The 144,179-nt window shown below is 38.8% G+C and overlaps 2 protein-coding genes and 1 long non-coding RNA gene across 6 annotated transcripts; 2 read left to right on the forward strand and 1 right to left on the reverse strand.

The window, feature by feature from the left end:
• The first annotated feature begins 5,446 nt into the window (after positions 1-5,446).
• On the forward strand, positions 5,447-41,950 carry chd2 (chromodomain helicase DNA binding protein 2). 3 transcript variants are annotated; one of them, XM_047389732.1, is made up of 42 exons: positions 5,447-5,731; positions 7,104-7,163; positions 7,297-7,349; positions 11,633-11,689; positions 13,061-14,806; positions 18,671-18,905; positions 21,387-21,473; positions 21,645-21,706; positions 22,128-22,244; positions 23,426-23,602; positions 23,738-23,877; positions 23,961-24,186; positions 24,263-24,363; positions 25,851-25,892; positions 25,996-26,174; positions 26,258-26,382; positions 26,461-26,677; positions 26,749-26,838; positions 26,922-27,112; positions 27,197-27,385; positions 27,487-27,649; positions 28,381-28,533; positions 29,109-29,180; positions 29,856-30,005; positions 30,665-30,813; positions 30,902-30,998; positions 31,085-31,177; positions 31,258-31,431; positions 31,595-31,764; positions 31,849-31,890; positions 31,967-32,106; positions 32,506-32,644; positions 32,745-32,895; positions 36,505-36,627; positions 36,719-36,841; positions 37,239-37,379; positions 37,542-37,658; positions 37,744-37,922; positions 38,018-38,117; positions 38,197-38,383; positions 38,481-38,727; positions 40,266-41,950. In XM_047389732.1, exons 5-42 carry the CDS (start codon positions 14,745-14,747, stop codon positions 40,549-40,551), a joined length of 5,436 nt encoding a protein of 1,811 aa, XP_047245688.1. In that variant the 5' UTR covers positions 5,447-5,731; positions 7,104-7,163; positions 7,297-7,349; positions 11,633-11,689; positions 13,061-14,744; the 3' UTR covers positions 40,552-41,950. The 3 variants fall into 3 exon arrangements, with proteins under 3 accessions (XP_047245688.1, XP_047245680.1, XP_047245697.1); XM_047389724.1 differs by having other exon boundaries at positions 5,451-5,731; positions 11,630-11,689; XM_047389741.1 differs by lacking the exon at positions 22,128-22,244 and having other exon boundaries at positions 5,451-5,731; positions 11,630-11,689.
• Positions 41,951-43,439: 1,489 nt separating this feature from the next.
• rgma (repulsive guidance molecule BMP co-receptor a) lies at positions 43,440-61,484 on the reverse strand. Its single transcript, XM_047389752.1, has 4 exons — positions 59,563-61,484; positions 51,996-52,111; positions 49,854-50,377; positions 43,440-45,899 (listed from the first exon to the last, which is right to left on the reverse strand). Exons 1-4 carry the CDS (start codon positions 59,658-59,660, stop codon positions 45,204-45,206), a joined length of 1,434 nt encoding a protein of 477 aa, XP_047245708.1. The 5' UTR covers positions 59,661-61,484; the 3' UTR covers positions 43,440-45,203.
• Positions 61,485-91,593: 30,109 nt separating this feature from the next.
• LOC124880395 lies at positions 91,594-108,529 on the forward strand. 2 transcript variants are annotated; one of them, XR_007041324.1, is made up of 4 exons: positions 91,594-91,928; positions 105,125-105,210; positions 107,178-107,215; positions 108,451-108,529. It is a non-coding gene; the product is annotated as an uncharacterized LOC124880395 (long non-coding RNA). The 2 variants fall into 2 exon arrangements; XR_007041323.1 differs by lacking the exon at positions 91,594-91,928 and adding an exon at positions 93,165-93,539.
• The last annotated feature ends 35,650 nt before the right edge of the window (positions 108,530-144,179 follow it).

A 144,179-nucleotide genomic window follows, 5' to 3' on the forward strand; every position in this document is an offset into this window, starting at 1 on the left:
CCAGTTCATAACGGTGACAACCTTTTAATAAATAGATGACCTGAGTCCATTGTTTAAACAGTGTCCAAAATAAAATTTCTCTTTGCTTCTCTCACTTTTCAACAACATTTCTGTTAACTTTAACCTATAATGCATCTGCTTGCTGGATAAGATCTTTTGCTTTGAGGCAAATAACTATGTCATTTTCAGATTTATGTAATGTGCTTCAACGGATTACTTTTATGTACAGAAGCTCATCATTACTGAGTTTAAAAGTCAAAACATTTATGACATAAATAATTGTTTTCTAGCCAAAGCCACCAGATGGCAGTACAAAGATAATAAGCATTTTCCTGAGAATTCAGTATGTTGATGTTGACCTTCCAAATCTTTAATAATAAAATAAATAAATAACTAAAGTTGTAGTTTTCTGAAAAATTTAATATATTTTTTTTAGATTTTAGAACAACACCTCTACATGTGCACAAATCCATCCACAACAGACTCAATAAATATAAAGATTTTCAAACACATTCTTATCAATCAGCATTGCTTGGTTCATTGGTTGACTGTTGCAGTTTAACATTGCATCAAAAGGAAGTTGAAATTTTTTCTAGACCACAACCTTAAAACCAAATATGGTTGCCTTACATTTAAAACTTAGTTAAAGCCTCGGGAAAAAATATTTATTTCCAATTCAGAGGATTTAATCTCCTACAAACACACTATTTTACATGTGGCTACAATGTTTGCAAGTGACAAATGCAAAGATATACATTAATATTCACCTGTAATGCTAGAATTAGTTAGCCTGGTCACTAAGCATTTTAATTAGCAAAGCCCACTTCTTTTCAAATCTGGGATGCGAGAATGGATAGGCTTGTTTACAGATCCGAGTTCTGACTTCCGAGGTAAATAGAAGACTGTCTGCCAGCTCTTCTTCTGATTCACTGTCCTCTTTAATTCTGTGAGTTATCCAAGTTTCTATCACTGCACTTATGTTTGAGTGATTTCCATTTGAGTCAAAGTAAAGTATTAGCCAATGTTGCAGTTGAGGTAATAGTCAATACGTGTAGCATGGTTCGATTTTGTCCAAGAACGTTATGTACGCTGATTCGGCATAACATCATGACCACCTACATTTGAAGTAAATGATGATTATCTCTTCATCCCCCGACCTGTCAGTGGGTGGGTTATGTAAGGCAGCAAGTGAGAACTGTGCCCTCAAAGCTGCAATGACAGGCAAGTGTGGGGATTTGAGGGATTTGACTGAGCATTTCTAAAACTGCAGTGCTCCTTTCATTAGTGTGTGGCCTGGCCCCTTAAACCAAAAAATAGTTCAACAGTTGTTCAAGGGGCACAACCACAAATTTGAGTTGTTCACTGCACCTCCAAAGTTCCCAGATCACAATCTAATAGAGTCTGATCCATGTAGGCTCTACCTCACAGCTTACAGAACCTTATAGGGATCATCTGCATTGATCTTGGTGCCAGGACCCACAGCACAGATTCAGGGGTATAGAAAAGTCCAAACCTCAAAGTGTCAGGGCTGTTTTGGCAGGAAGAGGGGGACCAACACACTAATAGGCAGGTGGTCACAATGTTATGCCTGATCATAATTTGTAGCTGACGGTGTCTTGCCATGTTCAGATGAGTTGGCCTGAACTCGGGTTGTAACAGTATTGATCCTGTCGCATTGTTTTTATTTAGTCTTGTTAGAAAGCTTCAGTTAAACTTTACTCATTACATTAAACAACACAGAAGTTTTCATTTTGTTCATTTTGACACTTGATACTCTTGTTTTCAATCACACAGTTTTGATATATGATTTTAAAACTTGTTTTATCTGAAGATGTTTGTGATGCTTTATAGAAGACATTACACATGCAAGGTACGAGTCAGACACAGGTCACTTATTCTTTTGAAAGGGCAACAAATGTGCAGGGTAAGACAACCTAGCTAAAGGCCCAACAATGCAAACCTGCCTGTAGTCTTTAGTGTTTGCAGTAGGCAAGGCTCACCCTTTTACAGCACAGCTCAGAGCATCAGCTGAAATAAAATGGTTGCATTTCCATCATCCTTTTCAGGAAAAAAAAAATGGTTTCCTTGTAAGTGGTAGCATGTGCTGCTAAGTCATGTGAGTACTAAAGTTTTGACACTTTTGTGGAAAATATCAGTTTAAGTCTATACTTCTCTGAAAAACTACTCCTACATGACTATAAAAGCTGTATCATCTGCACCAGAGAAAAATGTGTTCATCCAGATACATCCAGCAACACAAAAATGCAACAAAATGCCCCACAGAACCCATAACAACCCTGGATTAAAATCAAAGATGTGTTCCTAAGAGGGAACATTGTTATGCTATTACCTATTTCAAGCTTAAATCTGTAAAATAATAATTTTAGATTTCAATGCTCTTGCAGACAAGTTGATGAGACCTAAAGTCACTTTACACATCCAGGCCCTCGGTTAATATGTACTGTGCTCATATTACTAGTGGTGTCAGGGTTTGGACTGGTTTTTACCAGGGCTCTGCTGTTGCTAGGCTTAGGATCTTTTTAAAGAAATCTTCCACCAAGAGGAGCATGCGCTCTGTTGCACGATGCTCTCATTGGCCAGCGATGGGGGAGGAGTACATTCCAGGGGCCTTCATAGACGGCTGAACAAAGGCTGCACTGACTGATCAGCCAAAGTTTGGCGTCATTCTTTTTCTTTTCCATAGGACTGCAGAGACTTTCTTGCTGAAGGCTAAGACTGATGAAGTCTGTCATGACACAAGACAGAGTTTATTTTAGGGGAGTTTTGTTTTTCCTTAAATGAACACAACTCTAATTCTACTTTCACAGATTATATACCTGCAAATATGAACCTAGCATTTGAGACAACAGCATTAAAAATTTCTCTACATAAAATGCTGATGCTGTATCCTCTTCCGCGTGATTGGCATCGACAAGCTTACGTCCACTCTGGTTACAGTGGTATTTCAAGATTATCCAGGTCATGTGTTGCACATGTAAACATCTCAGTCAGCTTCCAGGAAGTGATCCTTTGCTGGTACTACACTGGTTTCGAAGTCTGCATGGGGGCAAAACTATACAAATAGAGACTATAAAATGAGGCCAGGGAACACCTGATTCAGGCTTGTTAAAATTTCAGCTTGGACAGTTTATGCTGTCATGAGACTGAGCAATAAACTATAACCACAAACCGGAATAGTGGCATGGAAAATAATAATAAAATCCCAAAGCAAATGATGGCTAAGTGCCAAAGTAAATCAGGGTTGATGCCTGATTTCTTTTAAAGAAACGAGTAGAAAATACACTTCGTTTGCCATAAAAACAGTTGAATATGGTGCATATTACATGGGTTACATGAAGAGACAAATATCAATGTTAAGGTGGATATCTTCATTTGAAAAACTTCCTGGGGCACCTCATAGTAAAAGGTGTATTCTGAACACTGTTAACCGATGTCTGTGCTGCCACACATATGGAAAACATTATCCTGTAATAATTACTTAGAATTTGAATGAGTCACTGATCAGAAGCATAGATAAGTGAGAAACCTGGTGACAACAACTATTCTCCCTTTAACACCGATAACACCAAGGAGATGTTTATGGCCAAGAGAAAATGTAGGCACAGCAGCTTAACAACCAGAGAGCTGAAATAAGAAGGACCAACAGTTTTTAAAAGAGAGTAAGGAATATTGTTCTGAACATGCAACTTCTCAAACAACCCAAAACATTTCACTCCTGCATCATTTAGAGATTCCTGACTAAGTAAATCACTGTGTTGAACTGAAGCTCACTACCAAAGACAACAACCATCTGCATGGAGTAATCTGGACTGTCCAAATCCTGGACCTCAAAGGACAGTCATTGTATGGCTATTAAAGGACGGCCAGTCCAACACTTTTTTTTCTTTTATTTAGCCAAACAAATACATTGAAAATTTGTTGTTGTTTGCCCCTAGTTCAGCTCAAACAACAGGCTTGGTCAGCCCAGCTGATCAACCCCAACCAGCTTTCAACCAAATGTAGACATTTAGTATTCAAATTTATGTAGATGCCATCTCACCTTTCACTTTTAAACACAATTTCATGTTCAGGTGGAAGGGGGTGTCATCTTTTAATTTCTATTAAATTAAACTTTGCACATTGAGACTGTACAAAACCACATTCAGCAGGTGCAAATGGGCTCTGAGTTACCCCCTCCTTTCCCAATTCTTACTAAATTTCATATAAACCCATCACAATTTCATCTCTTCCTACTTCCATGTCATTCTTTTAAACGTAATTGGGTTTAAACGTAAACAGTGGGTTTGTGAGTTTTAATCTATTTTCATGAATTATGATGATGAAAGATAATAATTCAATTGGACATTATTATCTGAAAACCTGAATTAAATTCTTCTAACGTTTATTTTAGTTATTATCCCTTTTTGGGGCACTGACTTATATGAAACATGAGAGATTATTACCTGTAGGCAAATCAAAATAAGTAAGCAACCTTCTGTTGATACATATCATTGAAATGAGGAAAACCTTGAGTCTCAGTCCAGAAGAGTGAGAGTTGGCAATCTTGTGTAAATGCACTGAATATGATTGAGTTAATAGGTTTACTGAATACAGATTTTAATTAATTTGCCAAATTATTGCATTGGTCATGTTTTAAAAACACAATTAGTACAACATTTAGACTTATATTCTTTTGACAATATCAACACTCTAATAAAGCTATCCTTGTGGAAAAAAAATCACCTTTGCTCCTCTACCTGTTTTGAAGAGCTGACCATTAACTAGTAGTTTGTCATTTTTGTGTTATAAAATGGATGACTTGGAATTCAAATTTACATTGATTTTATTTTATTGTATAAAATAGTAAAAACAAATCACTGGCAAAGAGAAAGGAAAATTGCTCAAATATGTTGTCCCACATATTTTTTTGCCACCAAACAAATATGGATGAACAAGGACACATAAAACAAACTTAATCAAAAATTATAAGTATTGTCTTTTTCATGGCATGTGATCAGGATCCCTATAAACATACCCAGCCATATATGGGTGGTGATGTCACGGGGTGAAGTATTTACTTTGCTAGTAGGTGTCTGAAAATGGTCCAATTTTGCAGGTAATTTATTGTTTACAAAGCTACATTCGAAAAGAAAATCAAACCAAATTAAAATTTCTGGCTCTCAGTTTGTGACCAATAAATTTTAATGCAGTGTTTTTTATTCACTTGTTTTTAATTGTTTATTTTCTTTATTGGCTTTAATGAGAAAATCAAATTACTTAAAAGATAAACTAAGATAAATAAAGCCTAATTTCTGCGTACTGGGGCCTTGTGAAAAGATTATTTGACAAAAGAACACCATTTTGTCGTTATAGCTTCCTATTTTGTTTGGACTGGTGTTTTTTTTAAAAAGCTGAAACGTGTCTATGGTCTTTTAACAGTAGTTTTTTTGGTCTTTCTCTGGTTACTTGGGTTGCCCCAGCTAGCTGGATGAGGCTGTAGAGGAAGTGGAGTTTGGCTTACGTTGGAGGGAAAGTGGGCAGAGCCGTTGAAGGATATGATCGCAGGGAGAGGCGGAGAGGAGGGCAGACACAGCAGAGGAACGAGGCGCGAAGGATGGTCAAGATGAAGGCGACGGCGCGGCTAAAAGACCGACTAAAACGACACAAATTGTCCCTTAATGCGACAGTGATTACGGCAGACGACGGGGGGTAGCCACGGGCGATGAAATGGGTAAGAAAATGCCAGAAATCCTCCTTTTATTAGCCGAAAAATATGAATCAGGCGCGCATGGCAATATGGTGGAAAGAACGACAGTTAGGCGCAGTGTTGTAAAAATGGCCATGATGTGTTGTCTGCGAAGAATGGAGAAAACCCTTTACCTAGTATAAAAAGCTTACAATTATGTTTTAGTTTACACAATTTGCATGTTTGCTATCTGTGTTTTGAGCTAACTCGGTTCATGTGTGGACAAGTATATTTATTCTTGAAGTATTTGGAGTTATTTTAACCTACGCATTTAAAATTTGCTTTGTCCTTGAGAGGGCAAAATGCCCTTCTCTGGTTTTACTCGATAAAAAATGGCACAATTACCTTCATCTTTCGTTTTTTAACGTTGGATTGAGATCAGTTGACACCAACATATCAGCCTTAAGCACATTTTTGTTTATTTTCAGTTTATTCCGTTTTTGAGCTTTTTCATCGGGTTAAAAATGACCAAACAAATATAAATAAAGTCATTTTTCAGTGTAATCATTTTACAGAGGGTGCAGATACAGTTTGTAGCAGATTTTTTAATAAAAGGGTTTTTATAATATTTTGTCAGTTTTAGAAATAGTAACAGATTGTGAAAAGTTGTGAAAATGTTAAAAAATTACTTTTGACTATAATTCCTCAGTTTTGGACCCCACACATTACTGTATTTGACTTGATTGTCAAGTAAAGGTTCTTTATGTTATAAAAGCTCAGATATATGTCGAAATACAAAATAGGGTGTTGGCTTTTAACCCTTTGAGGTACTGAATATAGAAATAATATGTATATTTACATAAACTTTTCTCCTATAGGTACATTACTTTAATACCTGTATAGAAATGATTTCTAACTTCAAATTCTAACTAAACTTATGATAATTTGAAGAAAATCTAATTGATACATAAAAAATAAAGAAATACAGTTATCTTAATTTCTCTCTCATGTGGAGGGATGTTGAGACATTTGCTTTTAAAGACAAACACTGCAATAGATGATATCAAGTCTTAAATTAACTGTTTGAATCAGGCAATACTTTTAAATTTAAAGGATTAGTACCACCCGGCACATAGACAAAATGTCGACTGTAGGCTGTTCTGAAATGGATGACACGGTTTCAGAGAGATTTACTTGTATTTTGAACCACCAAGGCACTCAAAAATCAAACATTTTGATTGACTAAATATGCAAATACTGACTCACTATTTAATGAACCATTTCCCAGTTAAATTTTATTTTAGGTTGGCACTGTGAAAAACACCTCATTATTTACTGGTTTTATTGGAAACAGTAGTTAGGACTTTGCAAATTTGGATTGTAAGACTAATCGTAATTATGCTTTGTTTTTTTGCAGTGATTCCCTTTGATGTTTCGCAGAGGGCATCAAAAAAGATTGTTTCGAGGATTCAGAATGGTATGTTTTATTTTTAGTAGTTCAGTCTGTACTTTGTAGTCAGCGGTTTCTTTGTCTTTACTGCTATATATACGTGTAACCAATAGGGTGTGCTGTTGTCTCTTTTCTGAATCGTTATGTTTCTGTTTTAAAGGTTAGCCGCCATGAATTGAAAAACTTGAAGTATTCATTCTGCAATGGAAATCTGTAAGTATTATTTTTAACACAGATTGAAAAATGTCGTTAGACGATCAAATAAATGTTATTTGTGTTATATGTTAAATACCATCTCCTGACTTTACTTTGGTTCAGAACGAAATGTAAAATGTATTAAACGAGTACTTAAAAGTTATGTATGTAATGACAAAGTACCTAATGGTGATAGGCTCATGTACTGGCTAGCTCGACACTAGGTTTCCTTGAATACAACTATGTTATCACATTGGTATTTGTATTACAAATCATAAGTTTTGCCTGCTTTTGACAGAAAAAACTGCAACATCATATAAATAGTCCCATCATACAGTTCCACGATATAAAACACAATTCGCAAACTAGAACCAACATTTACAACTCTCTTGGTAACTCGTAGAACACCATGAGGCATGTCTTGTGACGATTTGCAACTAGCATACAGATCCAGCAAATGACAGAGGTACCCTTGATTATAATATAGCGATGCCCCCCACTTCACAACTACTGGCAAACACCGCTATTGCCAATTTTCCATTCACGGTTTCAACACCTCAAGGCTCAGCTCAACTTCGCTCAGTCTTGCTCTACTTCGCGCAAAAACTGTTGTGTTCAAATTGACTCAATGACGGCTGGAGTTATGTCTTGAAGCCCCACCTCCAGTCGTCAGCGTCGTGCGCTGTGCTGCTAATAACCCATACCGTTTTATGGTTCGGTGTGAGCCTTCCATACATGAGATAAGTTTCATAAGTACAAACATGCAAAGTAAAATAAACACTCACTGTGCCATACACTATATCCTTCAAAGGTAATTTCGAACCACCTAAACGGCTTTCGGTTTAACCCTCCTCGGGTATTGTGGTCCCGGATATTTTTGTAGTCGGGTTTTTCAAGCTTTTTCCGTCACTGCGGTGTGCTGTAAAAACCGTGCCTTGTCGTTCTCTCCATTACCTTGGTGAACACTTTCTCATGCCACTGACATACGACTGACCACGCTCATGGCCAATCAGTGAACAGCAGTCTGTTCACATCACATTTCAGCCTTGACCAGCCCCGATGGGACCTACTACTGAGTAGGTACCAAGAAAGCCTGTACCTGGTTGGAAAAGCCAGTAAAGGGAACAGGCTGAGTGGAGTGGAGCCTGACAAAGTAGAGCCCACGAAAAAGGGGCATATGTGACTACCTTCCTTGGCGGCTCCAAAGCATAACAATGGCGGGTCAACCCCAGTACCCGATTCCATATCAAATATTACATCTGATCTGATGGAACAACTTTCACATTTCAAATGGTCGATAATGTCTTCCAAATGGCTAGCTTGTTACATACCTATATTAATTATAATCAAGCTTAAATTTTTAACTCGTATTTTAGGTAACAAATAAACTAGTGTAACATTTATTTACATTTAACACAATTCCATTTCACAACACACTGAGAGGCTTTACTATACATGATACTTTTTATTTTTTACTAAGACTCTCACCTTAACATACATCAGCCGTTGTGTAGCATGAAATCCCTTTCCACACAATTTCACTCTATAATTGGACCCCCACTACGCTGCTGATGTTTACTTTGGCCTATCCATCTTTATCTAACAGTGTTGCTTTTACACCATGACATAATATGCATTCACTTAGCAAGTCCTCTTAGCTAAACCTTCTCAGTGACATTAGTACTCTTGTCAAACACATTTGCTCATTTCACTATTATTCAATAGTGGCTGCAAATACATGCCCCTTTTTAAGCTACCTGTAGTTGTTCATCACGATAATCATACTAATCAAACCAACCCCTCTTTTGACTACAAACAGTCATTGTGACTGAATCAACGCAGGTACTGTAGCTTCCTTGATTGGATCGGAGCACTATAACTCCCAACGCCCTGTTGCACCTACTCACCACCTCCGTTCTGTGGCTACCGCCTTTACGAACTCAAATGCATAGCAATGAGGGAATACCTACAATACCTAAATCTGTTTCGGTCATCTCACACATTACTCAGGGGTAGGAAGAGTGTGACCACCCCCTAGTGGTGACTTCAAAGTCCCAACAACTTGCGGTCGCCATTTTGTTCTTTGCATCAAAACACGGCCATATTTATCATGTAGCACAAACTGAGTTGAGGTTGACCATTTTCCAATCATACTTCCTGTTCTAAAATGAAACAAATGTCATTTCATACATGACAACACTTGTGTGTAGTGTTTTAGCAACCTGATAATAACACACTGATACTTGCCTCCGGGTATTGTTCTCTTCACTTCACCTGTTATGTACACAGTAATCATCATAGTACAAATGGTTTTGGAAAATACTCATATTTGTTAATTGCAATTTAGTAAACATTACGTTTTGGGCCTAAAACTAATATACCTTCCAAATATTATCTGTCATAATTGCATTCTGTGTTTATAAACAGATCGACCTGTGTTGTTGGAAAGTGAAGATATTAAACATGTCAAACCTGTGTTTCATCAAATGGCCATTGGGATATGAATACTAGGTTCCAAAGAAGTTGTTACCTATGTTTACAAAAGAGAAGTTTTCCTACTACTTATAGTTTGTAATCAATTCAATTAACAAATTACTACTACTTTTATTCCCTAGTGGAATATTGGTGAATTCAATTTGTCTTCAAGAGCAGTGGTTGTAATTTCCCAAAGAAAATGAGACCCTCCTTGTAAAAGCCCATGTGTGATTAACAATACCGCTTCATAAACATACTCAACGTTTTAGTTCTCAAGTTTCAGAGTGCTTTAATAACATTTACTAGCTTGCTCCAAGTATTTGCGTACAACGATATGTTGTTGTGCCCAGTAAACGGGCACAATGTCAAACATCAAAACAAGGTCTAACACAAAAAACCGATACTTTTCACTGCAGTGAAATTAGCCCAATCCTATCTTATGACAACATGCAATATGTGATCATGTGTGTCAATATCTCTATTGATGACTTGTTATAAATAAATAACTAGTTTTAATGTCTTTCTAATAGAAAACATTCATAGACACCTAGCAATGAGTTGTCTACCCAGCTAATGGGAAAAAAATATTTATATTCTCCCAAAACAAGGATCTATTGAAAAAGTTGCTTCTGGTTGACTTTTTGCAATTAAACAACTTGGTTGTAGTTTCTTTATGACTACCACCTTACCACTTCTATACGTTCTAAAACTATTACTGTCAGCAAATACATTAAATGATTAGAAAAGCTTTAGTCCATAGTACAGAAATATTTAGCTAACATTAACTTCTTGGAGCTCTTCACGATTTGCATAATACATACAATACTACTGAAATGATGATAAATTTGCAATATACAGTGTAGTGTAGCCCTACCTAGTCCATAGTTCACATATAAATTTTTTTTAATCCCTCTGCTCTGTTGAACATTTTCTTTTAATCCATGCTATTTTTAATAACTGTACAGTATTGTTTTCTTATGTTGTAAATTTACTGTACAGTCTGTTCTTTTTTTGTTTTAGTTTTGATTTATTTATTTTTTTTACTTTTGTGTATATCTGCTTGTTCCAATTGACTTTGACTTTGCTGCTGGTACACCTGAATTTTCCCACTGTGGGACAATAAAGGATGACAAAAACCTTTGGTGTGCCTTGGACTTTTGCTATAACGGCACAAAATAAAGGCTCTTGTAAAACATACTGGCTTCATCCACCATTTGGACACAAAAATGGCATAGTGATTATGCCTTGGAGTTATATCTGGAAAACTAGAGATTTACATAGAGTGAGAAACACAAAGCCATTTTGTGTTATTGAATCCTTTTTGCATTGATTGCTCAAAGCTTAAGGTAAAAACAACTTTAAGATTAAGCATTTCTTTTCTTCTTCTTTTTTTTTTTTTTTTTTGTAGTGTTAGCAGTAATTTAATCAGATGTAAAATGTTTATGCCTCTCGGCCCCAAAATGCAACAGTTACTTTTAATTGCTCACAAAACTTTTGTAGACCTTGCAATGCAGAGTATAAATAACGGATAGAACCAGTTGGCAACTAGTTGCATTTTCAAGTTAAACAATGGATCCAATGGATCTTCTACGTTCATGTATTACATGGCAGTCCAACAGCACACCTCACAGTTGTTTCTGCGTTAGCTTATTTCTAAAAACTGTTAGCTAAAGGCAGGTAAAGACTGTGGTTTAAAATAGGTTTGAAATAAATTCATTATCTGCATATTTACCACAGGCTTTGTCCTTTTTGTTGAGTTTTTATAATGTAAAGTTAAAACAAGAAATGTTGTAGACCTCATTAATTATTTTTCTGTTCTACAGCAGATACACAGGAGACTTGTGAAAAGATGTTCCTATTCTGAAGAGTAAGAAGACAACTCTGTAAGTTTCTGCCATTGAAATGTTAAGAAAATGTATTTACTTTTTTACAAGTAATGCGAAAAAAGGTTTAAATACTTTTTTATCCTGATAACGAGATTGAGGAAATCCCGCCCCATTATATAATATTTTTTTTGCTCACATTGAGTTTTAGTCCTAAAAGCTCGCCAAAGAAGTACCTACAGTATGAGCAGTTGTGCTTCATTAGTAGCACATGCTTAATGCAACTATTGTAACTGACTTAACTTTTGATGATAGTTAATGAATGCTTTTTTTTTTTATCTTGGGTGTTGATTGTGTTGCCTCCTGCTGGCACTTGTAAGGAAAACCTAAATTTTTCCACAAGGTGCCGTTATTATTTTGTTTTATTGTCCAGAAGTTATTTACCTCACGGACAAACCCTGAGTACACACATTTAAGTTTTTTAACATGTCTTTGCTTTAAAAGCAACATCATATTCTTCCTTATGTTGAAGCATACATACATTAGGTTACCACAGTCAGAATAAGAGCTTTATCAAGATGTGAGCATGCTAATCTGATGTTGGGTCGGAATTTGCGTCTTCGAAAGCTATCTATTAAAACAGTAGATTTTGTTTTGTTTATAATGTGCGTTGTTTGCTAATCTGCTGTTTTTTTTTTTTTTTTTTTATGTTTGGTCTAATTGTAGTCTGGTTACAACTGTTGTTCAACCAACTTTTTTTTTGCCAAATAAATTTTTCTTTTTCTTTTTTTGGACTTTACATATATGCCTTTGCCCCCCCCTGGTGGCCAGTTAAAAACGTTTTTGTTATTTTGCTTCTACCAAAGCTTGTTAAGTTTTAGGTCAAGCTTTTTTCTAATTACTTCAGAGGAAGTGCGCAGAACTTCTCATGGCCCACGCAATGTAGCAAAATTAACCGTGAGACACCATCTTGTTGCATTATTGTTTAAATTAATGCTAAGAAGCCCCAAGTGCAAGTCTTTCTTAACTATTTTGTTAGTTTTTACAACATTTTATATTATACTGGAAATTAAAACATCTGCTAACATTTATTCAAGAAGGAATCTGAATACGTTGAACTACAAACTCTACAAAACCAAATTTTGTTATTCAGCACATTGTCATACTGACTGTTAATTACAGTTTATGACATTAGATTTTCCAGATAAAATCTTACTTTATAGGTTTACATTTTATTGCAAAACACTTACATTTCAAATGACTTGTGCTTTCGTACAGTTCTTGCTAACTCGATCGAAAGCTAGCCAAGTGTGTAATCTGTTTTAGTGTAGTTTAATCATGCGTTTTCTCACTGCTAGTCAGTAAATCACATCTCATTTCCGGTACAATGTGGGCTTACAATTCTCCTTTTGTTTGTTTTATCCTATCAAGACCCCAATCAACTGGATATTGCTGCAGTGGAGACAGCGTTGTTTAACGCGAAGATGGCAAGTGATTTGGCAGTTAGCCAAATATTGACAAGATGAAACCCTATTTCTAACTGGACTTTGCCAATGGATTTTATTTTTTATATATTTCTTTTAATACCACAACATGAACATTGGATCGTCGATACTGGCTGAGAAAATCAGCCTTTGTACATTTAAATTTCAAATGTTGTTTTAAATAAAGTGTGTCCTTGTATGTACATACATCACTGGCCTTGTTTCATTAGCTGAACACCTGGAAAATGAGAAGTTTACACTCGGAAGCAGATTGAGGTGTTGTTTTAGTAAGGTGGCTTTAAGGTGGCTCGCTTTTCTTTTGTGTTTAATAATGGTGGGTTTATCGTCTGTCTTTCCAAAGCTATGGTGTTTAATGAATGAATAACTTTGAATGATGCAGTTTATTTTCAAAGGTTACCCATTAATTAAAAAACGGGTATAATCAATCAAAACGCTTTGTTCTGAACTCAAATGGTTTCCAAGGCACAGCCTGAAAGACATTATAAAAATGGCTACTACTTGTCCTTCTTCCTGCTTGAGCAGGAAGTGATGTAATTGCTGCAAAATATATCGTTTTTACAGTCTAACTATGATAACCGTTTGGTAATTGTGAAAAAATGTTTCATTTTTGGACTTGTTTAGTAGGGTATAAATGATATGCTAGTTTATATAAAGTAAAATTTAAACATTAAAAGGGGTGGGACTTGGACATCACCTGAGTGTGGGGTAAATGGAAATAACGTCAATCAAAGGCAAAGCTTTCAGAGCAGGGAAGGAGCTCTAGATGGCGGCTGAGCCTTGGGAAGGCTGCCCTAGGTTTTGTCGGACCGATTCTCTTGCTCGTCTTCGATCGATGCTGCTTTTTTCCGTGTAAAACTGTAGTCTATGTTCACGCGGTCGCTTTTTAGTGAGATTTTGTCCGTTTCGTGGCTTTTTTGTGCTGTTTTTTGAGAGCTGGAGAAGCCGTCTGTGTTGGCCGTGTGCTTGTCGTTGTTTTCCCATACTGGGCTCCGGCAGCCATGGCGCGCCTCCATTTTTAGTGTGCTGCTGCTCTTTGCCTCTGTCGCTCTGGCAGGCACTGCAGACTTTAAAGGCCTGAAAGCTTTTCGAAACAGACTCGTTTTTGTTATTTATAAAGTAATCATTTTTACCGTTTATTTTTTATCCAAGTCGGATAAATATTTAAACTGCGACAAGGCGAAAAAAAGAGAAACGAATTGATGTCTTGTTGGTTAGCACATTTCCTCACGTTGATTTGATTTGTTTACATTTTGAAAGAAATAATTTACCGATTTTCTCATCTGTAAATATTCTTTTTTTTATTGCTTCATGCGATGACGCAGTTAAAATTCACGGCATGCGGCTGGATCTGTGAACTATTTTGAAGGATATGCGCTTCAGATTTGACTTGTAACATCACCTACCATTATTGTTAGCTTTAACTGAAATTCGCAATGTAAGTTATAATTTTCAAATCCATCGATTTATTATTTTTCCCAATCGTGTCGCACCGTCTGGGTTTTATCAGCCACCTGAGAAAAGGACTTGAATGGTAGTTCATGCTTCCTTCAACTTTTTGACAGTAAATACCAGGACAAATCATCACCTCATCGAGCTTTCAGGACACTACCATGATGAAGAATAAAAATAAAAAACAAGAGGACGAAGGATCGACTCAGAGCAACGCTTCAAGGTATGATCCATTACACTTTGCTCTGTATTTTTCCCCCGAATGTGGTTTGTTTACCTTTTCAAGCATGGTTGATCACCTGTGTTGCATTTGCAATGTTGATTTTAAAGAAGTACCCCAGTGTCATGAATGACCTTGCTTTTGTTTAATAGCCACACCCTGATTTTCCTGCCATTTTTTACTCTCAGTACTAAGGTTTTTAGGCCTGTGATCAGACATCATTGCCCTTAAGATGTAGATGTTGGATTTGTCCTGTACCTTGTTGTAAATGAATTTATGTAATTTATGTGTAATATGACCTTGTCTTAAAAGTCGGCACTGCAATGCACCACTTTATAAATATTTAGATTACATTTATTTCACCAACCTTCCTTTTCTGTTTTGCATATAAACAGAGATTTATATCCAGTAGTTCGGATGCCAGTACTGGTTATTTATTTTTACAAGGCTCTACTTACGTTTGTATCAGTGTGCTTTCTTTTTAACTCTACATTTTTAACTAATTTAATAGCTTCAGAGGTTCAAGTTTGAATATGTACATTATTGTTGTACTGATAAGATGCTTTACTGAACAGTATTCATCTTCATTCTTGTGGATAAGAAAGTTGTACAACTTATTTCCTCTACTCTGTTTCTGTCAGTGTTGACAATATTTGACATTAAACCTCAGCCTTACATTTGTGTCCAGTCAGATGTGATTTTTACCCTCAGTATAAATTGAGTTTTTTTGTAATGCCATTTTTCCCTTTTATGCTGTGATCATTTACAGTTATTGTGCTTAGATGACGTGTCAAATATTCAACAAGGATTATATTTTAAAATAGAAATGCCTTTGCATACAAGATTGTCTGCAGCTTTTCCTGTGATATTCTGTATAATATATTTTGAGGTTAGTTTCAGTTTAAAGCATTTCTTCTGCAAATGTTTTGGAGCTCTGTAGCTACACAATGTTTTGTTTTCTAGTAAATTGTACCATCATATCAGCCTATAAACCTTGTATGGTGACATTGTTTCTTTTCTTTGCAAAAGTCTTTCTGTCTAGATTGTCACAAAGTCTTGAAAGAAGTAAAGACGTACTTGGATGAATAAAGCTCTTGTCATATATCGTTGCACTGTGTCAGGACAATGCAGTAATGTTGGTCAAACTTTATCATCCATTTAAGAGATATTTTTTTTTCCTTTTACACAGATGTTGTCTCCCAACTTACTATTTTTGTCATAAGGCTAACAGACCCTTTCTGAGATTAAACAACCCAGTTGGATTCAGTATACTTGGTTTTAGATGAAGACGCAACACATTTGTAATCCAAATGCAGCTAATTACTCTCAGCATTTCACTATACAGTGCAGCAAGTTACATCACCCCTGTAGTCTTATACGTGATCTTCAGGCAGCCATTTTAGTGTTTTTAAGATGAGAGTAAAATGGTGTCCTGTGATTACAGCTCAATATTTTTCCACATTTCTAGATCACCACAGTGAGCAGTCTGAGCAACTGAGGCAATACCAGAACATTTTATGAATTTGTGTAGTAAATATACAATATGACGAGCACAATTTACAAATACTCTTGAGTCACAAAATGGCCCTTGCTTTGTGTGGCTAGTTTGCTAGTCTGTATTAAAACTGAGGCTCAAAACTACACAGGAGGAACCGGAATTGCCCTGGCCTTAAAGGAGCCTGTGTGCAGCTCTCTTATTGGCTTGACGTCACCCCAGCAGCTCACTAGCCAATAGTAATTCAAGAAGAAGGACATGTCCCACCCTCTACAGATGGCTCTTAAAGGGGCAGTAGCAGCTCAGACGTTGTCTGAAGCATTTTGATCACTTTTTATAGCAGCACCATATTGTTGTAGTATTTTTGTATCGAATTATTTTCTAGGTTTTTTTTCTTATTGATCCCCTCTAGTAATTTTGTTTGATTAAAAAATGTTATGAACATGGATCGTATATAGAAAGCATGAATTCTTTCAAAATTGGGACTATATTTTAAATGATATTCAAAGTGAGCTTACACACACATTTTCACATTTATGTGGCAGAAGCTTGTTTTTTTTTTTTAATCTATCCTCACATTAATTCTGTTGAAGAATCAGATTTATTCACATTAAATGAAGCCAATAGCGACACCACGTGTACAAAAGAGGTACTGAAAGCAGGGAAAGGTGGCATACAAGGCCAAGCATTTTTCAGCATATCCCTTGCATAATTGCTAATTCACATTCAATTAATGATCATGCAACAACTACTACACCTTTTATTCTCTATAAGTCTTACTCCTGTGTTTACTGATTAGGGTTTTATGATTAAGGAGACCTGAAATACAGAAGCGGAATGATTGTTGCCATTTTCAAAAAGGTTTACAGTTTTCTTTTATTATCAAATACTGCATTAAAAGAGTTCTTGATCCACCTAAATGCCTAAATAAAAGCACTTTTAAGTGTTCCAAGGAGGAAGACATGCGGCAAATGTCGCCAGGGCTGGGACTCGAACCTGGGACAGCCGCGTCGAGGACTGAAGCATCTGTTTATGGGTTGTGTGCTTAACCCCCTACGACACCAGCGCCATGCCCCTCATCCATACATTTTCAATAGGATTAAAAGCAGAGCCATTTGAGAAGCTTAATGGTTTCCTTATCAATTCTAAAACTAGTTTTGAAGCGTGTTAGTGGTTATTGTCCTGCTAGAACTCAGGAAACATCCGATAGGGTATAAGTTTCAACAGTCTAGGGGTTTAGTTTAGGTGAAGTAAAATAATTTAGTAGTCCACCGGATTCATTGTTCAGTTCACTTTGTGCAATCCACCAGTAGTTCTGGCACTAAAACACCCCGCTGCATGATGCTGTCCCCACCATGGTTTTTGGTTGGTGTTGTTTCAAATGTGTTTGAAAGCCACGTTTTGATTCTTTACATTCTTATTGTAGCTCAATCTTTTCCATAAAACGTCTCAAGACAGCAGTTGGCTTGACCATGAGGGCACCTACGTGTTTCAGTCGACCTTGAAGTTGTCAGATTTAGAGCTGGGGTTTGTTTCTCGGTCAGCATTCTCTCAGTTCACAGAGATGTAAAGTGCTTCTCTGCAGGCGGACCGACTAGAGGTTCAGCAGTTTGCAGTTTTTGATAGGCTGGAGCCCTGGGTGTTTCTGAGTTGTTGGCGAACATCCTGACCTATTTCCTGTCATCTGAGGCAGACGGTTTGGGCCCAACATGACGGAAGATCCCAAACACAGATCGAAACTGGTTTTGGGTTAGATAAAAACCACATGGCACCTTTGGAGAAGCACTTTTCCGCACCCTGCTGGAATATATATGGTCTGTGCTTAAAACATGTCTGTGCCAGGATCTTTAAATAAACTCGTCTGTTTTTGATAAGATATATTGCTAAACATCCAGTCAGATAAAAAAAAAAAAAAATGTGCGCGGTTTCTCTGCACCTGCTGGTGGGCATTTATCCGTATAAGCACGGGTGTGTATATAATTGAGCCTGCATGCATAATTTTGACCTTGTGGGTATTGAAGAAAGTCAACAGTCAGTTCCAACCTTTCCATCCTAATCATGCTTTGTTGAAGTTTTTTGTATGATAATTTAACACTGAAACAAGAATGGTTCAAATACATAATTAGGGACTAAAATCTATGACATGCTTCCATGATTAATGTGTGTGATCTTTACACCGGCAGCGTAAGTTGGACAGGTGTTAGAAATCGTAAGAGGAGGCTTGATTAATTACCCAGTCTATTAGTTTGCAGAAGGTTTCTCTTTGAGGGAATGCATGTAAGTTAAGTTCACTCTGATCCAGCTTGTATGAAAAACATCCTAACATTTGCATTACACAATCAAAAGAATCGATGTATTTTATTTTTCTATAGCAATTCAGCTTCAGAGGAGTCCAACCGTTCTGCCTCAGAGTCGGGAAGTCAGTCAGAAAGCGAGCAAGGCAAAGTGAGGCGGAGATCGCACAACTCCGAGTCAAACAGCTCGTCTGAGTCGGAGAGTCGGTCCGAGTCCGAGAGTGAGTCTGCAGAGTCCAAATTGCTGCAAGCCACTTCAGAGACTAAAGACAAGCCAGTCAGGAAGAAGGAGCGCCTGGCTGATGTGAAGAAGGTAAAGGTCGCCAGATTATGACTCCTGGTGGCTGGTTTAGTGCTTCTGAACTACAGATAACAGATCCAGCTTTCAAGGAATGAAGCTTGACCTCACTTACAGGTCCTTCTCAAAATATTAGCATATTGTGATAAAGTTCATTATTTTCCATAATGTCATGATGAAAATTTAACATTCATATATTTTAGATTCATTGCACACTAACTGAAATATTTCAGGTCTTTTATTGTCTTAATATGGGTGATTTTGGCATACAGCTCATGAAAACCCAAAATTCCTATCTCACAAAATTAGCATATCATTAAAAGGGTCTCTAAACGAGCTATGAACCTAATCATCTGAATCAACGAGTTAACTCTAAACACCTGCAAAAGATTCCTGAGGCCTTTAAAACTCCCAGCCTGGTTCATCACTCAAAACCCCAATCATGGGTAAGACTGCCGACCTGACTGCTGTCCAGAAGGCCACTATTGACACCCTCAAGCAAGAGGGTAAGACACAGAAAGAAATTTCTGAATGAATAGGTTGTTCCCAGAGTGCTTTATCAAGGCACCTCAGTGGGAAGTCTGTGGGAAGGAAAAAGTGTGGCAGAAAACGTTTGAACCAGAAACAGTGGCAGAAGCGCCTGACCTGGGCTACAGAGAAGCAGCACTGGACTGTTGCTCAGTGGTCCAAAGTACTTTTTTCAGATGAAAGCAAATTCTGCATGTCATTCGGAAATCAAGGTGCCAGAGTCTGGAGGAAGACTGGGGAGAAGGAAATGCCAAAATGCCAGAAGTCCAGTGTCAAGTACCCAGAGTCAGTGATGGTCTGGGGTGCCGTGTCAGCTGCTGGTGTTGGTCCACTGTGTTTTATCAAGGGCAGGGTCAATGCAGCTAGCTATCAGGAGAGTTTGGAGCACTTCATGCTTCCATCTGCTGAAAAGCTTTATGGAGATGAAGATTTCATTTTTCAGCACGACCTGGCACCTGCTCACAGTGCCAAAACCACTGGTAAATGGTTTACTGACCATGGTATCACTGTGCTCAATTGGCCTGCCAACTCTCCTGACCTGAACCCCATAGAGAATCTGTGGGATATTGTGAAGAGAACGTTGAGAGACTCAAGACCCAACACTCTGGATGAGCTAAAGGCCGCTATCGAAGCATCCTGGGCCTCCATAAGACCTCAGCAGTGCCACAGGCTGATTGCCTCCATGCCACGCCGCATTGAAGCAGTCATTTCTGCAAAAGGATTCCCGACCAAGTATTGAGTGCATAACTGTACATGATTATTTGAAGGTTGATGTTTTTTGTATTAAAAACACTTTTCTTTTATTGGTCGGATGAAATATGCTAATTTTGTGAGATAGGAATTTTGGGTTTTCATGAGCTGTATGCCAAAATCATCCGTATTAAGACAATAAAAGACCTGAAATATTTCAGTTAGTGTGCAATGAATCTAAAATATATGAATGTTAAATTTTCATCATTACATTATGGAAAATAATGAACTTTATCACAATATGCTAATATTTTGAGAAGGACCTGTAGATTAGATAGTTGGGCTCTTAATACAATCAAGGTTTGACATGCAGGACTCTTTTGCTCCAACTGTTACACAGGAACAGTTGACTTTTAAGATGCTTTTGTGAGTTGCACTGGAAACATGTTTAGGTTGATTGAACAAGGTTGGTCTAAATATGTTGGAACATTTAATAGAGGAAAAAGGTAGGGAGTTTATCTCTTACAACAGGATGAGACATTAGCATCGCTCTTTTTAGGTTCTTATCCGAGTACAGATGAAATGATGCAGCTGTTATTGAGGCATGGAAATAGTTTTTTTTTTATGTTTATTGGCAAATATAATACTTTACACTAAAAGAGAAAAGCTTAATTTTTGCAAATGTTTTCAAGCCCAAAGTTAGAAAACACTTAAAAAGGTGCCTTTAAAATTAATAGTAAATTATAGTTGATCATACAGATAACCTTGGCAATAATAAGCTGCAAACAATATCAAAACTACAAATAATAGTAAACAACTTTTATATCTAAAAACCATCCAGATTTTAATTTTTGGTTTATCGGCAGAATCAGACGAACATCTTGGCCCCATCTTTTGTCTATAATTGGGTTATTTTTATATAACCTACTGCTAATTTTAATTAACTGATTCATTCAAAGACCAATTGAGATACAGTAGATTTGGACCAGTCTGGACTTTTTTAAAATGTTTCATTTGAATACATCCTTAGTAATGGAAACAAGAACATTATGGCATTTTCCTTTTATTTTTAAACATTGTTTTTGGTTGTAGAACTATTAAATAACGCATTAAGGTATGGCCGATCCTTGGGAAATGTCAGATTTGTTATTTCCTAAATTGTCATAAATTTTAAGGTCCTATAAGCCATCCATCAAATCTGCAGAAAATAAAAAGTGTAGAAAGGCATTTGATGTTCCATCGCATTGCTGCCTTCAAGCATCAGACTTGTGGTTACAGATGTGGGAAGAACACCCAGATGTGTACGGCGTCAGGAGGTCGAATCGCAGCAGACAGGAGCCGGCTCGTCTCAACATCGGAGCTGAGGTAAGCCGATGTGAAAGAGGCTGAGGACGGAACAATGGAATCTGAAAGGCGATACTTCTTTAGTCTACTCTTCAGCTCACAATCATCTGTCACTTGTGCCATCTAGTGGACATTTTGTACATTAATTCCTTTTAGATGCATCGTTTACTGACTTGTCTGCTCCTTTTACAGGGCAGCAGCGATTCTGAAAGCGAGAGCCCTAGAAGAAAATCTTCCAGAGCAAAGAAAAAGGAGTAAGTAGAAATGTCTGGAATATGTTTTGTGTTTCTTCGATATTCTGCCATAACCATATTATTTTAAAACATATTTTGCCAGTGAGATTTTTTAACATTTCATCCATATAGCATTCTTTTGCTTTCATGTCTGCGTCATTCCCTAGCCAATGTGAGTCCATATTGTGAATCTTGTGACGTAAATGCTTACTTTATATAAATGGGTATCTGTTTGTCTCAGAATGGGCTTGATTTGTGCCTATCAGCCAGGTTATGTTCTACATTTAGGACAAATTTGATTGGCCGAATCAGCGGCTCATCCCTGATTGAATTCGGTCACGCTGAGCACCTTGTGGCTGCCATTTAAATATAATTTGGACTGCGAGCATAAAAAGTTGTGACGGGCCTTGAGGGTGAACTTGTGGCGTTTCTTTGTTATAAGAAATATCTGGAAAGATGATGACTCAATTGATGAAGAGGAGGAGGAGGAGACATCCGACAGTTCAGACAGTGAGCAGGAAGAGAAAAAAGTTAGATCCAGACGACTTCCTGCTAGAAGGTAAGAGTATAACAAAGCCTGGCTATCAGACAGCTACCCAATGATTATCTCCATTCTTTGTTTTTTAAACATTTTTAATAATAATCAGACTGCCGCAGCCTGACGTATAGTGTGTTCTAAAATTGTTCACACCCCAACTACAAGCCACAATGTATTTTATTGAGATTTTAAATGAAATATCTACACTGTAATTGTGAAAGGCGATGGAAAATTCTGTTGCTACATTTTTTTAAAATAAATAAATTGCATAAAGGTGTGGCATGTATTGGGATTCAGCACCTTTTACTCAGATACCCCTAAATAAAACCCAGTGGAACCAGTTGTCTCCAACAGTCACCTAATTGAATACAGTCCATGTGTATATGTTAATCCCAGTATAAATCCAGCTGTTCTGTGAAGCCCCCAAGAGGTTTCTTGGAGAACCTTGATGAACAAACAGCATTGTGAAGACCAGGGAACCAGGGTTATAAAGCAGTATCCCAAGTTTTGGACATCTCACAGAGCATTAGTTGTTGCATCATATAAAAATGGAAACTCAAGGAAAAACTTCGTACTGTACCTATCAACTCATGCATCGATCCACAGCTCAGATGGGAGAATCTGTCGACCGGACCACTTTAAATCCTGTACTACAAAAGCAAGACTTAATGGAAGCCGATGTCGAAAGACGTAAGGTGTGCTACAAACACGTAGAGGACACAAAACATGTGGAAAGGATGTGTTCTTGTCACTTTGAGTTCGGAGCTGAGGTTTGCCTACCATCAGGGGAGTGGCTCTAAACACAACCAGAGCAACAGGTGTATGGTTTAGATCAAAGCTCATTGATTTGTCAGACGGCCCAGTCCGAGTTCAGACCCAAATCCATTTAAAGATGTGTTGCAAAACTTCAAAAGTTGTTAGTTACACAGTAGACACTCTTTAATCCAGGAAATGATTTTTTTTAAATTGTAAAAACGTTTCTCAACTATGGATCTTTACCTTGCCCATCACAAGTATTAGCTACTTTGTGTTGGTCTAACACATAAAACCCCAGTGAAATACATACGTTTGTGGCTTAACATAAAATAATTAGAAAGTTAAATGGGTGTGAATACTTTTGGGAGGCACTGTAACGGTGACATTGCCTTGCTGTGTGTTTCTTAAGGCTTCTGTTCCTCTGCTTATTTCTTTTTTTTCCACAGACCTCAGGCCAAATCATCAAAAAAGCAGCAGTCTGTAAAAGGACGGAAGTTGCGAAAACAGGAATCATCAGCTGAAGATGATGATGATGATGACGACGACGACGAAGATGACGACGACGATGATGAAGACACTCCAAAGAGACAGACTCGAAGAAGAGGGGCCACAAAAATTAAAAGGTGATTTTTTTATTTTTTTTTCTAAAGACAGGGTTAGATGCTTCATCACAGAAATAAGATCATCATATGATGAAAAAACTAGTTGAAGGACAGAAACAATCACACAACTGGTGTTCTCTTATTTTGTTGTTTTAGCTATAAAGAAGATCAACATGACTTTGAAACGGACTCAGATGACCTGATTGAAATGACTGGAGATGCTGGTGAGGAGCAGCAGGACGACGACAGCGAGACCATCGAAAAGGTTCTCGATTGCAGGACTGGCAGCAAAGGAGGTGATTCCCTTTTCCTTGTTTCACAAGCGAAGCAAAAAGAAGCCTGAGCTCAGTTTTCCAGCTCACTGTTTGGGCTCTTTCAGCCAACGGAGCTTCCACCACTGTGTACGCCATGGAGGAAAACGGGACCCCCTGTGAAGGCTTTGATCCTGAGAAGGATGAAGGAGAGACTCAGTATCTGATCAAGTGGAAGGGCTGGTCATACATCCACAACACATGGGAGAGCATCGACTCTCTAACGCAGCAGAAGGTCAAGGGGCTGAAGAAACTAGACAACTTTAAGAAGAAAAATGACGAGTTGAATGCTTGGTAAGGATGTTCGCCTTCATGTTACCGTGTTGTTCATCTCTCCAGACCGGTCGCTTAAATCTTGACTTGTTTTCAGGTTAAGCAAAGCGTCTCCTGAGGATGTGGAGTTTTATAACTGCCAGCAGGAGCTCACAGCTGACCTGACAAAGCAGTTTCAAATTGTAGAGCGAGTCATCGGTAAGAAGTCAGACGTAACTCCTAAGGATGGGTACTGTTTGGATTTTATTGATACCGGTACTCTGATCAGTACTAGGCTTTCCCACTTCCTACATAGTCTTGAAAAATATGGAATGTGATATAAGTTTTTCTCTTCCAGCTCCAAAAAAGTATGAGAGGAAAGTTCAGGGAAGGGTACCTTTCACATTTGAACCGATACGGTACCGATGTCCGGTACCTCGGAATCGTTATGTTTGTTATGTTGAGCAGTATGTTTATGTGGTAATAAATTTGTTTAATAATAAAATCTCAAAATGTTTCAATTCAACATATTTATTAGTCAATATATACATTTTAATGAATATACACTGCCTGGCCAAAAAAACAAAAAGTCGCCACCTGGATTTAACTAAAGAAATAAGTACGAGCCTCCCATTGGATAATTACTGCATGGGCGCTTATGTTTCAGCTGGCAACAAGTTATTTCACCCCAACTGGTGCAATAAGTTGCTTCTCATTTCTTAAACAACCATGTCGAAAGACACATCCTGTGGTCGTGGAAAAGATGTCCGTCTGTTTCAGAAGGATCAAATCATTAGCATGCATCAAGCAGAGAAAACATCTAAGTTGAGTGCAGAAACTACCGAAATTGGGTTAGGAACTGTCCAACGCATTATTAAAAACTGGAAGGATAGTGGGAACTCATCGTCTTCGAGGAAGAAATGTGGCCGGAAAAAAATCCTGAATGATCGTGATCAGCGATCACTTAAACGTTTGGTGAAATCAAATAGAAGAAAAACAACAGTAGAACTCCGGGCTCTGTTTGATAGTGAAAGTAAGAGCATTTCCACACCACAATGCGAAGGGCCGTAGATCTGAGGCTGCCAAACGTTGTGCACTCTTCAGCCTTGAGAAAAATCGTATGCTTTACCAGATGCTTCCTAGGATTAGAAGTATTCCATATATTATATATTCCAGTATTGCAGCAAGCGTAATCTGCATCGTATTTTGGAAAGTAGAGCCATACTTTTGAGCGCTTTCCATCAGCCATGCTGTGTTGACGGTACCAGCGGCTACTGATGTCATTACGCTCTTGTGAGTGCGATGCTGTGTTCATGTCTGACATGGAAAAATGGCCACTCTTCCACTCCCTCATTGTCACATAGATGCGTTTAGGTACCGAAACATGGTACGTTTAATTTTACATGAATCGGTACTCTGTAGTACCGATGGAATTCGGTCACACTGAATTCAGTCCCCATCCCTAGGAAAGTTAGAAGGAAACGTAACTAATCTGCCATACCCACAGTACCTCTGGTGTTGTTTACTTTTTATTGAATTATATTTGGTGTTTCTCTCAGTTTGCCTATGAAGAGGACAAAATCTTTTGATTCACAACAGTTTGTTCTGCAAAATGTGTTTTTCCTGCTGTTCCAAATATTTCTTGCTTTTGTTTAAATATATAAATACAATATCTATCAAAATGTTATTTTTTTCCTTACCAACAGCAACAAAATCAGGAAAGACACCGGGATCCTCTGATTTTCCCTGTAAGTACCTTCACTTATTTTGACTTTTACAAAATTAACTTAAGAAAGATGTGAGCGATGTGAGCGTACTCACTTTTGATTATTCCCCGGTCTTCTCACACAGCCCACAGTCATAAGACCCCATCCTCGAATGAACCAGAGTATCTATGCAAGTGGATGGGTCTGCCGTACTCTGAGTGTAGCTGGGAGGACGGTGCCTTGGTCAGGAAGAAGTTTCAGCACTGCATCGACGGCTTCATGAGCCGAAACTCCAGTAAAAGCATCCCCTCTAAGGACTGCAAGGTAGGAGTTCACCTATAACTAAGAAAACATGGGTTCCTCTTGGAGTTAAAATATTGAGTGTTTTTATTTTTTTATCACCCCAGGTATTAAAGCAAAGGCCAAGGTTCGTCGCCTTAAAGAAACAGCCTCCATATATCGGTGACGAGAACCTCCAGCTCAGAGATTACCAGCTGGATGGGTTGAACTGGCTCGCTCACTCCTGGTGCAGGTAATTTGCCAACTAATACAATGGTTTGTTTTAATAACGAGTTTTAATACTAGTAAAGAATGCACTTTCCTCTTGTAGGTGCAACAGTGTAATCCTGGCTGATGAGATGGGCCTGGGGAAGACCATCCAGACCATCTCCTTCCTTTCGTACTTGTTCCACCAGCATCAGCTCTATGGGCCCTTTTTAGTAGTGGTGCCTCTGTCCACGCTGACCTCTTGGCAGAGAGAGTTTGACACCTGGGCTCCGGACATGAACGTGGTCGTCTACTTGGGCGACGTCATGAGCAGGAAAACGGTACGTTGAATTTGGCTCCGACTGTGCTTATTCTTAAAGATCTTGTGGCTCACATGCTGATTTGTGTTTAGATCCGTGACTACGAGTGGGTGAACCATCAAACCAAAAGAATCCGTTTTAATGCTCTGTTAACCACTTACGAGATTCTGCTTAAAGACAAGGTTGGAACATTTGTTAGCAGGTTTCTGTTCTGGTTGTATAATGTTGAAAGAGATCCTTAAAACGTGACGATGTTTGACTCCAGGGCGTCCTCGGGAATATCAACTGGGCCTTTTTGGGCGTGGATGAAGCTCACAGGCTGAAAAACGATGACTCTCTCCTCTACAAATCTTTAATGGAGTTCAGATCTAACCACAGGCTCCTCATCACCGGCACTCCGCTGCAGAACTCCCTCAAAGAGCTCTGGTCTCTTCTCCACTTCCTCATGCCCGACAAGTATGTCCTGCTTCACACGTCTTTAAATAAACGGAGCCGAATCTGACAGGAGTGAGGTTTGTTTAATATATGTTATTACCTCAGGTTTGATTCCTGGGAGGATTTTGAGGATGAACACGGAAAAGGAAGGGACAATGGTTACCAGAGTCTTCACAAAGTCCTCGAGCCATTCCTGCTCCGAAGAGTCAAGAAAGATGTGGAGAAGTCTCTCCCTGCCAAGGTGGAGCAAATCCTTCGTGTTGACATGTCTGCACAGCAGAAACAGTTCTATAAGTATGATTTTTCCTTTTGTTTTATGGAAAAAAAAAATGCTTAATTGCATCAATAAATTATATAGATTGGCGCATTTCACAAAAGCTGAATTTGCTCTCCAGGTGGATTTTAACAAGAAATTACAAAGCCCTTTCCAAAGGCACCCGCGGCAGCTCCAGTGGCTTCCTAAACATCGTGATGGAGCTTAAAAAGTGCTGCAACCATAGTTTCCTTATCAAGCAGCCTGAGGAGGGAGAGGGTGAAACGCAGCTGGAAAGCCTGCAGGTTTGTCTCATCCTGAACTTTCTTCAGCTCCAAGCATCTCCCCAGGATCCCTCTGCAACAGACGCTAGGCGTTTTTTATTTATAGAAAGGGTGCCTCAGCTGTCAAAAAACGATAGAAAAGTCTGGAATTTTAAGTGTTTTCCAGGTTGAGATGAGTATTGAAAAATAAATGTACTTCCTTTTTTAATACCTGCCTCAACATCTAATTGTTAAATCCATTTTTCCTTCAGGCAGATCTTCCTTAATCAGATCTATACTTTCCTGAATGAATCAGTTCCTTTCTCCTGTCTCCCTTCACACGTTTTAATCCTTCCTTGTCACCTTCCTTCAGTCCTTCTTCGATCCTGTCTAGCTTCATTCTTTCTTTCCTTTAAGCCTTTGTATAGTCCTTCAATCCTTCCTCCATCCAATCTTTTAATTCTTGCTTTTTTCAATCATTTTATCCTTTAGCATTGTTTAACTTCCCTTCAGTTCTTTCTTCTTTTAAACTATTTTGCCTTCAGTCCTTTTTCTCCAAGCCTTCAGTCTGTTCTCCAGTCCTTCTTTCCTTCCTTCAGTCTCCTTGTCCCTGTTTTTATCCCGTTTTTTGGAGATCTGTCAGATTTAAAGTTCAACCTGTGTAGAAATATCACCAGATGATGAACTTTGGAATGGGAAAATGTAGACCTAGAAATTGTTTCTCTATAGAAGAATTATTCTTCTGGTGTTTTTTCCTCTTTTCTTTCTCCCAGGCTTTAGTGAGGGGCAGTGGGAAGCTGGTCCTCCTGGACAAGCTGCTGACCCGGCTCCGCGAAAGAGGCAACAGAGTCCTGATCTTCTCCCAGATGGTCAGGATGTTGGACATATTGGCCGAATATCTCACAAAGAAGCGGTACCCTTTTCAGGTGAGATTTGGACCACCCGTGGTTTCATCTACATTCTACTCATACCAGTATTGAAACAGTTTAGGAGGCTTTTTTCAAGTATTATGAGTGAAACTGTTGTCTGCAGCGTTGTAGTTTGTTGCATGTTTTGTACATCCGCTAACAGCATTCTTTGTCAAGGAAATTCAGCGGGATCTATAAACAGAATATAATGCATTTGAAATGTCTCTGTCACTGATCCTATCCTCTTCAAAGTAAACTTTATTTTAGTGTCTCTGATGAAAGGAAACCAGTTTCTTCCTAAACACTGATCTCAGTTTTTGACTCTTGGTTGTATTCATGTTTACAGTGAAGGGTCCTTTAGAGGTTGCACTCTGCAGATTAGCCTCAGATGAAGCTCGGATGTCAGTGTTGTTGGACACGGGCTCGGTTTATTTATATCGGCAAGTTATTTGCTGCTTGCAGACCGGCAGGAGTTCTGCAAGTCACACGACTTGGATTGTTTTCTCTGATTCGGTCTCCGCGTTACGCTGTTTCGGTCGGTCTGTGCATGGTTAACCAAGAAATATTTAATACGCGAACCTCACTGTTTGCAGCGCCTGGACGGTTCCATAAAGGGAGAAATCCGAAAGCAAGCACTCGACCACTTTAATGCAGAAGGCTCAGAGGTATGCATACTTTTAATTATATATTACTGACACTGATGAAAGTTGCAGTGTCTGCCTTATTATCTGGTCAAGATCTAGGCATTTTATTTGTCTTTGCATTCGCAGGTGGAAAATGCAGTGGCGGGAAAAGTGTTTGCCCCCTTCTTGATTTCTTATTTTTTTGCACGTTTGTCACACTTAGGTGTTTCAGATCATCAAACAAATGTAAATATTAGTCAAAGACAACACAAGTAAATGCAAAAGGCAGTTTTAAATGAAGGTTTTTATTATTAAGGGAGAAAAAAATCCACACCTACATGGCCCTGTGAGGGCCATTTTCTCTAGCCACACCTATTCTCAATCAAGAAATCACTTAAACAGGACCTGCCTGCAAAAGTGAAGTAGACTAAAAGATCCACAAAAGCTAGACATCGTGCCAAAAACCGTTTAAAAACACTATTTAAAAAATTGCGTTTTGCTGTATTTGACTAATATTTACATTTGTTTGATGACCTGAAACACTTCAGTGTGACCAACGTGCAAAAATAAAAGAAGGGGGGAGGGGGCAAACACTTTTTCACACCACTGTATATTTAATACAGAGGTTTAATGAGTCTAATAATACCTGGAGTAGAGTCTGATCCTGAATATTTGATCCCGCTGATGTGTCTGCGTTGTGCTGCCTTTGTTATGCAGGACTTCTGCTTCCTGTTATCCACCAGAGCTGGAGGTCTAGGTATTAATTTGGCCTCGGCAGACACTGTCGTCATATTCGACTCAGATTGGAACCCTCAGAACGACCTGCAGGCCCAGGCCAGAGCCCACAGGATCGGACAGAAGAAGCAGGTAATTTATGGCTTTATTACAGGGTATCCGGGAGATATTAAAGTCATAAATTCATCCAGACTTCCCATCATAGGTCTTAAATTGTATTATATTTTTGTACATGCATTGCTTTTTCTATTGACTATTTTTCGTCTTTTTTACTGTCTCCATTTAAATTTTTTCAAAACAATTTTCAACACATCTGACGTGCTGTAGTTTTGAATCCAGGGGAAAATAAAGAAATTACAAGATAATCCCCACATATGCGTTAAAGCACATTGCCCCTAACCTTTTACTTGATTTTTTTTATTTTTATTCCTAGTCTGTAAATGGTGAAAGTTCCTCATTTTTATGCATGTAATAAATAGAGGAATTTGACCTTCTAAATACAGGCAAATAAAGGCAATCATGGGAAAATCGTACATTTCTGATCTTTGGACAGTCTGTCTATGCATCTCTGGTTCTGCTGCAGGGCAGAAAACAGTCCTGTCAGGAGGAATGTATTGCCCAATAGTCAGACTTTCAAGTCAGATTTCAATAGTTAGCTAAAACCTGTGGTAGAAACCATCATGATGCTTCATGTAGAGGCGCCTGTTTAAAGTTAAGATAACTTGAATGCCAGAGCCTGTAAATGAAGTTTCTAAAGTTGCTTTATTATAACGTCTGCTGTTTCCTCACAGGTGAATATATATCGGCTCGTCACTAAAGGAACCGTGGAGGAGGACATCATCGAGAGGGCAAAGAAGAAGATGGTTTTGGACCATCTGGTCATCCAGAGAATGGACACCACAGGTCGAACGGTTCTGGACAACAACTCAGGAAATTCAAAGTGAGACTTTAAAAATGTCGTGCTTTCCGCTAATCGGCTCAGTTTAAAATTGTTTTATTGTAACATTTTCATCCTGGTTTTTTAACAGTTCGAACCCTTTCAATAAAGAAGAACTGACAGCTATTCTCAAATTTGGCGCTGAAGATCTATTCAAAGAGGCAGAGGGAGAGGAGTCCGAACCGCAGGTAGGACAATAAGTGGACACTATGAATTGCACTGGAATTTATTATAATGTTCTAGACTGTAAAACTGATTTTCTCCTTTTCTGCAGGAGATGGATATCGATGAGATCTTGAGGCTGGCAGAAACGAGAGAAACCGATCAAGGTTCCAGCGCTACAGATGAGCTTCTATCACAGTTTAAGGTGCCTACAGTGGCTGTTTTTTCTTTTTCCAGTTACACAAAGCAAACATGTGTTGCTTAAACTCAGTTCCTTCCTTTCAGGTCGCCAACTTCTCCAGCATGGAAGAGACCACTCAGGAGTTTGAGGAGAAGCCCATGCGGGAATGGGACGACATCATTCCTGAGGAGCAGCGGCGTAAAATTGAGGAGGAGGAAAAGCAGCGGGAGATGGAAGACATCTTCATGCTGCCCAGAAGCAGGAGCTCCAACAAGAGGGTATGATTATGGTGCAATCAATTCTTTTGATGGGGTCCTTTGTTCTTATGTTTTAACAAATCAGAACAATTATGCAAAATAACAAATATCTCCTGCAGCCATTGAGTTTGGATCTAAGACACTTGGACCCATAAAAGCGCTACTGGTTCTTTGTTTTTTTCAGGCTCAGGCCAATGACAGCGACAGCGATGTGGGCTCGAAGCTGAAGCAGCGTTCCTCTGGCTCAGACAGTGAGACAGACGATAGCGACGACGACAAGAAGCCAAAGAAAAGAGGCAGACCCCGAGCTCGCAAAAACAATGTGGAGGGTTTTACCGATGCAGAAATCCGCAGGTGAATTATATATCTGTGTCTTAAATGAGATTCAGATGCAGTTAACAGCTTGATAAAAAAATATGTTAATGGTCCTTTTGACAGGTTCATTAAGGCATACAAGAAGTTTGGATCCCCTCTGGAAAGGTACGTTTAATGAGACAAATCATTCAGCTTAATCTTAAGCAGCTTAAGGTCTGACGAACGTGCTTCCTGTGTCCAGGTTGGAAGCAATCGCCCGAGACTCGGAGCTGGTGGACAAATCCATCGCAGACCTGAAGAGGCTAGGCGAACTGATTCACTCCAGCTGTGTGACAGCGGTGCAGGAGCATGAGGAACAGCTCAAAGACAACCCCGTTGAAGGTTTGTAGATTGTTTTTTTTTTTTATATATATAAAACTTGACTTTAGGGGGGCACCGATCGGCCGGCCCAAGTTTTCTTAATTTTGGGAGATTGGGGATCGGCGAATTATTACATGTGAAACCGATCTTATCCACCAATGTTATCTACTTGTCTAACCCTTATGTGCAGGATTTATTTCTTTTTTAAATGTGAAAAATAAAAAGACTAAACGAACTGCAATGCTCTAAACTCTTAATTTATAATTTATATTTACGATCTCTACCATGCAGTCAAAACAAGTTTGTATTGTTTCACGAGTATTGTACAACCAGAAAACTGCAACCGATGCACCCTTAATTGATTTTCCTGTTTCTGTTTTCTGGCCAAAAGAAACTAAATTACATTTGTTTTTATTCTAGCCAAAGGTCCTGGGAAACGCAGAGGAATCAACATTAAGATTTCAGGAGTTCAGGTCAACGCCAAGTCAATCATCCAGCATGAGGAGGAGTTTGAGCCACTTCACAAAGCCGTCCCCTCCAACCCTGCCGAGAGGGACAAGTAAGAAACTGAAAATCTCAATATTTTCTGTCTCATTTGAGATGTTCAGAGGAGTTTATCTCTATTGCTCAGTTTAAAGTAAAACAGTCCCTTCCTTTAGGTTCAAGCTTACATGCAGGGTGAAAGTTGCACACTTTGATGTGGAGTGGGATCTGCAGGATGACACTCAGCTCCTACTTGGCATCTACGAGCATGGCTTTGGCAACTGGGATCAATTAAAAACAGATCCTGACCTCCAACTGGCTGAGAAGGTAAGTTTATTCACCTTCCACCGATATGAAGGTATAGCGTTTTATCCAAGGATAAATTAGCTTCTTAATATTTAAAAACTAATAGTGTTTTAAAGTCTGGATTTAATTGGATCATTTTCCTGGCTCCTAATACATGCAGTTTTACATTGATTTAGGCTGAATGGACTTGCCTTATCTTTGACTTGCCATTTCACATGTTGATTTTGAAAAGTCATTCATTATTATTATTATTAGGGCTGCAACTAAAGATTACTTTAATAATCAATTAACATGTCAATTATTTTTTTCAGTTGATCAATTAATAATTGGACAACAAAAGGTGCTTAATAGGAGATTTTTGACAGAATTTAAACCAGGTGAAGCGAAAGCTATGCAGATTTAGTTCTGGACAGAGCATATTTACAGACAAAGAAAGATTTTCATCTTAAATGTAAAATGTTTATATTTATTTGTACAACTTTGGTCTTATTACTGCTCTGAGTGGCATGTTTTAGAGTCTGTATACTCCAGTTAACGATTATTCAATTACTAAATTAGTTGACGATTAATCCGATTAATTGTTTCAGCCCTAATTAATATTTTGGGTTTTCACTTACTGACTGAACCCGGTGGTGGACACCGGCAGTAAGGGATGCTGTTAAGCTGAAGAAGGAGTCCTATCGGCTGTGGTTGGCTTGTGGGACTCCTGAGGCGGCTGACGGGTACCGTGAGGCCAAGCGTGCTGCGGCCCGGGCTGTGGCAGAGGCAAAAACTCGGGCCTGGGAAGAGTTCGGTGAGGCCATGGAGAAGGACTACCGGTTGGCCTCGAAGCGATTCTGGCAAACCGTCCGACGCCTCAGGAGGGGGAAGCAGTGCTCTGCCAACACTGTTTATAGTGGGGGCGGGAGACTGCTGACCTCGACTGAGGACATTATCGGGCGGTGGAAGGAGTACTTCGAGGATCTCCTCAATCCTGCCATCACGCATTCCGTGGTGGAAACAGAGGCTGGGGACTCGGGGTCGGACTCTTTCATCACCCAGGCTGAAGTCACCGAGGTGGTTAAAAAGCTCCGCGGTGGCAAGGCTTCGGGGGTGGATGAGATCCGCCCTGAGTACCTCAAGTCTCTGGATGTTGTAGGGCTGTCATGGTTGACACGCCTCTTCAACATTGCGTGGCGGTCGGGGGCAGTGCCTCTGGACTGGCAGACTGGGGTGGTGGTCCCCCTTTATAAGAAGGGGGACCGGAGGATGTGTTCCAACTACAGGGGGATCACACTCCTCAGCCTCCCTGGTAAGGCCTACGCCAGGGTATTGGAGAGGAGAGTCCGACCGATAGTCGAACCTCGGCTTCAGGAGGAACAGTGTGGTTTTCGTCCCAGCCGTGGAACACTGGACCAGCTCTATACCCTCTACAGGGTGCTCGAGGGTTCATGGGAGTTTGCCCAACCGGTTCACATGTGTTTTGTGGACCTGGAGAAGGCATTCGACTGTGTCCCTCGTGATGCCCTGTGGGGGGTGCTCCAGGAGTATGGAATCGGGGGCCCTTTATTAGGGGCCATCAGGTCCCTGTACGAGCGGAGCAGGAGTTTGGTCCGCATTGCCGGCACTAAGTCGGACCTGTTCCCAGTGCATGTTGGACTCCGGCAGGGCTGCCCTTTGTCGCCGGTCCTGTTCATAACTTTTATGGACAGGATTTCTAGACGCAGCCAAGGGCCGGAGGGGGTCTGGTTTGGGGACCAGTGGATTTCGTCTCTTCTTTTTGCGGATGACGTGGTCCTGCTGGCCCCCTCTAGCCAAGACCTACAGCATGCGCTGTGGCGGTTCGCAGCCGAGTGTGAAGCGGCTGGGATGAGGATCAGCTCCTCCAAGTCCGAGGCCATGGTACTCGACCGGAAAAGGGTGGCTTGTCCTCTTCAGGTTGGAGGGGAGTTCCTGCCTCAAGTGGAGGAGTTTAAGTATCTCGGGGTCTTGTTCACGAGTGAGGGAAGAATGGAGCGGGAGATCGACAGACGGATCGGTGCAGCTGCCACAGTAATGGGGGCGCTGTGCCGGTCCATTGTGGTGAAGAGAGAGCTGAGCCGAAAAGCAAAGCTCTCAATTTACTGGTCGGTCTACGTTCCTACCCTCACCTATGGCCATGAACTTTGGGTCATGACCGAAAGAACGAGATCACGGATACAAGCGGCTGAAATGAGCTTCCTCCGTAGGGTGGCCGGGCACTCCCTTAGAGATAGGGTGAGGAGCTCGGCCATCCGGGAGGGGCTCGGAGTAGAGCCGCTGCTCCTCCACATCGAGAGGAGCCAGTTGAGGTGGCTCGGGCATCTATACCGGATGCCTCCTGGACGCCTTCCTCGGGAGGTGTTCCAGGCACGTCCCACCGGGAGGAGGCCCAGGGGACGGCCCAGGACACGCTGGAGGGACTATGTCTCTCGGCTGGCCTGGGAACGCCTTGGGCTCCCCCTGGAGGAACTGGAGGAGGTGTCTGGAGAGAGGGACGTCTGGGCGTCTCTGCTGAGTCTGCTGCCCCCGCGACCCGGTCCTGGATAAGCGGAAGACGACGAACGAACGAACTTACTGACTGAATGCACTGTTACTCAAAAATAGAAAAGGGCCATTTTTACTACCTATTTGTTTCTTTAGACAACTTTAAATGAATTCTTGTTCTTAAACTGGGTCTATATGCCAAACAAAACTACTATTTTTTTTTTTTAACAAAATCTCCATTTGTTCTTTAATAAATAATTTCTTGTTGGACAAGTTGTAGATTCTAGAGAGTTGACCTTAGTTGGTCCAGATGCTTTAAAAGCAGTGGGCCAAACACCACACTCTGAAAATCGGCAGTTTTTCTTCATTATTTCTGGAACTCAACAGATAAAAAAGACTTGACTGCTTTTCAAGCTCACTGTAGGTTTAGTCGTGAAGTAAGTTAGTGCTTTGCACTGAAATGTCAAATGCATTGAAAAATCTAGATATTTGAAAAATGTTTTGGTAAAAATGAAGTTTCACGAAGCAAACAGAAGACTGTAAGAAAGCTTTTCAGATGTTTGGACCTAGGCATGGACCAACATGAGTCTCACCGCATCATAACTTTGAGTGAAAATACCAAAGTTTCATGGTACTAAATTATAACGATGTATATCACAATCTAAATGCTTTTATTTAAAACGGCAAAGCAACAATTATTCCTTCTTGGTTGAAATAATAGAACATTAATTCAGGGTGTTTGTGGGGTTGTAAATGTTAATAAATTAAATTAGCAAAAAGTAAGGCTATTAAAATGTAATAAACGTCATCTGACGAGGTATTCGTTTTTTTTAACAGCTACTTGACTCAGCTTTTATATTTGCGAGTAGGACCTGAGTGATGCCGTCAATCAGTGTAAAACTATTCGCGCCTCAGTCTATGCTTTAGCCATAGACTTTATTATGCTCTGACTGGATAGCTAAAACGTCACGGGGAAATATACGTTTTCGAACATCTGGTTAGATTATGCCTGCACTCCGCTGCTTAACAGAGCACGTAACCTCCTGCTGCAATTTAAAACTGTTACAGTATCAAATGAACCTTTTAGTCAACTCCTCTATTACAAATACTGGAAGAGGAGACGAACTGTACGATGCTTCTCCACAGATTCTTCCAGACGACCCAAACAAGAAGCCACAGGGCAAGCAGTTGCAGGCGAGAGCGGAGTATCTGCTCAAGCTGCTTAAAAAAGAGCAAGACAACGCATTTCTGTCTAAAACCGGAGATGAGGTATGCTGCTGTTCATCAGCTAGCAGTTTGTCCTGAATGTGATTTGCACTTGAATTTACAACACTTTGCTTTTCTGGTCTAATCTTCCAAGGTTAAAGTGAAGAAGAGGAAGCCCCGAGCGAAGAAGGAAACCAAGGTTCTCAAAGATGAACAGGGCAACGAGATCTCATCCCCCCGGCTGTCTGACAACCCATCAGAAGAAGGAGAGGTTAAGGTCAGTCGTAAAGTCAGGTCCTCAGAGTCTCCCTTAAGAGCAAATTTTAGTTTCCTTATGTTTAAATCCATTTTCTTTTGGGTTCAAATATGATCATTTCTTCACACTACATTTTTTTAGGATTTAACATGTTTTGTTACTGATTTTATTAAGTTATTGAATTATTTTGTTTCTTATTATGTATCCTGAATTTCAGTCATTTGTCTTTTATCTGTGCAATGACAATAAATCGTCGTTATATCCAAATTACTCAGTGATCATTGATATTCCTATAATGCATTTTACGCCTTTCTATCTGAATCGGCATAGAAAGGAGAACCATTCAGTATAATTTCTGCATAAACACCTTGGCCTTCCACTCATGGTTATCCTTGCTGCTTTGTTTGGTTTCGAGCAGGAAGAGGGAGCGGAGAAGTCACCTGTGAAGAAGAGACAAAAGAAAAAGGATAACAAGGAGAACAAAGAAAAACAGGGAACACCTAAAAAAGAGAAAGACGGAGACAAGGAGAAGAAGCCTGCCAAGCCCAGAAAGGACAAGGTATCTCAGAACTTTACCTGGAAAATGTAACACATTTCCATTAATATGGATTATTACTGCTTTGTACTTAAATGTACTTATGTAGATCATTTATTTCTTATTTATATTGATAAATAGCAGGTCAGGGTAATCCTCTGCTATCTTGTATTTTTTGTCCATCAGGCTAAAGGAGCCAAAGGAAAGAAGACTCAAGGTCCAGTTCACATCACAGCCGGTTCTGAGCCCGTTCCCATCGAAGGAAAGGAAGATGACGAGCTCGACCAGGAAACCTTCAGCATTGTGAGTAGAGCAACGATTCTCTGAGATGAACTTGTTTTTCTCCTATGCCACCATCTGAGCATTAATTAAAAATGTTCTTGTGCAGTGTAAGGAGCGCATGAGGCCGGTAAAAAAGGCCCTGAAGCAGCTGGACAAACCCGATGAAGGTCTGTCCGACCAGGAGCAGCTCCAGCATACACGCACATGCCTGCTGAAAATCGGAGACCGAATCACAGAGTGCCTTAAAGCATACAGCGACGGCGACCATGTTAAGATATGGCGCAGGTAAATAAAAAGGTTGACCATGTATATTGGTTAAATTAATCATCAGACTCTTCAGCTCAGCTCTTCCAATCATTCTCCTTAATTTTGTTTTTTAGGAATCTCTGGATTTTTGTGTCAAAGTTCACAGAGTTTAGTGCCAGGAAGCTCCACAAACTTTACAAAATGGCTCAGAAGAAACGATCGCATGATGAAGAGGTACGTTAGTTTGGAGTATATTGGAGTGAACATGAGCTGCCATGTGTTATCACCACTAAACACATTGTGACGTTTCCAGAAGGAGCACAAGAAGAAAGAGGACCCCTCAGGGAGGATAAAATCCTTCAGACCAGAACCTTCAGGTTCTAGTAGAGACTCCACAGGTGCTCCGTCCTCCAAACCTGCTCTCCCGAGTCAGTCAGGACCCCATGGACACCACAGGGAACCGTATAATGCTGCTAACAAACGACAGTTTAGCAACAGTGGTGCGTGTGGACTGGTAGCCTTAGTTTAAAGCTCAGACCAGGCTTTTTAAACTGTGAAACAACCAAAGTCATCACGGTTGAACTGTTTTTATCACAGATCGAGGAGACTGGCCGAGGGACCGCAAATATGGCTACCAAGGAAACAGCAGCCAGCCTTGGCAGGGAGACCGCCACCATCCCTACGACCCTCATCGCTATAAGGATCACTACGGAGATCGACGTCTGCACGGAGACACGTATCGAAGCTCAGGAAGTTACCGCAACAACACCTCTCCTCGGAAAAGGCCGTATGAGCAGTACGGCAATGACAGGGACCACAGAGGACATCGGCCCTATTATGACAGGTGAGATGAGACCTTTTGATCTCTGTTTTACTTCATGATCCTAATATGGAGGGAAAAATGTGACACCCGTCCAGGTTGGCATTTCATGAAGGGGCGGCATGAACACTTAACTTTTTCTTTTTTGTTTTTAAGCATCTGGATTTCCTTTTCTGCGCTAAACCTAGATCCTCTAAAGCATAAATTAAGAGTTATGAAACATATTTTCTTTTTGGGAAATTAAAAGCATTTTTTTGTTTGTTTGTTTTTTTCTTGGAAAGATTGACTCAAGCACGAAAACAACAATGTAGGCGCAGTTCACACCTGAACCGAAATATTTTATACTGATCAGATTTTCTTTAAACACTTTTTTGCTTTCTGAAATTCATAAGGTGTTACAATAACTAGATATATACGAAGAATCAGTGACTCATGCAGGGCATCATTTATTCGAGAACCACCTCTGCATCTATATGAGGGAAGGAGGGATAAGGAAATGTGAGATGTTTTACGACAGGTCGGGAAAAACTAATGGGAAGACATTTTACTGGTTTAAACAACACTAAGGATTATTTTTCATTAGATTCGAAAGATGTCAATATTTAGTATGGGGGGTGCATTATAAATGCTCTAGCTCATCAACATTCGTCAATATTTACAGTTTCAGCTTTATTTTGCTGTCTTACAGCTAGCGGTGCACTGATCGATCGGCCGATCATCCTCCCTAATTTTGAGTGATCGGCTGATACTTACATGTGAAACCGATCTTATTCACCGATCTCATCTAATTTCTGTTAGTTTTTAAAATCTGAAAAATGAAAGACTAAAGGAACTTCAATGCTCTAAGATTTTCATTTATATTTGAAAGCATCACCTCATGTGTATGACCTTATAACACCCGTCAGTTATAAAAAAAAAAAGAAATTCAAATCTGCATTTCAGGCTTTTTAAAGATCGATGATCGGCCAGAAAACAGCAATCAGTTCACCCCTACTTGCAACAAAAACAGGAAAATATGTGAATGAGAGCAACACTTTTGTCAAGAAGCCTCTGAAAAGTTGTCTCGATAGTTTCTTAAAACATTGTAGTAGCTGTGTAACATGCAAAAGTCATCACCTGGAGTTGGTGATGGCCCAGAAATCTGGAGATGACCATGATGATCCAAAAAATATAAAAAGATGATTGTGACACCTGTCACCAGACGTGGCTGTAATAACTGACCGGAGATCTGCAGAGAAAAGAGCAGTTTACTAAACAATTTAAAAGTTATACATGTCAGATGCTTTTAAATTAAAAGGAAAAAAATCCTAGCAGATATTGTAATAGTTATTAATTATTAATATTAACAGAAATAATGTCTTGATATATATCACTGAATGTAATGAATCTGGGTTGCACTTGTTGAATAGAAGTGTTGAAATAACTAACACTCAATGATATTCTAAATCTTTGATACGGACATTGAAAATAGCCCTATTCTACCATTCCTTGGCTATTTTTAAATTCAGCAATCATGTGATCCTTAACCATTTCAAACAGGATTCCTGAATAATCTCTTTCAGGCATCCAGACCCCAAACGAAGACGTCCTGACGAGTTCCATCCCAGCTACCACCAGGGAAGGGACGGCCCTTCTCAGGATTTCAGGAGGATGCCGGACCACAGACCACAAGGTCCGCCTGGGACGGAACATTACAACCGACCATTCCACCCTGACAAACCACCTCCACTGCTGGACCCCCGCTCCCCGCAGGCTCAGAAGTCTCCCCAGGACTCCCGCTCTCCGCTGGAGCGGCACATGGATCCCGGCGTCATGGCGGACCCAAACTGGAACAGCAGGAAAACATAAAGCCTGAGGACCTGTAAAGAACCTTTGTTCCAGGGTCGAAGCCACGTGCTGCTGCTGGTGGACATGTTCAAGGTCTCGGTTTATAAGCTGACTGTTAAAAAGGGAATCAACATGTACTGTCATTACCAGCGAACTTTCTCCCGGTGTCTGTGATTGTAAGATGGAAAGAAACAAACTAAACTGTTTGTCTTTATTTAAATGAACTGCCTCCTCAGTCGATCATGATGAGACTGAGGGAAATGACTATGGAAGCTTAGTCCCAGGGACTACTACAAGGAAAATGTGGATTCATGAACTAATGAATGATCTCAATCCTAAAAGTGCCTGAAAGTGTCGGCCATCCGAAGGGTAAACGTATGGGAATATTCCCAGAGCAACCATGGACACAACTCCCCCCCCTGTTTAGCTTTAAGTATTGCAAAAAGATGTAATCAGAAATTGAATGTGCTAATCATTTGCACCTTGGAAACATGTTGATCATGTAGCTGAAGAGAATCATGGAGTTTTCACCGTGCAGATGGAGAGGATTTCATCTGAGGTTGCTGGAAATTTGATCAAACAAGCCAGCGTCACTCGAGAACATTTGAAATGTTTTTTTTTTATAAATTTCACATTTCTCATGTGAACAATTATGTACTATTTCTGTAATTATGTATCTATTCAAGTCACTGCAACCCCTCTGCTCTGTTCACTTTAACTACTTTCCTCGCCAACATTGAAGCTATCAAAGCAGTATTTATTATGACTTTTTCAGAGGTTCTTAACACTATAAATCCAAACAATCCTTTATTACGCCTTGCAGTATTGTGATGGTTTAGAAATGGTACTTTGCTTCTTTACGTAATTGAAACAAGAAACCCTTTCTTTCCTTATCAGGCGTCATGTTTCTACTCTTAGATGGTTTTGCACTGCCATTGTCATGAAATTAGTTACTGCTCCTGTGCCAAATCTGCTTCCCTCCCACCTTTATTCTGGTCTCTTTAAGCTTCTTTAAGTCATATTTCTGTTTGTAGGATCAGGCTGCAGATTGGTTCATGAACAGTGAGGAAGAATATTGCTGCGCTTGGCTGAATTATAAATTGATTTAAAAACTCGAGATGGTATAACATATTCTGGTAATTCATGTAGATTTCCACTAGAACTGATGATTTTAGAGGGAACTTGTAGAAACCGTAATATAAAATGTTTTTCTTTTTTTGGGGGGGGGGGGCACTTACAGTCAACTTGTTACAGTGAACCGCCAGCTCTTGTTTCTCTTCTACTCCTAACAAACTACAGTTCCTGTATTATATGTTCTGTAAGAAAGTTTAAATAATTTATATTTGTGACAAAACCACTCATGAAAAATGTGTTGTACATATGTTCTGGCATATGTAATAAACTTTGTTACACAACAAAATGTCTCATTATATCCGACTTCCCTTGAATCAGATTGGGACAACGCGGCTTTGACGCTCAAAAGCACGTTTTACTGAATCATCTTCTTGTGTTCTGAGTTGTATAATTTTAAAGATGCTCTAAAAGATCAAAAGGTCAAAGTACATGTACTCTATTTTATTAAACTAGCATCCAGCTTCAGTGTTGATAACAACAGTACATTTTAATTCAGTTGTCTTGACTAAAATGGAATTTATGACAGGAAATGGCAACAAAACCGCTACTCCTATATTTACAGCCAGAGCAGTTAATTACCTTAAATCAGTTGGAACAGTGACAATCAAAGCAGAACAGGGAGGAAAAGAAAATCATAAAAATTACTGTAGCCAATTTTTCATTTTGAGAAGACTGGAGATTTGACAGAAGGTTGCTATAGTTAACAACCTGAATCCACAGAGTCAGAAACGGGTTTTCTTTGTAAAATAAACACAGTAATATCGTGCATCACTTAGTGTGTCAGTATTACCAGAGGGAAGCAATTGTAGATCAAGTTGTTGTCATTGATCTTCACAGTTTTCTTACCTTAAGTTATCATTAGCGTATAGCATGCTCCCAGAGGACTCATCTGTATGTTTTGTAGTTTTTCTAAGCAGTTTGAGTTTTGAACCTCCAGAGATACCCATTCAGAGGGACTGGCTAATTGTTTCGCCCTTTTGTTTGGAAACGATTATTGATCTCTGCTTCTTTGCATGTTCTCACTATCATGATTCAAACCAAACAGTTGAAACCTTTATGGAGATGTTTGCACCACCAGATGATTCGTTCACAGTGCATTTGATTGGTAGCGGCAGGCCGCTGCTTACCTGTGTAAAATATATGGAAGCAGTAGAGATGGACACTGATTTAGCATCTAATTCACGTAACGATCAGATTGTTTTAATGTGTTGAAGCATAAATCCTTAACATTAAATGATTTTTTTGACTTAATCTGTTTTTCTATTATGACTCAACCGATATAACGGCATAAAGGTTAATAGGTGAATAAAATTAAAAGTGCTTTAACAGTTTTTTTTTTTTGTTACTGAACTATTTTGGTTTCCTTCCCGAACTAGATTTTCTTTAGCTTTACTATTCCTATGCAATAATTAGGAGTACCATCCAGACTACATAGGATCCGTGTAAGTTACATGCATTCATGGATCAGAAAAAAACATTTTGCACTGTTTTCAGGTTAAAAAAAAGCTAAATCAATTTCCAACTTTTCCTAATACAGCAGTAATATGTGTTCTTGTTTAATCTATTTATCTCTGTAAGACTTAAAAAAATAAAATGTTATGCTGTAGTCATACATTTTACTAAAACATGAAAGTGGTAGGGATTAGGACATCCAGTATCCCCACATTCCACATCTTAACAGCAGGAGGCAGTCAAACACTGCAAATTATAAGCAAAATTTGATTTTCAAAAAATGCTTTCACCGCTTAAGCACTGAGAAAAAGGAAGGCAGCTCGTTGACAAGACGTTGTCTTTTATTCAATAAATAACTTACATTATCAACAGCTGGCATATGGGACCACATAAGATTTACATTAGAACACAGTTTGATCTTTCTGGCCTATCCTGGTCAGCTATTTTGTACAATTCATTTTAACCATCAGAATGAAAAGAAAAACAAACATAAAGTGCATCAAACTCAAACACACAAACGCCACAGAACATTTTCCTACATTCTCTTTTTCAGGAAGGTCAGCTGCGTTAAACATCTATGGTAAACAAGTCTGTTAACATGTGTACTGTCTTGAAGACTGTTCTGTGGCGTTCGTGTTGTTGAAATATAATTAATAAATCAATTTTTTCAAACAATAGGAGGCTCACATTCACCAAAAACATTTTGTACAAAGGGGTTCAATTCCAAAAAACACAACCGGTGATATACAGATCTAAACACAACAATGCACAAAACATATGTACAATTCTCACAGAATATAAGTCGAACCAGATACTGTAAAACACACAGTTACATCTACTAACACAAGATCTGACACCTCTACTTTTTTGTTGTTGGAGCGTATGTAGAACACATTCAGAACAGCAGTGAGAAAGGCCTGCCGCACACTTCAGCGTAAACGATAAACGACGAAGGTAGTAACGGCATGGAACAGATGCTGCAGCTGAAAGATGTCCTCCAGGGAGGAGCATGTATCAACATGAACGCACGAGAAAAAGCAACTGTATTTCTTCACTGTATGGCAAACACGAGTTATGTACAATGAAGGTTCTCCTAATGTAAAGAGTTTGAGGCTGAGCGCTGAGAATTACATTGTTAGGAGGCAAACGTTGGCACAGGAGAGCGTTCTTTGGCAACAACTTCAGCCACGAGATCACCTTTTTTTTTTCGTACAGACGTGCTTATTGTTCAGCCATTGTGACTCAGTCAGGCCTCGGTCTGTAATGCTTAACACCGATCAGAGGTGACGTCTTCTGAGCCGAACAGACACCATCTTCATCGTCGTTAAAACAAAGCTGTCACACTCCAATTGGTTGGTCGGCCTCCTCCAAAGCGCCAGTAAAGTTGGTTCTCTTTTGCTGAGTTTACGCGTCAGGCTTGAGAAACGAACAGTGTCAGCTGAAACAATAGCGGGAATGGTTGTGTGTCACTGACAAATGACGCATTTCTATTAATTCCCAGTGGAGATTTGCTCAATTCTTCACACACATTGTACTAATGCGCACGCACACACACAAAACCTAACAATATGACTCATTAATCTCCACTGCAGACAACTGGAGACGATGCTCTGACATCCTTTTGGCTGGGAGCTTCTTCCGAAAATCTCAGGCTTTTCCAAAGCTGGAAACTAATCAAACATGGAACTGCCTCTGGCCTTAGGTTAACAAAAGCCCCCTGTCAGGTCCCAATCCCCACCCACTCCAATCCCCTGCTCAGGCACATGAGCCATGGCTGGCCCTGGCACCAACGTGCGGATCAGACGAGGCAGGATCAGCAGAGCCCTCTTTCTGCAGAAGATCATCTTGGGGGTTTTTCATACTTTTTAATCCTAGGTGGACATCCTGAGCTCTGGGATCTCTTCAAAGAGTAAAAGCAGCTAAATGCATGTAATGACAGGCGGGTGAGTGAGTAGTGTGCGTCGTCTTGTCATCAGGCTGACGTCAGTACCACCAAAATGGGCTGCTGGAGAAGCTGATATACGACACAGCGATGGTTCTTCCACATTCACTGACAGACACGACATGAGGAGACCGTGCCAAACAAACTACAGAGGAGCTGTGCTCCACAGTAAGATGGCCAGGATGTTAAGGACTAAAACCAAAAGGACATTTTTGCCTCTCTGTGCAGCGCTGCTTAGAGCATCCTTTTCATAGATGTGATATCTGTTGCTGTTTGAGTGGAGCATTTTTACATCCTCAAAAGCATAGTACGCTGCCATGGTGAAATTAATGTCTCCAGAGGAGAGGAGGTCAAACACGCAAGACTGGAAGTACAGATCTTCCACTGGAAGCCGTTCTTTGCACTTGGCCTTTGCAGACTTGTAGGTGAAGCCGTGCGTCCCAGCGCCGCCCCTGGTCCTACTGGCACTCTGAGTCGCCTCCGCTGCGTGGGCTCTGAAGCTCCGAAAGTCAATGCGCTGGTTGGCGGGGCAACCGTGGAGACACAAATACAAGTCCTGTGTTTCGCCTTCCTCCACAGAGTTTACAACCTCCTCTGGCATGCGCACGGCAAAGGTCAGGTAGCGGCCGACCTGCCGGACTACGATGGTGGTTCCGATGTACTTGGCCTGGATCTCCACGTGCTGCCCGGGAACCTTCTCCACCACTCGCAGGGTGTTGGCCCCGTAGCGGTCGCCTCCGTTCTTGGAGCCATCGGCGAACGCAGCCGGCAGGTCGTCCGTCTCTGCGTGGTACATCTTCTGCTCCACGCATTCCTGGAAATTCCTGAAGATGATTGTCAGCTGCAAGACAGAAAAATACATTATTAATAAAAAACATATCCTCAGTTTAAACTTGGTGAAAATAACTATTTGCCTTTAGTGGAAGATTGCATAATCAATCATATGTGCCAATCAGTAAGTAACTGTAATAAAGGTATTATACATTGCAAAAGCATTTACACCCTTACATTTTTACATTACAATCTTAAAAGTTTTTATGTGACAGATCAACACAAAATAGTACGAACTTGTGGAAGGGCGTAGATACATGTTTTACATATAAATCTGAAAAGTGTGGCATGAATATATTCAGCCTCCCTGAGTCATACCTTGTAGACTCACCTTTTACTGCATTTACAAGTATTTTGGAATATGTCTCTACCAGCTTTGCTCTTAAAGAGACTGACATTTTGCAACTCGCTCAAGTTCTTTCATCAAGTTTTGACGAAGAACATACGTGAACATCAGTTTTCAAGCCTTGCTACAAATTCTCAGTCAGACTTATGTATGGCTATAAATAGGCCATGGATATGCATCAATATAAACCATTCGTTGTAGCAGTGACTCTATGTTTAGGATTTACGTTTTTCTGGAAGGTGAAACTCGGACTCAGTACAGAGTCCTGTGCAGCCTCTAAACGGTTTCTTTCCCAGGATTGCCCTGTTTTTAGTTTTAACCATCTTCCCATCAACTCTGACAACCTTCCCTTTCCCCACTGAAGAAATCCATTCCTGACCTGATGGTGCCACCCCTATGTTTCACGGTGTTAAAGGTACATTAGTGGTAGTGGTTTTCCGTCATGCATAGCATTTTGCATGTAGACCAAAAACAGGTTTTGGTCTCACCGGACAGAGCACTTTCTTTAAAATGTTTCCCGTTTCCTCTACATGGGACTTCTTATGACTTTCTGTCAATAATGGCTTTCTTCTTGCCACTCCTCCATCAAGGCCAGATCTGTGGAGTGCATGAATAATAATGGTCCTGTCTCAAACCTGAGCTTCAGATCACTGCAGTTCCTCCAAAGTAGCCCTTTGGCTTCTTCTCTGATTCATACTCTCCTGACCTGACCTGACCTATCCGTTTAGGTGGATGGCCAAGTCTTGGTAGATTTGCCATACCTTTTCATTTCCATATGATGGCCTGAACAGTGCTCCGTGAGCTATCCAAATCCAGCCTATCAGATTACAGGGGGCCGAATACAGATACATGCCTCAGACTTTTATCCGTAAAACATTTTAGACAGAATGTGTCATTTTCCTTCCACTTCACAGTTATGCACTACTTGTGCTGGTACATAAAGTACAACCCAACAAACACATTGAGGACTTTGGTTGTAATGTGACAACATGAAGAAAGGTTCAAGAGGGATTAATACTTTTGCAAGGCTGTTAAAAATCAGAATTTAAAAGTGGAAAGGTCTATACTTTTGTACTGAGGACAAGTTTGTGCTACATCTACCCCCTTCTACCCCATCGAAGTGTCACATTTCAGGGCTGGCTTGACATGGGGGGAGGCTAAAGTAAACGCCCTCCAAAAACACGAGTCCCTAGCCATGTAAAAATCAGGCCTCAGTTTGCAGACACAAAGACGATCTATTCATAGTGCTGAAAAACCTGCTGGTGAACCCCCAGAACTATGCTTCGGGGAGTGGCGTCAGGCCAGGACAAGACGATATACGCTGCAGCTAATTAACCGGGGCTGGTCAGAACTCTCCAGGCTCTATTTCATGGGACACCAATGGGCCATTGTCCGAGCAGTGGTATGAGGACAGCCAAATGCTCTGTTGTCTGTTTTTGACAGGGGGTCTACACAACACTCTATTAGCCTGACAATTAATGTGCTGCCCCCACCCTGCAGCCACCTTCCTACGGCTCATTTCTTAAACGCTTCACTGAAGCAATCAAAAGACATAAGCCTCTACCGCTGCGCCCTTTGGATGAAGGCAGTTTTATTTGCTGTATGGTGAACAGTGTTACTACCAACATGGCTCTCTGCTATTTAAAGCAGATCTTTCACCAGAAGGCTCTTGTTTGCACAGGTGGCACTTGCTTCTGCTTTGTTTCCCCTTTTATTCAGAATCGAGCTCTCTCAAGGAAAAGCTGTCTCATTTACTTCCAAAAATAGCGGCACAAAAATGTAATTCCCTTAAAAGCTAAATAAGCCACAAATACTTAATAAGTGTCATTAAGAACCCCTGATTACAGAAAATTACAGTTTCTACAAATGTGAGTCCTTTTATTCCTCCATCTAAGTCCTACAGTTTTGGGCCTCAATTACAATTGCTCCTGAGGCTGCCAAATCCAGGCCAACTCCATCCAAATTATCCACTGTACCTTTAAACAAACTAATAATCCTGTGTGTTCTGCAGATAAAGATTTGAGAAAAACCAAGTATGCAGACAGTAATGGATTCCACCCCGAGGAGCAGAAACATCAGGCTGAGGCAAAGTGGAAATAAATCCTCGTGTTAACCTCTGATGTTGCTATGCTGCAACATGTCGTTTAGGAGGCTTATCAAGATCTCTGCGATCGCAGACCAGGCTTGGACTTCGTGATCTGTTATTATGGAGCTAATTCCAAACACTAACCAGACGCCACAGTTTGACAGGAGAGAAGCTGCACTGCAGGCTCTCAGAGCCAGACCACATCAAAGAGGAGGCGCATGCAAAAATTAATACACCAACAGCTTCCTGTCATGGTCAAGAAAGGACCTTAGGTTTAGTTTGGTCTTTACAGATATGATTTAATTAAGTTATTGAGCTGTTCAATAATCGCTATATTGTTTTTTTATTAGCAGTATTTGGGTTTGTGGGGCTTTACCTGCAGTGAGCTGCAGACACAGCCATAAAATCTATGGCCAAAAAGGACTTCAATGGATTTCTACATACTTTTTAGCATCAATTTTATCCTTATCGCAATATACCATAAGATATTATGATAAACTTTAAGGTCCACATCACCCATCCCTATTCCAAGTTATATACTATTACATGTTTAAATCTCAAGATTTTCCCGCAGTGGGAAGAGTAGGCATTTTACAATCCAAGGGTTGTGGGTTCGATTCCAGCTTCCTCCTGTGAAAGGCACTTAACACCACAAACTACTGATGTGTGCATTGGTGTATGTAAATTCATTATCTGTACCTTCCATAAATCACTAAACAACACAAAGCTAAAGCTGGGTTCTTATTTGGCATCGTGATAAAGGGCTACTTCACAGTTTTTTTGGCATCTAGACTAACTTTGTTTAGCTCTTAGTTGAATCTACCATGGATTATCATGGGCTAAATTCTGAATATTTAAAAACAGCTTGCAATCTGTGATGATTTTTTTTTTTGGGAAAAAAAAGTAGTGATTTGTTGACATCTAAAAAAAAACCCAAGGCTGATTAAAGAACCTTGATCTGAGGGTTCTCACCCGGAGTTTTTTGATAATGGAATAAGTAATAAAGTCTGGAAACATTAGTCTTGAACTGTATTTTTTCAAGAGTTTAAAAATGGTTAAAATCAAATTCCCGACTTTTTCCAAAACCCTAAACCCAGTGAACACTTGTACAGAACATCAAACATTAACTGGCAAGAAATACACATCATATAATGTGTTTTAACCCCATACGAATTTCTTAATACAACTCAATACATTTTTAGAGCAGAAGAAGATAGATCCCATAAGAGAAAGACTGTAGGCTAAATGAAATTGTTAATATCAAATGTTAGAACATGACAATTCTGTCTGATTGACTCAGCAGTTTTCATGCAAAAACATGGAAGAAATTATGACAGCGTAATAATTATGTCAAAAAGTTGCAAAAATTGCATAATTAATCATCGACTATGACAAGAAATCTCCATAGAGTCCATTATGTAAACCTTTTTCTGCAGAGAAGTTAGTCAGCAGATGTATTAAATGTGTATCCATCCCAGTTTAAGTATGTGTTTGCTTACATCATTGTATAGGATGAACTGATCTATCCTCACCTTGCTTGTGGCAGTTGCCAAAGATCCTGGAAGCACAGGCAAGTTGGTCACCTGAACCGACAGGAATTTGTTATGGATGAGGGGCCAGGCTCCTTCCACCTTGCATGTCTGAAAGTCATCGCCAAAGGTCCTGAGGTGGGGGTCTCCGAAGAAGCCGCAGTGGGTGTAGTTAGGCTGTGCCGAGTTACGCGTGAGACTGCGCTCGTAGTGACAGACCTCAGGGCCGTCGGAGCGCTCTTGGCTGTCGGTCAGGACAGGGGGAGGCGGTGGAGGAGGTGGCGGGGTCCTGGGTCGCGGCTGGAACGTCGGCCCCACCTTGGAGCAGTTCTTTTGGTTCATTAGGTCCTCGATGCCATGCTGGACGGAGTGATAGGCCAGGTCGCCCCTGCAGCTCCGTGCCAGCCGGCCTACACAGCTTTTGTACGCCCGCAGAGCCGTGCAGTACTCCTCCTCCCCGAGTCCAGAGTTTGAGGTGACAGCCAGATATTCAGTGGTACACTTGATGACCTTGCACTGCAGGCTCACTGTCAAAGGGACAAAGGGAATCAGAAAGGTAAGTATGTTGTTAACACACACAAAGCTGTAAATAAAAGGTAACATAGTTTTTTTTCTAAAACTAATCAATAATTCCCAGACCCTTTCAGCAGTCAAGTGGCCTATACAGCTGAATGCTAAAAGTCAAAATTGACATTTCACACTATAGACCGTCTACCAAATGAAAAAACAGACCCAGGACTCCTTGTATACGACCATATAAGGCATGCAGTTAATTATAAAGGACTGAAGTTAAAACCCCTCTTTTGGTTCCAATCCAAAACTTATAATTCATCACTCCAGTCCTGCAGATTGTTGAACTGCTGAACTGTTCAAACATATCTCAGAACGCTTAATTTCGACACCATATTTAACAAGCATCACCTTGGGCCTTTATGCGTAAGGCTGTTTCACCAAATGTTACAAAGCAAAAGTCATAGCAACACTTTGAAGTCACAGTTTAAACATTTCTGTAAAAAGCTTTGCCACAGCTCCTCACTCCACTTACCAACCACCTGACGTACAAACAATCTTCACCTCAGCCACCTCATTATGAGTTTGCTGTTTAATGGTAAGTGATTTAGGAGGAAAGGTGATAATACTGAGAAATGTGTAAAGTAAACTGACCGAGTTGTTGCCACCAGAAGAGTTCAGTTTGGTTTATTCAGTTCAGTTCAACACAATTCATCAACTCTTTAATATTCAAACTTTATCAATCCTAAATTGAAGACAAAACAAAACATCTGGAAAATTAAGCATTATGCTCATGTTTTTTTTGTTTCCAATTTATCCAGACCTGGAAATTTATAGAAACAGATTCCGGACTGTATAGGAACCCTGTGGATTGGATCTTTTTTACCTGGATATAAACTAGACTTGTATGGCTGAAATGCTTGATTTTCCAGGATTTTTATTCCGTCTTCAATTTTCTATGGACAAACAACAAAACTTACAAATAATTCTTAAGCACCAACACTGCAATTCTTGGGAACTTTTACAAACAGAATAAAGGGACCAAAGATTACAAAGTGTGCTTTAAAGAATCTGCATTTGGTGTAGGATTGTCCATTCCTTATTAAGTCGAAGATATAGATTTGGAAATATCTGAAGTGAGCCCAGATAACAACAAAAGGATTGTGTTGTTTCATGACTCGTAGACCCTATAGTTAAGACCGAGGTTAACATTTAGTCATCAAATGTCCTGAATCCAATCCATAGACAATAACAGATCTGATAATTAAATCAGTAAAGTATATTAAACTCAGATTGGCAAAAACCATGTAATCCAAATACACTCACAAAAAGTACTGCATAATACTATGATCTCATCATGAAAATTAATAATAATGTTTATGTCCACATCTATGTATATATATATATATATATATATATATATATATATATATATATATATATATATGTGTGTATATATATATATATATATATATATATTTTTTTTTTTATAATTTTAAAATCAAACAGTGCGAGGATGGCTGTATTGAAAGAGAAGCGATAAAATAAGTGAACTTCTACATACATTTTCCAGTGTGACGTTATCTTATCTGTATGGGTGTAAATATGATTTAAAACTAACATCGTATTTCTTACCGGAGGGGAAAAGTGCGAAAAACACTGCGAGGACTCTGCACACGTCAAGCGCCGAGGGTCTCCCTCTTTCCCCCATAACCATCCATCCAGCTCGGGGTCGCGCTTCGCTCCTCTCCCTGGTCACATGGGATTAAACAGTGGAGAAAAGTTAGCGGTGGAGCTGCAGCGTTCCCAGTGAGCAGACAGTCCACAAAAAAGTTTGAATCCGGACGCCGTCCTCCTCTGATCCCTGCCTGGTAAATAGAAAAAAAAAAGAAGCTTTTGCAGGCTTTTTCTGTATCTGAGCTAACACACAGCAGCTCCCTCTGCCAACATGTAAGTGGTCCAGAAGTCTCTAAGCGCGGAGCTCCGCTCCTCCCAGAGAGCGGAGAAGGTACAGCCTCACTCCGCGGACAAGCAGGGACACTCAGCCAATCACGGCCGCCCCCTCGGCCCTTAACGCTCCTTCTGCATGAGGGTTTCATGTTACACCTCGATGTGCAAACTTATTCGACTTTTAACGACCCACAAAGCTGCAGCCCGCAAAGCCATATGCAAGACACCTTTGTTTTAATGCGAGAACCACAGAAACAACTTCAGTGTGAAAAACATGAATATCAATAGAAACAGAGGGACACCACTGCAGCATGCAGGAATTGACTACCATAAACACAAAAAATATGTATATCCTTTTTTGGTCACTTCACCCAAATCAGCTGTGCCAATGGTTCACTAACTGTTCCAATTCAGTAAATACCAGTTACCATCGTTATGACTTGTCACTAGAAAAAGTCAAGTTGTTTCAATAGTAACTAGTACAACAACTGGACTTTTTAATGCTCATTGTGATGTGTCATTAAAAACAACAAAAAAACAAACAGTTAAAAAGAATAAACAAAACTATATTCACTGTAACTGTATGATTGGTTGAAGGATACGGTTTGGTTATGTGTTACATTTGTACTCAGACGAAACTTTAAAATTGAAAAATTGACAGTGGTTCTAAGAAGTTGGAATTCCCGAATGGAAAGTCAGATGATATGGCTGCCTTTTTTTTATTTTTATAAAACTTAAGTAAAATAATAGTAACAATAATATATTTTAAAAGTTCAAATTTATGATTTAATGGAAATGACAAGTTTACTTTGTAATACAGCCAAGCATAATCTTTATTTGTTTGTGTTGTCAAAATGGCAAATAATAACCAATTATGATTGCTTTTAACCTCACCCAATTACCCCCCAGATTCTACCAAAGCTGTATTTTAGTGGTGGTGATGTTCTTAACCGGAAAAGGGGCCCCAAATCCCATTCTGCTCCAGGCCCTATATAACCTTTGGACAGCCCTGTTGATCAGCACATCAATTTGCAAATCCCACTGCATCTCAATTAAGGAACTAGAACACTAATAAGTTAGGTTTGATGTTACTAGTTTCAGCTTTAGAAGTAAATAAAACACAGTGTAAGCATTCCTCTGCACTTGTTTCTGGTTCACCGTCATCCGTTTCAGTTCCAACTGGGAGTTCTAAAAAACCAGTAAAGGAACCCCAAGTATCCTAAGTTTCAGAACCATGGGTCTATGCCAGTGGCTTTCAAAGTACCACCTCAGTAAAAACTGGGATTTTCAAGTACCATCATCCTGACTTGGATGTTTTGACCAGTTTGTTGTGGTTTATCATAAAAAGAAAAAAATCTTATCAACGGGCGCTGCTTGATTGGTTAAAGGAAATAATTTATGTACACATTACATTCTTACTCATAAGTTTAAACTTTAAAGTCAGAAAAATTAACAAATGGGTGCCTAGAAGTTGAAATTCCAAATTGGAATGTTTCTCTCCAGCCCTGACTTCTTCATTGTCGGAGCACAATTACCATCATATCGTATGTCACCATTATGACTCTCCTCCCATCCACCACATGCATATTAGCTTGAAGAGACTTTTTAGGACCAAACAACATGTAAGTGTGAGAAAACTAATGATGTACGGACTTGCAGATTTTAACTGACGGGAGAGATGGTGCCTTAAGAAGAACATTTTGACAACTACATTACTATTCAGCTTTCAAATTTTAATGGCACTATGCCACAGATACAGTTGCTCAATCTTTATTTGTATTTACAAGCCAAATCGAAATCTTTTTACCCCCAAAGACTCACTAAAAGTCCAGCGCTGTGGACCATCGATATTTCCACATAAAAACATCCATGAACATCTTCATATCCAAGTGTTTCACGCATTCTTCAATAAAGTCTGGGGACAAGATAAAACTAAACACTAACGAATACCACTGAACGTTTTTAGATCAATCTGCTGGTTGTATTAAAAATGTATCATATTGGTTGTGATGAATTCTGTTTCCCAGACCTGATTTTTACTGTAGTTTATCATCAAAGGTAACAAATATAAGATTTACTAGCTCTTGGGTAACATAGTATAATGCATTGCTCAAAAAAATTAAAGAAACACTTCTCAACTGGACAGATCTCAACTGGAAAAAAATGCTGTATATCCATACTGATATGGATTGGGTAATATGTTAGGAGCAAAAGGATGCCACATCATTTGATGAAAATAAAAGTTATCAACCCACAGAGGGTTTAATCTGAAGTTACTGAGAAATTTAAGCTGAAAAACCGATGCAGCAGGCTTGTCCAATTTGCTGAAATGTCATTGTAGCAGCTAAAAATGGTGCCCAGTAGTTTCTAGAGCCCTAACGGGCTCCTTTTGAGATGACGTAATGTATCCAGAGGTATCTCATCCCAGATACTAACCAGGCCATCACTGAGCTCCTGGACTGTCTGAGGTGCAAGCTGGTGGCATCGGATGGACCCAAACACGATCTCCCAGAGATGTTCTATTGGATTTAGGTCAGGGGAACATAGAGGGCAGTCAGTGATATCAATTCGTTCATCCTCCAGGAACTCCCTCTTATCACTCTTATCACATGAGGCCGGGCATTATCATTCACCAGGATGAACCCAGGACTAACTGCACCAGTGAAAGGTCTAACAATGGGTCTACGGATCCCAACACCTAATGGCAGTCAGGGTGCCATCATTTATTCTATACAGATCTGTGCATCCCTCCATGGATATGCCTCTCTAGACCAACACTGACCCACCAAACATGACCAAACTGATTATGCCGAAGAATGTTTCAGGAAGCATTATGTTCACCGCAGCTTCTCGGAACCCTTTCATGTCTGTCACATGAGCTCAGAGTGAACCTGCTCTCATCTGTGAAAAGAACAGGGCGCCAGTGTCGAATCTGCCAATTTCAGTGTTCTCTGGCAAATGCCAGTCAAGCTCCACGGTGCCGGCCAGTGAGCAGAGGGCCTACAAGAGGACGTCGGGCCCTCAGGTCACCCTCATGAAGTCTTTTTTAATGGTTGGGTCAGAGATATTCATGCCAGTGTCGAGATGGAGGCCACTTTGTAGGGCTCTGGCAGTGATCATTCTGTTCTTCCTTGCAAAAAGGAGCAGAAACCGGTCCTGCTGATAGGTTAAGGACCTCTGATGGCCCTGTGTGGCTCTCCTAGAGGAACTGACTGTCTCCTGGAATAAAGTTTCATAACAAAAATCTATTTTTTACTTTGTCATTCCTTCTTCTGTTGTATTAAAAACTACAACCTCTAACAAAGGAACCTGCAGCCATTTTAAAATATACTCCTTAAGTAGAACAACAAATCAGAATTGGCAGGTCAGACCTTAAAGAAAACGGGACATCTGCATCAGCCAGGAAAGCCTGATCGCTACATCTCAAACCTAGAGAATATAGGGTTAATACCTTTGGTAAATCAGCAACAAAAAGAGAATAACATTTTTCCGTCATCGCTTCTTTTTTTTTTTTACTTTTGATTTATGTGCACTTGTATGTTATGTTAACAAATTTGACTAACTTTCCTCAACTGACCAACATGACATACAGATTTTGCCCAACTCCACTCCTCTTAAAAGACATAACACGTCTTGATTAGTTTTCATTTTCACAAATGACTACATTAGTGCTGCCTTTCACTGCCATTTAAGCTGAAAACCCACCTGATGGATGACTGCATATACGCTCAGGTTGTGGCTGGCTATACAGTATTTTTCCACAGGAGTGGTAAACGTCTGTGTGGTTGCTGTCAACCTCTCCCAGGTGATGGATCTGTTCCCATACAATGAGGTCTAAACCTACACATGTTTTTCAACGGGGGTGGCCCTGTGCAGGGGCTTACATCCAACACTAATATGCCCAGCGTTCACATCTGAAATGAATGAGTGCAGCTGAAAGCTCTAAGCTGCCACTCGCTGAAAATCTTTTTGATAAATTGTGGAATATTTTTTGGGTTGTGGCAGAAAGGCTGCGGCTGCTGCTCAACTCAGGAGTTAAATTGTCTTTTAACACCCTGAAGGCTTTGATGTGAATATTTTTCTGATGTGTTACTGTTGAATACCGGCTGGAAAAGCACCAGAGAGGACCAAATGTGATCATGCGTGTTCTATCTTTTACTCCGTTGCTTGCACACAGATCACTGAGGCTCATAATTAGTTATTAAATGACAAAACTGTCACTAGATGATTACAATAAGGTACAAATGGATTCTAACTGGGGAGAAGATACAGAATTTAAAGCAAAATTTTTGTTCTATTTTGCCACCAGCATTCTTCAATGATATCAGTTGTTTAAACATTTCGGCTTCCAGTCTTTTAAGTGTCAATTTGTCTTCATAAATGGAGCATTTTGGGCGTTATTTGGTGTTAATCTACAGATGAATCACAGCTAAGCATGGGCTCTTTACCAGTATCAAAATATACCAAGATTTAAAAAAAGGTTCACTTTTAAAACCACTGATATTTTCCATTTCCTATATCTTTCCTATACCTTTAAATGAGATGCCAGAGAATGTGCTGGAATGACTAGTTTTTACCTGCTGTAGATGGAGCATAACGTAACAGTGGTGCCCCTATCCCACCCACTGCTGCACACTGCCCAACATCTGGATGAAAAAAGATACTTAAACACAGGCTTTAATTCTTACATTGGTGCTGCTCAAACTTTTAGTTACAGCGTTTACTTCATTTACAGTTTAAAACCATTACTTAAACTTCATCCATTTTATTCATACACCACACATTATCTCTTTCATATATAGCTGATTGAGAATGTCAAACCTTAATGTTTTTCCTCTCAGCTCCAGAATATGAGAACATGCTTGTTTCACTCCCCACTGCTTCAACTGTGCGTTTTAATAATTATTGCATGGATTACACATAAGGATATAAGGATATTTATTGTAACTTTTATGGAGTTAACTGTGAGCAGTTACTAAATGTTGCATGGATTACATGGAAAGATCTCACCTTATTTTGACAATGAGTATATCTGTTAAGCAAATAATCAGAGGAAATAGCCAGCTCTTGCTAAGTACATGCTGTTATTCTGTTGTTACACTGTTAATTGTGCAGATGTGTTGAAATCGCATTCGATTGTTCGAATACAGATTGCATGTTCATGTCTAAAGTTTAATGCCACCTAAAAGAGAAAAAATTGAAGTTGACAGATTTGTTAGGTACTTAAATGATTCATTTCAGTTAAAATATCCTAAAATAGGTTAGAATTTAAATAATTTAGTTGAGTATTTTAAAAATTTTGACATTTAAGTAATTTTGAGCTTAAATGTAAATAATTTCCTCTCAGAAATAATATCTACCCAAATAAAATGTATGCCAAATTGTTGCACCGATTGCCTACATTTTTGTAGTTTTCCCGGTATTTATCTAAATTATAAGCTAAGTCTAAGCTTCAAAATCCAAATAACAATTAAGAAAATGCTACAGATAGCATTACATAAACTGTAATAATAATAAAAATGTTATGTACTTAGCAGCTGTAATAATAGTTACTGCTTTTATTGTTTTGAATAGCAAATTAGTTCTTGTTGCACATTTTATTTAAAATATTTGAATCAATACTGTAATACAGTGAAACCATGGTATTTAACTTAGGGTTATCATACCTCTAAAATCTTATACCATGCCTAAGCAGACCTTTGCAATGATTTCCAGTAAGCACTTTTGAATAACACCAGTCCAAATTTATTTAAACACTTTCTGCTTCCAGCCTTTCAAGTCTCAGTTAATTGTCTTTGTAAACGGAGCATTTTATTGCGTGTTGTCAATCTAAAATGCACACCCGCAAAGGCAATTTTAAATGTCATGTAAGGATATTTTAGAGATCAATAAATCAATCATAGTGAAACTAAATCAATTTCCACAGTCCTAATTCCTGTCACCAGTCAGCTGAAGGTGAGGAACGCTTCACACCAGCTGCCTGCTCCTGTCAAGCTACATGTCACTTTAAGGAATGAAAATAGGTGACATACTAATTATCATAGTTTGATTTGTTGATTGGATTTTGTCAATATGGTTTTACACCGAAATGCATGACTGCATTTAGAAATTATGGCGCTCCCATGCAGTTATACATAAAGATGCACCAATCGTTAGGCCTGAGATCAGAATCGCCGAATTTTCCCTTGATTGGACTCTGGCAGAGAGGCAAGATTTTTTTTCTATTCATTACATGAATTAAACGTAAGAACTACAATAATTTCCAATCTTTGAACACATCATTAATGTACTTTGATGCTTCTTTAAATGAAAGGGATAAAGAGTATGAAAGACATGCTTTGATGCATAAAAGGAGATTATCTTGTACTTGTTTCACTTTCTGTTGAATTCCAAACTACCAGCTCTATCAATGAACCTGCAGAGTGTTTTAATCTCCCTCATTTGGGTGTTATAGTTCTTAGAATCAGAAAAAAACTAAACAAAAAGTCTGAAATTGGAGCTGGCAGGTCAGACCTTAAGTAAAACCAGTAATATCAGTATCAGCCAGGTAAAGCCTAAGGTGCAGCTCTCATTTTAAATGTGGGGTAAAAATATAACATTTCCATAAATCTGTTGGTTTCATGCATCGTGTTAGGTAATGAATCTGTAAAACCACTCTTTTACATGAAGATACACTTTAAAAATCAAAATTAAACATTAGTGAACTGTTACATTCTGTATTCACTGAAGCCTGATCAATCTCGACAGCTTCTCTTTTCCCCGACAGATGGCGCTTGTTAGTTCTGATCTGAGAGCTGAAATCTTGACAAACGCACATGGCTTTTACGAGGGCAAGCAAACCTGTCATTAAATGTGAGCTGCACGGACAGCTTGGTTATTGCGCTAATTGGAGCTGTCAGGCTTTAAAAAAGCGAAAATTTGCATCCACCGGCTCATTTTTTACCTGTTCTAGGCTGTAGAAGATCATTCTTTAATGCGTGTCATATGAAAGTGGTTGTTACTGGTCTAAATGCTGTCATTCCAAAACAAAAAAGACTGTAGGAGCCATTTAATGGAAGTAAAGTGGGTAAATATAGTTTTTATGAGAAGCGGCATTTGTTTCTTGGCTCAAACTGCTGGATTAGGCTGCAGAAATTCACCTTTCCGTGTTGGAAAAGCAGCTATAATTTAGGACAACCTGTAAGGATCAATATGCAAAAGAAAGTTCAATCCCTAACATGTAAAACAAACGCAGAACAGGACATAGACCAACCTTTGCGGCTGCATGGGCTCTCCGCGACTCAGGAGTTCTGCAGGAACCCGGAGGACAGCGAACAGAGAGAAAACAGACTCCAGACCAAAAATATACATAGAAAAAAACAAAACTCCCCTCAAGACACCAGGCTGTCACACTAATCCGAAATCACACGCACTCAGCGGCTCTCTGAGTGTTATATCCATCGCTCCGTGCATTGTGGTGTCCGCCGGATCAATTCCTCCAGAGTCCGCTCTGCAGCCAAATCAAAGTGTCTCTTAATCTCAAGCAGCCAAATCTCGCACCCGGCGGACTCGGATCTCCCCAGCCATCACATAACTCACTCTACATCAGTCGATTGGAAAGGAGACGTTATGAGAGATTAGTTCAGGTAATTTGCCTCATCCAGGTTGTTAGTTATGGTCGAAGAGGAGGAGGAGCAGGAGGAGGAAAAGAGCCCAGAGAGCAAAGCTGCTGCCGTCTCTGCTGCTGCGCACAGCCCGATCCGCTGTCTGGATGTTGTGAAATGGCTTGTTAGAAAGTGTGAGGGAGACAATGATGGGCTCGGCGTGACGCCGCATGGAAGCCCCCCAAATCCCAGAACCTCCCACCCCCCTCTGCTGTTGTAGTTTTGCACTGGAGAGAAGTGGGCTACAGATCAGGTCGCAGCTGCTGTACAGAAACTCAAGAAATGGATCAAGCAATAATTCTGCTCTGTAAAACCAGCTGAAACTAAATGCACAGAGTGCTATCACTGATGATACTTCAATTACATGTCTTCAGACGTGCGATGAGGATTGCTGTCTCATTTTCTCTACCCTATTTCACAGTAGTTTCTGCACATTTAACAGAGTTGAAATTGATGCCTTCGTTTGATTGCCAACAAATAGCCCCAACTGTCAGATCAATTTACGGTATGACCTCAATCACGCCCATCTTTGCAGATCACAGGTTTGGGAAAAGACAAATCCATAATAATCAGGATTTAATGGAGGATCAGATGGACAAACACTTTGCAGCTGGGGAAGAGGGGGGTGGGCTGTGCACAAAAGCAGGAGAAAGGCTGCACCTGTGTTTTAGGATCAGACTGCAACAACAACCTCCCCCTCCCTGCTTTTAAAGCTTTCATAGCTTCAGATTCTCCTTACACTCCAGCTTCCCTCCAACCCTGTGTGGCTGGTTAAAGCAGCAGAAACGATCAGGATTCTCACAGCCTGCCAGGCTGATGTCTGACTGATGCAACACAAACTTGGAGCTCTTGAAAACCCGACTTTGCCAAATGAGCCCAGCTCCCTTCAGAAGTGACGCTGTTGCTAACTGCATAAAGCTGCAGTGCTTTGCAAAACTATTCATATCCTGAACTTTTTCTGAATTTGTTATGTTACAACTGAATGTATTTTATTGAGATTTTAAGTGATGAAGATCAACCCAAAGTAACGGATAATTCAGAAGGGAAAAGAAAATTTGTTACGAATAGAAAACTAAAACGTGTATTTGTATTCACCCACCCTAAATTTACAGCAGCATGTCTAGCTTTGCTCATCTAAAAGTTCGACTATTCTTCTTTGCTAAGTGGCTCAAATCCTGCCCAGCTGGATGGAGAAGATCTGTGAACAGTTATTTCTAAGCCTTGCCACAGATTCTAAATTGGATTTAGCTCTGGACTTTGGCTGGATCATGCTAACACATCAATATGGATGTGTTAGCATTGATGTGTTTCAGCCTCTAACAAGTTTTTTGCAAGATTGCTTTGTATTTAGCTCCATCCATCTTTCTGTCGACTTACAAAAGCTCCTCGTTGCTGCCAAAGAAAAGAGTTCCCTCAGCATGATGCTGCCACCATCATGTTTGACTGTAGGTGTAATGTATTTAGGGTGCAGTGTTGATTTTTCTGCAAGATGTAGCATTTTGCATGTAGCCAGAAATATTGAATGTAGGTCTTCTCTGTTAAGAACACCTTCTTCCACATGATTTCTATGTCCTATACATGGTTTGTGGCAAACTTTTAATAGGACCTTATACGACTTTCTTTGGACAATGACTTGATTCTTGCAATTCTTCCATGAAGGTTAGATTTTTTATTGCACTAATAGTGCAATAAACAAATTGACAACAAATAGTTGTCCTGTCAACTTGTTCTCTGACCTGAGCAGTGCAGCTCTCTGCAGGTCCTCCAGAGTTACCCTGACCTTCTTGTGTCTGAGGAATTGACAGAACAGCTGTATTTATACTGATATTAAATAACTAAAATAATAATTTGGTGACTTTTAGGGGCAATTGGTTCCACCTGATTTTATTTAGGGGTATACCAGCTGATCACATTGCATCATCCTTTAGTGCTTAAAGCCAGAAGGTGACCACTGTGATCTACACCTTCACTAAATGTCCTTCTCTCCCCATTTGGCCACTGAATTTTACACTGATGTAAGAGCAGGACATGAAGGAGTGACACCCCAGTATGAAAAGAATGGCTTTAAAGTTGCAGGATGCTGGCTCCCATCTCAAACACAGCTGGTGCACATGTTGCTTCTCTAAAGGTGTTACAGCCAAGTTAACATAACAGATGTACTTAACATGCCATTTTACTGATAAAATGCTCAGATCCTTCTGCACGCATGCATCACATTCTGGTTCATGGTTGGTTTTATAGAAAATCAATGGCAATCAGCCATGTGCTGTAACAATTATAGCAACAAAACAGGCTTTCAGTTATCCCTATACCTCTGGGGGCTAGCTGTGATTTGCCTCAGCATTGTGTTAGAAACAGAATAAAAATCTGCAGAGCTGAACATACCCATGAGACTACGTGTGGCAGGGATTACAAGCTACTTGATCCTACAGAAAAGTTTATTTTGCAAACTTTGTATGTGGAGATCATACGCTGTATTCCAACACAAAGACCAACTTGTTGATTTTGTCAAAGTTTGCACAGAGTTTTAAAATGTCAGTCAGTCAGTCATTTTCTACCGCTTATTCCATAGTGGGTCGCGGGGGAGCTGGTGCCTATCTCCAGCAGTCTATGGGCGAGAGGCAGCGTACACCCTGGACAAGTCGCCAGTCCATCAGTTTTAAAATGTCTCAGCTATATTTCTGCTACTTGATTTTTCATAACTCGGTTCAGTAAATTCAAGCAAGGCAGATTAGTTGAACACATTTTAATTTGCTTTTCATAAAAAATAAGTGTGATAAAAGAACATCAACACTGATTTTATCTAAACAGATTTATTCCTCTTTAAAAGATGCTGGCATCTAAGCATATATCTGCATGTTGGGCATCGAGAGGAGATGTTGCAAACTTGTATTCTGTTGCAGTGCTTCTGAGTCGGTCGCGCTTCGGTAAACATCGTATGCTCAGACTGACCTTTTTGTGCTTTTTGAGCTTCAGGTGCATAACAATTAGCCCATCACAGTGTGTTGTGCTTCTCTTGTCAGAGGTGTCACACACTGCATTGTGTTTGGCCTCCTCTGAAATAATGATCCCTGCCTGGGATCCTTATATCGCCTTAAAGAAATTCCCTCTAATTGCTCTTCCTATGTGGAGCTGATTAAAGTCTTACAATCTAAATCTGAATGATTAGTTAAATATCATTTAAAGCATCTGTAGGTTTAGCAGCTAAATTGCCTGTTTAAATAGCAAAGATCATATATTTTAGTCAGATAACCTAAAAATCTTGACACTATGAAACATAAATAAATCAGAATGAGCAGTTCCTCTGTTTGTCAAACCAGATAAATAATTTAAAAATGCACACTGCTTTCAATTTTACACAAAATAATAAATATAATTAGTGTGACGTAAAAATCTAGTCAAAGTTGAAAAAAAGAAAAAGTTGAAGAAAAAACTGCGAACATGATCAAACTTGCACTAGACAGTTAAAAAATGGTTTCCTTGAGGCATCAGTAATCATTTACAGCCCCACACCTGTGGTGATTACACTAAAAACAAATGGATCCACAAGCTTAAATGGTTCTCATTAGATATATGGGCTTAAACAAAATGCAGGTATTATCTTATAAAGGGATGCTTCAGAGTTTTTACAAGCATTACGCTCTCCTTTGCTGACTTGAATCATTAAAAAAAATGACTCCAACAATGTTGCCTTTTACTATCCATTCTGGTAAATTACACAAACCTTTTACTGCTCTCCGCCGGACATCAATAACAGATTAATGACATCTGCTGAGCTACATAGTGTCCATGGTTTTTACAACTCTCACCTGCATCAAAATGACCAAGAAGGATTATGTAATAATAAATTAAAATCCTTACGGCTGTGAATTATTTCCTTTAAGGATATTAAATTAACATAATGAAAGAGAGTCCGTTTGATACTCAGAAATATGGTAAGATCGATGCTCCTTGTACATGACTGGCATTTGAAAAGCTGTGTTTGTTCACCAGCATCGCTCCCTTTGGTAATAAGGTGTGAGTACGAATTCACAAAATTCTATTAACCCAGATATTGTGGAGAATTACATCCATGGTCTGCAACAGAAAGAATGCAGAGAAGCTTGTAAATTGTCTGCTCATGCACACTGAGGAAAGACCTGAATGTGTAAAGGCTCATTAAAAAATCGTATTTCTCATTTTTTTGAGCAGGGAAAGCATGTTCATTTTCCCCCATTTGTTCCCCTTTCTGAAACCAGCCTGAAATCCAGGGAGAATTACTACTATATGTGGACCAAACATTGCATTCTGCACAGACCTACTGACAAATAATTACCATGTGCTGTCTAGAACAGACTTTAATTGAATACACACATGATCAAGCTTTTAGAAACCATAGAAAACATATAACACTCAGATTTAGGAATGGTTCCCACAATTTACCACCTGACAAGATTTAAGGGGAAAAAGCATATTAGGGATCTTCCACAACTTGATTTTACATGCAAGATGGCATAAATACTAGAAGAAAAAAACCAAAAAACCCACATAGGCTTATCTCAACAAAACAGCTGCCTTTTTAATTTCCTGCATCCACGATTATGCGCAAAAATGATGGACAATCTATATATTCATCCTAAAAATGTAAAATTAGATGAGCTTTAACTCCTCACTGTGGAAACAGTGAAATATTGGCTTTATGCCTTCATTTGTCACCGCAGTCATTACAGTTATTACTTTGCCTTGTGTTGCATTTTACACAGACAATAGATACCAACAGTTGATTAGCTGAAATTAAAATGATAAAGTATGTGGAACATAATAACTATTCAGACAAAATGAATTAGGTGTTTCAACTTTTTATTATCATTTTGGCTGTCACAGCTGTTTGTGCAACATTGTTTTTATGCTTCTTTACTGTTACTATATCTTTGCTGCACTGATATAAAAATACAGGTGAAAAAAAAGACAGCCTTCATGCACATCAATGTCTTTTAAGGTTTGACTTCAATGATTTATTTTAACAATCCTGTTTCTGACAATACAAGATACATCTTTAACAATTAAACTAAACTTGTGGTGGGTTTTATAGTACAGATCCAACTTTTGAGCATAGTCCACAAATTCTTGAAGTGAAGTCTACTGGTATTCTTATATAGTTTGGGATTATTCTCCTGTAGAAACACAGTTTACATCCAGGTTTCAACCATCTAACACCAGGTGACACGCTGAAACGAAAGGAAGCATTAGTTAGGATGTTAAAAATCAGTCCAGGAACCATCAAGGCTGCTTGGAACAGGAAGCTGCTGGAACACCAATGTTACAGTCCACCGTGAAGTAAATTTAACGTTAATATGAACTAAGAAGGTAAACTCAAGAAAGCAGTCTGCTACAAAAATGGACAACCTCAAGTCCGATTGAAATTTGCAGCTGGCCACGTGGCGAAACCAAATGCCTTCTGGGTAAAAGTGTTATGGTCAGACAAGTCAAACACTGAGCAAGTATGTTTGAAAGACATTCTGGTAATACCATCATGAGGAGAGTGTGTTTCGTTGCCAGTGGTGCAAGTGCAATGCACAAATTGGGTAAACTGAAGAAAATAGCAGACTCACTCCAAATTCAACAACTTTACCTTAAACTAACTGTTAGATGGTTGAAACTTGGACACCCTGACCTTAACCATTTTTTATGATTAATTCCTAAAAGCTTAAAAGCTAAGTTTGTGCTAGGAAACCAACCAATTTAAATTAAGTCTACCATTTCTGATAAGGATGATCCAACATTTATTCAGAAATGTAGAGGTTTGTTGATGGTTATAGGAGCATGGTTTCTCTGCAGCTTGCTAAGGGACATTTAAATGAGAGCGTCTGTATAAACTGAGATGAAATCTACAATAAATTTAAATATGAGCAGCCAATTCCTGCTTTTACAGATGATGAAAGTTGTCAGTCCACTCTGAAAAAAGAATTGGAAAACAAAATAATTTAACGCTACAAATTATTATGAGATTCAAGCCCATAATGAGTGAAAAACTTCCTTGCAATATTTCCCCCCATCTAATCTCAGCACGGTCGTTCTAGAGGGCTGTAAAAAGCAGCCAGATTATGTTAATACACGTGCACAGAGAGAATGAAGACTTCATCGTGGACCTAACAGGGAGTCATAAATAAATGCTACCAACTCTGTCCGGGGATTCTTTTTTCTGAAAATAAGCAGCCTGTCCTGAATTCCACGAATCTCTTTTATGTTTTTTCTCCTTCTGCTTGACTGTTGAACTTTACTAGTTTCCTGTAGCGTTGTCATGTGTGCACAGCTGCAGGGGCTTCAGTTGGACCTTGCTTTTTGTCACGTCCTGTTAAAAAAGCTGCAGTGCTGAAGCTGGTGCAGGTGGACACCAGCTGTTGGCAGCCTGGAGTGATGTTGTCTTCATTGTAAGCTGTTGGGAATATTTTAATTAAAACAAAAATAGTAGAAAATGTTGCAGCAAACATTTTGAACCCCGCCCCAGAGAGAAAAAGTTTCATCATTGCAGGACGGTTTTTCATGGCTCACCTTTGGTCCCAGCTGCTCCGTAGCTCCTTCTTATTTTTTCTCTGACCACACACAGTGACTTTACATTTCCCCTGCCAAGATAGCAGACCCCGCTAATCCCACATCCTATTCTATTTCACATTTTAATACTCCAGTTCCTCTTTATTATTAAAGAAAATATGACCATCGTCAAATGTAGTATCTTGAAGCTGTTCCCACTGCTAAACTTTATGTTAAGTAAGATGGATATTCTTTCTGTCTCTTCATCTGTAAAAAGAGATTGATTCTGACATAAAATTGCCCATTTGAGCTGAAAAAAACAAAACAAAACAAAACAAAGGAGCATAATCACGGGTTAGTAAAATTCTGCCACGATCTGGCCAAGAGGATAATTTTATTCTTAACTTGTGGAGGAAAGTGAATTTGCAATTCTAAGCCAAGAAATAGATAATTTCCATGCTGACACATTTATAGTCTCCCTAGAACTGTTAAAGAGTGGAATTAAGCAGTAGCTGAAGGAATGGATTAATTTGAAGCTCATTAAGATGTATGTTGTCCCCTCAGCCTCCAGAAAAGAGCTATTTTACATCCAGAATGCCTCTATTGTCAGTGACGATAGGAGGATTGTGTCACCACAACGACATATCTACACGTAGACTTGTCCACTTCACCTTTTGTGAAGTGCATTGTGTGTCTTTAATGAGAAGTGGAAATGTCAGCTCCATGGGTTTTGAGTAATTGAAGAGCTTGTGGACATCTAATTACAGGAAAAATGATTCAGCCATAAATATGATCTCTCTGAGATGGTCAGCGTCACCTCCGGGCTAAATGATGGTATTGATTGTGCATGTGTTATGTGATATAATACTGTGGGCCTCTGCCACAGCCTCTGCCACAGCCACGCTAAGGCGGTTTAGTTAAATCAAATTCTTAAAAAATATATACATAAAGGAGGGTGTATTTTGGGGTTCAGGTTACAAAACATTTTAGTGGAGCTCTAGAGAGTAGCTGACCTGTGATGAAGATTTGATCAGTTGTTGGTTAAAGACTGCTGTACACCACTGCTTCTTTCAAGGTACCTTCAAAGATCCTTGTAGAGACATAGATCTTGTCAAAATAAACTAATTCCTGCAATTGTTGGTGTGGGATCTCCAAAATATGAGCATATGGCCCTTATAAGTGTTTATGGTCAAAAAGGTTTTGTCTGAATGCCTATCAATATATGCCAAAGTCCTATGTATATGTACAAATAATCTTATTTGACTGAAATTAGAAATTTAGATAGATTTGAGTTAATTCATGTTTCTTTATGTTTATTATCATGATGTCCAACCTCGAATTTGAACCTGTATTTATTGAATGAGATGACTACACGTTTCAGAAAAATAGCAAAGTGGAACCAGCCCCAGTGATGAGATGGTTGTGACTAGAGTGATAGATTGTTGACAATTTTCGAGCTTAGAGAAGTTTTTGTGACATCTAAAGAAGCTGTTTCGGAAAAATATAGTAAAGTCAGTTTTTCATCTGGTGTTTAGTACAATGTAGCTCTCATGCTTGCCCATGTGTGCTTCTGATTGGTTGATCAGTCCCTCGTGATGGCTCTTCCCCTTGATGCTCATGCAGCTCAAGAAGCTAAGCTGAATTCAGAGGACAGAGTTATAGAGAAGACCTTTCATGATTCGGTCATGTTGTTTTTTTATTGTTATTATTATTTTTATTATTTCATATTTTTTTTATAATATGTTACTTTCTTCAAGTGCTTTTCCATTCTTTTCCGACTTGTAAGTTCTGTGCCACAGTAAAGTGATCCAAAGTGGATCACTTTACTGTGGCACTTCTGCTGCTACTGAAAGCTCACAAGTCAAGGCTGATTCCGAATCTGGGTTTTTCCTCCCATTTTACTTTCCCCTCTTATATAAAACATAGATGTTAGAACTCAGAATTAAGGCATTAAAGAGACCCTTTCTGATAAATTTTGTATTTCAATTAGTTTAGATCATGGTACTGTGAATGCTTATTCCCAAGTCATTAAATTCCTCCTTTAGTAGAATACCTGTGGAGAAGAACTAGTGTTATTCATCGTTGTTTGTTGAGCATTACATGTCTGTTTGTGTACTTCATTGCTCAGTTAATCATTAGTGAATAGACATTTAATTAAATATAAATAAAAAATTGTATTCTATTAGTGATGTTTTATTGTTTCCTAATAAATTCTAATCCCGGAAAATCTACAGAAACCTCTTCATTCCTACTAAAATGTATTTGGATAGATTTCTTAATGTAAAGGTTCAAGCTGATTTTTGATAGATAATGAGACTGATTGGTTTAGGAACATAATATAATTTGTTATCACTCTGATGAAATAGACATTAATGTTTGACTGACATTTTTTCAGGCTATACCTTAAACATAATGAAGCTCACCTAAAGAACATAGAGAAAAAGTAGGAACTATCTTGGTAAAAAAAATCGATATACCACTGCCAAATAGCATTTGTGAGTCATGCATGCCTTTGGGCCACGTTTACTTTATATTTTCTGTCTCAACTTGCATGGTGGTTCTTCCACTAGTAATTTTAATTCAAGCTCAGACGTCTCCTCATACCTTACCTCATCCTAATAGGTACATACAATCCTAAAAGATACTTCAGAGGATTTAAAAATGAAGAATATAATGTTCTTTTCTCCTTTTTATCATAGACTGCGTTGAAATTAAAGGATTGAAGAGTAACGTTTGGCCATTGCCAATATGCTTGATGGCATATACAGTATGAGTTTAAAGTCATTATTAATAAAAAAACATAAAGTTTTTAGTGGAGCCTCCAAGGTTTGAAAATAAATCCCATTCAGTGATGTTTTTAGATTTGCTGTAGGAGTTTGCACCTTTTGAGCTCAGGTCAGTGGAAAGCAAGCATTTATTTCCTCCCAACTTAAAATTAAAATCAAAATTTAGTTTAGATGTCTGCAAACTAGTTAGCGTCTCATACTCAAACAGTCAAAGGCCAGGCAAAAGAGATGAGTTTTTAAACGACATTTAAATGATTCTATGCTCAAATCAAAATCTTGGGGCAGCCACAACAAGCCAGCGCTGAACCACATTTACGTTTTAACTTTGATCTCAAAGCATCGAGGAGAAACTGGTTGAGTGACTGAAGTGGTCTCTAAAGGTGTGTGGATGTTGATCAGATCACGTAGATAGGATGAGGCTGGACCATTTAAAAATGTAAAACTGAGCAATAAAATTTTAAAATCAATGTGATGACAGACAGGGAGTCAATGAAGAGATTTTAAGACTTATTAATATTTTGAAGAGTGGCTAAGAGGATTGGTGCTCAGGGAAATAGGAAACTATGAATTGCCAGTTAAAAATTCCTCTGATTAATTTAAAAATAAATCTATATTTAAAAAAATGTTTCAGTTATCTTTATTCAATGGGAATTGTCATAGGTGCCAGTACATTTGGCACTGATGATTGTGTAAAAAACATTTATTTCTTAACACTGATTGTTTCACTCTACTGGATAACTCTATTTGAGTTTTACTTTTCTCAAATTTTCAGCGCAAGATTGTGCATCTGCAATAAAAGGACAATTTTCTCATTTACCAGGGGTGCCATTAAACATGGAGATTGCTGTATGTCTGTGAGAAAATACTGTCACCACTATGAAATGCAATGTAAAATATTTGCAACTGTTTATCAATCTCTATACCATAAGCTGCAGTCAGTGAAAGTAAAAACATTGTGTTGTGAAAAGAGTTGAGAATAAATGTTTGTTATAATAACTAATATGAAAAAAATGCAGTCTGTCCCTACATGCCCAGTGCTTTACATAGTCTGCAGTTCCTTTATTTGTCAGTAAGAGCAGCTGAGGAGGAGAAATACTGCTGGCTTGTAAAGTTTCAAATACAGGTCCTTCTCAAAATATTAGCATATTGTGATAAAGTTCATTATTTTCCATAATGTCATGATGAAAATTTAACATTCATATATTTTAGATTCATTGCACACTAACTGAAATATTTCAGGTCTTTTATTGTCTTAATACGGATGATTTTGGCATACAGCTCATGAAAACCCAAAATTCCTATCTCACAAAATTAGCATATCATTAAAAGGGTCTCTAAACGAGCTATGAACCTCATCATCTGAATCAACGAGTTAACTCTAAACACCTGCAAAAGATTCCTGAGGCCTTTAAAACTCCCAGCCTGGTTCATCACTCAAAACCCCAATCATGGGTAAGACTGCCGATCTGACTGCTGTCCAGAAGACCACTATTGACACCCTCAAGCAAGAAGGTAAGACACAGAAAGAAATTTCTGAACGAATAGGCTGTTCCCAGAGTGCTGTATCAAGGCACCTCAGTGGGAAGTCTGTGGGAAGGAAAAAGTGTGGCAGAAAACGCTGCACAACGAGAAGAGGTGACCGGACCCTGAGGAAGATTGTGGAGAAGGGCCGATTCCAGACCTTGGGGGACCTGCGGAAGCAGTGGACTGAGTCTGGAGTAGAAACATCCAGAGCCACCGTGCACAGGCGTGTGCAGGAAATGGGCTACAGATGCCGCATTCCCCAGGTCAAGCCACTTTTGAACCAGAAACAGCGGCAGAAGCGCCTGACCTGGGCTACAGAGAAGCAGCACTGGACTGTTGCTCAGTGGTCCACAGTACTTTTTTCGGATGAAAGCAAATTCTGCATGTCATTCGGAAATTAAGGTGCCAGAGTCTAGAGGAAGACTGGGGAGAAGGAAATGCCAAAATGCCAGAAGTCCAGTGTCAAGTACCCACAGTCAGTGATGGTCTGGGGTGCCGTGTCAGCTGCTGGTGTTGGTCCACTGTGTTTTTATCAAGGGCAGGGTCAATGCAGCTAGCTATCAGGAGATTTTGGAGCACTTCATGCTTCCATCTGCTGAAAAGCTTTATGGAGATGAAGATTTAATTTTTCAGCACGACCTGGCACCGGCTCACAGTGCCAAAACCACTGGTAAATGGTTTACTGACCATGGTATCACTGTGCTCAATTGGCCTGCCAACTCTCCTGACCTGAACCCCATAGAGAATCTGTGGGATATTGTGAAGAGAACGTTGAGAGACTCAAGACCCAACACTCTGGATGAGCTAAAGGCCGCTATCGAAGCATCCTGGGCCTCCATAAGACCTCAGTAGTGTCACAGGCTGATTGCCTCCATGTCACGCCGCATTGAAGCAGTCATTTCTGCAAAAGGATTCCCGACCAAGTATTGAGTGCTTAACTGTACATGATTATTTGAAGGTTGACGTTTTTTGTATTAAAAACACTTTTCTTTTATTGGTCGGATGAAATATGCTAATTTTGTGAGATAGGAATTTTGGGTTTTCATGAGCTGTATGCAAAAATCATCCATATTAAGACAATAAAATACCTGAAATATTTCAGTTAGTGTGCAATGAATCTAAAATATATGAATGTTAAATTTTCATCATGACATTATGGAAAATAATGAACTTTATCACAATATGCTAATATTTTGAGAAGGACCTGTATATGACAAAATTATCTGTTAGATTAAGTAAGTTATCTTTAAATACTAGTCAGGTGTATCTAAAATGCATACTACAACTTTTAGGGCTCATAAACCATACACAGTTACCTCAAAATGTAACATTTAATAAGGTGAAAGTTACAACACTAAACGTTTCCCACCAACCATATAGGAAAGAACACCTTTTCAAAAACAAGTACTTCTTTAAAGATTGTGAGTTTTAATAGTAAAGTGAGTAGCCTGAAAGTAGTCGTCCATCCACTTGGTACACTGCTTTTATGCTCAACACCCTGAAAGGACACTGAGGAGCCACTTCAGCTTTACTTAGAGTGTGGAGAACCTGGATGAGTCTGATACTTTGGTGTTCTTATTTCAGCTGGTTAAATGAATTCACTTCTAAAATCATTTTAAATTCTGCACTTATTAGAAACGAAACAAACTGTTGCATGTGTGGGTGTTAAACCACCTTTGTATTTATGAATTGAATCGAATATATTTTCTTCTATGAGTCAACAGCATGTCAGGAGAAATAATGCAGTAAATATGCCTGTTTCACAAGGGATCCTGTTGGCACTAATTCAACAAACCAGCACCCATGTGGTGAAAAGACCTGTGGTTCCTAATCTAGTGACAAAGCAGGGTCTTCCAGTTTCCTTTGAATATCATCCTGGACTTGGATGCATGTTTAAGGAAGCCCAAGTGTGGCTTAATTTCACTGCTTCTGGGTATTTTTCTTCAGTGATATTATTCCTGGCAAGGCACTCTAGTTTCTTCATTTATTTTAATGAGACCACTGAACCGACACAAAGTGGGTTGCCAAAAGGTGTTTTGTGAAGAAATGCAGGGGCGAAATGAAAAGCTGAGTGCTGCAAAGCTCATTGTTTTTGCCATTAAGGTGAGTAGGATAATAATAGCCTGTGTGCAAGGTTTTGGCATTCCATAGATTTTTAATTTCATATTTCATTTTTTACTGGTGGCCCACAGCCAAACTCAACATTAATTTCACAACTTCGGTTGTGTTGTCTTGGTCAGTAAATCAAGCCTTAAACCTCTGTTGTCTCTTCTGGAAAACAAAAGGGTATTTTGGTTGACTTTTATTTAGTAGTGGACTATGAAATGCTATATGGCTTTCTGCCCAGGGTGGAATAGCATTCGGGGAGTGGGGGCGTGGTTGCCTAAAATCTATTGATTTTTGCATGCATGTCAATATGATTAGGGTGATATTCTGTGTTGAGCACAGTGTAAGAGCTGCAGAAGAAAAATATTGCTGTACACTGTGGCTGACCGATGGTGTTTGATTACCAGCTTATGATTCTTTGCTACATTTAAGGGGTTATTTGTTTGTCTACATAGAAAAGAGGTTCTTTAAAACACAATTTGATATTTATGAGCCATGTATTCTAATAGATATATTTTTCTATTATATTCTATCAATGCTTTCACGCATTAGGACCACCTTAGATTAAGACAAGTATAAAATGCACAAGATATAGAGAGGTCATGTGCCAATTTATTGTGGAGTTATTACAGATGTTTGAAAACACAGTTTGTGATTTATGAAACCTTAATTTACTGTATGGCAAAGGGGAATTTTTAGGTTTATGAAAAACTATGTTGAGTATCCGACTATCAGGCTCTTTAGGTATTCTGTACAATACAAATATTTTTCCTGACAAATGGACTTTGCTGGAGGAGTGGGTGTGTATTTTGTTGTGCGTGGGGTGGCAGAACCACGACTGCTCTTATTGTTGCATCTTTTGCTTAATTTTGGGGCAGGTTCAGGTAAATTTGTTTTTATAGTTGAAGATATTTCCAAATCAGTTCTGCTGGATGGACGCATATAAAATACACTGCCAACATACTGTATCTAGAAAACCAGTAAGAGAAATTAAAAGACAAGAGGCAGAACATAAAAACACAATAATATGTATAGAACAATGCAAATGAGAAAAAAGAAAACATATAAAGGAAAGAGAGCTTGCTGTTGACAAGGAAACTGAAGATTCACATCCAATTTTTTTTAGATTGGCCATGGCTATAAAAGGACAACACAAATCCCAGGGTGGGCAAGCGTCCACCACAGAGAGGCCTGAGAGAAAAACAATGATGGGGTAGAGAAAAGATCATGCCAGAAGGTGGTGAGATGTGTGCCGAGTGTGAGGTGTGAGCAAGAGATGCAATTGTTTAAAGCTGGCAGTACAAGCATGGACCATAGAGACTAAAGAAATGTATTCAAACCAAGCAAAAGCCAAACGAAGGACAATGGAAGCTGTAAAAAGGCCTGAGGTAATAAAAGAAGCATTAATTCAGGGGCCTTGGCAGAATCAGACACATGCAAACTGAAGACTGGTGTTAGCATTGTAAACAGAAGCTTTACTGGATTAAAAGGTACACACACTCATACAGGTATGGAGTAGGAGGCTAGTTTTGAACTTTACAAGTGTGTTTAGATCCAATGTATTTAAAAACAGACTCAACAAAGAGAGGTTGTGTCAATGGTACAAGGATAAATGAATGATTTATAGAAATGTATGCAAACATCCCCAACCAGATCCCCCAGGCTGTTAGAAAATTGCATGTGTTCTGGAAAAGAACAAAAAAAAAAAAGAAAATCTGCATAATCACCAGTAGTGAGGTACAATACAAAGACTCTCTGGTACGATTCTGTTCGATTGTTAATTCATTTGGAAGGTATCATTGCAGACAAAAATAATGTTAGAACGTTTTTATCACTTAGTTTGTACCTATTTATGTAAAATCTTTCATTTAAATGGTAGATTTTAGTAATTTCTTTCATTATCTGTTGGACTTTATGCTTTGTTTTGTCTGAGTTCTGTGTTTCTGGTTCTTATGATTTGAACTTTCCGTGTGTTTTGTTATTTAGCTCAGTGTTCCTTTCGTGTTTACTTGTATTTAGTTATTGTTCAATTTTTCCCTGTGTTTTATATTAATGTAGTCAGACTCACCTGTTCATTGTTCCACTAATCCCCCTCCTTAGGATTTATTTTCCTGATTTGCTCTCCGTCATTGTCAGATCTTCCTTTTGCCATCATCCATGTCTCACCAGTTAGCCTCTCGTCATTTGCCTTTGTGTCTCCTGTTGTGTTTGTAAGTAATTTATACCTTAATAAATAAATTTCTACTTCAAAATGATTGTGTACCTCCTGCTTGCTTTTAGGTTCAACTCAACAACACATGTCATATTCATATAATAGGCCTACAGCAGACAGATAAAATGTATTGCACAAAATTAAAAGTCAAAACAATGTTTTAAGCAACAATAACAATAAAAATAAGAAATGCTATGTTTTAGTATGCATTTATTCCCTTAAGTTTAATTCTGTGCTAAACAGTGCCACAGTTTTTAGCACCATTGCTTCACAGCAAGAAGGTCCTAGGTTTGCATGTTCTTCCAAGGATGCATGGTGTCACTCCAGGTAATGCGGCTTTCTCCCACTCTCCAGCAACATGCATGCTGAGTGGTGTTTGTGTGCCAATGTACCGCACATCTTGTCCATTGATCGCAAAACTATTCAAACAAAACAAAGAATCAGCTGTTGTCCCCTTAACCCAGCAAAAACGTTTACTAATAGATGGTTTAAAACTGTAAACTTAGACCTGCTACATAGAATTTACACAGAATACACATACAAACTGGGGCTGCACGGTGGCGCAGTTGGTAGCACTGTTGCCTTGCAGCAAGAAGGTCCTGGGTTCAATTCCCGACCAGGGGTCTTTCTGCATGGAGTTTGCATGTTCTCCCCGTGCATGCGTGGGTTCTCACCGGGTACTCCGGCTTCCTCCCACAGTCCAAAGACATGCCTGTTAGGTTAATTGGTCACTCTAAATTGCCCTTAGGTGTATGAATGAGTGTGTGCATGGTTGTTTGTGTGTTGCCCTGCGATGGACTGGCGACTTGTCCAGGGCGTACCCTGCCTTTCGCCCATAGACTGCTGGAGATAGGCACCAGCTCCCCCGCGACCCACTATGGAATAAGCGGTAGAAAATGACTGACTGACTGACACATACAAACTAGGGATGTAACAAGATCCCTTGGCAAAAGATCTTGCAATAAACACCCAATATTTCTCAGCAAATTGCAGCCTGTTTTGCAACCTGCCATCTAGTTACTTTATCAGTCCGAGGCTGTAATTATTGGCTAAAATAAATAAGCACCATATATACCTTTGTCCCTGTTCTCAGAGTTCTGGCAGCATGTTCTCGACAGGTCATGCAGATTATGTACAGGCCTTCAGTTTTTCAAAAGAATATATCTGTTCCAATCTCCTCTCATTATAAAAAAACCCACAGTGTCATATAGAAACTCATCTCATTAGTTGGATGTATTGTTAAACCTATGATACAAGCCATTTATTCATATATATGACCTACACACCTCCAACAAATAAGCTGAGCAGGATGTTGTTAGAATTAAGGAACTTAAGAACAAATGATCAGGTACACCAGTTAGCTTAGTGGTGGAGAAAGTGCACCATATGCATAGGCTACAGTTCTCGACGAAGCTGTACTAGGTTCAAATACCTGGACCAAGGCCATTTACTGCGTGTCTTCCCCTTCTCTAGTTCAAGTTCAAGAATCTTTATTATGCCCTAAGGGCAATTAATTTCACAGCAACGGTTTATAAACAAAAAACAACATGTGAAAATCATTTGCTAAAAATGACAACAACTCATGTAAAAATCTTAAAGCTGCAGGAACAAATGAGGTTTTCAGTCTGTTGGTCCTACATCTTGGCAGCAGACATCTGTGCCCAAAGGAAGCAGTTTGAATTTGTGGTGCAGCGGGTAATCTGGATCTACCAGGATCCTTCTGGCTTTTTGACTAACCTCATCTTGTACAGTTCAGTCAAGTTTTCTTAAGGTTGCACCAGCAATTTTGCACACAATTTAGCAATTACCAGCAGTGTGGTTTTGTTTTTGAAAGTTAAAAGCCCAACACTAGCAGATGAAGTTAAAAGTTAATGCAGGCTCAATAAAACAAGAATAAAACATTTGCATAAAAAAGAATTCACATTAAAACCATGAAGCTTCCAATAAAAATATATTAGCTGGTGAGCCTTCTTACAGAGTGAGTTAACATAGGCTTCAAAGGTCAGCCTGTCGTAAAGGATAGTTCCCTGGTATTTATACTCATTCATTTGGAACCATCAAGCCATCAAGAAGGAGCCCAAGAAGGTTTAAGGACCTGACAATGTCTCCATCTCATGCCTGAGAGCCTGCGTTGATCAACTGGCTCCCATTTTCCCCCAAGAAACGTACCATCATGAGGCTAAATGACTGTCCTGCTGAAGCATTTGAAGGACACCACAGGCCCCCTGCTGGACCCCCTAATAGGACCCCTTAATAGGTAAACAGGTTGGCCGATGATGCAGTCAGTCAGGGAGTACATTTCATCCTGCACCACCTCAACCACCTAGGGTTGTACTTCGGGATCCTGTTTGTAGACTTCAGCTCAGCCTTCAAAATCATCAATCTAGACATCTTCCACCAGAAGCTCTTCCAGCTCAAAGTCCCGGCCTCCAACTGTCAGTGAATCACAAACTTCCTGACTGAGGAGCAGCAGCAGGTGAGACTGGGGAACATCTTCTCCCACAAAAGAACCATCAGCCCCATCAGACAACTGTCATTTGTCTGATCTAGGACAGTGTGGAGTCTGAATACAGGCAGAAGGTGGATCAACTGGTCCACTGGTGCGGTAAGAACCACCTAGAGCTTATTTATTAAGTATTCACAACCTTTGCCATGAAGCTCAAAATTGAGCATCATGACAACCGACCAGCTCTAGGAAGAGTCCTGGTGGTTACAAACCTCTTCCATTTATGAATTATGGAGGCCACTGTGCTTATCAGATTTGTGCCTTAAGACAATCCTGTCTCAGAAATGTACAGACAATTCCTTTGACTTCATATTTAGTGTTCTGCTCTAACATGCACTGTGGGACCTTACATACACAGGTGTGTGCATTTCCTAATTATGTTCAGCCAACAGAATTTACCAAACGTAGACTCAACTGAAGCTGCAGAAACATCTCAAGGATGATCAGTGGAATCAGTATGTACTTCAACTCAATTTTGAGCTTCATGGCAAAGATTGTGAATACTTAATAAATGTGATTTCTTAGTTTTCTATTTGTAATAAATTTGCAACAATCTTAAATAAACTTCTTTCACATTGTCATAATGGGGTATTGTAGAGGGGTGTGTAGAATTTTGACAAAAGAGAAAACGCGGATACAATTTGGAACAAGTCTGTAACTACATTTGGAAAAAGTGCAGTGCTGTGAATACTTTCCAAATGCACTGTAGTCTGGAACTTGAACAGGAAATTTTACAAAAGTACCGCCTATCCAGAGAAAACCTGACATCTCTCTGCCATTTCAGATAAGAAAGTACATTTCTGTCAGATCGCAGAGCCAAGGAATCTGCCTGGAGATTTTGTCAAAACATGCCCATGTGGATGAAGGAGTTTTCTGAATAACCCAAACTGTTCAACTATTTCCCCCCAGAAATTAATACACATACACTGCTTTACAAAAGCACTGACTTCCTTGAACATTTTCACATTTTGTAACATGACAACCACAAAGTTAAATGTATTCATTGTGATTTTATGTGACAGACCAACAAGAAGTAAAGCATAATGGTAAAGTGGAAGGAAAATGATACCTGGCCTACATTTGTTTAAAAAAAATCTAAAAGTGTGGCATGCATTTATATTCAGCCCCTTTACTCCAATACCACTAAACAACGTGCAACCAACTGTGTTTAAATTTCTCCTGGTATTCAGAGTATGTCTAGTTTGTCAAATCTTCAATTGTAAAGAATGATGTCCCAGAATAAACATTTGTAGACCTCAAATAATAATAGAATAATGGAATTTTACAAACCTTTCTTTTTAAACTGATAATTTACATATCTGATAATTTATTATTTTCATTGCTTGTTTTGCTTATTGTTTTTATTGTGCATTTCAATATATGTACATGTCTGAAAAGTCAATAAATTTGTTGTTAAAATAAAAATCATCATGTAAGTAAAGAGAGTATGTCTCTGTGTTTGACCTCAGTATGAATACAATTGAAAGAAAACCATAAGAAATCCATTATGAAGTTTTCCCCAAGCCCATGTGAGAGAAGGCGCTCTGGTCAGATGAGACAAAAACTGAAGTTTAGGGCCTACATGCCACAAATGCTTTGTGTTGTGGGAGACTAACAACTGGAACACATCACACAATGACACACAGTGGTTGCAGCCCAGTGCTGTGGGAATGCTTTTCTTCAGTGTCAAAATTGTTGAATTGTTGTTGGAAAGCATAGAGGTCCATTTTGCAGTTTAATGGAGGGGACACAGAGAAATGTGGAAGAATGTGCTCTGGTCAAACAAAACAAAAACTTTACTTTTTTTACTTTTTACAGTTTTGAATGAGCTGCGTATCCAAAACACCAGATGTGGCAAAAATAAAAACAACCTCCTTGGATGTACCACTCACACTGTGAAAGGTGGCAACACCATATTGAGGGGGTGCTTTTTTTTAACTGATATGAAAGCTGGTATATGAAGAAATGGATGGCGCTAAATTCAAAGCAATGTCGGAAGAAAACATGTTAGAGGCAGTACTATATTTGAGACTGGCGACAGGTTGACCTCCCAGTATTAAATAGCCCTAAACATACAGCCATAGATACAATAAAATGGTTTAGACAAAAACATACACTTGTGTCAGAATGCCCTACGCCTAACTCTAATTACCACTCTGTACTAGTACTTAGTTGCTCTCCATTGGCCTTGAGCTACTTTGCATAGAAAAATGGATAAACTACATTTTCTGTAGATGCGCAACTCTGGTAGACACATGGCTCAAAAGACTTGCAGCAGTGATGCCAGTGAAATGTTGTTCTACAAAGTAACAATTCAGGTGATTGAAAGCATAGGCATGCTATACTTTTCAAATTTTGAAAAGTATAGCATAATTTGCAACCTGCCATGGCAGGCATGCATTATTTTCTGTCCACTTGGTTGGTCTACTACAGCGAAGTTTGTGCTTTTAATGTGTGCCATGGTTAAATGCAATATTTTGACAAGGCACTATGAAGGAGTTACTTATTTTATTCTTAAAATGGCTTAATGTTTTTTTTTCTTCTGCATTTCTTCTCATAGAGTCTCTCTCTGCTCTCTAAAAACTTACCACAGAGTATTTTCTATTCATTAACTTAATTCTACTTTCTGCACCCGAGAGTCTTCTGTCACATTGCAACAGCCTGACAAAGAACTGAAGCCCAGGTTTCTTACAAGCAACTGTCAGACATTTTGTCCCTCACACAATGACCTGAATTTAAAAAAAAGAAAAATTCTCAGGCTTCCAACTGAAACTGCAGAGACAACTGGTTCAAATAAAACCAGGCTCAGAAGACAGAGACAGAGACGGAAAGCATGAAGTGTGCATAAAAAAAGGGGAGCAGAAGGATCCAGAGATGAGCACAGACAGGCCCAACAGTCCCACTGACATCCATGCAGTTGAAGTCTTGCTTTCATTATTAGAACAAAAGAAAGCAAAGCAAACATTTCAGAGAGGAAGGTTTGTTTAGTGTAGACATAAAAAATCATCCATTATATTGACAGTCATGCAGACAGCGACAATAGTCTTTACTCTTGCCTGATCAGTACTTTCATACTGTGTTTTAAGTCATTTTAAAGTTAATCTTTCGTAAGCTTTTCTTGCAAATACACATCAGAGATTGATATATGATCAGGCAGAGGATAAGGCATCCTCCATAAAACTGTTTATTTAGTGAGTAAATGAAAGCTTGGACAAAACAATGAGCAGGACTAAAACACTAATCAGTTCCAAAAGATGGTTGGATTCTGAATAAAGACTGTTGATTCCAGATTTTTAACTCACTACAGTATATTTCTTTCATACTGCCTGCTTTCAGAGGCCCCTAATCCTTCCCTGCTGCTCTTAGTTTGGCATTCTGAACTGCTGGGTCGTAGCATAAGTGTGCAACACTAATTGGACCTGATGGCTCTTGCTGTTCTTTGGTCAGAAAACCAGTTAGAAACAAGCAGAGGGCTTTTGTGCAGCGCTGCACTGTAATAAAACTCTCTAACTTGTCAGGACAGTTAAATTATTTCCTGACACCGCAGATTATCTCTTAAACCACTCTCCATTTTTTGTTGCTCTCTGTTGCTGGATTCTTCAACCCTGTTGGGTGCTGCTGATACTTTCACTGCATATCTGTGTCACGCTGTCAGGAATCCACGCTTTTACCTCGCTTTAACAGTGAGGGTGTGTGGGAAAAATGGACGCTGCAAATTTCGGTGTGTCTCTTTGTGGCTGCAGAGTATCTGCTCCTCTAATCCTTGACACAAAGCCTGGATGTGCAGTACCTTTATGTGTGTCAGAACGGCGAGCTTGGGAAGCAGGCCCTGACATGCTGCACTCCTCACAGAGCTACAAAACTGTGGAAAATTTAGCTGACACTGAGTGTGTGTTTTATTTCTATGGCTGTATGAGTGTTTTTTTTTTTTTTTTTTGTATTTAGGTGTGTTTAAAAAATTTTCCAGCCTGTATTTGACCTTTCCACAGACACTAAATTTGAAAATAAGGGAAAGTTCATTTATGGCCGCTACGGATAATGCATATCTTTATTCAATATGAAGGCATGAGGTCATTGTTTGGGTCAAGACTGAACTAATTGCTGAAAATTTTTTTTCTCTCTCAATCAACCAAATCTGACATTTGTCACCTTTTTCCACAACTTTTCCTTTACAGTTGGGTTTGAGCTTGTAGTTAATAAAAGTGTTATTCATTATCGTGTCAGAAATAAGTAAAAAAGCATGAAAGAACAAAGACAAGAAAAAGGTATATTCTTACAATTGAAGAAATGTTATCTGAGAGCAGTAGCTCTTCGGAGCTGCCACAGCAAATGCACAGTCTCCTCTAAGCTTACGTTTCGTCTTTGGCACACTCAGGAGCAGCTGATAGGCTAACCTGAGGGATTGGAAGGGCGTGTTGGGATGTAGCAGCTCAAACAGGTAGGGCAGGGCACAGCCATTAAGAGCTTTAAAAGCAAATAAAATAATTTTAAAGTGATTCCTAAAATGTACAGACAGTTAGTGCAGGAAGACAAACATTTGTGTGCCAGTTAAAAGACGTGCAGCAGCATTCTGTACCACCTCAAGCTGAGACATACAGTGATCAGTTATTTCTTTAGAAAGAGCATTACAGTAATCCAGCCAAGTGGTAGCAAATGTATAGTTACTATTTTGAAATGTCGCTGAGAAAGAATTGGCTTTACTTTAGCCATCCGACTCAAATGGGAAAAACAGATTTCACCTCTCCTCTGATGTGATTTTCTAACTTTAGTTCAGCATCCACTTTGACCCTGGTTGCTAACAGTGGGCCTGATGTTCTGGGCCAAGGGACCAACATCTAGTTGTTTAAGTGGAGCTTCTGACTTTCATCTCAGTATTATTCACATTAAACTTAAAAAATTTCACAGCCCTACTGGCTTTTATGTCATCCAGACATAAAAATGGAGGGCTCAGACAGTTTTAATCCTTTTTCTCTAACGGGACATATATCTGCATCTATCATCGGCATAGCAAAAAAGGAGATCCCATATTTTCTAAAAATAGAGCTAAGAGGGGGCAGGTAAAGCATGAAGAGGAGGGGGCCTACAACTGAGCCCTGTGGGAACCCACACAAGAAAAGAGCACAGGAGGTTATATGGTCACCAAGGCAGACACAGAAAGTACGTCCAGCTTAGTAGGACCTAAACCCCCCCTGCTCCAAATGATAAAGTAAGATCTCATGGTCTGCTGTATCAAAAGCAGCTGATAATCCAAAAACACAAAGACAATACAGTCACCAAAGTCACTTGCTAAAAATATATTGTTAAAACATTTTTAAAAGGCCTGATTGTACAGTGTAAAAATTTAAAACCAGACTGTAAAACACAAAAATGTTCTTTCAAATATGAGAATAATCGGTTGTAGGCTACACCTTCTCAAGGATTTTCGTATGAACAGCTAAACACAAAAAAGGTAAAGCAACAGCTTATTTACCTGAGAAATTGTAAGCTCACCAAAAACAACCACAGTTACCTCAGCTGTCTGACTTTTGACTCCCTCCTCAAACTGTTCGTCGTAGCCATGCCATGAACTGTGTTGTGTCCCCTTCTCTCATCTTTGGGTTCTTCCTTCCCTTGAATCCAGGATATTTCTTAATTTTGGCCTGAAATGTGTTGACTAATATTCGAGAATAAAAAGTACCAAACTAGATTGTTTTGATTTAATCATGTTTTTACTTCCAATCTCTGTCGTTGAAAATCAGTTGGTGATTTTTATTGGTTAAAAGTGAGATATAAATCCAATTTGCCAGCTTTCTACTAACTAGACATCATAGATTTGACTGACAGAGAGCATCCATGACCAGGCACGTTGTTAGGCCTGGGCTTCTGGGGCTGAGGCCCCGCATGTTTTCTGAATAACCCCCGATCTCTTAAAAGAAGAAATGTAAAATTATTAGAAAGATCCAATAAGCCACATAATGGCATTGGATTTCACACTTTTATCTAAAAACAATCAGATTTGTTTCTATTGTGTTCCACATAATCACTGCCTGCTCCACCTAACATGAGCATTAAATGCATTAAACTTTACATACAGGTAAAGTTAAGTACCCTGGTCATGATAGAAAACAGTAGGAGACCTCTCTGTGAGCTTCTAGCTGATTTTGCATCATCATGTGAAAAATGTCTGGTCCTTTACTTCAGTCAAAATAAAAGCATTTAATCCTAACATAGCTAAACACATTAAAAGGTCCTTCAGATCATCACATTGCATCTCATTGCAGCAGCCAGTCCTATAGTCCAGTTCTACATGTAGACAGAAAAAGTGTTGCTCAGTAAACCAGGAAAATATCTCCTGGTGGCAGTGAGACATAATAGAAATGGTAAAAGTAAGTCTCCCTCTTCTTTTTCAGATCTTCTGTGCTGATTCTAAACATACAGTGGTAGTTTGAAAGTACAGTATTATTAAGAAATAACTCATAGCAATTAATCACAGGTGGTCCATTAATTAGTTAACAGTTTTTTATTTTTTTGTATAACATGTAATATTATATAAACTAGATTAACTAAACAATGATACAGTTTTACTCAAGGCAATACATACATACCATATGTATACAGTTATTAACTGCAATATTAATACTGATAACAGGTCAAAATATGTTCAGAATGAGGGTCTACGCTATATTTTAAACACCACAACTTAACCTTTTCTCTCAGAAAGTGTTTAATAGTAAGAACGGCACGAATGGCTCACATGCTCAGTGGAGAATAAGAGACTGCTGTAAAATGTTTCATTTATTATTTTTGGCAGGCCAAATTTCTTTCTATACGTGTAATGAAGGGCTGAAAAGATGGCAGTAAAAGAGAACAGATTCATGAAAGAAGAAATATTTTAAATATAATGTTTGGAAAGCCCTCTGCCTGATTAAAATAAATAAATGTGTTTTTAGGATCCTACCATTTGTACAAAATGTCCTTTTACATTGTTATTACATGTTATTTTAACTTTATATTACTTATAAACTGTCTTACGAAAATTTAAATATTTCGGGTCTGGGCTAGCCCCCAATGTTTCAAGGCCCTAAAAACGCACCTGCCTATGACATTCATTGAGGTCACTTATTTTGAATTATTCACAAGCCACCTGCTCATTTGCTAGATCTATGGGAAGAAACTTGTGCCATCAGGAACTGAATTTGAATTGCTCTGACTGACTCTGTATTTGTGTAATTTGAAATTAAATGCCTTTGGTTTGGGTTGGTGTTACGTCGGTCTGCGTTTCTCTTGCCCTTACCTCAGAGTAACTTCTGTTGCCTAGCAACCTTGTTAGCGTGAAGCGCAGAGCTGTGAAGCCGAACAAATGCAGCCTGAAGGTTAATAACGCTGTCTCTACTGTAGATAACTACACGGTTTTTATTTACCCTTTTACAAATTGCTGATGGCTTATAATGCTGTTTTGTTTTAAAATGTTACTGTTTTATGATTTTGTTCATTATTTAGCCATTTAAAATGTTGAAAATATTTTTTGTGTTCATAGATATAAAAATCTAACACTAGATAAAATACATTGATGACAAATACCATTTGTTTAATTTATTTGTAAAGCTTTCAACAACTTAAACACTAACATATTAACTTTAGGAACAAAGTTTAAATCAGTTTATTTGCAGAACATAATAATAATTATTATTATAATAAACAAACCAAACATTAATATTAGATTTCATCTGACTGAATTATATCTGCTTAACTTCCACCCATTGGGGAAACCCAGCGGGATTTTGAAAACAATGTGCCGGGAGTCAGCTGTTCTCTCGGGGTTTAGCGCACCTCAACCACCCGGTCAGCTGACAGCTGGCGAGGCGAGCCGGCTGTTGGGGCAGCGGACGAACACATCGATGCAATTAAGCGATTTCTTGATAAACTGATCAGATATTTTAGGTTTACACAACTACATTCTCGTCTAAAAACATTGTTAAAGTTCAGTTGTCTCACAGAATGCGCAATATATCCAATTTTATTCACAACTTTTCCTTCTCCTCCGGCCTTTGCTACTTCCGTTTGAACAATTTACTTCGACCCGCAATGAATCATGGGATAGGGTGGGCCTTGGAGGATACACCCATCCTTCAGATCTAGGAATAAGAACGACACATTTGTTGCAACCTTGGAGATTGGACAGCATTCGTCGCCTCATCCAGGACGTTATCGGCCCACAAATCCATCCATCAAAGGATGCAGTCCTGAATTTGGACATAACAAAAGTGAATGACATCCGTGAATCAGTAAATCTGTGTTTGATTAATCTGTGACTTCAAGAACCCGGATGTGTGACACAAAAAAAACTGAATTTTGGAACTGAAATTGAATTTCAGACCTGAAAGTGAAAGTAATCAAACTGAATTTTCAATACAAAGCAAAACAATTTTCAAAGCAAATAAATTCAGTTTTAAACCATTATATTCAGTTTCAGTTCAGTGAAATTCATTTTCAAACCTATACACAAATAGAGATTCAGTCTGAGCAATTCAAATTCAGTTCCTGATGGCCCAAGTTTCATCTCATATACATCCCTCCCCCTCTGCAGGTGTTAAATTTAGGATGGGTAGCACATTACTATGCAGTGGATAAATGTGAACCTTCACCCATTACTTACAAAGGTCACCCTATCAACAGTTCCCAAGCTCTCTAAAGAGGAAGATCTGCAGATCGAACAGAAGGAAGTACCAAAGATAAAAAAATATATTCTAATAAATGAGGCTTCAGCAAAGGTTATTATGCAGGTCCTCATCATTTCATGACATTGGTGGGACAGGATCCCTCCACTTAATCAAGCTAGTTTCTCAAACAAAAGGGGGAGAAAATGTGAATACATGCTGTTTAGTTTAGACTTTTATTGTATTCAGTAACTTTGAACAAGGCAACCAGAGGATTTGGTTCTAGATTAATGTTCAAAAACAAGGAAAGGGTGTGGAAAAAGCCCTGTCCATTACTCACGAAGGCTGGGACATGGGGAATATGCTTTTATAGTCTACTCATAATTTAGTGTTAGCGATTGTGATTTATAAGACTCTAGTAATTAAAATCAGCCAACAGGAGGTTCCTTATAATTCTTCTGGTTTGATCAAGGATCATAATCTGTCACATTTCACGAGAGTCAAATGGTCAAGATGGAAATAAAAACCAAAATAAACAAAACTAGGATGTAATACAAAGTTTTCAGAATATCTTATTGAATTATACAGTTTGGCTCAAATCATTCATACACTTGGCAGAATTAGATTTAAAGAAAGCTTTTAATTTTAAAAGCTTACTTTGCTATCTTGGTGAAAGTAAAACTAATGTCCAGGATTGGGCCAGCCAATCTCAGTCATAATCTGTGCAGGGAGATTAGGGTGATGATGACCATGAGACCATCCAAATTCAAGGATTTGAAGCTCATCAAGATACCAGTGGAAACATGCAAAAAGGTGGTGAGCCTTTACAAGAAGGGTTACATTAATGTACTGCCAATGAAGGCTTTTACACTGATTATTGAGAAGGGTTTGAATGATTTTCAACACACCAAATACAATACCCCTTGTACATTCTCTTATTATCTTTTGAAAGATGCCTGTCATGTTTCTTTTCAATAAATGATTTCCTCTAAATGCGTTGTTGGCCATCTGATTATCAGTTTCCAAATGCTTTTACAAGAAAAGTCAATTTTAGGCCAAATCCTGAACACAAGTTCAAAGCAAATCTTTTTGTCCCCCTAAAAATAAACTCCACATTTTACCCGAAATACTTCAATACTGTACTTCTCCCCATTGATTCCTTAGTGTACAGTTTTTCTCTGCATCTATTTCCCATGCAGCTGTAAAAGGCCAGTCCTTAAAAAATACATTATTTGCATGTTTCCATACTTGCATCTGAGTTAGTCAGTTATGTTGTTGCACCTAGAGGTTGTCTGCTTCTCCTTCCTGGAGGTTGTGAGGTTATTAGAGTAACTCCCAGTAAGACCCAAGAGCACAAAGAGAACATCACAATGTTGATAATGGTTGGAAGGCTCCATGGCTGCTCCACAGAGAGGTTTTTGGTGCTTCAACAAGTTTCAGCTTTATTTAAAATAAAATTAAACACAAGATGCTAATATATTTTTAGAAGTAAAGATGCTTGCATTTTGAATACTCATTCTCATCCTATTTACTAAATTCAAAAACTGAAATTTCGGGCAACAAATATCAATTTTTACCTTCTCTAACATTTGAATATGTTTCTGTGGGCTGAAACATTTTTAAACACTGCCATTTTCATTAACACTGGCTTGTTTCCACGGCACTCCCGAAGGCAAACTAATTTTGGCAACCAGAACGTAGGATCAGACCACCTGTCAATGTATTTCTGCACATGGCTTCCTCTGTCAAACACTCGCTGACATTGCTCTTTGTGCCACACAGAGCACCTGTGATTGGCCTGCCTGTTGCCATCACAGCTGTCAGGCTCACCCTCACTGTTAATTAAAGTGACAGACCTCCCAAAAGGCTGTTTATTCCTCCAGCTTGCTGCTTTCAGTCAAAGGCATTACAACAAGATGGCTGTGAGAAGGACTCTAAAAATGGAATGTGTGGAATACTAAACAAATCATTTAGGTTGATTGTAATTTTTTTTATTAATCAGTGAATAATGAATTTTATGCTAATGACAATTACATCTGATCAGACTGTCACCATTTTTTATAATTTGTTTCTTATGTTTTGCAGAGCTGAGCATTAATCACAAAGGTCTGTTTATTGACATATAAAAACATATTTGCAGTTTCAGGAGATTAATAGTAAAAGGCATTTTTGTAAGTTAGAGAGGAGCATGGTCCTCAATACATGCAAATGTCAACAGTATGTCGATTATAGTTACACTTTTATCTCTATTTTATATCTGAAATCCCTCATTTAAAAGATTTGAAACTAAATATTTCTGTATTTTGTCAAATTCATAATTTCATTATCCCACTTAACTAAACTACTGGTTCCATTGGATGTTTAGTTAAGCAATGTACAATTATCCATTATTTAAAAATAAAGATCCCAACCTAAAAACAGCATTTATGTTACCAACTTGACCATGTCACTGTCATTTTGTGCCTGAGCTATTTGCCATTTTTATGTCAACCAGGGTGTGTTTTTTCTCCTACTTGACCACTGGTGGTTTAAAGTAATTTTGTACATTCTACTCATAGTCTACTTTAGGAAAACGTAGGTATGTCACTCAAATAAATTATATCTTCCAGCAGGAGGTCATTTTTCATAAAAGTCCCAAAGGCGCTTATAACCATAATCAGTAGAACTAGGGTACAATGTAAAATCTTCATAATAAAATACACGTTTAAAGTTAAACTATAACTGAGATTAGACTATTTTTGGGTAGATTTTTCTCCAGAGCTCTTCAACATACTTAACTCCCAAGGGAAACAAACTGATATACAATGGCTTATTACTTGAATACAAAATGGAGGAATGTGGGGATAAATGGCAACGCGAGGGAATAAGATGGTTGTACAAACTAGCAAAGAGGCAAATTGACTGGTGAACACACTGACAGCATTTAAAAGCAGAACAGATCACAATCATACAAATTTGTTAGGAGAGGTGCTGGAGCACCTTTAGCTTCATCTTGTAATTTCTAGGAATAGCTGCTGCAGACAGAGGTTGTCAATGCTTTGTGTAGGCTGCTAATAGATTTTAGCTACAAAGGCATTGACATACAAAGTGTCTCTAAACATCTTTGTGATGGAAAAAATAATTAGCCCATAAATAATTTCATAATTTATTCCTGTCACATACAATGGGATATGTATAATTTCCGATTCAACTGAAATACAAACAAATAAGTTATTTTAAATTAAAAATGTTCTATAACCCAGTTAACCCAGAAAACTGGAGATTTTTGTCACATGTAGAGCATTTCTGCAGTTCCTCAAGCGTTGCTGTCTGGATCTTGTCCGGCCTAAAGGATTCTCCTAGGACAGTTAAACTTTATTTCTGGTTAATCAGATTCACTATTATGGATTTTAGGTATCTACCCAATGAAAATTAATGCTGAAATTGTATAAAATGTTTTCTCAGCCATGTATTACTTTGAGGGTGTGCACACTTCTTCTCCCTACATATTTATCATGGGGTCTTTTTGTGCATCACTAAAACAGGTTTTTTTTTAATGGAAGTTTGTACACCTTTGAAAATCTCGGTAAATTAACCACTGCTGTCGGTATATATATTTTTAAATGAAACTACTTACAAATTGGCACTGAATTAAAATGTGTAATTTAATTATAGTTAAGAGCTGCAAATTTGTAGGCATGGTCTGTGGTAGACTGTACAACAGACTTACTGAAACATTGCCCGCACTCCAAAGGCCTGAACGTAGTTAATGTTGAGTTTAGATGGAAAAAGAAGAAAAGGTCATGAGCAGCAAGTAAAAGAGTAATAGAGTTTGCAGTTAAATCAAACCACCCACATGTGTTCCTGTCTGTGCATTAATTCACCTCATGGAGGGGTTTCACCATAGTGTTATTGGATTCATCTCATTATGAGGTTTCTTCAACAGCTGTACAAATGTCCTCCATTGAATTGTTTTGTCGTGCTAAATCCTTTGTTAAAACACAACTGGGATGTCAGTAGAAATGCTCTTCTTTCGTCTGAGGCAAAGTGTCATTTTAAGAAAGGAACATGACCAAAGAAAATGATGAAGTGGTTTATGAAAGAAAGTTGAGCGATTTGGATTGCTTTTATTTATTTGCGAAATGCATGTATTGTCCAGTTTAGTGCATGCGTAAGTAAGACCTTGAACCAGTAGTCTCAAAAAGAGGCACAGAACAACTCCCAGAACCGAAGGATCCATCAGCAGCAACATTGTTTTGGTAAGAAAGTGGTGGATCAATGATATGAACAAACGATATCTGTTTACCCTTTTGCGCTAACCTCGTCTGGTTGTAAAGGCAATCTGAAGTCCAGCTTGTATAGGTTCAGGGTTTGATCCAAAACAGTGCTAACACCCTACCAGGGCTGTTTTCTGGGATAAATCTCTACCACGGTGACCTGATTTGGCCCTGGTTCCTTTAGTGGAAATGACGAGGGTAAAAAAACCAACTCTCTTTGTTCCTTGAAAAGGTTCCTGTGATGAAGACACACCTTCAGTTGATCAAAAGCTAAGAGCTATAAAATATTTTCAAATGATTGAATTTCGAGTTTTACTACTTAGGACTCAATTAAAACAACAACCCAAAGAATGTAAAGTAGTGTTTGGTCTTGATTCATTTAACCTCCCCTTGTGAAAGCAAAATTTTTGCGAAACTGAAAGATAATTGAAACTGTGTGTTTCTGTTTGTTTTATTTCTTTATTGTATTTCTCTGGGATTCACCTCTGATGGTGAAATTAGTATTTAGAGTACATTGAATTAGGTATCAGCGTGTTACTTACTCCTGTTTTAACTTCTGAACACCATTACATAGATGGATGAAACACCTGATCTGAGCCCTCTAAACGTTGCATGATGTGCTTAATACAGTTATTTCCTGATTTGTCACGATAAAAACAACAGGAGGCAGGAAATCTTTAAAGGAGGCCATCTTTTTATCCCGGTGACGTTTAGTCAAACTGCCTACTAATGAATTTTGGTTTCTTTTAAGAGCCTGCAGGGTTTTGTTCATCCAACAGAGGATGAAGACTATTCCTTAGAGTTCCTGAAAAATGTCTGGTTTTTGAAATACCTCCATTCATGTGTAAGAAAAGGACTTTTTTTCAACCCCCCACCCCTCAGTGCACTGTTCACACACTTGTGCTTACATCTCAAATAAACCTCCTATGGATTCCTAAGTTCACAGACTGGTAGCAGGGGGCGGGGAGCCTGGGGTATTTTGAGCAAGAGGACCAAAGAGGGGGGCAAGTGCATGCTAAATAAAAGCAGAGTTTTATTTAGATGCTGATTTTGTATTCACTGCTCCTCTGCAAGAACAGAAACTCAGAGGAATGCATGCTTAAAGCAACAGTTCTCATTGAAATGGCCAGAATCCATCCAACGCATATGAGCTGAAAAAGAGTTTCCATGGTGGGAAAAGCGTGACCCCCGAACCTGGTGAAAAAATAGCGGCAGTTTAGGGGAGGTGGGAAGGCGGGCGCTCTGAGAGGAGAGGTGCATTGTAGAGTGAGCCCACTGTCGTTTCTCACCTGCGGTGAAAGAGAGAGAAAGGCTTCTCAAGGTGTTTACACCGAGCCCCCATCTGCCTTCCCAGTGGAGCGAAGGAATAACAACATCAGTCTGGGCTGAAAGTGCGGAAACGCATTGTTGGGAGATCATAATCGAGCCATTCATGAAAGGTGAGGATAACATATCATTACCGCTTATTTTTGAAGATATTTTACTTTTGATTTCTGTTTTTTTTAACTTTGCAGTAGATCATTTCCAGGACAATGTGAAGCATGAAGACCGTCACAACAAAGAGCTGTCACACCTGATAAGCATCATAAAAACACCATCCATATCAAAGCTGTGTATACTGGCTGAACAAACACAATAAGTAGATGAACCTTTTTTAATGTGTTGAGGGTTTTCCACAAACATTACTAAAACATCTGAGGCCGCAGATCCAGAAAAAGTAAGCTTCAGAAAAGTAAACATGAGGAAAGAAAGCATTTCTACATATATATTAAAAATGAACTCATCTGTTTATATTTTAGATTACTGGAGGCATATGATGCTGTAAATTTCATTTGGAACAATGTTATCACATAAATAAGAGCTCTGCATCTATTTTCTTACAGTTCCAGATTTGAATCCACACTTGTGCCACACTTGGAATAGATAGAGATTATTCCCTGATCCAGCCAACAACTGCTGTTAAACAGATAATAAACAGAAGAAAGATATTCTCTGTGGTATGAATCCAAGAACTGGATTTACACACTGTTCTGATGGGCATATGACATTCAGTCTCTGTGTGCGTAAGGAAAAACAGGGTGCATGTTTTACATGAGAACAAAGCTCCTCGACAATGAGCCTGTGAATGCTATGGACTCCCCCGTGTAGACCAGCTGAGGAGTAATGACAGCATATTGGCAGCTCCACAGAGAATTAGTTTCCTGGGTGATATCGGTATTTGTGTTGGGATGCGCATGTCACTCACATTAGCAATGCTCTTTGTATAAAATCTCTGAAGAGCCTCAGTTCATTGGGTCCACAGTCTGGGGACTTCTTTGTATAGAGCCAAAGGTCAGGGCTTTAGCTATGCCCCCCTTTTCTCACAGATTGTGAGGTTTATTTTGCTAAAGCAGTATGTTGCATTCACAACTTCAGGGTTTTCATATTGTTTGTGTCATACACACATACTTTATGTTCAATTCTGTGTAAATGTAGGTATCTATTGTAGGAGCCATAAATGAAATTGGGCTGCTTTGTAAGGTGTTTAATTGTTTGGATTTGAAATTGTTGTTAATATTTTTTGTTGCTGTTTGTTTGTTAATGCGCGGGTCAACTGGAGATGGGGGGAGTTCAGGTGATTGGGCATTTTAACCCACCTGCCTGAGAGTCAGGAGAGAGGAGAGGGGTTGTGGGCCGCTGTATTTTTTGTTGACCGCTAACAATCAAGATCTTTGAGATTTGTATTCGTTAAGTCATATTTTTGGACACGTTATCCTAAGTTGATCATTTTTCCTTAATACCGTAATTAAAAGGCATTTACTTTCGAGCTTAGTGGATTCTTTTTTTTTCTGTGAAGAGCGGCCGACAAGGAACGGCCCAACTTCAGCCTCTCAGCGGCTTGTTTGTCTCCTAAAGTCGCTGCAATATTGTCAACAAAAAACGGCATTAGGAATCAGCAACAAGCAAAGGATAGATTACAAGAGGCTCAAAGTAAACAGGCTTTCAACACATCATGCGGAGGTATAATAAGACTCTTGGAGCAGCAGACTGCGAACATTATTGGAAACCAGGTAAGCGCACCTGTGGATGAGTAAAGCTGTTTATGAACGCCAAAGGATGTGGCTTGTGCAGTGCTGACTGTTTGTCTGCGAAGTTTGATAACCTGCTGAGAGTTGATGTGCAAATGAGCTTACAAGGATCCTGCTGTGATGAAAATCCTTCCATCTTAAGTGACATTTTCCGCGCTATATATGAAACTGCTGCTGTGATCAGTTTTATTGGATGACTCGTGATCGGTGGATGTTATGATGCAACAAGCGTGATGAATGCTGATATTCAAGTTTGTAAAGGAGTAAGGATCAAGTTTGGATGCAATGGAAAGGTGTAAAAGAGAAATAAAACTGACTGCAAAGGCTTTGGCGAATACAATTGAGAAGCTACAGGAATAAGGTAAAGTTGCTGTGAGCAAAATTAAAGATCTTATTCCTGAAATTAAATCGCTTTTGAAAACAAAAGAAAATGTTTCTCATGTGCATCTTCAGTTGAAGACTTTGATCAATTTGTGTGAAAGTGCGACATTGTCACATAACACATTGTTTCCTTTACTCCCTGAGGAGGAGCAGAGCAACCAAAGTGAATGGTTTAGCAGCATAATGGAATACAGCAATACATTTAAAGACACTGTTAAACAATGGCTGAATGAACCTGATGAGTTGCTTCAGAATGAAAACCCTCAAGAACCTAATTTTGTTGTTGTTGATTAAATAAATGATGAATTTCAAGTGTCACAGTTAGCTGTGTCCTTAGAGTAAATGGAAGATGTGCAAAATAATATACACCCAAGTGATAGTGTGTCAAATGTGGAAAGCAGAGCAAGTGCATCATATAAATCAGCTTCAGGAGGAAAATCATCTGCTTCTTCAACAACTTCTGTACGTCTCAAAGCTGAAGCCGATTTAGCAGCTTTAATGGTGAGACAAAAACTGTTAAAAGAAAGACATCAATTAGAAGATGAAGAACAAATATTAAGAAAACGGAAGGAACAACTCAAACTGGATGAGGAGATTGCTGCTCATGTGGCCAAACTGAGTGTATTAAAATCTCAAAGCTCCATATTAAGAGGAAAAGAGTCCATAACAAAGAAGACTTCAGATGGAATGAACTCTTATGTGGAAAAGGGAACAACTAATGCCTGTTCTCTATCAGCTGACGCAAGATCCTTTGTTCCACAAATAAAAGTGAAAACTACAGAAAAGAAATGTTCCGATCCAGTAAGGCCTAAGGAACCTCCTGGATCACAATATTTACATAGCATGCCTGTAACTAATAAAAGTCACGTACCTCAGTATATTGATCAAGAAAGAACACAAACATCAGAGGATTCCAAATATGAATCACTGCTCAGGGAAGGACGATCATAACAATATGCTGGACATAATGAGGAAACAAAATTAAATAACATTACTGATCCAACAACAATCCCTTTCATCTTTACCAAAAAGAGAAATTCCAGTTTTCAATGGAGATCCACTGAAGTATCATGCATTTCTGAAAGCTTTCGAGAATGGAGTTGAAAGCAACACAGAGAGCTACAGTGATCGCCCATATTTTCTGGAACAATACACTGCTGGTCATCCAAAGGAGCTTGTGCGAAGTTGCCAGCAACTTAATCCTGAAAGAGATACATTAAAGCAAAATCTTTATTGAGAGAGCAATTTGGGAATGAGCAGAAAATTGCACATGCTTATATGGAACGGGTTTTCTCATGGCCTCCAATAAAAACTGATGATGTAACATTACTTCAGGAATACAGTCGTTTCCTTAGAGGATGTTCTAATGCAATGGAGGAAGTACAGTACCTGGATGAGTTGGATCAGTCAATATGATATTGGTCATAAAAAAGTTGCCATACAAACTGCGGGATAAATGGAGGACTACAGCCTGTGAACTACAGGAGAGATGCAACCAGAGAGCTAACTTTGCTGATATTGTCAACTTTATTGAGAGACAAGTGAAAATCTTAAGTGACCCTGTATTTGGAAACATTAGTGATGCTCCATTATCAACAATGAATAAATGTGTGAACAAACAAGGATCACATCCTCGTGTTAAGATAAAAAGGAGTAGTTTTGCTACAGATGTTGCTCCACTGGAAAAAGAACATGTCAAAGTAAATGAACATATTCTGACAACACAGAGAAAGTGTTTTTGTTGTGGTGGAGGACATGCTCTGACATCATGTGCACAATTGGAACGAAAGACCCACAGAGAGAAGATTGGCTTCTTGATGAAGAAAGGCATCTGTTTTGGCTGCTTGTGTATTGGACACATCAGTAAAGACTGCAGGAAACTGATAACCTGTGAAAAATGTGGGCTTAAACATCCTACTGTATTACACATTCTGCCAAAAGAAAACAAAAACGCCTCTGATTTAATGAATGAGAAGCCGAAGGTTGTAGTAGACAGCACACTGGTCTCAAGTTGCTTAACAGGGGCTGGTCACAAGGATTGCAAACTTCCTATTGTTCCAGTGAAAGTTAAAGCAAAAATAGGCAACAGGATTGTTTCAACTTATGCATTTTTGGATCAGGGTAGTACAGCAGTCTTCTGTACAGAGAAGTTGATGCACAGGCTGGGACTCACTGGAAGAAAAACTCACATACTTTTAAGGACGATGGGATAAGAAAGATTGTGAGTAGCCATCTCGTTACGGGTTTGGAAGTGGCCGGGCTGAGAGAGGAGAACTTTTGTGAGTTGCCTAAAACATATACCCAGGAGTGCATGCCTGTACATAGAGGAAATATTCCTACACAAGAGGATATAAAAGGCTGGCCTCACCTGAAACATGTTTCTCTTCCTGAGATAAAAGCTGACATCGAGTTGTTGATCGGAATAAATGTTCCTAAAGCTTTAGAACCTTTAGAAGTCATACATAGTGTTGGTGACGGTCCTTATGCAATCAGAACACTGCTTGGTTGGACTGTTAATGGACCATTTACAGGAGAAAGTGCATGCGCAGCGTATGAGGAGCTGCCAGAGTTAACAGTAAACAGACTGTCACTAGTGAATTTGGAGGAGCTCTGGCAGCAACAATTTAAGACAGATTTTCCTGAATGTAACACAGAGGAGCATAAAGGATTATCCAGAGAAGATCTTAAATTTATGGAATCAGTTACAAGCTCTGTAAAGCGACACGATGGTCATTATCAGATCAGCTTACCTTTGAGAGAGAAGGATCTTATAATGCCAAACAACAAGAAGATTATGGAGCAGCGGGCTTTACAGCTGAAGAAGAAACTTCAAAAGGATTCATCCTTTTACGCAGAATACGTTGCCTTCATGGATGACCTTATTATCAAAGGCTTTGCTGAAAGGGTACCTAACAATGAACTGCAATGGAAGAGTCTGGTATATTCCACATCATGGGATCTATCATCCCATGAAACACAAGATAAGAGTTGTCGTTGATTGTGGAGCCAGTTTCCAAGGCACATCACTCAATGCACATTTACTACAAGGCCCAGATTTGACCAATTCATTGATTGGGGTGGTGACTCGTTTCAGAAAGGAACCAGCGGTGAATCAATCAGCGATCAATGTTTCATCAAGTCAAAGTTCCAGCAGAAGATGCAGATTTATTAAGGTTCCTATGGTGGCCAGAAGGGGATCTAACTGAAGGTCTGGCAGAGTTCAGAATGACTGTTCACCTTTTTGGAGCAACATCATCCCCAAGTTGTGCCAATTTTGCTTTAAGGAAATGTGCAGAGGACAATATGGATGGGTTCAGTGAAGAAGCTGTGGATAACTTCTCCACTCTTTCTACGTGGATGACTGCTTGGTGTCTGTGGCCTCAGAAGAGCAAGCAGTGTCAATTTATCATGAACTTGTCTCTATTTGTGCTAAAGGTATTTTATCCATCGTAAGTTCCATCTAGGATCCTTTAGGAATATTGAGCCCTATTGTTTTAGTGGCCAAGAAAATTTTGAATGATCTCAGCAAGAAGGCATGTGGATGGGATGACATCATACCTGAATCTGCTGCCAAAAAATTGATAAACTGGCCGCAAGAACTCCAGTTTCTTGAACATTTCGGCTTGATGAGGTGTTTGAAACCGACAGATTTTGGAGAAGTGGTCAGTGCACAGTTGCATCATTTTCGTGACGCAAGTGAGCATGGATATGGGACTGTAACCTGTTTAATATCACAAAATTCAAACTCTCAAGTATACTGTGCTTTCCTCATAGGTAAAGCGAGAGTGGCTCCTTTGAAATCTGTGACAATTCCTCGCATGGAACTCGTTGCTGCCACAATGGCAAGTCGCATTGATGCATTATGGAAAAGAGAACTGCGCATGTATCTTAACGACTCTATGTTTTGGACAGACAGTTCATCTGTGCTAAAATATATTAAAAACGAGACGTCAAGATTTAAAGTGTTTGTTGCGAACAGAGTTTCTGCGATTCTGAAAACTTCCCATCCCTCTCAGTGGAAATATGTGAAAAGTTCAAGCAATCCTGCTGATGTGGCCTCCAGAGGTTCAAAAGTGGATGCGTTCCTCACAAACACATTGTGGGTGTTGGGGCCTGCCTTTCTGCTTGAATCTGAAAATAAGTGGCCTGTTACCTCACATGAGGTACATGAAGTTTCTATTGAGGATCCTGAGATCAAGAAAGTTGTGGGAGTCAATCTGTTACAGATGAGGGAAGATTATAACACAGTGACTCAGATGTTTCATTATTTTTCCTCTTGGATTCGTCTGAAAAGGTCTGTTGCTTGGTTCTTGAGATTCAGGAACTGGCTTCAATCCTGTTGTCAGAACAGAAAACAAATAACTATGGATATTGTCAAGATGAATTTGAACATTGAGCAACAAAGGTAGTTGCTGAAGGATAAAATGGACATGGTCAAAAAGAAAATGGATCATGGGTTTCTTTCAGTGAAGGAAATGGAGAAAGCTGAGCTAGAAATAATAAAGTTCTGCCAACAAATGACATTTGATGAGGAGATCTTGAGGCTTAAGGAAGGCAAAGATGTAAAAGCTTCTAGTCACATTCGTAAACTCTGTCCAGTGGTGGAGAATGGTATTCTGAGAGTTGGTGGTCGGCTGAGGAAATCATCTATGCCTGTGGAATCTAAACATCCCATAATATTAGCCCCAGATCTCCACATTTCAGATCTTCTTTTAAGTGACATCCACCAACAAATAGGACATGGTGGGCGTAATCACATGCTGTCCAAGTTGCGAGAGAAATACTGGATTACCAGAGCTAGTTCAGCAATCAGAAGGATTTTGTCAAAGTGCATTATTTGTCGAAGAATAAATGCTAAGTCAACTTTCCAGCAAATGTCTGACTTACCTTCTGATTGAATAACTCCGGATGAACTACCCTTTACCTGTGTTGGGGTAGATTATTTTGGACCCTTTGAGGTGAGAAGCAGAAGAAGTATTGTGAAGAGGTATGGTGTTATTTTTACCTGCCTGGCAATAAGAGCTATACATATTGAAGTTGCAGCTTCACTGGACATAAACTCCTTCATTAACGCTCTCAGACGTTTCATTGCAAGGGGTGGTCAAGTCCAAGAGTTTCGGTCAGATAATGGGACAAACTTTATTGGAGCAGAGCGTGAGTTAAGAACGTCTATACAAGAATGGAATCAGTCACAAATTAGCAGTGTCCTTCTGCAGAAGGGAATAAAATGGACATTTAATCCTCCTGCTGGTTCACATCATGGAGGATCCTGGGAGCAGCTGATCAGGTTAATACGGAAGGTCCTGAATTCCACCTTAAATGTGCAACGTCTAGATGAAGAAGGCCTTCGGACGGTTTTCTGTGAAATGGAAGCTATACTTAATAGCCGTCCAATTACTAAAGCCTCCACAGATCCTAACGACCTTGAAGCCTTGACACCGAATCATCTGCTACTCTTGAAGACTCAACCATCATTACCACCTGGAAATTTCCAGCAGGCAGATGTGTATACACGAAGATGATGGAGACAAGTTCAGTATAGGTCTGACTTGTTCTGGAAAAGGTGGATTAAAGAATACTTACCTCAGCTACAGGAACGTCAGAGATTGCTTGGAGCTAAGCGCAATCTTGTCCCCGGTGACATTGTGCTTATTATGGATGGGACAGCACCTCGCAATTCTTGGCTAATGGGAAGAGTTCTGGAAACTTTTCCAGATAGAAGAGGATTTGTACGTCAGGTGCGTGTCAAAACAAAGAACAGCGTGTTGGATCGTCCAATAACCAAACTCTGCCTGCTTCAAGAAGCAGAGGATGGATCAAGGTGAAGAGTATGGAAGAGTGACTGTTAACTGGGACCGACATGGACTTTTATTGGATCCTGATCAGACCTTTTGATAAAAAAAAAAAAAGAAAACAAAAACACAAAAAAAGAAAATAAGGAAAAAAGAAAGATATGTGAAACAAAGACTTTGTATGAACTTAAGTTTTAACAGGTTTAATCTAAATGTCTTCTACTGATTTTATGAGTTTAATTATTATGTGATAACTTAATAATTAGGGGCTGGTGTGTAGGAGCCATAAATGAAATTGGGCTGCTTTGTAAGATGTTTAATTGTTTGGATTTGGAATTGTTGTTAATATTTTTTGTTGCTGTTTGTTTGTTAATGCGTGGGTCAACTGGATATGGGGGGAGTTCAGTTGATTGGGCATTTTAACCCACCTGCCTGAGAGTCAGGAGAGAGGAGAGGTGTGTGTGGGCCGCTGTATTTTTTGTTGACCGCTAACAATCGAGATCTTTGAGATTTGTATTCGTTCAGTCATATTTTTGGGCACGTTATTCTAAGTTGATCATTTATCCTTAATACCGTAATTAAAAGGCATTTACTTTTGACCTTAGTGGATTCTTTTTTTTTTTCTATGAAGAGCGGTTTGTTTGTCTCCTGAAGTCGCTGCAATATCTATTATACTGTAATTTTCTGTATTATACAACAATTTAGACTGAAACACCATAGGCAGCTTGGGTATTTAGCTCCATATATACATTATTATTATATTCAGAGCATCAAGCATTGTTATCATCCTCTCTGTCATGGTTTTCTGATTTAACACAACACCATTTTGCTTCCGCTGATTAGATCTGCACACTTTGTAGACAGATTGTAGACCAAAATGCCAACAGTACAACAACAGCAAGCTGTGTTCTATGACTGGTGATGTATGATTTGAGACTCAAGTTTTTGTTCAATATTTTCCCATCTTGCCACATATGCTGGTGTATTGGGGAAAGAAATATTACATGGGTCTGAACGTAAGGAAATGCAGGGTGTTTTGTGGAACACCACGTTTTATCACTTGTTTGAAATATGTGTGATGCTCTACTGTTCTGAATAGTGTGTATTTATTAAGGGTGTGAAATTAACAGTGTTCTGCTGCATCACGGGACGGTGATGTCACCATCTCCTTTTATTTATTCTTTTCATAATTAGGACCAACTGATCTGCTAAGAATTATATTTCAATGCCCTATGACTGCTTGAATTTTATAACATTCAGGGTGATCAATCCTGGCTCCAACCTGGTCAGGGGAGGAGTCATCGCCAGAGCTGATCATCCAATCAGATGTTTGAGGGGTGCCTGTTCACTAATAATGTTAACATTGCTAATAGTGTATGACGTATTTCAAGTTAGAATATAAGGTACATTTTTGGTCACATATTATTACTTTTGGGTAAAATTTTGGGAAACATTTTGGGAAAAATTAGGAAACATTTTGGAAAAGAGAGATATTAACATCTAACAAAAATAATACGCTGACATAATTAGTAAAAAGCAAATTTCACTGGATTTTAGTGATCAAATTTTACTCTTATCTCTGCCAAAATCAAACAAATCTTCAATGGGCAACAAAATAAAATAATGTGCATACTTTGGAAAAGCAATGAAAGAAGCATCTTTCCTCCATAAAACAACATTATGAAAGGACTCTAGTTTAGATCAAAGAGCAGATCAGGCTTATATGTAAAATGCCTACATGTAGAAATCAGGTAAGAGCAATATAGCAACCAAATTATTATTGTAAAATTGTAGTGCCTTTGTTACAGTTACAGGTTTTTCTTAAACGTAACAAACATGGGAAAAATGATTCGAAAAATTTCCTTCTCTTCGTAAAGTTACACAGACATTTACTCAATAATTAACCTGTCTACAATTTTATATTGTTTTAAACATGTTTACATGTAAGCCAAGAAAGTTTTAATACCAATTTTAAAGTGTTGTAATTGTTACACATTTCTATGACAAACCTGTGAGTACTTGTTGCAATTATTTGCTCATATCAGCATAAATTGGCCATGTTGCTTCCTTAAAGGTAGTTGAAAAAAGAAAAAAATAAGGAAGTTTTTTGTTTTTAACTTGGGTGTTTTCCTTACCATTTTAAAGTCCTGTGTTAAATAAAATATTTCAGCATCTGAAAAATGGTTGGGAACAAAACTTTACACCTACAGGCTTAGACCAGTCTGACATAATTAGAAACATGTTTTTAAACATGTTTCTAAGCAACAATGAAATAACTCATTGTTGCTTCAGATTTGAAGGCAGTAATAAATGGTATCCAAGCTCTCCTCCAAAAGAGACACTTCAGACATAACATTCAGACATAACACTGGGATGGAAATAAAAATTTTAAAAGATGAGATGAACTTGATCTTGCAGCATGCGGCATAAGTAAACATACACATTTAACGATATGCTCTGCAGGATTGTGCACAGCTGTGCCATAAATTACATTTGAATACCTACACATATGATCAGTGATATATTTGCACCAGCATATTACACTCCAATTATTGATGCACAGAAGCTTTATTAAAAAGGCATATGGATAGTTTTTTGTTCTTATATTATGTTGATGTGGTGCAAATATCTTGAAAGCAGCTGATGCTGCTCCCGATGATGCATTTCAGTTCTAAGTTTTGTAAAAAAACATCAGATTTTGCAAGAGTAAAATAACTGTCTGTGTGGTCTTGCATCACAGATGCTAACTGGATGAGAACCAGTAGAAAGAGCACTTGAGCTGTCTTGTGTTACTGAAACTGATTTTATCAGTGGTAGAGGGTTCCTTTTTTATAAGTTTACCTCCCTGATTTTCTGTGTTTTTCTAGTTGAACTTTAATTTCTTTTTCTGTGTCAGTATATGTAAAAAATGACCCAGCAGTATTGGAGATGAATCAAGCAAGGATAACATATGTTAGAATCATACTCACAACAGTAAATAAATATTTGCTAATCTAGAAATTTGCACATTGTTCCAGGAATTATTTATAGCAGATATTTATAGGTGATCTTGTCCTGTTGCCTGTTTCCTCTGTTAAATTGATGTTATTTTGTTAAAAAAAAGAAACTGTTATACTGTACTAGTTAGAAAAACACTAAAAAGAAATCTTTGAAGTACATTTAAGTTTGAAATATTAATACTGTGATTCTTTTTTTTCTTTACATAAAAAGCAAAGTTCCAAAAGCATAAAAGGCCTGTTTAAGGTTACACCACAACATCTCACTTGGATTTAAGTCCAGACTTTGACTTAAGTCAAATGGATTTTCTCAAAGAGCTACAAGAGAGTTTATTTTATACTTTATTCATTTTTTGCCTTCTGAAAACTTTGACCTCAGTAATGATTATAAACGTGCCCTGTAAAGAGTGATGAACCAAGGCAGGAAGTTTTCCATATTTTTTGGAATTTCACTGTTGTTAGGCTACAAGTCAAAGATTATACATGCTGTGTCATTTTTAACAGCTTATGTGACGAGATGAAGATGGAAACCTTTAGATCAATATTAAGGTAGAAGGGAACAAATGTGTGCTTAAAGATTTCAACCATGAGCTGACGTGGTTCACATACAACAAATTGTTGGAGTTAATTCAAGCGAGTGCAGGAAAGAAATGGTGACTGTCAAGTTGTTTTAGATTTATCTCTTGTTTTTCTTTTTTTGATTATATGTCCTTATGATCTCCCGGTGGAATCCATCCAGTCTGCGCAGGTAAGGAGGAAGAAAACAGATGGTTTCAGAGAAAACCTGTCAGCAGACATGAGAGCCCTGCACAGAAGCTTGACCTTCATATGTTTGGGCTGGGAAAGTCATTACCAAAGAATGCTGGTTCCATTTTAGCAAAGTGACACACATGTGTTACCAACAGGTGCTCAGATTGATTTCACAGCATGCAGCCATAAAACTGTTCACGTTTTACAGATACATGTTTCAAATCTTTTCAAATGTTTTAATACTTTCATGATCATTACTATTTGTCTCTGTTTGTTGTTTATTTGTTGCTGAAAATGTTGTATGGGGACAATTTGGGGTATCAACTGTTTAAGAACTTGATTTAAGCTTATTAAAACAGCCCTGCACTAAAGTGACCTGTTATTTAGTTTTTAATTATTATTTTCTTTGTTGTTTTTTAGATTTTGAGATTTCTGCTTTCCATTTTAAAGAAATGTTAGTGAAAATTATTTGTGGTAATCATTTCCACAGATACTCCAGTTATGTGTTTTCAGTGTCAGAATTAACCTTTCATGTTCATATTTTCATTCTGGCCAGCTGCCTTCGTCCGCTCCAGGCTGGACGACTTTAACGCCCTCCTTTTATTTAATTCTACTTTGTTTTTTGACATTTTTGCAGCTTGCAAACTGGAGAACATATTCACAACTGTGTATATGGTGACCAGCATCATGTGTGGTGTGTGGATGTGGATACAGGAGGGACTGGTGCACTTCACAAAACAAATGTCATCATAAGAAAAAACCTTGTGTGGAAAAATATTAAAGCCATATCTCAAGACAGGATGTTGGGCCTTTCAAATAGACAATGGCCCATATCATGCCACCAAATTTTAACCAATGTTTTAATCTTACCTGCTCAAACAAATATACATATTTTAATGAAGCAAACATAGTATAGTCCTATTTTTGTAGAAAGAGAATCCTAAACATTGTACATCCATAACATAAAAATAGGTGTTACATGTTGCCTCATTAAAAGAAAGGCATACAGATTCCTAATTTTTGGGTCAATTGTTTATATTTGGAATGGACAAATTCTGTTTAGTCCATTCTAAACAACAAATGGGTCACTCTCTTTGAAAACTCTTGCTGCATTTTGCCAAATTTATTGAATGAATTAATTCAAATCTGCTTTTGAGTTTAAGTCGCTGGATGTTCTTCACTATGAAATAAAAATACAAAACTAAATAAAACATGAATAAAAGACAAATATTTTGTGTTGTGCCTGCCATTTTCTGTTTAGGAAAATCAATTATTTCTTGAATTGGCAGCAATTTGGACACTACTCCCTCAGAGACTTACATATCTAAATGCAGAAGATATATGCTGCAAAAAGTACACGTTTGCTGTAGTTTAGTTTTGTCTAGATTATTCATTTTTTGCTAGTCTTGAAGCCAGAAAATAGTTTCTCTGTAGCGTGGTCCCATGTAGCGTTTGGTGCTTGTTAAACTGGATGAGTGAGGTTGCACAGTGAAGTGAAAAATACAGCAAATATCCAATCAAACCACAAAGGGAAACCTTTAGATATTGTTTGTTTAACATTGCTCTGACTGCAGCATGCCTGACATTACTCTGATGAGGCATGAAGAGTCCTGACACCTTTCTTTTTTTCAATCCCCTGCCTTTTCAGTTCCTGTCAGTCTCAGGAGTTGATGGATGTAACAAAAGGAGGCAGGGTGGTGGAAGACCAGAGACGCAGGCCTCAGGTGTGAACAGGTGTGTGGGTTCATTGCCATGCTGGAATGGGAGCAGTTCCAGGTGCACAGCTGCAGGGTGTGGCTCTCTCTCATATATGTTCATACACCCAGCCTCCCGGGTTGTGTTGAAACACTGAGTCCCTGGAAAGGAAGGAGAAGCAAGCTGGGTGGGGTTTCTGTGCAAACTCAATCCTGAATCGCTGTAACTTTAAACAGGAGGTCTGAGAAAAAAGAGGGTCTGTTTGAAGATGAGGGTCAGAAGTCAATAGAAGAGAAATTAAAGTTTTTTATTCTTCTTAGTCAAGTGTGGGCTCTCTTCATAGGTTTCTATGTCTAAGGGTGAGTGATGTGTGTATGCTTAAGAAACAGTTGGGCCAAGAGCAAACAGTATGACAAAGAGGGGGTTGCTTGTCTGGAAGGTAAATGTGTGTTAGTCTGGTTTCCCAAGCAACTATTGTTCTTATCAATCCATGATTAAACAGCTTTGTTAATTTGCAGTCTTGCTATAACACATCCTGGTGGAGCGTCTGTCGACAGGACAAGTCTGAATCAAGCTCCTCTAAGTCCAGAACATTGGCCTCAACCTCAGGACATATTATCTCTCTCTCTCCACAGGCCAGAGCAGCAAAGTGTTGAGGAGAATATGGGTAGTGTAAGGCTTACAGTTTTCAAAGGGAAAGCAGGTCAGTCGCTGCAGTGGATGGGTTCATACACTTATCCACAGTCTGTCGGTCTAGTTGTACAGCTATGTTGTACAGCTATTCTAATTTCCCCTCGGGGATCAATAAAGTATCTTTGAATTGAATTGAATTGAATGTGTCTGTGTGTGTGTGTTTGATCAATGCCCCCCAAAACAAACAAGCAAACAACAACAAAAATAATAAATTACTATGTAGCCTCCAAACCAGTCTTTGGTTTCTTATGTTTCATCTTCAGAGACTCTTTGCTCCTCTGTCCACCTCTGCCATCATGTTGGATTTTATGATTAAGACAAAACAACGTTTCCTGCTGCGGTTAAGAGCGGCTTTTTGAAAGACAATGTGTTTGTGGACTTTGAAACTGTTGTATTGTTTCATCATATTATTGTGACAAATATCATTGCTGACCTTCTGCTGTGCACAAATTCTATCTCTCAGTTGCCGTAAGGGAAGTTGAATTTCAGTAACGCAATACTTTCTCCTAAAGCAACCCATTGCACCTAGTGACAACTCTGGTGCAGAAACACTGTGCTGTGTTGAAAGACACAGACAGAACATAACAATCAAGAAAGCATTTGTCCATAAAAGAAGCTGGACCACAAATGTGTAATAAAGTTTTGTTTTGCATTATGGCTTATGACTTGGGAGAATCCATTCTTGCATGTTATACACATCTCTGAGGTGTTTCTAGTAAACCTTTACATCTGAAGAGAAATCCGTAACTCTTGTTCATCCTAAAGCTCTCCAAGAAGCTTGTTTGTTGCAAGAGATTCGACCGTTATTGTTAGGTGTGGAGAAACATTCCATGTTCCAACAAGGGAAGTGAACAAAAGCACAGCTCAGAACAAAAGCAAGGCATTCTTTAGTATACTTGTGCTAGCAATCAGATGGACCAGCTGACGGATTATCCTGTTGGCATGGAAACATTGGGCTTTGCTTGTTTCTTTTAATTCTTCCCTCCTTTTGGAATAAAACAGGTCATAAAACAAAGAATGAAACCATCAAAATTACCTTCTTCTTCACAATTGGAAATCAAACATATTGCTAACCAATATAATGATTATTTTGGATATTAATGTAATTTAAAGTTGCTGGCATTCACTAAAACATTCAGTTTAACATTCTGCAGCTATAAATCCTATCTTCTCTTGTACAGCATGCACAGATGAGCTGCATAACCTTTCCTGTCCTTGCAAACGCTGATGCTTTGTAATGTATTCTGAAGTTGATTCCATTTTTTTGTTTTTTTGGTCTATGAATGTTAACAGCTTTTTCTTGCTCTCTGCAGATCACTGGGTCTTTCACTCCACGTCCCTGTACTGCTAGGTATTATTCTTCTTATTACCTTTCAAAACCCTAATCATAACACATCTTGTAGAAATACAAAGCTACGAGACGCTGTCAAAAATGGAAGCAGTATAAAGGATGTCAATTTCCTCCAACTGGCTCAGAGGACAGTGTTTTTTTAAGATGATGTCTAATTTAAGAACCAACGAGCTAAAAATGTGCAGAAGACAGTTGTTGAGGCATAACTATAAAAATGCACAGATATCTTTATATTTTAACCAACCTGCAATCCCTTGATGTTAATTTATTTCTTATTCTCAGCTGCCACTGATATTCTTTTTAGCATCAAGTGAGTCGACAATAAGTCAAAAGAAGCCAAGAGTTTCCATTAGTCGTCTGTTACTAATTACCACTGACTCTGGGGTTGATTAAAATAAATCACCAAGCAGCAGCACACACCATTATGCTAATGAAAACTCATTTGGAGAGGCAAAGAGGGGGCGCCGCCAAGTATTTGGACGACTTTGCAGTGCAGCTGGGCTGGCTGGAATAAATGGCTTCTTGGACAGCATGTCATTACAGGACTAGAAGTAAAGTAAACCTTGTGATAATGAAGACAATGATGATGTGGATCATGACAGAATTTTAATCAAGTGTTTCTTTCCAACTCTAATGGGTTTATTTAACCAGGGATGTTTTCCATCCCCCTGCGTCTCATTTGCATGTACATTTTTAGCTTTGAGTTACCCTATGGCACAAACAACCAAATATCTCACTGGCTAGTGAAGATAAGAGATGTTGCTCATAATTTAGTAGTAATTGATTTTTTCATCTAATTAGAAACCTTTAGGGGGGACAACGAGTTCCTAATCACCAAACAGTGATTGTGGTGATTGCACGTCTCGATTGATGTCAGGAGTTTCTGTCAAAGCAAACAAGACGCTTGTATTCACTACTTTTTTTTTTGCATTACAGTAGCACAAGCTACCAGAGGATATAGGCTACTAAACATCATTGGAAATAAATGTGATAGAAAATAAGATAAATAAGAGTCTCTTTACAGTGATTTAGAAACTATACATTGTATAGTTGACACAAAAGCAGAACTGTCATAGAGGAGACCTGCAACCAAATTCTGCTTCCCTTTACTATAAATCATTATGAAGTCATTAGGTTAAACAATGTCTACTCTTGATACAGTTAAGCTTAAAATTATACATTTCCTGGCAGATTTAGTTTAAGTAATTAAGTAAATTTGTAATTTTATCTTATAGATAAGGTGTATAGAGCACTAAAGCATCTCATAAACATAAACCACAAGGAGAAACAAGTTACAGAAAACATGCAGAAGGTAAGGGAAATATTTTTATTCATTGTTGGGAAATGTGAAGGATATTGTCTACATCTACGAAGAGACACATGAGACAGTGTGATAACGATTATGATGTTTTAAGTCACTTTATATGCAGTTTTAGTAATAAGAAGATATTATAAAAAGCACCACAAATACTTTTTATTCATCAAAAAATGATGCCACAGTGTCTTGTAAATTATTAATACTCCATAAACTTTTTTATGTTGTCTCACATTAAAACCACAAACTTCAATGTTTTTCATTGAGCAAGTAATTGTGAGGTAGAAAAATGGTTTTCTAAATGTTTTAACAAAAATTTAGCCTGACTGATTTAATATTTTGAAGAACACTGCAATTACAGCTGGAGGTCTTTTAGGGTATGTCTCTACTTACTTTGGACATCTGGAGACGGACATTTTTGCCCATTCCTCTTTCCAAATTTACTTAAACTCAGTCAGAAAGTGTGTGTACACATAATTTCTTAGGCTTTGCAAGACATTCTCAATTTGTTATAAGTCTGTGCTGTGACTGGGCCACTACTTCTTTGTAGTTCTGGCTGTATGTTTTGTGTGTAGGTGAACCTCTGCCCCAAATGGGATTCTTTTACAGCCTCTAAGAGGTTTTCTTGGTGGATGGTCCTGTATTTAGCATGACTTAACAACCCATCAACTCTAAGCAGCTTTCCTGTTACTGCTGACTAAAAGCATCTCCACAGCATTATGCTGCTATCACCAGATGACCAGAGAACATTCTTGTACATGTTTACTGGGTCACTTACATGGAAGACACGACAAAGACATGTTCTGTTGACAGATTCTCCCACCTGAGCTTTGAATTTCTGCAGTTACTCCAGAGTTACCATGAGCCTGTTGGCTACTTCTCTGATTAATCTTAGTCTTGCCTGGCCTATCAGTGTAGGTGGATGACCATGTCTTTGTAGGCTTGCAGTTGCACAATATATATAATATATATATATATAATTATATTATTACACATATATATAATATAAGGTGTAAATAAAACACAAATGCGTAGCGGACTTTTTAGATTGGGTGTTGCTAGCTGATAAAACTGAAGAGTTGACAAACAAATTTTCTTCTTAGAAAATATTAATCACTTTTGCACTTGAGTCAATGGATAATTAAGCAGTGTTTTCCCTAAGAGTACTCTATAATTCTGTTAAAAACGACAAAGGAAATCAACCTTTCTTGGTCTGTAAAGAGCAAAACATCCGGCAAGCAATTTGGTGAAGGTTTGGTTCTGAACAAATTACACAAGCTATATGCTTTGTTATTCTTTAGTTTCAAAAGTTGCCCTTTTGCTAATTTATATAAGAAACTGCAAATATTCATGTTTTCAGTCAGTTATATTTTCCGCTCTGTCATACAAAAGCTCACACCTCTGTTATAGTTTTAACATCCAGCAAGAAAGCCAGTAGGTTTATAATTGTCTCAGTCCTCTTCTTCCTTTAGTAGATAAGAAATAGCCTCAGGTTAAACAGGAGTTCATCCTCCTGAAGTCCAGCAGATCCAGCCCTCATTCCCTGAGCACCTGTTAAGGGCCACCTCCTGTCTGCATTTCAAAACGCTGCAACTCTTGATCCTCACACATTTTGTGAAGGCCACATTTTGTCCCTCATATCTGTGATTCCTTGAGAACTTCCCAAAAGAAAAAAAATCCCCTTGCCAGTTCAGTGATCTTTCTCAGCTGTTAAGAGTGCCCTCAGGCCATGGAAGCCTTGCTGTGTGCTCCAGCTGCAAGCATTGCTGTGGTCATGGGGCCTAGTGAAGGACATGATTGTCCATTCATAAGGTTTACTGTGTGAAAGGTCAAATGAGGGAGAGCCTGTGCTGGGCCATGGCAGGAAGTGAAGTTGGAGTGGCAGTTTTAGTTTGGAGATGTTGGCTAAAAAAAAAAAACAAACAGTCCAAAAATGCCCTGAATAAAGACGACATTAAGTGGGTATGAAACTAATGCTATTCTGATCAAAGGATAAAAATCATTATGTCAAATTTGCATAGATATAATGTGAAAATGTGCACTTTATGCAGCTGGAATAGTTTTGGCAATTTGAAGGAATAAAATACACAGCATGATTGAGAACCCATCGCACCTCTTAATTTCTCACACAGTTAGGCAATTCAATCAGCTTCAGAGGCGGCTTGGCTTTAAACCAAAGGCCCCCCACGGGGTCCAGATTAACTGCAGAACAAATTGGGGCATAAATAGACACACTGGGTCCTTCACGTTATGCTCAGCAAATGACCTGGCTAAATCTAAAGAACACGCCCTGATGAGTCTGAAATCTGGAATTTTTGCCTTGAATCTTTTACGGTGCCCAATCCACGTCAGCCATTTAAACCAGCTAAACAGCTTTAACAAGACAAATAAGTTATCAAAAATAGGTCAAAATGCTTTTTCACTCACATTCATACACCTATACGCAGATTGGTAGGCAACTTGAGGTTAAGTGCCTTGCCCTGGGGTACAGTAACATGTGGCAGGAGGAATCTGGAATCAAACCCACAACTTTCAGCTTGCAAGACAACTACTCTTCCCAATGAGCCAGTTGCCTGATAACAGCTACCTGACAAAATAAAATATAAATTTTAATGTTTGTAAAAATGTTGATGAGCTATGTACTGTGTATATATCATATATGTTGAGAAATCAAACCTACTAATCAAAAGATGATATCACAATTTAACTTATTCTTTACTTTGTTAATGTTTTTTGTCAATGCATATTAAAAATAACAAAAATCATAAAGTCTTACAAAAACATTAATTATGTGAATTTTTGGAAATTTCCAATAAAAAATTAATTGTATGCTTTTCAGTGTTTAATATTGTCAGTCAGTCAGTCATTTTCTACCGCTCATTCCATAGTGGGTCGCGGGGGAGCTGGTGCCTATCTCCAGCACTCTATGGGCGAGAGGCGGGGTACACCCTGGACAAGTTGCCAGTCCATCGCAGGGCAACACACAAACAACCACACACACACTCATTCATACACCTAAGGGCAATTTAGAGTGACCAATTAACCTAACAGGCATGTCTTTGGACTGTGGGAGGAAGCCAGAGTACCCGGTGAGAACCCACGCATGCACGGGGAGAACATGCAAACTCCATGCAGAAAGACCCCTGGCTGGGAATCTAACCCAGGACCTTCTTGCTGCAAGGCAACAGTGCTACCAACTGCGCCACCGTGCAGCCCTGTTTAATATTGTTTATTTAAATAATTAACGTTAATTTAGTTTATTTATACAGCGCCAATTCACAACACGTCATCTCAAGGCACTTTACAAATTCAATTTAATTGAATCGTGCAGATTCCAAGTCAAGTACATACATTCCAATTGATCCAAGTTTTCAAATAATGAAGTCGGTTTATTATTTAAATTGGTTAAACAGTTTTCTGTCAAAGGAAACCCAGCAGATTGCATCGAGTCACTGACACGCAGCATTCATTACTGAAAGGGCATGTTGCGACAGTGGACAGTCGCTTGCATTGTGTCTTTGACTTTGCAGCAATCCCTCATACTGAGCACGTAGCAACAGTGGAAAGGAAAACTCCCTTTTAACAGGAAGAAGCATCCAGCAGAACCAGGCTCAGTGGGAGCGGCCATCTGCCACGACCGACAGGGGGTTTGAGAGAACAGAGCAGAGAAAGAAGTAAAATGTTAAAGGCAGTAGTAGCTTCTTCAGTGTCTTCACCTAGGAGAGAAAAACAACTAACCAGATAAAGTCTGAGCCAGTTTTCAAATGTAGTGCATGAAAGAGAGCACATTGTCATAGTAAAACCTCAGCCAACAGCTATGCCTGGGAGAGAAACAGGGTTAAACATTGAAAGACAGGGCCAAGTGTATGATCTGTAGAAGGAAAACATTAAGTTGTTGGTAACAGCAGCTCAGCTGATGCTCAGCTGATGCCCACCCACATGCTAAAGATGCACAAAAATACACTATCTTTATTTCTTTAGATGAGGTGACAAAAGCTGTGAACCTTAAATATGAATTAAAAAGAGAAAAAACAAATAAACATGGGACCATGTGTAAAAACTACAGAGGGTAATTGGTAAAGGAATGGAAATGTGATATTCAAGTTTGTTTAAAGTAACTTATAGTCATTCACACTGTATGAAAAATAAAAACTAGTCAATTGAAACTAGGTTTGGTAAACATTTAAACAGGACGAGCACAGTGGGTAGAAGAAATTTAAAAGTAAACTTTCATACTTTTAGACTAACTGAAGACCATCAACCATTTCATGCTGCAAATAAAGCCATGTCTTCAATGATTTCCCCCCATCTAAATTACTTTGTCAGCTCTTTGTCACAATCTGCCATTTGGTGTTTTGTGTTTGTTTACTTTTTCCCAGTCAGGTGTTTTTCTGTTCCTCCCGATCTGTAGTTTACTTCAGTTTATTGTTACTTTCTAGATTCTTGTGTTTCATGTGTTTGTTTTTATATCTTAAACATCTGTCTTTCCCTGAGTTTTGTTATTTCTAGTTTATTTTTTTGCTCAGTTCCTCATGTCAATTTTCCTCTGCTGTCAGGTCTCATTAGTTGTAATTAGTCACATTCTCCTCAGTCTCCCGGCAACCTTGTTCCACACCTGTTCCATGTTCTCTCTGATTACCTGCCTCCCTGTTCATTGGTCCATACTCCACCTACCTTGGTACATAAGCTTGTTGGTTTTCTTTGCTCGCCGCTGGTTCCTCCTGTAAACTTCTCTGGCTACCACCCTTTTACCTTCCTCGAGTTTTGTTAGTCTGTGACCAGTTCTCTGTTTGTTTCCTGAAAATTGTTGTGCTCATGCTCAGTACTCTGCCAGCGTGTCTGTAAGTCAGCTATTTACCTTCTTCATTAAACTCCTAATAACTAACTATGCAGCTTCCTCAACAGGTTCTGCATTTGGGTCCTGTCTCCAAACCCTTGAACATGACACTCTTAGTCACAAGCAACACCTGCAACAATCAATCAACTGAAGATGAAATATAATCGAGTACATCAGATCTCATCATTGTCGTGTCCTGAAGAAACTGAGTATGATGAAGATTAAAAAATGTTATTAAACCTATTATTAAATGATTAAATGATCAGGTTTCTCTGGTTCTCAGGGATCTTGTGGTTGCTCTCGTAACTCAAGGAGCATCCAGGGGGAACTTGAAAGTGGCTTTACATACAGTTTCTCTCGAACAAACAGCCTTCTCTGTACTAATGTATTTTCTTAACTGCGTAACACCTGCATCATTTTTCATTAAAAGCGAAGCAGTTTCCTAAAAAAACCCACCAATGTTTATTTATTAACTCTAAAAGCACTCATAGAGCGAAGACCTTCATCAAGGCAGTCGGGTCACTGATGCATGTCAGCTTTTTTCTATACTTGAGCTTTCTGGGTGCTGTGTGTCAGCTGCTGACAGGATGACAAACCATGTGGGAATTCCAAGTTGTTGCACCATAGTCTGGTAATGATAAAGAACCCTTTCAAAACTCCTGGTTCCAGTACCACCACCAAAATCTAAGCACCTTGTCTGAAAATTCCATCCAAATCCGTTAATGCCCTTTTGAGATATTTTGCAAGCAGACAGACAGATGGACAGACAGACACTGACTGAAACCTCCTTAGGGGAAGGTAACTACAGCAGAAGAGCAGAGGAGAAACTGCAAAGTCCCATCATACATAAATAATAATGCTTTATTTTATTTATTTTTGTCATGCTGGAGATGGCACTTCATACATTTAATTATACATTAAAGTGCAAAACATTACTTACATTTTGTGGGATGCAAAAAGTAAAAATATGTTTGTAAAAATACATAAATCAAAAGAATTGCATGTTTCAGTTGTTTTGAAAACAACTAGTTTTACCAACTTTCATCGCCAATTGGTAACTGTAACAGCAGACTGTCAATGCAATTTCTAGGTTTCAATACGTCTTCTTGTATCAAACTCTTCCAAAAAGCAGACATTTCCAAATCAGTGATAGCAAATAGAGCTAAAAAGTTCAAATATAACAATATAATAAAACAGTTTTAATTTTGTATTCCAGTTAGCCTTCCCGTTGTCTGCTGAATAACCATGTCTTTGACTCAGTTATTATTACTTTAACAGTTTCATAACTTTCTCCACTCTATATGTTTGTAAATTCAACCTGGAAAGACTCACAAAGAGAAGACAGGGATGCAATTAGAAAAGTTTATTAGTGAACGTTTATTTCTTTGGCGCTCGGACCCCAGTGGAAGACGTGAATGCTGAGAATGACATGCGCTTGAATGAACATCTTAGGTTTAGATTTAAAGATGTCTTCCCCCCCTGGGATGCGATCCTGGTGGTGGAGTGGAGGCCTGAGGAGATTTGGAAAGAGTTTGAAAGCCAAATGGTGGAGATGGGGTGGAGGAGGGTCAAAGTTCAGCTGCAGAACGTAGGGTTCCATGGATGAAGATCTTTTAAAGCGGAGCGTTGAAGGATGATTGCCCGGGGAGAAATGCAGACTTGACGCTGATTGGTGGAGCAGAGCCGCAGAAGCAGGAGGTGATGGTGAGTCTTCCATGTTGAACTTTCGTTTAAACTCCATAACATAAAATTTTGCTTCTATATTTTTCACATTCTTTTATAAAATATGTAAAACATTTGCTCTTTATGCAGTTTCTAAGATTACTGTGTAGATTTCATTAAAATATGAGACATTTTTCTGGTTGGCAGCTAACAGCAAAATATGACCTCCAGTAATACAAGACCGTGCTGTCATATTCGATCCAAGAACACCGGTCCGATACCATTGGTGGATTGGATCTGTCCAATTCCTACTCTTTAACATTTGATGTGTTTTTGTACACAAAAGCCCAGACCAGCATTGTCAATTATGTTAATCAATGAATACTAAAGCGTATGCTATTTGAAAAAACTTAAAACATTACCATTTGAAAATAAACTCACATATAAACAAGAGCAAAAAACAAATGCACAAACCATAAAAAAATAACTGTGGACATGATAGGACACAAAACCAGAAACAACACACCCAATGCAGCGTGACTGTGTGTACTGTTGTCAGTATTAGCCTTTATTGGCGTAAGATTAACAAAGGAATTGTCACCTCTGGAGGGAGAGGGCTTCGATTTAAAGGAGAAAACCTTCATCAAAGGGGAGACGCTGAGTAAGCCTGGGGGAATTTGTCAAAGCTCTATAAATGCTAAAATTGTTGGAGGAACCTTAGTTTTCAGACAACGCCCCTTTGCTGAAGCTATTTGATTGTGATGCCAAACATGGTAAAATTTTTCTAGTCTAAGATATGGAATGTACAGATATATAGTCCGAGGAGAAAAATGAAGAGTTAAAGATTTATTTCATCAGCAGCAGTGTTTCTGCTTTTTCTCTCCATTGATCAGTTGAGTAAAAAGAGGAACCATTAGGATTCTGACATCAACAGAGAAGAATAATGCCTCCACATCGCTCCATCAGAGATATAGATGGGGGGGAGGGGATAATAGCCTACACAGGCTGTAGAGGGATTATGGGCCAAAAGGGTGTCTGAATGGCAGACTGACTGACCTTTCTCTGCTCTGAAATGGTGAGTGGTAATCAGGGACAATTATAAAGGGCCTCTTGGCCAACAATAACCTAATCCTGTTGTGGTAGTGAGAGCCAAATGTAATTACAGCTCTCTGGTACACTGACCCATGTCCATAGCAGAACTATAAGCTCAGGAAGCAACCAGAGCAAACCATCAACCATAGCCCCGTACATGGTAGACAACCAATGTGCTCTCATTAAGTTCGAACAATGGTACTAAATGTCTTTGTTTTTGATTATAGTTTCTACTTCTTTAGTTTTGTAATATGAACATGATTTATGTTCTGCATATTGTATTTATTACAAAGATGGTCCTACAGGTTTATGAACACTGAATTACAGGTTTATTGGTCTTGTTTATAGACAGAAAACACTCCCTATTTCTTTTTATGGGCATTTCTATGCTGATTATCTTGTACACAAATTAATTCCTGAGGGTTGGGCTTACCAGACGAGCCAGTGATTGTTCAGTACAGTTTGTTTTGATAAAACAACAGTCAGCAGCATTTTCACATGGACTACTTGAGTGCAGAGCTTCAACTTTGTTGAACTTTAACATGCCTGTTGTGCCACTCTTCAACTGCAAACCTCTTCATCATCTTTAATAATGACTTATTACTGTTGTTAACATTCCTCATAGAAAAACCTTGTTGTTTTTACCCTTACCACTGACTTTGAGGCTAAAGAGAAATCAAGGATCTCAAACAGAAAAAAATGGCTTTGTTGCACTCATTTTAGAACATTTGAGAACATTAGTATAAATTCATTAGAATAGAGAGATTATTTGCAGACTGTTGTTTGACCATATATTGAAAAAGGCTTTGCATATTGACAAAATAATAAAATAAAGTGTTAAATAGTCATGGATTTTATCGCCAAACATTTGTAATGCTATTATTACTAAATGTATCTGAAAAATATAAACAAAAACCAATAAAAAAAAACAAAAAAACCTGGACACTGTAAGCACAGCCTAATGCATCTTATTCCTATGTGCATGTTAGCTAAATTTTTATGTAAGAAAAAAACCTTTATTTCTGTCAATTTGGGAATTCACATTGTGACAGCAGTAAAATAATAATGTAGAAGTACGCAAATAACAACACAACAACAATAATAATAGGAAGAAAACGTAAAAATAGTAAAAATAAGTCAAATAATATAAAATCCGGGATAAAAAATAGACCCTTGAACGTACTTTACAAAGGTTTGTCTTAAAAGGTTTCCCACAAAAAACAGAAACAACACAAAACAGAAGCAAAGTTGGGTTTGAGAAACTTTTTAAAATTCAAGATTCCCTAATCATCATATATGTTGGCAGAAAGGTTGCTTTTTATGTTTTTGAAAACCACCAACGATTATCTCTATGATTTTTGAGCTAAAACACATTGTAAAATGTTTTTTTATGCCAAACCATGAGCTTTTCGTCAGGTTTCCTCAAATTAAATCAGTAGTTTCATAAAAAAAAGTACGCCGAGTACTGCTCAACGTTAATTATTCCATTTTATCATATTTCAACCATGTACTCATTTTTGAGGTTTGTATACACCTTCAGCTAGAGCTTATTGTTATTTTCATAGGATGAATAGTTGATAGTAGTATATATATATATATATTTATTTATTTTTTATTTTATTTTATTTTATTTTTACAATATATGTTAAATAGGGGTGCACAAATATGTCCAGCTCATAAGAAGAGATGATACATGTTATTAAGATATTTTAGGGAAAAATAGGAAGCCGCAGTTGTGTTGTTTACATTAATAGCATGAAGGTGTCCAAATACTGTGTTTAAATTATTTTGTAGTACTGTATCAGTGTACAGCAATTCACCCCAGGTTTGACTAGAGCACACATTGAAGACATTAATGATACTCCTTCTTTTGTTTTAACTGAAAATGTATTTTAGATTTTGAATTACTCATTTAAAAACTGTGAAAAGCCCTCAAGAATTGTACTGATAGAAAGGTCTGAAAATGGTAACCTTAGCATTGTTAGCAGCTAATAGTGAGCCAGTCGCAGGATTTTCATCATGCATTCTCTCGGAAGTCACATTTTCTGAAGTCTGAATTGTTGACTGGGAAAGTTGGAGCTCACTGTCCAATGCTGAATTTGGTATCCAGTAAGGCTGTGCACATACAAAATGTAGTCAAGGTGGCTGATATAAAATATTTATTAACGCTTCTAATGGTTTCCATCTCTTTAAACCAGAGGTTCTTTAAAACATACAATTGCCAAGATGTTCTTTTTGCATTTTGTCTAATAAAATGAAGAGAAATACCTTATTTTTGGCATATATTGCTAACAGTTGGTCGTAAGTTCATGAAACAGTGTTAAGCCTTCCAAAGAGCGGCCCGTCTACCTACATCTCTCCAAGAACCGACTCTTCCAGGAGGTAACAAAATAATTCAGAACAACATGCCTCAATTAAGGTCAGTGTTCAAGGTTCAACAATATGGAAGAGACTGGGCAAAAATGGCATCTATGGGAAACTTCCAAGGCAAAAAGCACTGCCAACCTAAAATAACACAAAGACCCATCTCACATTTGATAAAGATTATCTTCATGATCCCCAAAACCTTTGGGAATATATTCTGTTACCTGATAAGACAGAACAACATCATCAAGGGTGCGGCGTGTGGCGTAGCGCTCAACCTGTATACAGAGGCTTCAGTCCTGTGCTGCATGTCTTCACCTCACGTTCAGTCAGCCTACTTTTAAACAACAAAAAAGGCCACTAGTGCCGTAAAAAAAAAATCTTTACGAAAAGAAGTGGAACATCATTACATCTAGTGTAAAGCTTAAGAAAGACAGCATTGTACCAAACATGCTGGTTGTGGTTTGATGATCTAGGGCTGCTTTGATGCAGGACCTAGATGACTTGTAGTTATTGATGGAACCATGAATTCCACTCTTCAACAGAAAATCCTGTACGAAAATGTCCAGCCTTCAGTTTTTGATCTTTTGCTCAAGCGCACTTGCAGCAGGACAGCAGAATCCAAAGCACACTAGAATGTCCACTTCTGATTGGTTCATGTTTTGCAATGGTCTAGTCAAAGTCCAGACCTAAATCCGAGCGAGATGCTGTGGCATGATCTTAAACAAGCCGTTAATGCTCTCCAACTCTCTAATGTGGCTGAATTAAGCAATTCTGAGAATAAGAGTAAGTCACAATACCTCCACACCATTTAAAGGCTCATAGCTAATTACCAGCAACACGCTACATGGTCCCATGGTTCATGGTTGAAATCTTTAAGCACACATTTTGTTCCCTTCTACCTTAATATTGATCTAAAGGTTTCCATCTTCATCTCGTCACGTAAGCTGTTAAAAATGACACCGCATGTATAATCTTTGACTTGTAGCCTAACAACAGTGAAATTCCAAAAAATATGGAAAACTTCCTGCCTTGGTTCATCACTCTTTCTGTTGTATTACCAGCAACACTTGTAGTTTTTTTTTAAGGTAATTAAAAAATAATTATTTGATCATCTGAGAGCATGACACACAAGCAAAAATAGTAGAATTCTGTAAGGGGATGAATATTTTTTTCAAAACCCTTTTTATAAATTCTGGTCAGCAAGAGTTCATCCAGCTGGCTGTAAATATTACTGAGAAGCAGACTGAATGCATGAAACCTGAAATATAATAATATACTGGTGGGTACTGGGACACATGCTTAAAATAAAATAGTCTAGTAAACACTGCATTCAAGCAGCCCTTTGTGATAGTGATTTTGTACTCAATAATATCGCACTGATGACTGGGATTCAATATATCATGCCACCTACCAAAATGTAAATGTGTCCTTAAACTAGTGAGGTATTAAGCCCATGTGTAATTAAGTTTTTAAAAATCAATGATGTTTTTGCGTCTACTAAATAAAAAAACATTTATTTGTACTCAGCCACCTTTCTAGTTTCTTAGCAGAGACCTTAGAAATTTTATGTGGTTTAATAGAAAAAAGAAAAAAAAAAGATATATATATATATTCTCTCTAACATGGTTAACATAATGATGACAACATTGTCAGAACTGTGTTTTCTGATGATAACAAATCATTGATAATTTAGGTGGGTAGTTTTTATGCGGGTAAAACTCAAATACATCTCCGAATGGTTTGTAATAAGTCAGAACGATTATAAAAACTGTCTGTACAATTGGCAAATCAGTGAGAGTCAGTCTGGGTGCTGACTTGATAAATTTCACGGTCAACTCCATTACAAAACAACCAACTACGCACCATCAATCAACTGAGCAATTTGCACATTGCAGCCTAACAGAATCTGTTTCTGTGTAATTGCTTTTTATTTTTATTTCATTCAGTGCATAATTTACAACAGCAGCTTTGGTGGAAATCTTTTTTTTCAGTTACACCTTCAGTCTATTTTTCATAGAATACTTAAGTAAACTGTGTAGCTGACTGAATGCCTTCAGAAAAATCTGTTTTTTCCAGGTTTTCCTGAAAGTCTAAAATCGGCATGAGCAAAAAAGACCCTTGTTAGATTAGATTAAAGCTAATTTGATCAACTCTCTTAACACCTTCTATTAAATTCACCTTTGACCTAAACAGCATCATTTATTTAGGACAGCATTGATTTTACTTCACGGCATAATCACTTGATAGATGTCTTTGGTAGTCTACCTGGACAGACATAAAACAACCACAGCTAAAGCCCACATAGGTAAATCTCTCCTCACTGCCTCATAAATATCTTTAGATTAATGATCAGATAGCAGTTAAACATTATTTCTGTGGTGCTCTTAGATTTCCCCCTGTGTGGCACTGAAAAATCAGGCAGTTTGTCAAATAACTGTAGCCTCTCACACACAGCAGTTATTAGTTAAAGTGATAAAAAACAAGGATATGACAGCTGAAAACAAACATTATTCACAAGAATTCAGAAAATAATGTATGGTTTCTGGTTGATTTAATTATTTCCTGTGACAAAATTCGGAATTTCGAAGTGACACAATAATAACAATTGTCTGTCAGTTAAAATAATGTCGGGGTATTAAATGTCACTCAAACTGTGACGCTGTGTACCCGACATTCAGCACCCCACACACACAATAGAAGGATCCACCCACACTTCATTTGTCTGCTCTATAACCTGACTCCAAAATAAAATAGAAATGGCAATCAATCATCATGCAGCAGGTGAAAGCCTCCAGGCAGAGAGGTTCTGAAAAGAGGAACAGGTCCTGCTATGAAAGAAGCAATTTCACACTATTTATCTAATCAGATGTAACCAAGACCTTTTTCAGGACCAACAACAGATTTTTGAGAATTTTAATTTTATAATAACTGTAAAAATCACTTATTTAATGTCAAAACCAGAAATATACATACACTGTATAGGGCACATAACCTTTTTTTTGTACAGTCTGACATTAAATCAGGCAAAACCTTTCTAGGTTTAGACCAGTTGGGATGATCAAAATCATTTATATTTGCTAAATGACAGAATAATGAGCAAAATCCAATTTTTGATAATCCTTTTATTTGGATATTTACTCACACCAAGACATCATCTGGGGTTTCCTCAAATTGTTGAATGAGATAGTAATCTTTAACTAGATTAAAAAACCCAGGTGAAGTCATGGCTTTGTTAGCTTCTGATTCACAAAAATGTAAAAAGTGAAGTGTTTGGCGATAATGACCATAATTACAATTGGGGTAAAAAGAGGAAACTTGCACGTCTGAGAACACCATCCCAACTATGAAGTAGAATGGTGGCAGCATCATGTGTGGGCCTGTGTGTGTGGGATATACTTCACAACATAGATGAGGCAATAACATTATGTGAAAATATTGAAGCAACATCCCAAGACATCACAGAGGAAGTTAAAGCTTGAAAACAAATTGATATTCCAAATGGACAATGATCCCAATAAAAAGGTGTGGGTGAACATGGCGGTCTACAAACCCGACTGAGGTGTACAAGTTTAGCAAGTAGGAAAGGACCACCATTACATCAAACTATTGTGAGAAGCATGAATAATGTCACCAGAACCTTTTACTCAATTCATACAGTTTAAAAGACATTCTACCAAATACAAAGAAAATCTATGTAAACCTCTGAAGAAATAAAATGAGTCTAAAAGATCTTGTTATCTAACAGTATTCTAGTATTTAATAAATAGAATAAATTAGGTAATCCTGAATTTACCTTAAGACTAGATTTAATACATTTTTAGATGATAAAGAATTAATATTTTTGGAATCCATTAAATTTGAATTCATAATAGTAATATATAGCTCAGAAGTTACTGAAGATTCATTAAGGTGTGATCTTTTACTGGTAATCATCATAGCTGTTTGTGGTTAGTAACTATTAATTTAAACACATTTATATAACAAATAAGTATGAGTACTTCTAATGTAATAATAGAAGATACAACAGATATTCCAGGTTGTATGAAGCGGGGTGTGTGTTGCCAGCTGTCAGTATCTTACAAACGTAGGTAACATTCAACCTAAGTTTAGAGAACCATCAGCACAGGGATGACTTGATACCAACTCTATAGTAATGTTCTCTGCCACGGTATACTAGTAGTGTTCTATCTGAAACATTTGTTATAAAATAAAACATTAAATAAATATTAAACCTAACCAGGTAGCATTTATATTTTTAAGTAACCCTCTAATGTGAAGGTGCTACAGTATTTATGTTTACCACACAACATTTGCAGGAAATAATAGAAATTGTTGCGTGTAGATTTTATTTTATTTGGGGGAATCTGCCCTGGTCCGGGCCTTTCTTTAGCTGTTAGCTTGTAGTGAAGACATTTGTTTTGTATTTATCAAGACTGAATTCATTGTCACCTAAATCTGCTGCAGGTAAGATACTGACTGTTGACAACCTTAAAAAACCCTGTAACAATGGTTAAATAAATAAAAGTATGCCTTCAAGGTTTATAATTTATACATGTATTATAAATGTTTACTGGTAAATCAAACATGATTTTGAGCAAAAAAAAAAAAAATCCATATCAGTTACAAAAATCTGTTCACAAAAAACACATTAAATAGTTCAAGCTATTTTCAGCAAGTTAACATTAGAGGTCTTATTTTGGGCACAGAGCTGGAGACCACTTTACTATCTGGGCAAACATGAATAGTTTAAGTGTGAAATGAAACAGAAAAACTGATAAATACAATTTAATTAGTATATATAAATATAATAAAACCAGATGTAATAAAAAATGAAAATGCTTCTTTAAAGTGGCACACCTTTTGTCTTGCAGTTTATGATCATAAATTATGTGACCATTTTCTGAGAAGTGGACATTTGACAGACCTTGATTGGAACCAATTATCTAATTATAATAATTACATCCAATCAAGCCTACAGAAGATTTTAACTGAGTTGCATTTAGTTCTACAATAAAAACAAAATCTAGAAAGTTAATCAAAGAGACAGTATTTTATGCTTCACAGCTCAATGTGGGATACCACAAAGATTTAAAGTCCCTTGCAGATTGCAGGATCTACTGGTTGCAGCAAAGGTCTTTGAGGGGTAAAGTAATGAGGGGTGAAGATGCAGTGGATGCATCTAGCGTTACAGAGAAGTGCTCCCCTGAGCAACCATGTGCAAGTGCAGTCAGAGGGCAAAGAGTGAGCTAATGCCTGCAGGAAAACCATGATCATACTTATAGGCTCATTCATTCAAATTGTGTTTCAATTAGAATCACTGGAGGTCAAAATATATATCTGACAAAGGTATTTGCATAATAAGACAATCAATCCGTAAGATAATCAGTGCTTGCAGTTCTTTATCTTTGTGTTTTGAGGAAAATAACCATACATGTCACTGAGCCCTGCTGTCTTCATTTAGTACTGGAGATATGAAGACTTGCTACATTCATAATCAGGTGTACTGAAATCCTTTCACCTCTGGGAAATCAGAGGCGTTTTGTTCCCACTATCTCTGTAAAAGGATTTTGAATAAACTCCCCCGAAAGGGAATGTGAAGGTTATCAGATGACTGCAGTGATCCTCCGGTGAGAATTTCCAGCCAAGTGACTCCTAATAAGTTCTCAGCAGAAACAATTAGATAGCAGCCATGCAAGACATAAGGAACTGGGCATCATGCAAATTTAATTTGGTGCGACGAGGTGTAGCCGTTTCTGATAAATGTCTTTTCTTCTGTTTCACTCTGATGAGAACAGTTAAAAATACTTAATTTCTTTGTCAATGACAAGAAACGCAATATGGACACTGAAATAATGACTGACATTTATATGACCACACATCTGTTTACCGATTTAATGTGGAAATATAACATCTTTGCCAGATGCCAAAATCCACTTGTTCTCCTACCTTTTTTTTTTGTTCTTTTCAATATTTTGGACACATCTGAAATTTGTATGATTTTCTTTTGAATCTGATTATTATGTATAATTTTACAACTTTAAATATATGACCATCATTTCGGCATTTAAGCATCTAACCAATCTCACATGAACCCCTTGCAGTTCTGTCAATGGAAACTGTTTCAAGGCTAGGACAAAGACCAAACTGCTCTTCTTGAATCATCGAGTACACCCTTGATTAAGCTTTAGAGTACACTTTACAACACATGGAGTCATTTTAAAGACTGACTGATGAAATCAATTACTCCCTTTAAATTTTAGTTTTTTAGATATCTTGTGGAGCGTACTTAATTTTTCACAAAATGTCCTATTTTGGCTTTATTCTTGTTGAATAAATAATGATGTGATGAAATCTGTGATTGTCTTGTACTCTTTAGGTCAAATGTAAGTAATTTAGATCTTGGCAGATGCCAAATCTGTTATACAAAGCAAAACACTATAATCTGAAGGAGAGTACCTTTAGAACTGTACCTGCAGCTACAGGTCTTCAACCTAATCACGTGGACAAACTTACTTTTTAAAACAGGCAAGACCTTAAGCATAGAGCTGCTGCTAAAGATAGATGCTAAGATTAAAAACATGAATTAATAGTCACATATCTTATTTATTTCTGCTATGCATCTGTATTCAATTTAATGGTGACGTAAGAAAAAATTTATTGTGCTGACCCATTCAGCTTCAGTAATTATTACTGTAAAATAAAAGAGTAATTTTATGTGTATACATAGATGCATTGCAATGTATTCTCAAACACAATTCCTAAAATGTGTAACAGAAATCTTGAGAATGTCCTCTGCCTTCCCTGCAGATTGTATCAGTGAAGCTTGCTTACTAAAATGCTCATGGAAATACTTTTGTTGCTTCTTTCTGAAAAAACAAATCAGAGGAGAGGCACTTATGAACATGCAGTGTTATTGAGGTTTCAGTTGCTATTGTTATTGGAAAAAATAAATTTCACTAGAATTTAATTTTACAAAAGCTGGAAGTATCTATATATGGAAGACAGGTTTTTATCATTTTTTGTGGGGGCATAAATCGAGATATCATAGGGAAGACTTTGTCACTTTCAGTCAAATCAATAGTCTCTGACATTTGCAATAAGGTAAGGGGCAGCAGGGGTGAAGCTGAAGCACAGTGTGCACAAAAGATGAGCTTCAGAGAGGGCTGACAGACCCCGGAGTGACCATTAGCTTTTTGAGAGATCCTGCAGTGCTCACTGATTAGGAAGCTGGCGAGACACTGCGGGCTTTTTATTTAGAAGACACGACAGGAGACTCGGATGAATAACTCAACCAGAGAACCGAGGATAATGGCAGGTTTCACTCTTCACTGCAAAAGTTCAGTGGGTATAAACAATATGGGGCTTACAAAAACCTTTGACTTGGAAGGCAAATGACCACATTTTCTGAACCTTTAGCTTGTGTACTTCCACCTTTGATAATTCATTATTGGTATATGTATGAATACATCAGTGTGAAAGATTCACACTCCATTTTTAGTGGAAACACAGAAAAATAATAACATGTTCAATGGAGCCTATACAGCAAATACAAAATGTGTTTTAGTTTAATTAATTAGTGTATTTAAAAGGGAAAATGAACAGTTACGTAAATGGGACAGACTTAGTCAAAGGGTATTTTTCATATGGTGTCCCTGGACAAGTATTATAGAGTCAACCTGAAAATAGAGTAAGAATGAACAACAAAACCAGCAACACATTATGTAAAAACAGGATCCGAATAATTCAACAAACAAGCTTTCATTATATTATTTGCCATTAGCTACATTATACACTATTGTTAATTAAAGAAATGTTCTTTAAAATAATTACATTAATAAAAAAAATAAAAAAAATAGAAAGTGGCTGATACCAAATGTGATGTTGGTGTTGACAAACATGGTTGGTGTTTAATCATTTCTTTAAATGAGATGTAAATCTGTAAATCTCAAAGCTCTCTAATGATCATAAGGATGCAGTTTCAGTTCAGTGCAGCCTTTACAGAAAATACTCACTGACCTAAAGGACTTTTTCTGAGAAGAAAAAAACAATCTCCTCTTAGTGCCAGTGAACGTTTTTGATATGTGTCACTGGCCCTATTCCATTAAGGAGTGGTATGAGAACTGCAAAAAGAAGGTTTCTGTCAGTTGTGGCCAGAAATGGTTTTCTATTGCTTATTTGTCCATTGTCTTACGCTTATCTTGGGTCGGGTCGTGGGGGCAGCAGCCTAAGCAGAGAGACCCAGGTTTCCCTCACCCCAGCCACCTGGGCCATCTCGTCTGGGGGAATCTCAAGGCGTTCCCAGGTCAGCCAAGAAACATAGTCCCTCCAGCGTGTCCTGGGTCTTCCTCTGGGCCTCCCGGTGGGATTTGCCCGGAACACCTCACCAGGGAGGCGTCCAGGAGGCATCCTAACCAGATGCCCGAGCCACCTCCACTGGCTTCTGTCGACATAGAGAAGCAGTGGCTCTACTCTGAGTCCCTCCTGGATGACTTCTCACCCTATCTCTAAGGGAGAGCCCAGACACACCCTGCGGAGGATACTCATATCGCCTGCTTATATCTGTGATCTCGTTCTTTCTGTCATGACCCAAAGCTCATGACCATAGATGAGGGTAGGAACGTAGATCGACCAGTAAATCGAGGGCTTTGCATTTTGACTCGGCTCTCTCTTCACCATGACAGACCGGTACAGCGCCCGCATCACTGCTGATGCAGCACCAATCCGTCTATTGATCTTCCGCTCCATTTTTCCCTCATTCGTGAACAAGACCCCAAGATACTTGAACTCCTCCACTTGAGGCAGGACCTCCAGAAAGGGTTTTCTATTGCTTATTTGCACATTCACTAAATGGCGAGTAGAGCCCCTGGCTGTGTTTAACACAGTAAGAAATTATGTCCATCCACTGTGGCTGCCTAGAAATGCTGAAGTTGGTACATGACACATCAACAAATAGATTGATATTGTTTGGTAAAAGGGGCTGATGTTTTTGTTTTTGATTATTTTTTTCTTAAAGAAGTTTGACCTCATTTGATCGTCATTAAAATCTAAAATACTTTGTCCTGAACTGGACTATTTTACACCTTGCAGAGATTCTTTAAGACAGTTTGATATTTATGAAACCTTTATTTGTTTGTAAAAACAAAAGACTTGAGATTATGAATTTTCTTCAAAATGTCATAAAAAATCACTTCTTGTCTCAATTATACATATTGGAGGGCACAGATGGAGGAGATTGTTTTTGTAGAGATAGAGAGTTGCCTTTATGCAAAAAATGGCAACCACTTCTCATTTGTTACAGTTAGAAGATACAGATGGAAATCATTGACAGTAAACATAAATATCAATGGTTCAAGGATAGATCCTTGTGGATCACTCATAGATAGCTTTATAGCAGATGATTCATGGTTCTGTATGCAGACAACCTCTAGTCAGTTTGTGAAACAGGTCTGCCCTTTAATCTGCCCATCCATATATTTAACAATCAATAGAGCTATTACTGTTCTGATATAATTGGATCCAAACCTTTGTATTAGTCAAATTAATATTCATAAATTAGTCTAAATCAACCACAGCAACAGCAACATTTAGCCTAATTAGACAAAAGAACCAACAATAATTCATGAAAGTTTTTTAAAGAGGTCACTGTGCTGAAGGCCTACAGTGCTATTTATTCAAATTTCCATTTTAGAGAAAGGTCACTTTCATCAGATTGTCTTTCCTGATGCAACAGGACAATATTCAGAAAACCCTTTGTTCTCAGCCAGACTGATTGCATCTCAGAAAAAGGACATTTTCTTTCAGTGACTGCTGTATCTAATTCAAGAGACAGAGCCGCAGAAGTGACTCGTGGCTCAGAATATTGATTTTAGCTGAACAGGGACTTCATCATCGTTACCATGAGCGACGCATCTCTGTGAACACAGACATTTTGCCATACAAATTCGGCCGTCTTCAGGGATGGCTTTTCAACAGTTACTATAAAATATTTAGGATTTGAGCTTGCAGATTAAAGATAGAACAGTTTTTTTCCTTCTGTGCTGTCATTGTTGGACTGTAAAATCTGACTGTATTAACATATTGCACCAATGCTTGTGTCATATTAATTGTAACAATAAAAACCCGACCACAAGGAAGATGCAGGGCAGTAACACAGGAAAAAATACTGAAGCAATTTACTAGCACTCCATCTTTAATGCCTCTTGTCCTGGCATTAAAAATCACTGCTTACAACCATTTGCTATTTATTCATGCCAGACTGCACAAAATAATGGATTCAGCCAAAACAGATTGTTTGTATCGGTTTGCAAAAGTATTTGCTTGCAAATGAATCCAATTCTTTGAGTGCAATGCTGTTGAGGCTACAATATTTTACTCTTTGTGGAAACTCAGGAGATAATCAATACGACACGCCAAACAATAGAACACAATGATTTGAGTTTAATGCCCTTGCCTTGAGAATCACTAATGTTCCTATTGCTGAAAATTGATCTTCACACCAGAGTGAATTTAACTGAAATTCAGTAAATGATGAGAAGTGAAAGCACATTATTTTAGACATGCATTCAACATGTCAGCGCATGACCGGTACTTAAGACTGTTACTTCATATATTTTTTGCTACATACATGAAAAGATATTTTTTTTATTTTATTAAATCCATGGTGGAAACTAGCTAGAATGTTCAGGTTATCAATATTACACAAAGAAGAAAATAATACTTTTATGCCCTGTTCCTACTTGTCATAATATTCTTATTTTCTTAAATACCACTATTAGCTGCAATGTGTGCATGCCACATGTGTTTAATGATGTGATTTCTGTTTCAACTTCCCATCTTAAGAGCTTTAGAGAACGCACACCAGCTGCACTAAAAACCATGTTAGGCCATTATCGAAGCTACATCCACACTGGATCATGCATAGTTTCACCATGTTTCTAATTATTTAAATGTGAGGTAAGCATCTGAGAAACCTGTTATCAGCAAAAAGTTACAGCTATAACAATAGTTAATTAACATATTTCTTCTATATTTGCAATCATACAGTAATCACTGCAGTTTTCTTAGAGGCAATTTCTCCAGGACACTTTGTATGAAGGTTACTTGAAAGGAAGATTTATCCGCCTGTATGGCATTAAACATGAAATTTGATTAGCTTTTTTTTTTTTTTTTTTTTTTTTTTTTTTTTTTAACCAACAAATGCTTAGAATGCTAAACCTGTGTTAGAGCTTGCATAATACCAGGTGTTTCTCTTCCTAGTAATGAAGACCTGGATGTGGTACAAAAATACAAAACGTCTGTCTCGGCCAAAAGTCATTGCTGTGTCGCGTAAATAATGTTTGTCGGGGACTGGAGGCAGGTGTGTAGAGTCCAACAACTAATTGAAATGTGAGTGCCGTGTTTAAAATTCACAATTTACTTCTACTTTATATCAGCCCAATTTAAGAAGAATACAATACAAATATCAAGCTTCAACATGATAATATATTGAATTAGGACTAGATTTAAAAAAGTCACGAGTGTGAAGACAAACATATTTCAAGGCTCTCTGTAAATGAAACTTGCAATATTAAAGGTAAGTCTTTGGAGGGATGAGACAAATAATGTGATTTATTTTCAACTGAAACAAGATGTTTACACTGTATAAAAAGACAAATAATCTTTTTTTCTCGCTGTCTGACATCTCCTTTCAGTTTATACAAAGTCTTCATCTTAACAATCATTGCATTGTTACTATGGAACAGTTTTTAAATATTTGTAGTCCTCAAAGAAGAAATCCTAATGAAGATGAAGATTTGGCCTAATTTGCCACTCGAAAATTTTTCCTTGCAAGTGTTGACAAATAACATGGAATTTTATACATTACAATATCCAATCTGTGGTTTCTTACCTAACTATGAAAAGGATTTAGAACTTTCAAGCTATTAAAACCTTTATTTGCCATTATGTACCTAATGCTGTATAGTTACAGAAGGTTAATTTAAATTAACAGCTATTGATAGTCATTTTCAGTAATATGTTTTATCTGCAAAAAGTATTTTTGAAATTCACAAATCTACACAAAATAATCATTAATGGTCCATAATAGTTGTGACATTACCTTTCACTTTTTATGCTGCAATAAGTCCAGCAATTAAAGACAAGAGCTAGGTTACATACAAATTTTATTGACTTGATAGCTTTGCTATGATCAGAGACATTTTCTGGAAAAGTTAACATATTCAACAAAATGACATAAGTGGAATATTGTCATTATTGGTTGTATTTTATTTTAACAGCCTTTTGCAGCTTGTAATTTGTGACATTAGTTCAAGATATGTGGCTGAAAAACTATGCTGTTGATACGTGATCAGCAGATCAAATGCTGATTTTTTTTATTTTTAGCATTAATGCATCAGAATTGAGAACTAGCACCATTATCAATTTAGAGACATATCAACCAACATCAAGCACATTATATCTCTGTCTAAGCCAATAACAAAAATGGACCAAGGCTAGTGACATACTTTCTTGCATTAATGGGCTTAATCTTCTAATTTCATAATTCTTTTGATGCAAAAAACTACCTTTATCAAACATCCTGCAACTGTTTTTTTTTTTAGTCTTTTATGTGTTACAGTCCATATAAAAAAGGACCTCGAAAAACACTGGAAATCGGTATCTTGATTGGTGCATCTCCACAAAAAATACAAAATACAAAAATTGGAAAGATTCATTTTTTTTCTCTCTCTGCTTCAAGCAATTGTTGCCATTAAGTTTTCTGTCCCTGAACAAATTCACAGATATTTGCTCTGTCAGCTCTCTGATCTATATTAACAGTACCACAGAGGAACACACTGTACTTGGTTGACAGTGGGATAAACCTGCTCTCTGTGTTCTGGATGCATTTCATATTCTCTCATATAAATACATGCTGCACTGTGACTGTACAGCAATGGAAAAACCTAGTTGGAATAAACATGTGAAATAATTTGCAGAGGTTTGCTCATAGCGTAAACGCCAACATGTAATTAATTAACCATGTCCCAGAGGCAGAAAATGACAGGCACATTTTAGGGCTTCTATTACCGGGTGTTGAGTTGCATCCCTCAAGGGGAGAGGAGGCAGCCACATCCCAGGAATCTCTCCTCGTCAAATCAGATACATGATAAATATTCAATGACACTTGGGCTTATGGGTAGCAGTGAGCTCCGTTTCTTTTAACTTGAAGGAAGCGGGTCCGGACGGGGGCAACGCAATACAGATCCTCAAACCAAAGTCTGCATCAACACCACCCCCGGGATTGTTTCTCTGATCTCCAAAACCGTAGACGCCAGTGTCAGTAAATGATCCCTGCAGCACACTCCTCTCCTTACAGGTAAAAGCAGCATGAATGAGATGTAATTCACACAGTGAGACAGATGTGTGATATTAGGGAAGCAGATGCTAAATATTGTAAAGATGTAAACCTCCCTAAGGTTATAAAATTATCTTATATCCTTTGTTTGTCTTTGAGGTTGAGAGTAAAGGGTTAATGTTCGTTGTGTTCACTTGTGAAGCCACTGAAGTGTCTTTAATGATCAATAGAGCAGATTAGTCAACACTGTCAGTGATCATCTTTCTCTCCTGGTGCTTGGTGCATCGGCTCGATACCTCACAGACTGATTGAGGAAACTGCTACAAGTGCTGCTTGGTGGCACATAAGCCAAAATAGAAACTCTTCTGGCACAGTAAAGGAAAATATCTAGTGGAATAAAGTTTAATGGGAGCCCTTCTTAAACACATCTCACATAATGAGAGTTGTAAGACCATGACGCCGATTTACTGTAAATAATTGCTTCACAGCAGACTATTGAATAAATAGAATGCTAATGAGACAAAGGATGGTAGTCTGTGCTCCCACCCTGTGACCTCAATTAATTCACCAGACTGAGCTACTTGACCAGCGGTCACATTGTCCTGCAGCTCAAACAGGACACAAAACTAGCTTTCACCAATGAGGATCACATAATGTCTATATGTGGCAACATCTAAACCCACTATAAATTTCAAATATGATTTCATGTAACTGCTTGTCAGTTATGCTGCAACTTAAACAGCTTTTATCAATATATACATATTTTTTAAAGACCTTGTGGCACTGATGACCTTTATCTGTTAGTAGCCTGGGAGGAAGAATGTCATTGAGGGAATGAGAAGACATGCAGCAAATGGCCTGGGATTGGGAATCAAACTAGTTGCACTGAGGACTATAGTCTCTGCTTGTGATGTATCACCCACGATGTCACAAAATAACAAAGAACAACATCCAATGCACTGATGGCCTCAGTTGTCTCAGTTAAGCTATTGGTCCATGATTCAACAGTGAGAAAGAGACCAGTGTAAAAGTTGTATCTAAGGCAAAGTTCCGGGCCCAAACCACCGCTGACCGAGAAGGACACAAAGGCCCGACTCATATGTCCAAAAAGGTCTTGCTGATTATCAAGACTTTGGAGAAACTATTCTGTGGACAGATGAGTCTGAAGTTGAACTTTTTAAAAGCATTTTCATTAAATCTGGTATAAAACAAAAGGTTTAATGATGGTATGGGGTTTTTAGGGCCTTGGATAACTTCCCAAATTAATGGAAACCATGAATTCTGCCATCTACTAAAAAAACTTGAAGGAGAATATCCAGCAATCAGTTTGTGACCTTAAACTCAAGCTCACTTGGAGTATGCAACAGGACAATGATCCTGCATCAAAAAATGACTTGGCTCAATCAAAACAATTCTGCAAAATGGAGTGTGCCAACATTTCTCCATAATAATTTAAAAGATTGATTAACAGTTGCTGCAGTTTTTGTCGTCAAGGGTGGCACAACCAATCATTAGGTTTAGAAGCATTTCCGTTTTTACCGTTGTTGAACAGCTATTTTCCCATAAAAAATGAAAGTATCTTTCAAAAACTGCATTTTGTATTCACTCAGGTTATCTTGTGTGATATTAAAATTTGTTTAATGAAACATTTAAGGTGAATATAATTCTTGTTAGTAAGAGTGCTCCCAGAGGAAAGAGTTTGATAGACCACATGCCCACCCACCAGTGGAGACTTGTATTTGAAGCTGACTGCCAGGAAAACGTAGAAATTTAAGTCTCGAACAGTAGAGCATTTTGAAACAGAACATTTGTAGGAACTTTGAATTCATTTGCGTCATATTCAGCCAAGTAGATTTTACCATTCTCATTTTCAGAATTCAGCCATTGATGAATAGGTAGTGTTAATCTGATAAAAAGTAACAGAAATTTAAACTGAGTGAACACAAATGGTCACACATTCAGTAAAATAGTATGACATGCCTTAATCTTGTTAAACTGGATCACTTACATTCAGCATTACACTAAGTCAATCGAGATACATGAAATGTCATTACCTCTAAAACAGAAAGATTGCCCTAAAGATACTTTAAGTGGTATACATTTCATTGTATTGACTTTCTGAGAAGGCAATAAGGCTGATACTGTGTCTCTGGTGAGACATTTAACAGAGGAAAACAGCTTTCATTAATACTTCATTGGCTTTGGGTGCACATTTCCACACATCCATATTCAGTTTGTCTATTTTTTTTTTTTTTGTCACAGCACCACTGCAGCTTAAGTAAATGTCATGTTCATAGATTTTTTTATTTACTGTATATATATATATATATATATATATCAGAATCAGAATCAGAATCAGAAAAGCTTTATTGCCAAGTACGTTTTTGGACATACAAGGAATTTGTTTTGGCGTATATATATATATATATATATATATATATATATATATATATATATATATATATATATATATATATATATATATATAAATATGTCTTATATTCTAGGTTCTTCAAAGTAGCCACCTTTTGCTTTGATTACTGCTCCGCACACTCTTGGCATTCTGTTGATGAGCTTCAAGAGGTAGTCACCTGAAATGGTTTTCCAACAGTCTTGAAGGAGTTCCCAGAGATGCTTAGCACTTGTTGCCCCTTTTGCCTTCACTGTGCGGCGGTCCAGCTCACCCCAAACCATCTCGATTGGGTTCAGGTCCGGTGACTGTGGAGGCCAGGTCATCTGGCGCAGCACCCCATCACTCTCCTTGGTCAAATAGCCCTTACACAGTCTGGAGGTGTGTTTGGGGTCATTGTCCTGTAGAAAAATAAATGATGGTCCAACTAAACGCAAACCGGATGGAATAGCATGCCGCTGCAAGATGCTGTGGTAGCCATGCTGGTTCAGTATGCCTTCAATTTTGAATAAATCCCCAACAGTGTCACCAGCAAAGCACCCCACAATGTAGAGTCCGACCGTTCATTTCTTCTGCGCCGCACAAAGACACAGTGGTTGGAACCAAAGACCTCAAACTTGGACTCATCAGACCAAAGCACAGATTTCCACTGGTCTAATGTCCATTCCTTGTGTTCTTTAGCCCAAACAAGTCTCTTCTGCTTGTTGCCTGTCCTCAGCAGTGGTTTCCTAGCAGCTATTTTACCATGATGGCCTGATTCACACAGTCTCCTCTTAACAGTTGTTCTAGAGATGTGTCTGCTGCTAGAACTCTGTGTGGCATTGACCTTTTCTCTAATCTGAGCTGCTGTTAACCTGCAATGTCTGAGGCTGGTGACTCGGATGAACTTATCGTCCGCAGCAGAGGTGACTCTTGGTCTTCCTTTCCCGGGGCGGTCCTCATGTGAGCCAGTTTCTTTGTAGCGCTTGATGGTTTTTGCAACTGCACTTGGGGACACTTTCAAAGTTTTCCCAATTGTTCGGACTGACTGACCTTCATTTCTTAAAGTAATGATCGCCACTCGTTTTTCATTACTTAGCTGCTTTTTTCTTGCCATAATACAAATTCTAACAGTCTATTCAGTAGGACTGTCAGCTGTGTACTGTATTCACCTCCTGCACAACACAACTGATGGTCCCAACCCCTTTTATAAGGCTTGAAATCCCACTTATACCTGACAGGGCACACCTGTGAAGTGAAAACCATTTCAGGTGACTACCTCTTGAAGCTCATCAACAGAATGCCAAGAGTGTGCAGAGCAGTAATCAAAGCAAAAGGTGGCTACTTTGAAGAACCTAGAATATAAGACATATTTTCAGTTGTTTCACACTTTTTTGTTCAGTATATAATTCCACATGTGTTAATTCATAGTTTTGATGCCTTCAGTGTGAAGCTACAATATTCATAGTCATGAAAATAAAGAAAACTCTTTGAATGAGAAGATGTGTCCAAACCTTTGGTCTGTACTGTATATTCAATGTGTGGTTAAATGTGTGTTAAAATAAACATTAAAAACTGGAGTCTTGCTGAGGCCAGAGTTGAAGACACTGAAATATCTAAGGTCATCCCCATGGCAATAATGACAGTTTATGGTAACCTCATGACACATGGTCATGGTAATGCCTGATTGAGTATCTGTTACCTAACTGTGCACAGTAACCAGCAAATTTATATGATTTATATTTAATTAAATCCTGCTTGTAGACAAACATTCAGAGGGCAGCAGATTGTATACAAAGGCTGAAATGACACTCATATCTTTATATCATAATACCAATTACCACTATCTTACTGTAGCTGAAATGTAAATGCCAGTTCTTCATCTTGTTAATGAATAAAACGTCTTCACTGAGGAAAGATGAAGCTTTGCTGTTTCTGCCAGGAGAGACAGCCCCAAACCAAAATATAGTAGAAATGATAATGTGGAAATGTAGAGAGGTGTTCCTTCAAACACCTGTGTCACCGGACAAACTTACTGACACCACAGTAATGTAGCAGTCTGTTATTTTCATTGCATTATCATGGCACTTAGAATCTCTAAGTCTATCAGCAATTAGTTTACTTACAAAAAAGTAATCCCCAAAAATTTGTTCAAGCTCATGATACACATGTAGTGACTCAAAGTGATAACACTAGGATGCAATCTGACTGCAGTTGCAGTCAAACACTATTTGGCACTTTCGTTGTCCGATGAGCTAACCCCTCCCTCCTACTTCCCTATGTCTAAAGGGATTGCTCAATCCAGCTCTCCATCCAACGGGTCCGGACTTCCCTAAACCTGAAAGATCTTAATAAGCAGGTTTACTGAAAGTTCTGTTTAAGCTGGTGTTGGGAAATGACTCGCCTAGCCTCTGATAGCCTTCATACAAAAGTCTCGCCCTTCTTCAACTGGAGGTCTGGACGACTGGGTAGCCTATCGCAGTCATCCACACTTTCAACAGTCACTTTTGGTCACGGCTGCTCATTTCTTAATTTTACAACTGGCTCTTGGTATATGGGCTAGGTTAATTTTAGTGGCTCGGCACGAGCCCCAAGGGCACTGTTTTAACAAACTTGGCTAAGGCAACCTATAAAAGCCTCCTAAAATATCTTAGAACCAGGCAACAAGACTTTTTTACCACCGATGAAAAACCGAAAATACGGTGATCCAAATAATTGAATGTCCACGATTTAACTAGAATTTTATATGCTTTCTTTAATTAGTAACGCTTTTGCAGGGGTCAGTAACAGCTTAAATTTGGCAACACAAAATAATTTCAATAATAGAATGAATCAATCAACTCAACCTGTCTTTCCCTGATGCTGAAACTGGTGAGTTTGGAGAGGCTTTGAAGATGGAGGCTCATCCATGCACCTGATGGAGAAGATTCTTCTGGTAATGAGTGGTTTCTTGAAGGGAATACGACTCAATCTTCAGTTTTCTTCCTTTAGGTGGCAGGCACTGATGCTCCAGGCTTCGATGGTTAAACAGAATCTTTGTTGTTATATGTCTCCGAAGACAGTAGTTTCCAGAGGCTGAAGAGTTGAAGGAAACCCGGAGACATAAATGAGGTTGATTCAGGACTTCCAGAAGCCTGAAACTTAGAGCAATCAGCTGTTCACCGATCAAGTTCACTTCTGTTGTCTGGATAAAAAGGCTTTAGATTGAATCAGATTCTTAATCTTGAGGCACAGTCCTTCTAAGGCAAATGGGTTGATCCTCTTTTTAATGCAGTTGATCAGCTGGGCTGTGTCTCTGGTCCTCTGATTCATCTGTAGCGTCTCTCCAATCTTGTTCGCTGGTCTTCTGCGAGGAAACAACCAAATAGTTCCTCTATTCTTGCCCATTTTATAGAGCATTTCCACCAAACTCTCTGTGCTCATTGGTCAGTGGTTGTTGCCATGGCTGTCCGATTGGTCACCCATGACATAAGGTGATTTTCTGGAATTTCCTGAGTTGTGTCCATATCAGACATGCCATCATCACCTCAGTCCTGAGCTGTCTGCTGGCCTTTTCTTTGACCTACGCCCCCGCCTCAGTCATCAGCCTTGTGCTGTAAGCTGCAGCTCTCACTTCCCCAATTCCTGAACATCTGCTCTATTCCTGTCTCACTCAGCATTACACTTCCTCTTAAACAAAGGCTTTATTTTTTACAACGGTGCTGCTCAAACTTTTAGTTACAGCGTTCACTTCATTTACAGTTTTAAACCATTACTTCATTCTTTTTATTCATGCTTCACAAATGATTAACGTTATATCTCTTTCATATATAGCTGATTTAGAATGTCAACCCTTAATGTTTTTTACTTTAACTCTCAGTTCTTAACCACATTTCAATTATACATCTTTTAACTTGATAATCAAAGATTACTAATTTCATTTAATACATGTGAAAGAATGTAAAATCATCATACATCATTTCTTTGGATACATTGTTTATATTTTTGCAAAAGATAAGACAGATAATATATGGCAGGAAATATGTGGCTCCACACTGGCCTCCAGTCTGTCAGTTCTAGAATATGAAAATATGCTTGTTTCACACTACTGCTTCAACTGTATATTGTAATAATTATTGCATAGATTACACAAAAGGATATTTATTGTAATTTGTCTGGATTTAACTGTGAGCAGTTAATGAATGTTGCATGGATTACATGGAAAGATCTCACCTTATTTTGACAGCACAGATGAGGAAAAAAAGGTAAATTACAACTTAAGCCAATTATTGTGGCTATACAAACAGCAGTGACATAAGTAGCCTCATTGACCAAAATAGTCATCGTCACTTCCCTTAGCCAGCATGAGAGTCGGAGGAAGAGAGAGCTGGCGTTAGTAGAAAGGATGGATGAGAATAAGCCGAAAGATCCCCCTCACTTAGAAATACCAAGAATCCGACAAGGGAACGAAATCAAACCACACCCTGAAGAAAAACGTTACCTGCACAAGAGTGAGATCAACTAAGCGTCCCGCCTGGAGAAAGGACCAAAATCAATAAAGAAAGACAGAGCTGCCCCTTCAACCTCCGTGCAGGCTGTGGAACGTAGCCTAGCTAATTGCAGCCTGGAAGATCTAGATAAAACAGAGCTGGTTCCAACAAAAGATTTAAAAGCAAAGAGGAAGATAAAACAAAGTCCAGCCAAAGAGGATCTCCTGAGTCCATTCAAAATGAAGCCCTTGAACCCAGAAAGAGATGACAGTGAAATCAGTGGATCGGAAGAAGAAGAACCATCTGAACATGAGACCTCTGGGGAAGAGAGTGACGACAGTGAAAGCCTGTTTTCAATCCCAGTGCACCCGGCAACCCCCTCACAAGCCACTCAAAGTAGGACAGACAAAAGGAAAAAAGAAAGCAGTGGAAGTGTTTGACATCTACTGGGTCTCAGAAAGAATGGCCAGAGACCTGACATGGGGGCCGGTTCAAGCGAATGATGGGCGTCGAGCGTACATACCAGAAGCTGGACAGGAAGACTACCACATTCCGGCTGTATGGGCTGACCGCCTGGAAGACAAAGTCGAACTCAGGGTAAAAGTAACAGTTGGGGAATGGGCCAACATCCTAATGATGCCATCCTACCACACCCTAGCAACTTAGCCTCTGACCAGCCAGTTCAGAACCGCTAATGTAGGAGTTGTGCATGATGTGATGTTAAGAAGACTAAAGAAAGCCACATACAAGTATGCACAAGAGATTGAGCGACAGGTTGATGAGCTGTCAGCCGAGGAAGAGGAAGAAGCCCCACTGTCGTCAGCACCACACTCCACAAGCAAGCCCATAGGGAAAATGTCTTAGTGTTGGAAGACATGGATGATGAAGACTCCCAGATCAGAAGAGCAAGAATGCGCATGGATTGAGATCAGCGCCTTGCACCGGTGTGGCATGTGCTTAAGCAAACAATCTCACCAGCTAGATACTGTATGTGAAGGCCCTCCGAGAGGTAACCAAAGGGAGGACAGGCAAGATCGCTTTTGCCAAAATGCCGATGCAGGGTACGACCGTTTAACAGATGGACCAAGCAGCGATTTCTTATGATCTGGAGCAACAGTTTAACAAAGAAAGAAGAAAGAAGAAAGAAAGAGACAGGACAAGGGGCCAAACCACCAACTAAGGCCAGTGTGAAAGCTCCAGCCAACCCTCCTAACAGACCGCCACTTCAGAGAAGAGAAGAACCGCAAAGGAGATTGAACGGACCACCAGCATCACAAGGCCCACAAAAGAAAAGCACCTTTCTGCCTAGGGAAGAGTATGACAAACTGTCCTCTGAAGAAAAGAAGGCCCTCTTCGAGTCCTGCAGATCAGGGACCGGGGGGCCAGCCATGTAATGATGACACGCCCACGAGTCACCCATGAATGAGCTGAACGTATGTTCACGTTCAACTCATTCATGTGTGAAAATATATCCACAGCAAACACAAAGTCACATAGCCAGTTCTTGTTGCTCAACTCAGGAAATTCGTTGGCCTTCCCAAGTAACTCCAAAAATGCACCGATTTCCTCTTTCAGGTCCCACACGCGTTGAAACACTTTGCCCAAACTTAACCAACGAACACGAGAGTGGTAAAGTAAGTCCTGATGATCAGCATCAGTTTCCTCCAGGATCGTGATGAAATGACGGTGCTGAAGTCCCCTTGCACGTATAAAGTTGACCAGTTTTACGACAGGATTCACAACATGATTAAGCTGTAATACAGATTTACATAGAGATTCCTGGTGTATGATGCAGTGAAGAAAAATAAATTCCTGGTCGAGATTTTCTTCTTTGACTGTATCCTTGATTCTCCTCAGCAGGCCAACATTTTTCCCTGTTAAATTTGGAGATCCATCTGTGGTGACGTTGATAAGTTTACACCAAGGCAGCTTCATATTTTCAATAACATGAAACTTGCCTTGGTACTTGACTCTTGGATGGCACTTTGATGATGAAAAAGTTTTTGTTGAGCCCATAAATTAGCTACCAACCTCTGAGCAGTAGCTTCCCGCTCTTTCTCTGACTGCTTGCCAGCATAGTTGGCATGTTTTGTAGTAAAGTGACGGCTGATATTATACTCTTTAAAAACCGAAACAGTCTCTTTGCATATCAGGCATGCAGCAGTTGATTGGTGTTCGGTAAAAAAATATTTAGTTGTCCACTCCTTATTAAACACACGACATTGTCTGTCCACTTTTCCTTTTTTAGCACTGCTCATCATTAGCTACAGAAGGGTTGAGCTGTCAAAGAGGGAAATCGCTGAGTAAGATAATAATGCGTTCATAGGGTATCGGAATGATCGGAAAAATCACTTTCCCACTGGGAAAAAAAACTCGGCAAGACGGATCTTGAGACACCACTTGAATGCAGCATAAGACGGCACACCTCAACAAAGGTCAGTGTATCAGAGTCTGCCATCTATCGAGAAACGCCAGAATTGCACGGAAAATAAAACAACAAGGTTTATCATAATTTATTCTAATTCTGGGGGCGGATTAAAAAGCTTTACGGGCCGCAGCTTGCCCACCCCTGGTCTACCCTAACCCTCCAGTCCCACACTGTACCATACCGGCTCGGCCAGGCCGTCGGGTCGAACACAAGATTCACGGCCACCCACTGTACACGTCAATCTGTCCCTGTCAGAAGTAGGGTTGGCTTACAAGACCTATAGACAAAGACGAGCCATAGACGGATATACCCTTGCAGGACCACAGATACAACCTGACTACTGGATAGTCTACCAGTGGACGTGGGTGTGGAAGGGGTTAGAACCTGGATTGCCTCACCCATCACCTATTTATCAAACCCTGCTCAAAGGACGGGTGGACAGAACTGAAGAAGCAGATCAACAGCAAAACCCTCTACTCGACCCAAGCTATGGAAACGGTTAAAGATTATGGATAAAGCGTCTTGTTTAAAGACTTTGCTTAGGCTTTTTGCTTTGCTTATCGGCATTATTCTTTTGTTAATTATACTTTACCAAGCTGGAGTGGGACTATGGAACTTAACCCATGTTAAGGTCGCTCATGGTTCTTCAAAATATGCCAACCAAACTTGCTGGAACACAACCTCTCTGAACGTTTTTTTGCCTTGGACAGAATACCATCCCGTAAAGAACCAGTCTGTGTTCTTTTGTGAAAGCCAAAAAACCAATTTCACCAGACCGAAGAAGGCTCTACAAAGAAACCCAGCATGGATTAATGACTCCATGACCCAACATCTTGTCAACCACACCTGGTCTATCTCCAACCTTGAATTCACGGAGTAATAATATGGGTGAGAATCCTGCACCGACTCATCCGCTGTACAATTTGCTGCAATTGGATTCACCTTGACCGAGGGGTCCCGGAGTGACACTGCGACTGGGCCTGTCGACCCTTGGTACAGTTCAAAGGCCAAGGTTATTGGGAGCCTGAAGTCATCCACAGGGCTCCTTCAAGAGTGTGAGTTGCCCAGCCTGGTTTCCCCGTTGGGAGTTCTGGGGAAAATATCAGTTAAATTGTGACGAGAATGTGTCCACTAAACCAGACACATCCCAGCAGACCAGCAACCACACCGAATGGGGCCTTGTCATCCCCGCAAGAGGATCCAATGCCACAGCGCAGAATCGCACATGTATTCCTGACACTCCTAGACCTAAAGATACTTTGTCAACCAAGAATCGTACAAATTACCCATTGGCTTTTCAGAATCGAGAAGCCCTGCAGGAATGTATTAATACTAAGCTCAGATATTTGCCCAGGCTGATTTGGGATCAGCTGGACAAAAACATGAACAAGCACCTTGCACAGCAAATCAAATACAACTCGGCATGCAGCAAGTTGATGCCTTGGATTAACTACTGGTGATTCTAAATCACATTAAACTATGCCAGAGTGACACACTTCTGTGATCAGGTTTAGATCTGTAAACTTCCCATCCATTCAAAACAGGGAAAATATGAGGAACCATTGCAGTTGACTAAATCATCAAGGAGGAAAACTACTTGAAAACAAACCTCTGTGGGTTTTCACCTGCGCCGGAGTGTTGTTATTCGATCAGTATATGAATCTTCTGACCTTCTTGTATCAGACAGAATCCCAGATTTCAAGCTCTTCCGGGACTGGCCGTGTGGAGGAAAGTTCGCCTGCGAGCTTTTGTCTCTCCAGATATGCGCCCCCGTTGTGTCATCCCGTGAGAAACGCTGGAAATGGCAACGGAAGTTAATTTTCTGCGGGTTTTATAATCCCAGGTGACGTCAGAGCTGTGACGATTGTTGAGCTGCGCATGTCGAACTGCGCAGCCCAGCCGATCTATCCCCCAAAATGGATGACCCAAACAAGCTCATCTTTGCTGCAAGACCTAAAGTGTCATTTAACATCTTGCCTAAACAGAGCTAGTGGTTTTCTGAAATATTTGAAAACTTTCTACGGATTCACAAAAAAAGACTGATCCGGTCAATTTTGCACCTTTATCACAAATTCAATTTTGGCTCCCAACCAGTTTTGGTCAAGTTTAAGCATTCTTTTTTATCAGGCCTAGGCCCTCATGGTTGGTGATATGTGCTGTCTGTGCTTTATCGTTCCCTCCTGGGGGAGGCCTGCTTCATTCACAACTCACTGTAATCTCCTCATCAGCTAATGGAGGATATTATGAACTGCCTGACTTCCATTCCAAGCCTAATAGTCAAGAGTATGGGCAGTATCAAACTAGTCTATTGGCTTACTTGCAATCTCCTTGGAGAATACTCATGTGGTACTGTCTGCACCCTCCTTGGTTTACCCTGAGGTTTCACTGGTCCTGTCCCGGAGAAATTTGGAGTTCATGATCACTCCTTCCTTGAGACAACAGTCTTGCACACCTCCCATTTCTTCCTGAAACCATAAGCCAGTTTTTCTTCCTTCATAACTACATTTATCCATGTCCTTCTGTTCCATACACTTTTTTTTTCCTGAAGCTATTAACATTTCGGTACGACATGTCTGAGTGAGAACAGGCTAGGCTATGCCATCATCTTAAGGTCTGTCAATTATAAGCGGTATAAACATTAATTAGAGGAATGAGTCATTGATGTACGACCAATTTTCCACTACAACTTTGGAATGTATTAATAAAGATGAGTAAGAAGCCATAGATTTGGTGTTTATGAAATAGCAGGAGATAAATTCTGTCTGAGTAGGACTACTTGATAGCTTATCAAAAAGCAAGAGCTAAATTACTTTATCCTTTCTCCTTTGTGCAATAAAGCATAAAAAGCATCTTGGCAAGTGGTAAACGTATACATTTCCTAGTATGCAACTATGCACCTAAATAGCAGCATTTTTCATCACTGCTGTTTTCTCTTCCCATATTAACAACCAAACATCTTTTTTATATCACTTCTGAAGTGTCCTCTGGTCTGTGCTTGATTTTTTTTTAAGAGCCTGGCCCTCAGTCGGGAACACAGAGCACACTATTATCTGCAGCACTGCGCCAACAAAG

The sequence above is a fragment of the Girardinichthys multiradiatus genome, chromosome 2 (genome assembly GCF_021462225.1).
Source record: "Girardinichthys multiradiatus isolate DD_20200921_A chromosome 2, DD_fGirMul_XY1, whole genome shotgun sequence".
Taxonomy (NCBI): Eukaryota; Metazoa; Chordata; class Actinopteri; order Cyprinodontiformes; family Goodeidae; genus Girardinichthys; species Girardinichthys multiradiatus.

Coding starts and splice junctions, on each gene's coding strand:
- chd2 (XM_047389732.1), top strand. CDS start 14,745: ATGATGAAGAATAAAAATAAAAAACAAGAGGACGAAGGATCGACTCAG. Junction 18,906..21,386: donor GCCTGGCTGATGTGAAGAAG/GTAAAGGTCGCC, acceptor TTGTGGTTACAG/ATGTGGGAAGAACACCCAGA. Junction 30,814..30,901: donor AACAACTCAGGAAATTCAAA/GTGAGACTTTAA, acceptor GTTTTTTAACAG/TTCGAACCCTTTCAATAAAG.
- rgma (XM_047389752.1), bottom strand. CDS start 59,660: ATGTATATTTTTGGTCTGGAGTCTGTTTTCTCTCTGTTCGCTGTCCTC. Junction 52,112..59,562: donor GAGCCCATGCAGCCGCAAAG/GTTGGTCTATGT, acceptor CCATGTGACCAG/GGAGAGGAGCGAAGCGCGAC. Junction 45,900..49,853: donor TGGCAACTGCCACAAGCAAG/GTGAGGATAGAT, acceptor TCTGTCTTGCAG/CTGACAATCATCTTCAGGAA.